This window comes from Electrophorus electricus, chromosome 10, assembly GCF_013358815.1.
Source record: "Electrophorus electricus isolate fEleEle1 chromosome 10, fEleEle1.pri, whole genome shotgun sequence".
NCBI lineage: Eukaryota > Metazoa > Chordata > Actinopteri > Gymnotiformes > Gymnotidae > Electrophorus > Electrophorus electricus.
In genome coordinates this window covers 1,694,339-1,800,162 of record NC_049544.1, presented here as the reverse complement: position 1 = coordinate 1,800,162, position 105,824 = coordinate 1,694,339, and the positions used below count along the sequence as shown (strand labels likewise).

The window sequence follows — 105,824 nt, the reverse complement described above, 5'->3', positions numbered from 1 at the left end:
TACCTGCAGCAGTCTGTTGGTATTCAGCCGATGATCTGAACTGGAACGTGCTGGGGGGAAACACGAGAGCGAGGCCCCTGCGATGCGGCCTTTTTCGGCTCCAACACGCGGGATTAAATACGTAGCTGACCGCGCGCACGCGTGTGTGTGTGTGTGTGTGTGTATATATGTGCAGAAAAAAAACACACACTCGCATGCACTGACCCATTTCCTGCTTACCTGTCTAGGTGGGAACACCTAGAAAGGACGAAAACGACCTCACATGGCGCAAGAAAACAACTGGGCTTCCCGAGACGCCGACCTTGCAGCGTGCTCTTATATAACACCCCCCCCCCCCCCTCTCTCTCGGTTACGTAATCCCTGAAGCACGAGTGCTGAGACCCTGCGTGGTACAACGCTCCGCATCCCGGTTACAGGTATAGTAACATAAAGGCTGAGACGTGGTACTGTTCCCACTCTGGCGCTCCTCAACTCTTCAACAGAAGCACACAGTGTACAGGGGCACGCGGACGCATGCTGCGCGTGTATATTCCACATTTAAAAATATATCCAAAGTGACAACTCGTCTACTTATTGCCAGTGCTAGAAAATAACCACACTTGCATAATATTTTACAAAGTATTCGTTGTGTTGCTTTAGTTAAGTATACTTAACATATTTACCTCTTGGTGTGGTTTAAATTTCTATTTTTTTATTTTTTGAATTTTTAATTGTCTTGAACATAATTTGAATGCACTATGCTCTACCTGAACTATGCAGATCCAGGGAGAAGATTCCAGGGATTAAATGCAGTGCACATGGTTTCAGATAGATCACCTTCAACAACTGTACATATATAAAAGTACACTATGTAACGCTGAACTTTTGGCACAAATACTGCAAAAGAAGGTGTTAAGATATATAAGGGATAGAAAGGAACAATTAATCAATAGGAGTGAATAAATGTCAAAATTGTCAAATATTTTATATACTATAAGGGAGGCCATGCACAGCAGAACTATTCTTATACAGAATGTCATGAAGTAGTAGTCAACTGAAGACGGAAACAAAAGCTATGTTCAAAATGTTATCGTCACTGTCACCAAAAATAAAGACAAAATGAGTCTTCTTAATAGTGTGAGAACACTGCTCACTATAACATAAATGAAATTATGACAGAATCAAACACTGCAGCAAGGACATTTCAAAGGAAAGGAAACATCCAATAAGTGATTTAGCACAACTTTCATGGAACAGCGGACTTATCTTAAGGGACAGTATTATGTCAGAATAAAAGTGCCATATAATATGTCTACAAAGTACCACAAACAAACACACTAAAACTCCTCAGAATGCTACTTAACCCACATTTGGTTAAAGACTACAGCATTAAAAATACAAGCCAGGAGATACTGAAAACCTGTGGTAACATGGATGTTTAACATGGAGTGCTGGGGTGTTCACTGTCATCTTGTGTCTTTCCACTAGTGCAAAAAAAAGGTATGTGATACCTTTAGAGTGAATACTTCTATGCAAAACAGAAATAAATAGGAAACATATTTAAATTGAGAATAGAGTGCATTAATTACAACATGCGAGGTCTGTTTTATAGATGCATATAGACTGAAGTCTCATCTCTTTGAAAAGCACTTTAATTAAACCTAATCTGCCACTTTTAACAGTTGCTCTCGAACTGTGTTGTATGCTGTAGGATTGTACTGTATCTCCCATTCTAACTTTCAGCACTGACCACTGGGTTCTGCCAGTGTCTCGGTTAAGGGTATTTCTGGACTCTAACCTATTTCTGCTACGTGAGGGTACTTTGTGTAAACAACTAAAAGCACTTTTCTAAGTTGCTCTTGATAATAAGATAAATAATAATAATAAGATAAATGTAAATTTAAATATAGCCTCAAGGATGCAATGGCATATTCTGTCCTATTATCACTGATCTGGTGTGGTTCCAGAGCTTTCCAATGGGGTGGTTCCCCAGCCAGATCCGTAATGAGAAACATGCAGTCGCAGAATACTGGCGCCCTTTCCAGTGAGGTTCTGGCCAGCCGCCTCAGTAGTCTGTGTTGGCTGTGTTTAGGAACTCGCCACAGACATGCGGGCCACGCTTTTCTCTGCCAAGCTCTGTGACCCCCGGGGACGTCCAGGTGCGGTGTTGGCTTTTCCCCGTGGCTCCGTGAGACCCAGCAGACTGGCACATGTGGGCAAGTAGATACGCCGGACGTTCTCGTCTCCGGAGCGGCACACTGGGCACCACTGAGGAAAGACGACGGCACGGATGTCAGGGTCATCCAGAAAACGCCCGTGCTTACACACGATTGGCAAGCGTCAGAGGCAAGAGCTCGACTCATCTACCCCGACTCTAATTCCAGCGCGATGAGACAGTGCGTCCAAAATAGCTGTGCTACATTATGGCAGCAGAGAAAATCAAGCTTTACCTCGTGCACGTCTGCTAACTGGGTTGATTGATAATGAGGTTGACCTCTGGTTGATCCCCAATAAAGGCTTATACCACACATTGTGAGCATATGTGGGGTAACCACCAGTTATGCCAACGTTATAGTGTGCTTTCTCTCAATGAATAACCTCTTCGATCACTGGAGCACTAATGGCTATATTCTAGTATTACATGACACTGGGGCTACAGTGCTGCAGAGTTGGTTAGTTCTCTGCTACACTCTCAGCCTTTGATTTTAATGGCAGCAAGATGGAATCTGTTCGATCCATCTTCAACCACATGCTTTTAATACCAGTGCATCAATGAATAAGGAAACGCCAGCCTTAAATAAAAGGATTACCTTTGCACTGTTGATGTATAGAGAGTACAAAAGTTCACAGCTCAAATATTAGTTAGCGGTAAGACGTATCAGAGCGGGGAGGGGGTTGTGTCTGGAGAAGCATTAATCTCCGGCTCCACTCACCTGAAGCTGGGCGGCACAGTTGTAGCAGCAGGCGGCGTGGCCACAGGGATAGAAGGCGGAGTTGAGCTCCACCTCGCAGCACAGGGCACAGGTCAGAGCTTCCTGCAGGCTCTGGAGCTTCTCGTGCAGAAGGTGGGTCTTACTGCAGCTCTTGCACGTGGATTCGTCTTCATCTTCCTCCTCCCTCGCACGTCTCGCCGGGCTGACCCCCGAGCCCCCACGTCCTGCCGCACCAGGTCCTGCACTGAAAAGGGCACGCCGGGTGCGGTCGTGCACCTCCCTGGATGTGCGGCAGACGTGGAAGACGTACGCGTTGCCTAGATCAGTGGATAAAGTACTTGACTTTTAATCAGAAAGTTGCCAGTTCAAGCCCCTCCACTGCCACTGCTGTCACTGTTGCAAGACCCTTAAACCTCCGTTGTATTCCGTCATAATTGTAAGTTGCTTTGGATAAAAGTGTCAGCTAAATACCATGAACAATACAAGAATTCTATGTGATATGTCTGTTCACCTGTAGAACACATGTATTTCAGTAATGGCACAGTCCAACAGTCCAACAGCAGCTCCTGTGGTGATAAATTTAAAAATGAGGACAAGGGCATCTCCACTCTCCTTGGTGATGGTCACATACACATTCTTCCGAGACTGTGTGGCCATTTGAATCGCTGAATACATAATTCTGTAACAAACAAAAATGGGTAAATTTCCCATAGACCAGACAGCACAAGGCAGCGGGTCTCTGTAAGTGGCCACTGCACACTGCTGATCTTCTGTTTCCTTCCATCTTTACCTCTCGGAAGGCATGAAGTCCTCTTTGCAGATGAACAGGCCCTCTGGTCCGACCCCTATGGTCACCATGTGCCCCTGGGTGTCCCAGGCCCAATGTCATTCCACACCATAGTTCTCAAGCGAGGAGACCAGCTGCAGGGCCCGATACTCTGCTGAGGCCTGGCTTATACCACGGAGCTCTTTATGCCTCTCAGTGATGCTGCCAAAGCAGCCATGGCACAGGTATACACACACACACACACACAAACACACACAAACACACACCAACTTACACACTTTGGTCCGATAAACTACATCTGGGTCTCTTTAGGAGCTTTTCCGTAGTTAAGTACATTAGAACTGTGGGGTCATGGGGTCTTATTTTGACCAAGTGAATAGCATGAAATGAGCTAAAAACTTAGATGCTTTTTCCGTCATGTTTTATTCTGTAACAATGTCCAATCCTCAAAATATTGTTCAGTCTTCTCTTCTGCTCAGGTGTGTATTCTGCTTGGTGGTGTGTTCTGAATGAGCAGGGCTTACCTGTTCATGGTGGCCGGGCTGGGTTGCTGGCCGTAGATCCGTGTGTAGAAGTATTCGGCTGTGTTCTGGTTGTAGTCCCCATACTCTGCCTGTGCTAGCAGGGCGCACAGTTCTACCTCTTGCTCCGAGTCTAGTCGCAAGCTCCCACGCACAAGTTCCTCCTTGACATGCATCAGGAAGAAGTGTCTTCAGAGAAACAGCAAATGAATAACCAAAATCTCAAATGAATAACCTTCTATGGTCAAAGAAAAGGCCACTGGGACGAGCCTCTATATTAAATTTCAGGAAAATAAGATTTGTAAATTTCTCTGTAGATTGTTGTGCACAGTTTTTTTTACGCAGGGCCTAACTTTTGCTTGGCATATCGGGTCTTGAGCCACCTACCACAGGGCACCTTTGTATGTGCTAAAATTGCTGCTTGATTGTATTAGTATTTTGCTAGTACTTAATATCATGCTAGGTCTAACTTGACTTTGCTTTGGGCTTAGTTGGACATTTTAACCTGAACCATTTGTACTGATCAAATATAACTATGATCAGTCGCTAATGACTGACCAACTGACTGCGAAAGCTTCCAAAGACCCCAGGATTCAGCAGTGTGCAGATAACCCAAGTGGCCCGCATTCGGTCCTGGAAGTGGGGTCCCCTCAGAGAGGCCTCAGATTTGATTACCTTGTGATTACATTAACGAGAATTTGACATTCTCTGATTAACTCTTTTGTGAACTTACTCCTGTGAACTTAGTACTGGTGTGTGTGTTTCCCTCTAAGAGCAGGGACATGTTGTTTCTGTAGTGTAGTGATCATCATTGGCCTCTAACACACAAAAGATCTTCAGTTCCAAAACAGAAATCAAACAATCCACCGATCTATCAATCTATTGAGCTATGCTGCCTAAAGCAGGATGCCTAAGACAACCCTGAATTAAAGCCAGAACGTACTAATGTACTTGTATACCAATATGCTTTAGTAGGTACAAGAAATGGCCTATTCATGTAAGTGTCCAGGTAAACTGGATGCTACCTCGTTTGTTCTTGCAGTATAAGGTGGGGCTCCACAAAGAACTTCACAAGCAGCTTCAGTCGCCAAGGACAACCACAGTCCACTTGATGAGAGATTCTGTTTCTTAAATTCAGCCATAAACTCTCTCCTTTACTGCCATTGAACTGAAGTCCAAAATAGTCTGCTTCAATTATTCCCAGTCTCTGACACACCTGAATAAATAAAATATACAAATTGAGCGACGTTGTCATTATTATTATTATTGTTGTTGTTGTTGTTGTTAATGGCCATCTGCAAATGACCATATGCATGAGTACAACGTTTGCAAAAATTTTGAAAATAAATAAAGTTTACATTCGCCGAAATTTTAAACAGATGCTATTTTAACAGATATAGAAATAAACAGGTCGTTTTAAAACTCGTGTATTGTAATGCTGCCGTTGCCAGTTGGTACTTATCAGTTCTCTGTGCTAACCCTGCATTACATGATGCCAGCCTCTCCTTGCTTGTCCATGGTGACGGAACCACGCTAATGCATGAGTAAATAAGCATGTCAGTAGGTGACTGCGGGCTACGTGTCCATCATCTACAAAGTTTTTAGGCTCTGTTGCTAAAACATCCGACTGTAGAAAGAAAAACATATATGTATCAGGACCACGAACTTGTAGCTCTGTACCTTACTGAGACAGTCCTCTCCGACTGCTTTGGGATCCACCTCAACCTCCATTACGACAGAATCAGGACGAATTATGTGGCAAAGCATGTCGGTGTACTGTTGTTACTGCTCCTCCGTTCCGGGACAGCCTACGTGTGCTGTACAGTATTCCTAACACAAAATTCCCAAAGAGGGTTTAGGAAGTCCACCAACCGGCGGAAACACCAATCACGGTTTCATCAAGTAAAGGGGCGTTAATAGACTTACGCTCTCATGTCAGGAAGCAGAACGTGGGCAGTGGTTAGGTGACGTGGGTGCATTTTAATTACACAGAAATCTGCTTTTGTTATAATTAGTCACAACATTGCTGGAGCATGCGCATGCGCTGTTCAAAGATAGTGTTTACGTTAGTGCGGCAGAAAGTGGCTCGAGCGTAACCTAGGTTACCTAGCTATCTTAGCTAGCGTTAGCATAGCGACGATTATGCCCCACCACCTGACATTCCTAGTTATGGGATGGCAGGCATTCTCCTAAAATAGCTTAACTAACTTTCTTTTAAAGGATCCCAAGCGTCCGTGGATTACGTTGCGTGAAGTGGATATTTGTTATATGACTGCTTCGTCTCGACGAATAAGAGGAATAAGAAACGAGATGTTTGAGAATTTCCGAGAGAGACTGCAGACAGTGCAGCAGGACTTCACGTCGGGGTGTGTAGCTATTCTGCTGACTAACTAGCTAGGAGTGTGTCATTAAGTTAGCCTTGTTGTCTTTGTCCTACTCAATCGTAAAATACTCTAGCTGCCAAGATATCCATGTCAACCCTTAGCATCATCATACGACTTTGTGATGTGACTTTCCACAAAGACGGCCAGTGTAAGCGTTTGGTTTATTCCCGAGAGAGCATTGCGATACATGGGTTTGCTAGCTGGCTAGTCTATCTTAGCAAGCATAGCTGGCTCGCTACTTCTGGTATGTTGATCTCCTTTTGTTATTTCTGCTAGTAAAGGTCGTCAATGTTGCGCAGCAGCAGGCGAAGCTTCGAAGACTTGACATTTACTTAGTGCCATGTAGTTAGTTGGCCAGCCAGCCAGCTAGCTAGCTTGTTAGCCAGCTGCTAACAACTGCAGCCCACAGTATTGCTGAAGCAGTATTACTTTCAGATGACTGGCTGTCAGGTGACTAGGCGTTAGTTATGCTCTGCAACATTTTTCTGTTCTTTTCTTTTCATTCTTTTTGGAACAAACACATTATACTTGTGATACACTAAGCATAGTTTAAGTCTATTTGTTAGTTATGTATTTTAGCGCATTTTAGCACCTTTCAACGTCCTGGGCTTCGAGTGAAACATATTGTCCTATACAATGAGGAACTGGAAGTGCAAAGCTAGACGATAAAAGCAGCGTGGAAGTGCTTCGTTTGGCTTCATGCATTTGGTTCACAACACCGTTTAAACTTTTTTTTTTTTTCTCAAACCCTCTTAGAATTAAGACCCTGAGTGACAAATCCAAGGATGTCAAAGTGAAGATGAAACAGAGGTATTCAGTCGTCTGCTAATTTGCCTATACAAACTGTAGAGTTAATAAACTATATAAGTTATATATGTTAATAAACATGTTAACATGCATGTCTCATCTCGCCTGTTGACTGTGCACAAACACTAATACATTTAGCTAATACCACCTACAGCGAAGGAATAATTTGTTGATAGTACACTGGAAAATTCAGTACACTGGAGTTTATTTATCCATATATGTATATAATGTGTGTGCGCGCGCGCGTGTGTGTGTGTGTGTGTGTGTGTGTGTGTGTGTGTGTGTGTATATATATATATATATATATATAATATATACACATACACACACACACTCTAGCATGGCCAAATTATCTTGTCTTTTAGGTGTCCTGTTGATTAAATTGTCTGATAGCTGTTTTCATTTGTTTTAGAAGAGAAGAGCATCTTCCTCAGCACTCAGCTGGAGTGGAACTGCTGAGTCGGTAATAATAGTGTAATAAATAAGCAAACCCTGGGTTTTGCCAGCCTGAACTGTTTAATATTTGTTTAATATTCAATATACTGTTTAATATTAACGTCCTTCTCTCCTTCCTGTTCAAAAAAGTGTACAGTGTTTATTTTCAAATGTGCTGCTCTCATTGCCATATATAAATGACAAACATTAATCACGCATTTTTCCTAGAAAGTCTTACTTTGGACCTCCACTACCTTAATAAGCTCCACCTATATTTTAGGTGCCGTTTCAGACTATAGCCCATTTCTGGAGTTGCACAGTTGGTCAGACACCTTATTTTCTAACCAGGGCAACACAGCAGTGACACTGGCATGGTAGGAATATAATGGTGGGTTTTACACTGGTGAAAGTTGTATCAGATAGAGCTGCACAGAGAGTGGATTTCAAATGTTCTGCCATCCAGAAATCTGAAGGCGAGAGCGGCCCTGTAGTGGGAAACCAACTGTTGTTGAAGGTTGCCCAGAACAGACTCTGCATGGAAACCAACGACCAGTAGTCTAACTATATGTTGCTGTGCCATGGTGGTTATTACCAGCACAGATTTCAGGAATGAAAGTGGATGTCTGTGCATAACCCATTTAGAGTCACTTGTTAGCTGTAATCTACCAGTGCTGGCACCATTTTGTATGTCTTTTGTAAAGTGAGTGTATTAGACTCCTGTACCCAGTATGTCCTGTACAGTATGTCTAGCATTTAGAAGACATACACGGAATATGCAGGAGTGCACAAAATATACAAAAACAAAAAAAAGAAATACTGTGTAATTGATGAGAGGCCACTGTAATCATGGCACGTACAGAAAGGATGACAACGCGTAAACTTTCAATTAATTTCTGAGTACATAAAACTGACTGAGTAGGCAGGTAGGCAGATGTGGGTAGGTTGAGAGGAAGCATATCTTAAAAGCTGACCAGTCACTCCATGCAAATTCTACATTGTCTATCTACTGTATATAGTTATTTTAAAGACCCTCAAGCAGTATTCTTTTCCTGTAGGTATGAAGAAACATGGGTGATCCTGCATAAGCGAACAAAAGAATGTGCCAAGGCTACAGAGGTGAGCGAATGGAAATGTTAATGTGACACGCACTCATGACAGCACTCGTTATGAGTGACTAGTAATACTGTCATGTTGATGTCACACACTCATGACCCCACTCTAGTGACTGTAGTAATACTGTCATGTTAATGTCACACACTCATGACCCCACTCTAGTGACTGTAGTAATACTGTCATGTTGATGTCACACACTCATGACCCCACTCTAGTGACTGTAGTAATACTGTCATGTTAATGTCACACACACTCATCACAGCTCTCTGTATGAGTGACTAGTAATACTGTCATGTTGATGTCACACACTCATGACCCCACTCTAGTGACTGTAGTAATACTGTCATGTTAATGTCACACACACTCATGACAGCACTCGGTATGAGTGACTAGTAATACTGTCATGTTGATGTCACACACTCATGACCCCACTCTAGTGACTGTAGTAATACTGTCATGTTAATGTCACACACACTCATCACAGCTCTCTGTATGAGTGACTAGTAATACTGTCATGTTGATGTCACACACTCATGACCCCACTCTAGTGACTGTATAATACTGTCATGTCGATGTCACACACTCATGACAGCACTCTGTATGAGTGACTAGTAATACTGTAGTAATACTGTCAGTGGGCAAAGCAAAATGCTCTTGTGTAGTACTGGGACAGTGAAATCAAAATGTTTTTGTCTTGTCAGCTAGGGTTAAAATGGAAAAGAAGTATGAAACAAAAGTATTTAAACCAATTTATTTAAAACCAAAAATATTTCAACTGAATTAAAGAAATGAAAGTATGGCTTGTCTTCAATGGCTATAACTGCACACAGCAACACCGAGGTCACCCACTTCCCACAGTTTGCCGGGACGCTTTGCCAGGCCTTGTTTTTAGCCACTGTTTGCCTTGAGCCAGTTTAGTGGGGTGTTTTTTCCTTCTTCTTTTCCCTCATTTCATTTTTCCCTTCAGCTGGCACAATACTGGCTTTATTGGATGTGGATTGGCAAGTACACAACTTGACACATTTTTCAGTAGCCCGATTTCTAAGTTCCCTTTTTCATAACTTAGCAGTGTGTGTTTTGCCAGTGTCCCGCCACATAATATAAATGCAGTTAGTGATTTTAGATTTTGTAAATAAACAGTTATATTTATAATATTTTTGTTTCCTTCTACAGCTGTATTTCTGTAGTTCTGTCACCAGAAAGCTACAATGCTTCTGTTTACTTTTTTTTGTAGTGTGGTCCTTTTCATTCTACTATTAATGTCTTCTGTAGTTTCCCTTTGCAAAATACAGTCGTTCTTGTGAGGCTTGTGTGCCCTTTTTGTGCAGTTAAAATGTGGATACAGTGCACAGTGTCATCATTCCAGAATAATACAATAAGCCTTTAAACACCCAGAAAGAAAATATCATGTACTTTTATTAAACGGCTTTTAAAAAGTCACAAATCTAGGTGCATAAAGTAAACAGTAAACAACAAAACCCAGAACAAACAAATCGTTTTCTATTTGAACGAGGAATGGGTAAACCAGTCAGACTCACATAACTAAAGCAGCGACAATACAGGTGCAGATCAGTGAACAGCAGGAGTTAAATATTAAAAAGGTTAAAAAGGCTCACAGATCATCTAATGAACATGCTTGATGTAATTCAGTCATTCGTTCAAGACATTAAGGAACTGCATTTCAAAGGGAAAATGTATTAGAGGACCATCTGATGAAGCTTTTGTCCAATGTTCTTAACCCAGTGATGATGAGAATGAGGTCAGTTTCTCAGGTCAGCCTATGCTATGATTTTGGAACATCTGTACAGACAGTAGTAAAATCATTCACTATAATCCTGTTAAAATCCTAACTGTTATGCTGTTAGACCTAGTTGTATAATTGCACCATTGCCTGTTTGTCTTGCCATAAGTAAGTAATGGAACAGTGTTTTGACTTCACTGCTCCAATACATTTGGCTGATATTTGATGTCACAACTCTTTGATTTTACATATGATATGTTGCAGATTTTGATATTACAGTAGATTTTTCAATACCAGCACAGACAATATCAAAAGCCTTATTTGGATTTACCATCCGCCACCTTGAGCAAATGTGTTGTAAGTCATTCATTTAAGGAAAATCTAGATGCCTGTGGACTTCTGCATGCTGATCAGTGTGTTGTGACCCCAACGCGGTGCTGGTCTCTCAGGTGGTAGATGGGGAGGTGGTGATGCTCTCTGCCCACTGGGAGAGGAGGAGAGGAGCCCTGCTGGAGCTCCAGGAGCAGCTGCAACAGATCCCTGCCTTCCTGGCTGACCTGGAGACCATCACTGCTCGAACCGGTGAGGACATGCGCACAGAGCACATTTAGCGCTGCATCTCCTGCATGGCCATTACAGGTGACAGGTTAGCGAGACGTAGGATTTCAAATGGGCTGGCAGCCCTGCCTGGTGTTTGTGTACCTCACAGTGCTTGGTCTTAAAATAGCCAAGCAGGGCTTTTAGGAGTTCAGAAATTGGGTTCCTTTGATGTCTTAATGTGGCTAATGTGTGTCCATTTACTCTGACGGCATGTTGCATCGACCTGCTGAGGTTTCCCACTTGAAGGAGTTTTACTGCTTTCATCTGTTCTGTTGGATGACCTCAAAACCCAGATACCAGAAAAGAGCTGTTTGGCTGCTGAGGGCTGAGTACTAGGTGCACACCTCTCTCCCCTCACTCCCCTCCTCCCCTCCTCCTCTCCCGTCCCTCCGAGTGCAAACACCCGCTGGTGTAAACCAGCCGACCTACTGAGATGTCACACATACCTGCACCTACGATGCAGTCTGTCCAAGGCATGTTCTAACCAGAATTAAGGCCAAGAAGACATCGTGCCCTAGCTTTAGGGTAAGAGCCCTCCCACTCTTAAATCTTTTTGAAGAGACCAGACACTAAGCTGTTAGTGTTGCTAAATAGAGCCTGAATGTTGATTTCCCATCAGCATTACTTAGTTATGTGATCCATCATCCGTAGGAAAGTTATGTTTGTCTAAACTGCTGCTACGCACTCGTTGCTGGTGTTTTTTCCCAGCCAAAGGGAGTTGCTGAGCTAGGGTGGACTGGTACCATCACCTTGAGAGACTTTACAGGCAGGGCAGCTGCTCACGGATCACCACCACCTCTGCCTCCGCTGATGCGGTGGCATCGATGGCAGGGGGCCCGCGGTGCTCCATCTGGTAACTCGTTGCTTAGGGCCTCGCCGTCATCTCCAGCTTCTCCTGTAGGCGGTTGCTGGATCAGCGCCAGCCGGAGGCGGCGAACGTCGCAGCACAGCTAAAGCTATGGGTTACCGTGTGCGATGCGATGCAATGCGGTATGAGGCAGGAGTGAAACTCAACGCAGAAAGACAGGCCTCAGCCGAATGCGCTGTAGTTACTAGCTCTGCAGTTTCATCTTGTATAACTGCAAGATGTTTATAACCTGTAATGAGGTTGACGTCGGGGAATTTCTTTTTTCGGTGTACAATGCACAGATAAGATGTTTTTCTCGTATGTGTCTAAAGGTATTATTCATATCTTTACTCAGCTAAATAAACTCAACAAAATGTGTTTCTTGATAAAACAAAAAATAGGTTGGGATTAAAAAAAAACCTTTTTTTTTCTTCAGTTCATCAGATTCATGGTGGTCAAGTCATGGAGTTTTGCACAATGCCTAGTGTCGCAGACAAGAACTGAATGCCTTAAATTCTGTGGTGAACATGTGAAATCCTTTGAGCTCCAGGGTTGTAGCAGATATCACAGCTGTGAAATTCCTTCCTCTGTTATAAAAAAAAAATACCCAGATGTTTGGCAGCAGAAACGGATCTGAACCTGATTTTTACCTTATTGTGAAATATTCTGTCTAACCTCTCACTAACACCAGCAGTGGAAAGTGTTACAAAGTTGGACCTGGTATCGCCAGTTCACTACTAGCATCTGTGCGACCACTGAGACCCACTTCTGTCCACTTCTCTAGAACTGCCACTTGGTGGCACTGGTTGTTTGCAACCATTATTTGTTTTACTTCTTGTAAACAAATCAACCTTGTTGCAGTGTCTCCCAACCTCAGAAGGACCCCTCATAAAACACTGAAAACCTTAGCAAGCTTGTCAAACTACTGACACACTTAATTCCCTTTGCAATTATTAGATTAGAATTCCTTAATTACAAAATAAACTTTACTTGGAGAAAGAGCAGAAACCCCAGTGGATAGTTTTCACCAAGCACAGCTGATGGGGCTTCACTGTGTGCGTGCGGAGAGGAGTCATGCTCTTTGCCCGTGTGTCTCCCCCAGCCCAGCTGGAGGCAGAGTTTGAGGACATGGAGGGCCAGCTGATGCGCCTGGAAGACCTGTGCAGCCAATGTGAGCAGCAGCGCCTCAAGGACTTTCACTTGCTCCAGTTGGAGAACTACAAGAAGAAGAAAAGGTGAAGAGCATCCGCCGTGCCCTTATTTCTCCCCATCGCTTCTCCCCGGCTCTGCGCCTTATGAGGTCAGCAGCTCTGTGACCTCCGCACCGTCACTTAATCGGCATGGTTAAAAGTAAATGCTGCAATAAATGTTAAGTGCCATTGTTTAGAAATACAGGTCACCTCTTTGGTTTAGAATTAAGTGCCATTACTGTGGTTTAGAAAAAAAGTGCCATTATCGACAATAAGAAAGAAATGCCATTGCTGCCACTTGGTAATAAATTCCATCACTGCCGTTTAGAAGTAAGTGCCATTACCAGTGTTTAGAAATAAATGCCATTAACTGTCGTTTAGAAATAAATGGTATTACCATCGCTTAGAAATAAACAACATTACTGTGGTTCAGACATAAATGTCTTTACTCTCACTTACAGACAAATACTGTTGTTTAGAAACCTTATACGAGGCATTGGGATGGTACTGGGGAGTAAAAGCACTTGTAGCCGTCACACCATCCATCTTGGGTTATGCACAGACGTCCACTTTCATTCCTGTTTCACTGTGGAACTGAGTGGGATTGAATCTGCTGGTACTAAGCACCATGGCACAGCAACATATAGTCTTGACTAAAATCACTAATGTTGCATTTTTGGCTTTGTAACTTATCTTTCGTCACCTTTTTTTTTTTTTTTAGCTATCAGCAGAAATGCTTCTCTTGACTGTAATCAGGCCGAATATAAGTGTGTGTGTGTGTGTGTGTATCACACCACAGCAGGACTAAGGAAGAAGAATGAAGTCATAGTTCTTAGGAAATAAACGCAGTTTTGGGAGGCTTGTCCAGTGAAAGGCCGTATGCAACAAGCTGCTCTTTTTTTCACGCATACAGGGACCAATGGTCACGCAGCCTATGCACAGCAACACTCAGTTTCGTTCAGTTATTTATCGCTAATTTATCCAAGATTGAGTTTTTCTCTGCTTTTCCTTCTTTTTATGGTGAACTGAAAACCAATTTGCATTTTGCTTTTTTTTTAGCGTGCAGCTGCAGTGCATGTTTGCAAAGTATGCAGATTTACACTGAGCCCGACATTTTCTCTGGAGTGAAAAAACCTGGCTGAAATGTTTTCCTTTTATTTTTGGCTCCTTTTACAATATGAAATATGACCAGCCTCTGCCCAAAACAACGTGTAGTGCATACATAGCATAACACACCTTGATTTGCATGTGGAGGTCTACTGGCCGTCTACTGTCCAATGGCATCTGCTGTTTCTCGCCATGTTGCTTGTCTTTTTAAGCCTGCAGCTGTAGCTGTTGTGTTGGGGACCAGCTGGGCTCCACTCCCACTCCTGCCTCCGCTGAGACACATTAGCAGCGACATGGAATGCAAACTGTCTTGCGTTTACAGTTTGCCGGGCTTGGCATCTTTGTTTAGTTGTTGTTAAAGTCTCGATCCCCCAGCCTGTATTTAATGTTTCTTTTTATTTATTTTGCAGAAAAGAACTGGAGTCCCTTAAAGGTAAGAGAGCGATATATAACTCGTGGTTGTGCATGTTGCCACAGTTTAGATTTCCCAAAATCTCAGTTTCCCAAAATTGGGAAACCGAGCATCACGTTACATTTACTGCGTTTAGCTCATGCTTTTTTATACAAAGCAACTTACAGTTCTGACTGAGTACAACTTACAATTCTGACCTGAGCAATTGAGGGTTAAAGGTCTTGCTCGGGGGCCCAACAGTGGCAGCTTGGCAGTGGTGGGACTTGAACTGGCAACCTTCTGATTACTAATCAAGTACCTTGACTAGTAAACTATTAAGCAACCTCTGCCCCTACTTTTCTTGTAGTGTCATTTCTAGGTAAAGGAAATGAATGGCCAGTGGGTGTGACCCATAGTTAATTTTAGGACATTTAAAGCATGTTCATATTCATATGAACCATTTGCTTGAAGTTTAAAAAGGGGGCGGTGCATCTGTGTGTGTCTTGCGCCTGTTACAGATGTTGTCATTTCTCATTTGCCTCCCAGACCTCATTAGTGCTCAACAGTGAGTAGAACTGTTTTGGTAATTGTTTAGTAATTATCTAGCAGACACTAATTAACCTCGGCGAGGGAGCCGTATGCCCGTGAGTGGAATGGGCTTTGTGGCTCTGCTCTTTACCACTCTGTCAATATCCCACTAGCCTCCAAGGAGGTGCGTTGTACTTCAAGAAGCCTTTTATGAATGTTTGGTTTAAGCTTCTCACTGCTCTGCAGTCTTGCAGCCAGTGGTTCAAAAAAGACACGTTTGCATGTTTTCCCACGCATCCATAATGAATTTAATGAATAAACAATGAAGCAGTAGTTTTTACTCACTCAGAGATGCAGAAATTCTTGCTGCTGTGAGGCTGCCATGGTGACGGAGGGGGGGAGGGGGTACATGACGCCTGGCTTTATCCAGTAATGGTGCTGCCTCTGGATGTGGACTGCCTTCTGTGCAGTGCTAATAATGCTAATGCTAAGGCTTGGGGCAGGGCCTGCCTTAAAGGAACAACTCAGGGCAAAATCTGGCATTTTAATATGTGACTCCTCCCTGAGAGGGCCGCTTGGAAAGCCAACACGAAAGGCCAGAGGTTGGGCCTTCTGCGGGCGTAGCTGGATGAAACAAGCCAGCGGAGATTTAGATGCCACATGACTCGTAAGATGACTCTGTGACCTTTTTAAGATTGAGAAGCAGAAAACTTATGCTTATGTGATTTGTAGTGTCACATGGTGTATGTTAAATTCCATCAAACTGTGTTTCTGTAAAGGACCTGTATTTAAATGTGTAAGTTTTTGTGCATTGTAAAGCACATAAAATTCTTTGTGTCAACATGCACTATTAATGAACATATTTAAGATTTTAGGACTGATGTTAATTTCAGCAGTTTTCTGATAGCTTTTATATTGGCATTTTTCCCTAGTATGCTGTTAAGAACCTCAGTAACAGCGCACATACATAAGATGCTGGGGGATTTGTAATCCTCAAATCTTTTCATGAGCACTTTCTGAAGATCCCATCCACCCGCGCACCTTGAATGGTACGATCCGAGCCCACGTCTCCGCGAGATTGCCATTTCTCTGAGCACCGTGTTTTGAGCAGGCGTTGAACTCACGGTGTAGGACGGAGAGGAGCGCTTCTAGGTGTTCAGCGACGAGAGAGAGCGGCTTTAACCCCATCTCCACCAGAGACGGCTCCTTCCCCCACCCCCTCACCTCCCATAGGCAGACAGAAAGGCATGTCCTCGCCTAGAACTCTGGACACCAGTAAGGGAAATTTGTGTAGGTGTTCCCAGCCACGATTTGTTTACTCCGCTATGGATGGGGCTCAAGTGGCGTGGCGAGCAGGGCCGTGGCGAACGAGACATCACGCGGCAGCGACCTGGCAGGCCCACTTTTAATCATCCTGTTTTCCGAGCTTCTTTTGAATCCCAGATGCAGTTGTTTTCAGAGGGACCCGTCGAGCTTCGGCGAAGTGGAAGGTTTAGTCGTGGATTTACTTGCGGATTTCCGCTTGGAGCCCGACCCAGTCGAGGTGCCTGGTGATCTTGGGTGTGTGTGTGTGTGTGTGTGTGTGTGTGTGTGTGTGTGTGTGTGTGTGTGTGTGTGTGTGTGTGTGTGTGTGTGTGTGTGTGTGTGTGTGTGTGTGTGTGTGTGTGTGTGTGTGTGTGTGTGTGTGTGTGTGTGTCTTGGCTCTGAGGGACCCATGCTTGTTCTCAGCTGCTGTTTGCTATCTTCTCACTTTAGCTGGTCAGCATCACTGAGGTTCTGGCCTTCTTCTAGCCTCCCAAGCCGCTTCACAAATTCGCCTTTGAGGTTCTAACGTAGCTTTGCCGTTATTGTTCCTTTTGAGTATTTTTCAACACCACCAAGGAAATATTGAAACCCTTCTGAGAAGTCACTTCTTCTATGTGCTGCTAGTTTGGGTGCATGAAGGGTTGGATATTAACATGCTGTGTAGTGTAACCTTTCTGCTCTCTGCATCATGTTAATATCCATGACACTGAAAAGACTTGGCATATATACGGTTTTGCAAATGTATACTCTGTGATGCACACTGGTTTTATTATCCTGCTATTGATGTTAAAGACCCAGGGACTATCAGTGGGGATTTTTTCCCCATTTTGATTAGTCTTGCACTAATTGACACACAATGTACACATTCAAAGTGTGTTCTATGAATACTGTTCTAAAGTCCAGTAAATGACTCATTTATTTAGCCAGAATCTTTCCCCCTTCTGATGCAAAACTTAGAAGCCTCACTCTCAGCTAGGCGTATTGCAATATACGAGTACTGATGATAATCGTGATATTTTGGTTTAGTTAACATGAATCCTTATGGCCACAATAATCAAGTAGTAAAAATCTCATCTCATAATAGCCCTACTCTACAGTCAGAAAGCTTATGCACCTCCCACGTTACAGACACTTTCTCGTTCTCTGAACTAGTGAGTGAACGTTAACCTTAGCCAAAGTGCAGTATAATTTACACTGGGATAGTTCTACTAAGGATGTACAGTAGAACTGTACTGAAACATTCGTTATAATATGACTATGTATGATTATATATGTGACAAATAAACCAAACTTGAACTTAATGTGTGTACACATCAATATACTCTAGTGAGTAACCTAGGTCACAAGGTCTCTCAAAATTCAGGGCGTCCTGGTGAAACCAAGAATGTATCTTGTAGAATGATGAGAGACTTTTAATTGTACTAAGAGGATTTAGTACAACTACAATAAACTACAGGAAAACTCCAAGGTTGTCATTGGCAGGTTATAGTGCTCTGCAGTTTTTCACCATCCATAGTTATAGTTTCATTTTGATAAGGTTGAAAGCATTGCAAATGTTTTTTGTTTTTGTGGATGTTGGGGATTGAGCAGTGTTTTATCATATTCATATATTGTCATATTCTTGTTTTTATTTAACATCTGCTAACCAAAATGCTATCCCTAACTCCAGTTTAGTATCATAGAAAGTTTTTATTACTTAGTTTTTATGATGTTTTTATTAGAATTTGTACTCTGGTCCTTTAAGGGAACGTCACCACTTCTAATAATCTGGAAGTTATGCTTTGTGTAGTTAAATTAATTGGCTTTTACTGATCCATTTCATAACACTGAAAATCCAGCTAGGCTTTGGCTGCTGCACATACAGAATACTCCATGTGTTTTCTATTTTAAGTATCCTTTATTCAGTCAGTTCATTTAAAGCTCTTATTAGAAATCGCTGTAAGTGCCACACTAATTATATGTCTTTGTATAAAGAGACTGACAGCCTATAAAATTACACCTGCTCCAGTGAAACATGAACACTTACTATGTTCTCCGTTACTGAGCTCAGCACTGGTTCTGTGTTGGGTGGCATTTCACCTCTGCCTTCACAGATAGCTGCAATTTAGAAGTCAGGACTGTTTCAGAGTAATATCTTGCACCCCCTTCGGTCCTGGGAGTGCAAAATGGCTGTGAAACCGTGGGGTGTTGTTTTGGCAGTCCCGTTCAGGGCTCTGTGTGTTGAATGAACACTGAATCAAAGAAGATATTGAATAAAACCTATTCAGCTTGAACTGACGTATTAGTAATGTGTAGAAATGGCATTCCTAGGAGTGGGAAGGGCATTGTGTGTCAACCCCAAACCAAAAACACACCATGCTTCTCCAGGGACGCCACTGCTTTTAGGCTGGCCGCATTAGCCATTAGCAGTGCCGTGGGGGTGGGTGACCTCGTTAGGCCGAGCCATTAACCAGGCAGCCCGTGGGCTTCACCTGGGCTGGACTTGCCACTGAACAGCAGCCAGGGAACTCTGGACAGGTACCAGGGGTGCATGGAGCCCCATTCTGCTCTTAATGACAGGGGCTGTGGCACTCAGAAAAAAGCCTCTAACTGCAGGGTGGGCATGTGTGTTCTGCACCGTGTTGAGTTCGATTGCTGGATTGTCCGTCCCAGTACTCGAGGGAGGGGGGTGTGTAGGGAGGTGGCAGCACTGGTTTCTGGGTCTGTTTAGGTGCCATTCTTCCCACAGCTAGCACAAACTACAGACACATGGCGACTATGTTTCGCCTGCTCTGTGGTTATTGATCCAGTATACCCCTAGCGAGGCAACAGTTCTGCTTCTCTAGGAGCGGTCTGACCAGGTTCCATTAGTTCTCCAGTGTCTGCAGTTGTGTTTGTGTTCGCGTCAGTGTGTGCTCGTGCGTGTGTTCCTGTGTGTGTGGGTGCACCGGTTTTTGCAAGCATGTGTTCACACGCGTGTGCTCCCCTTTCCATAGAGTGTTTGGGGCGGTTGGTGTGAGGGTTATTGAGTTGCTGGAGGGTCGCCCCATGCATTCCTCCACCATTAGCCTTCAGAGATATGGTGAAGGGTACACAGCAGAGAGAAGTAGGAGAGTAGGCCATGTAGGTTCTAGCTGGAGTTAGTTAATGGCATGCTGTGGTGGTGATGCTATGTCATGTTGATTTGGCTTTGCACTCCAGCACTCTGGGTTTGAAATGACCAAAACAGAGACTATGAGGAAATTATGTCAGCCTTAACACACGGGTATTTGCATCTATAGTGAGTGTACTATATAGGAATATGAAACTAACGCTTTCATTATATATACACCCTTTTCAGGGGACCATAAGTGATTGGCTGCTCCCCTGTTTTGCTGTCCAATTACTTATGCACTTCGATTCATGTTAATAATGAAATCACAGTAAGTATGTGTTTTAATTCTGGAGGCCAGTTATGTACTCTTTTATGGAGGAAAGTACGCAGCACGCTCTCAGGAAGCTGTGGCTTTTTTCGGCTTGCCTGGGTTGTCTTTGCAATGCCTGTTTCCACCAGAGGCGTTTGTCAGAGGGCAGTGTTTTGCCACGTTTCTACAGTGAGCTGGCAGAGCTGCATTCATGTGCATTGCCTGAGGTCTGAGAGGAAGTACAGAGAGCGTACAGGAAGACGAGAGGGACTAGCACGTCAGAGATCGCCCTCACAGGACAGCATCAGGTTATTTGAGCGTGTGGCCTGGAAAGTCCCCGATGAGGGGGCCACCCAGAGGAGAGAGCGGAGGTAGGACGGTTGCCGCAGTGCCCCAACACGCCAGCGTTCCTCCACCACACCGCCCCAAAACGCCAGCGTTCCTCCACCACACCGCCCCAACACGCCAGCGTTCCTCCACCACACCGCCCCAACACGCCAGCGTTCCTCCACCACACCGCCCCAACACGCCAGCGTTCCTCCACCACACCGCCCCAACACGGCAGCGTTCCTCCACCACACCGCCCCAACACGCCAGCGTCCCTCCACCACACCGCCCCAACACGCCAGCGTCCCTCCACCACACCGCCCCAACACGCCAGCGTTCCTCCACCACACCGCCCCAACACGCCAGCGTCCCTCCACCACACCGCCCCAACACGCCAGCGTTCCTCCACCACACCGCCCCAACACGCCAGCGTTCCTCTGCCATGCGCCACTTTCGTGGTGGGTTGAGGGCGGTGGATTGACAGCTGCACATAGTGACACAGTGACCTTTTTTTCTCAACGAGAACTTTTTTCTGAATTTTTCATGGGTGCATGAGGCAGAAGGAGCGTGCCTTTTGTGAGGTTAAACTCATATAACCCTCCCCCTGCGAGTCGTGAATTTCGGCATCTTTTTCACAGGATGTCTGTGCAAGGCGTGCTCTCAACGCCTCACACTTAGGAAGCAAAGGCCTGCTTCCTGCTCTGTCACTGCGCTGTCTTCCTGTGAGTTAAAGTAGATAAACAAGTGTCTGGCTCAGGGGAGGTCCCGTAAACCTCACACCCGCTGCACGTCTTTCTACTCGCCCACCCCACTCCCCACCATGACATGCTGCAGGTCGCACAGGACTGAGCAGACAGGCAGATGGCACCCTGCATCCTGACAGCAGGACAGAGGCAGCGACACTTAAGACAGCCACTGTGACATCACGCTTGGCAGTTCGTCTGGTAACAGCGAGGTGACATGACCGTAAAGGACAGGCCTGCTGAGTACTCAGATTGTGTTGGCTACGACGTGTCATTCGGGGAGCAGGTTATGCAAGGCTGCAGCCGGGGGAATAGCGGGTTGTGTCTCGTGCAGCGCGGACCGCCCTTTGCAGTGATCAGTGCTGCCTGCCAGTGTCATTTTCCTACATGTAAAAACCTCCCTCTGTTTCTCTCTGCTTTGCATTGTCTCTCCTCTTTCCCTTTCTACTTCTTTCCATTTCTCTCTCTCTCTCGTGCACGTGTGCACTGTCTCTCGCATGTTCGCTCTCTCTCTCTCGCGCTCTCTCTCTCTCTCTCTCTCTCTCTCTCTCTCTCTGTAACGCGTACCAGCCGAGCTGGACACTGAGCATGCCCAGAAGGTCCTGGCGATGGAGCAGGCGCAGCAGTTGAAGCTGAAGGAGAGGCAGAAGTATTTTGAGGAGGCGTTTCAGCAAGACATGGAGCAGTACATCTCCACGGGCTACCTCCAGATCGCCGACAGGAGAGGTGAGGCGCTCACACATACCACACGCCTGTTCTGCCGTCATTTGTATTCTTATCCTGAACACACAGCCACTCTCGTAGCCACTCTTTTAGCCTCTGCAGTCCTCTGTCAGGCAGTACAGGAAAAAAAAAAACATCAGAGAGCTTTCTCTTTAACCATGGAACTAACACTGTAGCCTGCGAATCTGAACACCACGGCTGGAGTCCGTCAGACCCGAGAGAACTGCACAGGCTGTGGTCGTGGACTACAGACTGCTGGGCAAAATGCAGTGCAGTTCCTGCCATAAATATTCAAGGCTGTTTACTGCTGTGTTAAGTGAGAGTTAATGGAGCTGGGGGTCAGGATGTAGAGCCGGTACAACTCACTGTCTCCTCCCTCCCGTCTCCCTCCTGCCTCACGCTGTGGCCCTTCTCTCCTGCTGCGTGAGGTACGCTAGCGCCGCGACTCGTTCCCACTCTCTCCTCCTACCTTCTCGTGCCTCTCCACACATGCTGCCTCGTCCACTCTGAGCCGTCAGTCTGCGTGCCTGAATTGTGACTTCCTCCCTGCCACATGCTTGTGTATGAAGTGTCTGCATTGTGTGTGTGTGTGTGTGTGTTTGTGTGTGTAGTTTTGATCAGTTTTGTAAGCGAACGAAACACCCAGTGGTCTTGCCATCCAAGTAGGCCCTTCTGTGAGACTTTCTTTTTGGAGAGCACTTCTGTTGCTTCTCGATGTCTCTATTAGTCTTAAAAATAAACTGTGGTTGTGTGACGAGGAGTTAGGTGGTTGTTCTGTCATCCTTGTTACTGCTGTCTGATGACTGGGGTCCTGTAACACCATAACAGAATGAACACCATGACGTTTTTTTGTCCCTGGGCAGACCCCATAGGCAGCATGTCCTCTATGGAGGTGAACATAGACATGCTGGAACAGATGGACCTCACAGACGTGTCCGACCACGAGGCCCTGGATGTCTTCCTCAGTTCTGATGTTGAGGAGAACAACGCTGGGTCTCCAACCACACGTGCGTTCTCCTTATGTGCGTTCTCCAGTGTTGGTGAAACCATGATACAGGCCCGTCGGTGAACTGCTCACTCACCTATTTGACTGAAGGTCCTGTGGAGTTTCAGGCGTTCTTGTTTACCCCTATTATCACGTTCATATGTTCCTGAACTGTTAAAGCACATAGTATGCTAATTAAAAAAATTAAAAATGAAAAAGTATGTGAAATGTACACTTCTTTAAAAGCATCTGCTAAAAGCATCTGCTAAACGCTCCAGTAAGACACACGACCTGTTTGTCATGTTTGAGGTAAAGCCGTGTTGTTTATCTCTGTCTTCACATGGGTGGTGCAGTCCCTGGAGTGGAGTCTTCTCCAGCCGAGATCAGCCTGAAGGTGCCCGGGTGCTCCCAGCCAGGCCGCACCACCTCCTCCATCTCCTCGTCCTGCGGAGACACGTCTAGTGGTGCGACTGAGGGCCCCGACGAAGAGGAGGACGAAGGCAGCGAGCAGAGCAGCACCACCGGAGGCGTCCCGCTGGTGCAGTCCGATGACGAAGATGTACAGGCCGACACAGCCCTCATGGGCCTCGCCGAAGGCCAGGAGCGGCTTCACCGTTCGGACGACAGCGACACGCAGGCCCCCTAGTGTCTGCTGGGTGGCGTCGCAGGCGAAGTAACTCCGCCCTCCGCGACGAGGCTTGGTCCAGCTGAAGATCCAGCAGGCTGCTGACCTTCCTTCAGTAGAGGTCAGGAGGAGGGCTGTTCAGGGCCTCTCTGGGAATGCACACACCATCTGAACTGGAGGTGACACTTGGAGATGGATTGCCTGCCGTCAGCTTAGAGAACAGTACTTCTGGATTACTACTAGCACTGTGATTTGGCTTATAAGTTATACTGTTCATTGTATGACAAGGTTCTAAGTATTGTATGGACAACATGCAATGTAAAATTATATGTCATATAATAAAGATTTTCCTATTAAGTCACAAGTGTTGCTAAAATACACACAGCCGAATGTATATATTGTGTGTTTGGTGAACTATAGCACATTTTTTCAGATTTGTGGCATAAATGAAATTCAAGGCTTTTCCAGTGTGGCAATTCAAAATGCTCTTAATTTGACTGAAGTTAAATCCACTTTGGACTGGCAGAAGAGTTTTGGTCACCTGGCGGAAATGTTCGCAAAGCCGTGTCTTATTCAATGCTGGAATAAAAGGTCTCAACATTTAGATAGCTTGTGTTTGAATTTCTAGGGTTGCTATTTTACAAACCATTGAAGTGGCACACGACGACAGAGGCGGCTCGGGTACAGGGAATGCCCCGAGATCCGAACGGAGGAAGACTGGCAGCAGAAACACTCTTTACTACGGCTTTGCATTGTTCACAAACAGATTCTTCAGTATCTGGTCGTTTCTTCAGTATGTTTGGCAGTGTTTAACTGGCACTGGCAATCATTGAGCCAAGTTTGTCTTTTAAAGTTTAGCTGAATCACAAACGGACCTTTTAAACGAGAACAGCGTACATCTTAAGTTGGTGCCAGCCTCCATCCACATCCATGCCAAATATTCCTGTGCAAAAAATCTAATTTTATTATTATTATTGCCCATATTCAGAATGATATTAGAACCTTTCTGGAAGGATCAACAATGGTTTGTTTATTACAACAAAATTATACAAACCTGAAAAGTAAAAAAAAAAAAGGCCAGTAATCAAAACAACACTAGGTCGAGGACAGCGCTTATAAATAAAACATAAGCCAAGCAAGAGGTTGACTGTAGAAAACGGGAAGGGGGAGGGGTTAGAGAGAGAGAGAGAGAACGTGATCAAAAACATTTTAAGGCTATAAAAAGTTTACAACCACATTTTTGGAAACACTTCATTTTACAATGCTCAAACACCAGTCTTTTTGGAAGAGAGCAACTACCATGTTGGACTACAGGACTTCATTACAGTCAGTGCATTATGGCTAGCTACTACATGGTCGACTTGAAGGTAAAAGATTTCTTTCCCTTTGAATAAAAAAGTAAAGCTAAAAAACTAGGGATCACCACTATTACATACTTCTTCAGTGATTAAGCAGCACTTATTTTTTTCCCCCATATGTTACAACAGCAACCCTGTGAACATCTAACTCGTAGAGACGAAGAAAGCGGAAGGAGAGTAAGGCTTTTTCTTCATCGCACCTTTCTCGCCCAAACCCTTGTTGGGGGGGCCTCTCTCTCGATAGGCTCAATTTTAGGTGAAGAAATTTATTGGCATATAAACATATTTGGGACATTTGTGTTAGATATTTTTTGATGTTATAATAAATATTCTATGTAAACAGAAGAATATTCTTTTTAAAAATGGGGTAATTACATGATTTAATGTCAAAATACTCTATATAGTAATGACCAATCACAAAAGCAGAACCGGAGGCGCAAGTGTTTATGGCAAAACGGAAAGTGCTTTTTCACAATTTTAGTACATCTAATTGCTCTTGAAAATATAAATACAAATTGTTCTGGGCATTACCTTGATATTGCCACTGTTAAATTAGCTTATTTCATATTGAGTCTGTTTGAAAAAAGGCCTCAAAATGTGCTTTGAAAATTAGTGACAAGTTCCGAATGCCTTTCAATTGCCCAGCAGAACGTGTGGTAAAAACAAAGCCATGGTAACACTCACTGATTGACTACAGGGTATAAAGGTATTACGTACAAGCCTTCAGCTTTTCTAAGTTGCTAATAACAATTCCTCTAACATTACAGGGTTGCATGGTCATCCATGTTGGCCTGTGATGTTCCATAAAACTTTCCACGTGGGTTAGCCCAAGAGAAAGAAGCCAGGGAGGGTTGATGGAAGATGTGACACTACAGCACCAGTTAAAACACAAACAGTACAGTATAGGATATATTATTCATATCTATGTATATGTGTATTTATATTTGATTGAACGCCGAAACAACGCAAAAATTCTCTACAAAAAACAAAACAAAAGAAAACTCAACAAAAAATCTCAGTACTAGTGCAAAAAAGGTTTCCGTGTGTGATCAGACTCCCCAGTCTCTTTTCTGTCAGATGGCCCTAGCAACTGAGTTTTTACACAATAAGTACGGCGTAACGTGTGCGCATGTGTACACGATGTGTTACATTTCACCCCCGATACATTCATATCGCCGTGACAACTCTTGCTAGCAACTATGTATACCTAATACGAAAGCGCCATGTAGCAGCACGTGTCTACACACTAGCTCTGACGTACTAGTATTTTTAATCATGATGGTGCACAGGTAGTAGGAACATTCCGTCTGAAGGGTGACTGAATGCCCTGTACTAACTGACGTGAAGGGGGGCGGGGGGGAATGGTTTTTGACAGTTTGGTCATGACCGGGATGAGTTCTTCAAGCGTGAGAGGGAGACCTGGCTTGAGCTCCTGTTTCTGGAGCTTCGTTTGGCTGGTGGAGTGCAGGCACTGGCCCCTTTCCGCTTGTCCCCGGGCCTCTCCAGAGCCTTCCCGCACACCCCATTCAACAAACCGTTTAGCTGCTCCTGCAAACAGGTCAAAAAGTAGCCGTAATTAAAGCAGAGTGCACACGCTGACACTGAGTAGATCCGCTTGCGGTGACGAGAGACTGTGCACTACCTCGGTGTAACGAAACATCATCTTCAGACCTCGAGGGGACCTGCGTTTCTGGATGTATCGCAGGGCACATTCCAGACAGAACACCACGTTATCGCTTTCATGAACCACCTGTTCAGAAGGAAGCTGTAATCAGTGAGGGGATTGTCACAGTGATGAGGCTGAGAGCCACGTCTGAGGAGAATTCTGAACATCACTCTGGCCACACTCTTGGGGACTGCACCAATCCCTGTCAGATCTTGGCAGGATTAAGCCTCATCACATCTAAACCTGTGATCTTATCCTGATTGAAATTCCTGTGAGCTTATCCTGATTGAAATTAGTGGCCCTGCAGAGTTTGCCCAGAAGTGTCAGACTCACCATGGAGAGGTAGCACAGGTGCTGGCACACCTGGCACCGCCGGTCCGCCGTGTCCTCGGTGAGACGGGAGCGGGGTGTTTTCTTCCTCTCGACGGCAGACTGGTTGTCCGGCTGTGTTCCGTAGCGGGCAGACAGCCGCAGTCCAGCCTTGAAAAGTTGCTGCCGCTGACCAATCTCTGTGTCCCTGTTCACGGAAGAGACAGTTGTCTGAAAGCCTGACCATCCCATGTCCACAATCAGTGGAGAGATGTCCGGGTGCTCAGGTTTCAGTCCTTACAGCTAAAAACTTACAGAGAGCAGACAAATGGGCGCAACATGGGTGCTCTTGTCTTAGAAGGAACGTTCTCTTACAGATCTCCTGGATTAGTGGACCTGCCCACATCTCCATCATGTAAACACATCAAGCAGGTACTACAGCCCACCTGAGATCTACGATAAGAGAGGAAGCTGCGCTCAGAAGATGTTTGTTTTCCTGTTTGCATTCCGACGTGACGATTTTGCAGAGCAGTTTCTCCGTGGAGAAGGGCTCCTCTATACGCCTCCTCTTCAGGTCCTGCAAAGCAGCCGTGGCCAGGAGGTGAGACAGAAGGGCAGGAGTTCTCCCACGCCCATGCCGAGAGCAGACTAAAACCACAGTCCTACCAAACGCAAAGTAGGCCGAACGGTTTGGCATTTGCATCCGTTTAGCTTACTGGCTAAAAGCTGTTCTCCTTTCTTCTTTAAGAGAGACACTCACCTTGGCTGCCTCATAGCCCAGCGTCATCCACTCAGGTGTGGCAAAATGCACTGTCTCAGACACACTATAGCCACAACACACCTTGGACACGAAGGCCCCAGGGAAACACACCACGAACTGGCCGCTTCGCTGCACCGTCCGGTGCACCTTCACACCTTCTTGACGAAGCACCTCTGGAGAGATCTGTGAGAACCAATGGGGAGGTTTTGGGTTAAGTCACATCTGTATGCATATGTGCCAAAAAAGGGTAGGGATAGCTCAGCAGTTACAATACTGCACTGGTATGCAGAAGGTTGCTGGTTCAAGCCCCCCCATTGCCAAATTACCACTGCTGGCCCCTGATCAAGGCCCTTAACAATTCACAATTGTAAGGTAATCTAGATAAAGGCATCTGCTCAGTTCTGTAAATGGCAAGTCCCTTCAAATGTATGTAGTCTGAGTGGTTAGTACTTTTTGAAATCTTCTGTAAGAAAAATGTATTTTCAATTAACTTTAGTCTTTATTTTCAATTCTTTTACCTTTGTGTTACAATTGTGTCCCTTTACCAAAATAGCCTCAAATGGTGCCCAAGCGCATGATGCATTATCATAGGGAAGTGGGTAAGAGAAACTGAATAGAGAGAGGTTTGGTTCGCATTTAAGTGCAATTCACTGTCATGATAAAATGCAAACCACTCAAACTCACTTCACTAATTTTTGGTAAAATGGCTTCTGCGAGTAATGTGCAAATGAGTCTACATTATTTCTACGAGCAAAGTAGATGATAGTCTCATTTCAATAATGCATACATGTTTCACATTTATTAGGCCATCCAAATAATATTATTACCATAATCATAGCAACTAATTACAAAATGTGTTTTAGGGAGTTTGCCATGTTACTCGATTTAACAAAAGCAACAGCAAATGGTTCTTCAATGGGAAAACTAGGACATACCCTGGAAGGTAAGGATACAAGGGTGCTGTTGCCATGGAGTATTCATTTTGAAAAATAAAAGTCTAATAAATAGTTAAAGGTCACTGGATTTGTGTACCTGAATTTATTAGAAGCTTAAAAAATGATGAATTGCATTTCTGGAAGTACATCATTTAATATAGTAACTGAAATGACAGTACTCAATTTGTAATGTGTTAATTACAAATACAGTACTTATTAAAGTAATTCCACTATGCAGCACATTGCTTATGTAATGTCTCACCCTCCAAAATTGTGAACTCTTCACAAACAGAAGTGGCTTTGTGGACGAGTAAGCATATGGAGAACCTAACCACCATCTCACCATAATGTTCTTCTCCAGCATCTCGAGCCCTGGGGTCCCATTAGCCTGCAGCAGTGTGTGTACTACTTTGTCAAGTTTTGACTTCTCCTCAGCAGGAATACAGTACCTAGGAAACAGCGTGACAGGGGTATAAGATTCAGGAAAAAGTACATCACCCAGTTCTCAGGTTGTGTGTCAGGCCCATCTACCTTTCATCCTTTATTTCTAATAATAGCAGTTAATTTCTTAAATGGGGAGCACATGACACAGCTGGGATTCAAATCTGTCACCCAGCTTAGCCTCTATACTTATAATTAAAGTTTTTGAATTGCTTTTGTCAGAGGAAAATACAGTAAACAATATCCTGAGAATTTTTTTAGTTCCAGTATGAGTGACTGAAACATTTAAACTCTTACCAAATGCAATCAGCACCAGTGTGTAGATAATCTATGTATGGAAGGCTATTCTGGTCCCTGGACCAACATGAGGTAGAAAAGACCATGCCTATATTCAGCCAGGGGATGGTCACTCCTGTTCACAACCAGAAACAACCAGCGCAAAATATTTCAGCTTTTAACAACAGACACCCATCGTATCCAAAGACACTGAATTCATCTAACATTACTGCAAGCTCTAACTAAATGTCTGTAAAGTCTATGGTAAGGGGTTCTATATGGAAGAATTGGAGTGAAGTGTTTTCGAAGGTCAGGAGGAGCAGCCTAACCTGGAACAGCACCCAAATGACGCAAGACGGATCCTGAGTTATTGGAAAGGACTGTTAGATTCCATCCATGCCTGAAGTTAAAGGAAGCGTCAGGATAACAATTAACAGACTTTAATTAACATAAAAGCACATCAAACTGAAATGTATTCGTTTTTCTGCTCTGACCTGATGAGCAGGTATTTTAACCATGCCACTAAACAGTGTGAGAAGAGGAATATTGACCATGGCGACTGAGTTAATACCTCATGCTTGGCCAGGATCAATCCACTCCCACACAGTAAACATACTTAAGATCCACAAATGCAAGTCAAATGAGGAAATTTCAATGTACTTTTTTTCCCCCTTTCTTTACTACCAATGTCTTGCATTTCAATTTCGATTAGCAAGTTATGACTCAATATTTCAATATTTATTCTCTTCAATATTTACTCTAGTTTGATTACATTTGGGAATCAAATGCTAATTACAATACTGTTCATGATGAAGATCTTCAGAAAATGTATGGTGCACATAAAAGACCAAATTGTAGCGTGGTGTATTTGTCGGCATTAGGTTGGGTACTACATTAGACTGGCTAGTTTGGCTAACTAGCCAACAGGCCTCGTGAGGATCTAAAAGATTTGCATTCAAGCTTCTGGTAGCTTGAACATTTTTAAAGAATTCTTTCTGATGAGCTGTGATGCTAACAGTGAAATGAAATAAACCAGATAAGTTAAAAAAATAAAGAATAATTAAAGACACTAGACTTCTGTGTATTTGTGTCAAACTAGAGCAGGCACACAACCACTGTGGAATATTGTAGCAACAGTAAATAAACAACTAAAAAACTGTCTATGTGATTTCAGCATTAAGTAGCTCTACTTAAAAACTTGCATGTAAACAATACAGCTCTGAATTGAATACTAAAGGGGTAAAAGGTGAATTATGCACACTAGACCAGTTCTCTGCCGAACTATGTTGCACCCTTGGAGTATCAGAAGTGCCATTTTAGATGGTTGTTGATGACAAAAATGCATTTCTGACATCAGTCTTGGGATTTTTAAGAATCAATGTCAGAATGGTTAAATTAAATTCTTGATAATAGTGAAAATTAATACGTATTTACACAGCTCTAAGTGTGACATTAAAACCTATGGCCACTGGCTAATGGCTTCTTAGGGGTTCTTACTTTGAAAATGGCTCAGACTTGCCCACAGGAAATCCACTCCCATGAGTCTTTGTGTCCACTCGCCCACAATGCACTGCAACATGGCATTGTTTTGTCTCTACCAGCCTCCAATACTCTTGCTGGGAAAGATCAGAGAAGAAATGAGGTTGCAAGGTGGTTAAATAGTTAAATAAACACCAGTGATCTTCTCTCTTTTTCTTTCCCCCAAGAGGGGAAACAATACAGAGGTCTCAAAAAAAGTGTGGAATGTCATCAACAGCAAGCTATTCATGTTTCCACTGGAAACGCAAAAAAAATAGGAAGAAAATTGTTTCTTGTTCCACCATCTGCTGACCAAAAGCTGAGCTGAGCTGCTTTAATCGAGCGTTTAAAGTTTCCCTCCTTTGTAACCAGGCTACTAAAGGTAGTGAGCTTTTCTAGTGTGCTTTGGCTGAACAGATCAGACCTCCACTTCGGCTGTGTCCGGCTCTCTGCTGAAACACATATTCATGGTGTTCCTGGCTGCCCGGTAGAATGTTGTCAGGGAGAAAGATTTCCCCTGCAAGGAGGAACACAGGAGTTAGAAAACGGAAAACGCTGGCTCATTACAGTCTGGCTATTTGCGAATCAAGAACAAGAAAACAGCAGCGGAAAGCACAGAGGAGACCTGCATGCACTACCTTGTACATGCATTTGTGGAGCTCGTTCAGAACCCCGCCCTCCTCCCCCTTTTTCTCCTGCCGCCTGTTACGGCCGCCCCGGGGTTCTGGCTCGCGCAGGCCGCACCGGTGCAGGGCGCCGTTGACCAGGCCGTTTTTTGGCTCGCAGCGGGGGAGCAGCAGTGCCGCGTGCTGGGACACGTCCGTCTGGCCCTCCAGCGGGCCGCTTCTCCTTTCCAGGCTCTCCTTCTCGGCCAGCACCTCCCTCTCCAGCCGAGCTTGCTGAAGCGGCGACAGCGAGTCGTAAGAGAGCAGGTATTGGCAGTAGGCCTCCTGGAGCTTGGCGAGCCTGTCCTGGGCCGAGCGCGGGATGCCCAGCAGGTCAGCCAGGCGGCCCCAAGTCTTCATGTCCGTCACCTGCTGCATGCCCCCCATGTCATTGAGGAGCTGGAAGAAGCGGGCCAGGTCCAGCTCACAGCCCCCTGCCAGAGACCACAAGGGCAGACTGAGTGGAAGACACACCACATTACTGCTAGTAACGTAAAAGGCTGCTGTAGCTCAGTGGTTAAAGTGCTTGCTTACTAATCAGAAGGTTGCCAGTTCAAGCCACACTACTGCCAAGTTACTGCTGTTGGGTTCCTGAGTAAGACCCTTAACCCTCAATCTGTATTCAGTTGTAATTGTTAGTCACTTTGGTTAAAAGTGTCAGGTAAATGTACAAGGGGGCTGGTCCTGACTGGGTGAATCATTTCTCTACCCTCCTGTGTTGTTCCCTTTTAGAATTTCTCATGCGGTTGATATTTTTCAGAGCTTTAGTTAAGAATGAAAGGGCTGGCCGATGCAGCCAAAAACAAGCTTAAGTGATTCATTCAGCTTTTGTCTCTACGATGACCCTCTAGAAAATTCGTCCCTGGTACATTCTACATTCGCCACGGGTAGTCCCAGGAGCCCTGGTGCCAGCTTGGTGACTGCAGGGCCGGCGCGGGCCAAGCTGGATGGGCATGAAGTGGCTGCCTGGAGCTTAGAAAGCCCTCCCCTTGGCCCCCTGACACAGAGCTTTTTCAGCTCTGCCTACAGGTGGCCAGACTGAGCGGGCCGGGCCCAGGCTACAGCTGCGCCGCAGCCCTGCTCCAGCGTGGTCCAATCAAAGGACGGTGCCGAGCATGGGCCAGAGGCTTAAGAGCCAGCAGGAGTGCCCACTTACTCGGAGCCCGTGAAGGCCAAGCCAGGACAGGCGGCCATTGTGTGGCATGAGTTATATACATAGAAACGTGGTCATAAAGGGTAGATTGTTCAATGAGGTCATGTGACACACAACATGGGAGATGCTAGAATTCCTCCAAATATTCAGCATAAAACTTCTAAAAATACGGGTAGTAGACCACATCTGAACACAGCAGTATAATGGGCGACTGTTAACCACAGTCTGGTGCTTTTATTGTTGTAGCCATAATTGCAACTATACAGTTCTAATGTAAGAGGCATAGCAGGGTTCTTGACTATGAAATCTGAAGAAACTTTGATCTGCAGCTCCTGAAGCACGTGTGACAAACTGCAACGCTGAGGGGTTACAAATCTTGATTCAACACGCCTGCTTACGCTTATCGGCTAATTACCTCCTCAAATTCTAATTTTGACTTTAGTGTGCTCTAGCCTGCTGGTCCTGGGCTTCACACACAAGTAAGTCTGAAAACTTTTTTTTTTTTAAACAACAGAACAAATCAAAGTTTAGTTGCTACATGTGCATTTGCACAAAGTACCACAGTGCAGGGAAATGCAGCAAGTCCTAAGGGAGTGTATAATTAAAAAGAAAGAAAGAAATATAAAACACTAAACTGGCGCAGACAACAAAGCATTGGGTGTAGGATAAGGTGGAGTACAAGAACAAGACCAGAACACGAGCATACAAAATACACATGAACATACAGTGTGCTAGTCAGAGAATCCTGGATGCTATGCAGAGCTGTATTGTGTCCGTACCGATTAATGGCGGCTCCTCCATGTCGATGCCCTGAGAGCGCAGGTGTTTCCTGATGCAGGCAAGCCGCTGCACGTTGGGGCCCCAGCGCCGGCCCAGCTTGTGCACGTGTTGCACGTGCGAGACGAATCGCAGCTCCTCCTTCAGCTTGCACTCGGGCCGCCAGCCCGCCGGCGGGACCACGGCAAACATGCCGAAGGGCTGCGCCTGCGCACGCACCATCTCCACATACGGCAGCGGGTCGTGGAACTCCCGTGGCCCGGGGTAGAACACGGGCACCTGCGACTCCATCTCCGCGGCCGCACCGCGCCTCACCCGCTCCTTGTCCTGGGAGACTCTGGGCTCCGCCGGCACGGGTGGTTCTGCTAGGCGGGGGCGGTCGAGGGGACTGGGTGGGTGGGAGGTTGTGCCAGTATCACTGGGCCGGGGAGGCCTGGCTGGTTTGGGAACTGTGGCTGGTTTTGTGGGGTCCCTGTCGGTGTGCTGGGCTGAGGTAGTAGGGCTACTTCTGTCTCGTCTCGTGGCCATGCAGTGCATCTGTTTCATGAACATGAGTTTCCCTGCAGAGGCTCGCCGTGGCCTCTGGCATTGGGCCACCTGCTGCTCCGTCGCCCCACTGCGGCTGTCGGGCGCTGGCGTCTCCTGAGCCGCCCTCCTGCTCCGCGTATCCAGGGGAACAACCTGCACTTTAACCCTTTTGACCTCCACCTCCATAGCAGGCTCAGTCGTTACGGCGCCTGCCGTCTCCAGCTGCCGCTTGGACTGGCGTAGGCCGTCTCGCCTGGTCGGGGCCGAGTTCGGTCCGCTTGGCCTCCCGTTGGCTGGGCAGCAACCGGCAGGCGCCTGCTTTTGTGCCCTGCCGTGGCCAGCCTGGGCCTTTCCTGAGTGGATGTGCTGAAGTTGGGCGTGGGCGCGTGGCGGGCCCAGGGGCCGGCCCTGCGGCCGCACCTCCAGCTTGGCCTCTTTCAGCAGCCTGGCTTTGGTGTACGTCACGTGGCCCTTGGGGTATTTCACAGCTTTGGTCAAGGGGGATGGCGGTAGGTCTTCCTTCCGCACCCTCCGGCTGTTGGCTGAAGCGGCCCGCTGGGGTCGGTGCACCTTAGAGAGAGAGAGAGAGAGAGAGAGAGAGAGAGAGAGAGAGAGAGAGAGAGAGAGAGAGAGAGAGAGAGAGAGAGAGAGACACACACACACAAAGACAGCATGGTTGCCTTCGAGTCATATCAGGAACAAAGGCTGGATTAATTTTGCTTCAAAAATGTGAATAAGTCTTCAATTAACATACAAGAAGTCACCAAAACAACAAAACCTGACCAATATTGCAGTATTATTTAACATGTGTATCTGGAGTATATTTCATACATGCATTACTGTCTTTCTCCACTAGAGGGCTCACGGACGCTAAGACTGCACCCCTTTTGGGAGTGAGTGCGCACGTGAGCAGGGCCATGTACTGTGATTGTTCAGCCTGCAAACGTGCAAGCGGTGGGGGAGGGGAAGGAGACCGCCTTGGCCAAAGCCGGCGGTCTCGCTGTCAGCCACGACAGACATCTCCACATGCTCAGCACATAAACACAGCTTTATGGCAGTGAACCTCCGGCAGGGTGCTTTTCACTCAGCGTGATTCGCTCCAGCGCTCTAAACTGGTTTTCCGTGTGCAAGAGTGTGCTGAGAAGGGGGTTGGGTAGAGCAGTGATGACATCACGTGTTGCTATAGGCCTGCTGCCATGCTGCTGACCTGAACTGTCTGTCTGCTCTGAAATGTTTGTCTGTTCTGGACTGTCTGTCTGCTCTGAACTGTCTGTCTGCTCTGGAGGCCCTTAGTAAGCCCCGGCCGAAAAGCAGGAAACTTCGCTTGGTACTTGGTACACACACACATGCACACTTAAAGATTCACAGACACACACACACACACAAGCATATATAGATCCACTATGAGAATAGTCCACTTGGCTTCCAGTTGTCCAATGATAAACTGCTCCAGATCAATAAGTGTGAACAGTTCAGATGTCAGACATGTCAATTTCATGTTCTTATTGGAAAATGACTGTGCCAAAGGTGACATTTGCTCAGTTCAACAAAACTTTTATAACTACATAATATGTAGAAAAGCCTCCAATACATACTGAAACAAATATCTGTGATCAATTATACAAGAGAGAATAAGTTTCCTTATTAACGTTTCATTTATGGGACTCTTTCTTTCCTTCTCTCTGCTCCTCATAAATCTGACATAGTATGAGTAGCCGCTACATAGAGAGAAATGTCTGTTATGGCTGCACAGTAATGCCATAGTGCATTTCCTTCTACCCTTTAATACATCAGGCGATAAATGAAAGCAGAACATAATATGGCTGGTCCACAGCTGTCTTCTGAGATCAGCCCTACACAACACCCCAGGGCCTTGCCGTGTACAATGGCACTTGAACCAGAAACAAATGATTTCGCTGTGGATAAATAATTCTGATGAAGCCCATTTTTCACCCAGCAGGTGCCCGCCGCTACCTGTGGTTTGTGTTCCAGGGCAGGCTTGCTGGGCCGTAGGTTGTGTGTGGTCGAGGCCCTGGCCGGTGTGCCGGAGCTCCTCTCCCCTGCTGGGTGTCCATCTTTCCCCCGGACCCTCGGGATGCTTTCCCGCTCCCCTGTTGCCCGGGTCTGCCCGTTAAACACTGCCACAAACACATGGGGAGAGGGTAGAGAGCGTCAGGAGGAAGGGGTCTTCACACCAGGTAAGGACACACAGCTCCTCTCTCTCACACACACACACACACACACACACACACGCACACACACACATGCACAAGACCAGCGCAATCTCAATGCAGATCCATTTTGTCCACAAACTAATTCGAACTGATGTCATGAAACAAAGGGGAAAAAAATCTGTAATCAGGTGTTTAAAGCAGAACTTGTATTTGTTCTGTTATTTCTAGAAACATATGGGAAAGATATACAACTTTAAGTGATTGTGGTTAGTTAAGAAAGCTGTTTAAAATGCTTGAATTACCAAAATGAATTCCATTCCAGGTAAGTTAAGCTAAGGGATAATGCAGACAATTAGGCAAAGTCTAGATTCCACTCGTCACGTGCTCAGCAATGGCATCTGGAACCAATACGGGCTCAGTGCTTCACTGTTGAACTGAACAAAGTGAAGCCAACTGACTGTGTGCATCAGGCATGACAGAGTCAGTGCTGACTTTGGAAGTCCTGCCTCATTATAACTGTTGGAATTTTAATAGAGAGGTACAAACATTCTGTTACCTGGGAATCTAGACTAGACTAGACAACCTGGGTTGCAGTCAGACATTCTGGTTTAATGCACTTGACATGTAAATCGTCATGAATAGAGACCACCACACTGTCTGACTGTAACATTTCTGGAGTCCACAGACAGTTAGGAAGGCGTAAGGTAGAAGCGGTAATCTCACGTGAGCATACGTGACCACTGAACCACTGAAGGCTAAAGCACTAAAGCATGAGAGCAGAGCACTCATGATCACTCTCTTCTCCTCACACGTTTTCCTGTGTTCAGGTACTAACCACTGCAGCCACCATCCACAAATGCAGCTAGACTTTTGCCAGTTTCCAGCCATCCTGTAAACTGACTCACAACAGCTTGTACGTGGGGTTTTGTAAAAATATCCAAATGGATACTGACACTCTTTTCGGGTACTTTTCTAAATGAAGGCTGCCCTGTAGCTTTCTCCTGGGGCCAACTTATCAGCCATACCGGCTGGACCTGAGCCAACAACGCGCATAAAAGTGTCTTATTTAGATCAGGGCCTCGTTCCAGACGGAGAGGCAACACGGCTTTGCGACACGTTGAAGCATGGCGACACAACAGGACTCCTGATTTCATAAGGCTTCACACAGAGTTGCCTTTCAGTGCCCAGACCTGCGTAGTCAGGACTGCAGACACCAGGCCCAGTGGGAGCCCAGGAGACGAGTCCATGTCCAGAGCCGTTGTGCGACAGCCGAAAGGGCTGTCAGACACTTTAATCCAGGTTCAAAACAAACAACATCAATAACACAGACGACAAAAGAATGTCTCGGCGGGTGGCGAGGACAGCAGGAGCGTTTCGCTGCCTTGTGTGCTCCACCAATAAGGTGGGGTTCAACTTTTGAACCCAGTGAGATGGAAGGTTTGTGCAAAGCCCCTCCAACATGGATAGAGCGTGGAGGAGGATCGGGTGACGGAGGTGTCGGGTTACGCAGGCCACTGTGCTGAGTAGGCACCCGAGTCTGGTTACACACAGCCAGTGGGGAGTGAAAGGGTGGTTAATGCTTGAAAATAGTGCAGGAACATTAGGCCAAAGTTGTGTTACTGCCTTTAATCGATGATGAGCATTCATGAAGAGGAACACACCGCCTTAACTTATGTGAAAATAGTTTCAAAGAGATGAGTGTTCCAGACAAAAGTTAATAAGATCAAAATAAGGTACTCACTACCCTGGGGCATGCATCTCCAACTTGGACTTTTTTATTTTTCGGTATTATATTTTTGTATAGGATGAATGATGACTAGACGGTTAGGGTGTACGTGTGACTGTGAGTGCCTCTGCTGTATGGGCAGTATACAGCTAATGTAGGCAATCTGACAGAGTGCTGTATATAGACATGGGTCATTAACTCCGTGGTGTGGGGGAAGGCAAAGTCGTAACTCACCTGGCTGGGGTCCTGAAATAGGAACCAAATGTCTGCTCTGTTTGCGACTGACCTGAAATAATGTACTGAACTCTGATACTCCAGCTTATAAGAAATAGAGCATAAACTGTAAATAGGCAAATAATAAGAAGGTTAATAAAAAATAAATAAAACATGTGCCCAGGCGGTGCTGAGCACTATGCGTAGGTGTATATGTGTGTGTGTGTGTGTGTGTGTGTGTGTGTGTTTGGCGCGCGAGGCATTGTGAGATGTACCATGGCCGTTGGCAATGATTCTGCCCGGGGCTTTGCTCTTGCGCGGAGTCATGTGACAGGAAGCCGGGGCGCTGGCAGCAGCCGTCTCCCTCTGTTCCTCGTCTTCCTCTTCCTCGTCTGCATCTTCATCATCCTGAGCAGTGCCAAAGTACTTCATGTTGCTGGGCAACGCAGCAGAACCTGAGCAGCACAGAAGGAGAGCAGAAGGTCAGCATGAGTGAAGGGGGCACAGGACCAGACGGAGGTCAGGGTTCAGGCAGGAAGCAGGAGCGGAACTAAACAGCTCGCCTTCTAAGCGCACTAAGGACAGGTGACGAAATAAGGTCACCACTGTTCAGTCAGCGTCATCTTTTGGATTGATGTCAAAACCCACTTAACATCTTGATCGGAAGCCGCTGAAGGTACACATGCGAGTGTACCAATAGGGCATTTTAGAAAGGGGCGGTGATTTTTAATGAAAAGAACATTGCAAAACTGAAAACTAGCTCACTAAAGTGCAGTTGCATAACATCTGTGGTAAAATTCCAAAAGCGCTTATATTCTTATTATATTCTTTTAACATCAGACCCTGTCGGTCCTGTAGCCTCGTCTTTGGCTCTTCCTCTTTTTTATCTTGTTCTCTTTGTTCTGTGGCTCTGTGCTGCTAGCCAGAGGCCAGAGAAAGCACAGAGGGAATTGTGGTCGAGGTGGCAGAGTGGCCCCAGTTCCCCTCACCCACTATGCTCCTAATCCTTCCGGAAGGCTCCGGGGTTCATAATGGTTGAGACTGTTCAGAAGCTCTGCACATGCCCTCGACAGGCATTTAACTGCAGCAGGGTCACTAAGTGCATGCAAGCAGAGTGAGCTATACCATGTGATTGTGTGTATGTGTGTGTGTGTGTCTGTAGTGGGGTGTCTGTGTCCATGGGAAGAAAGCTGTTCAGATAAAAATGGAACGGAAGTGAATCCGGATCCAGAACCCAACGCCTCCCCCCGGGCCCTCCAGCAATCCCATAAAATAACAGCACATTCTTTAAATATATCCTGCAACTTAAGGGGAATTCAGATCAGTGGTCAATTATGGATTACTGATGCTTGGGGCCTGTCCGCAGGGTGCAGCCATCTGTGAAGGACGGAGCTCCAATCCCCCAGACTACAGCCTGGGCTGGGGAAGGCACCATCTTCAAGATCTTCTACAAGAGCTAATGAGAAAGCCAAGCTGCAGGCTACTGTCACTGGCTCCAGAGGAAAAGTCAAACAAGTCCTCAGCTCTGTGATGGATGTCCACTAGAAGCACGTGCTACTAAGTGCTGCAGTGATAGATCTGTGACTCACTCTCATTACAATTATGCTAATTCTATCTAAATAAGAAATTGATGTAATATACATACATAATATCTACAATATATCCCATTATGTTTCTTATACATACGTTCCTTAATGAAAGACTACAGATTATAGATGAACAACAAGCAGGAAATATTCGAGGAAATTCTGCACGCATGCATTGCCATCCATTACATATCATGGCTTGCATAAAAAAGGTTCCTCACTATGCTCCAGTTCAATTTCAACACCCGTAATACGGTGCACACGAGCTCTTCCCAGTACACACCCGGCAGGGAAGTGATGCTCGAGACGAGGAGGAGGAGGAGCAGGCATGAGAGTGGGGAACGATGCCCTCATTTACATCCTTCATGTCTGAAAATCCATTAACCCACTTTGCCCTCAGCCAATAGTCCCAGGCAAATCTAATCAGGCTGCTCTCTGTCTTTACAGACCTCTATGCGTGTGTGTGTGTGTGTGTGTGTGTGTGTGCAAAGGAGCAAGGGAATAATTCAATTTGGTCTGCCATGTTTGCTCTGACTTGACGCTCCTGGTGAAGCAGGAATGGGGAACAAAAAGGAGAGAACGGCACACCGCTCCTGGCCCTCGGGCCCCTGTGGTTACAGCATGCGCATCTTTTCTCCTCATGTCTCTAAGTTCAACAAGCTTAAAGTGGAGACTTAAGCACAGCTGCTTGTGCTGGACTGACTGTGCTGGACATCCTGGATTTCATTCCTGTGTGTCCGTGGAGGGAACTCAACCTGTTAGATCTCGGCCAGACAAGCGCAAGATCTGAGACACCCAAACAAGACGGGGGAACGTACCAGTCAACAAGACTGATTGCATGGTGGGACTCAATGCGGACCTCCAGTGGAGTCAAACTATGATGGATCTGACTCAAAATTCAGGCTGTGCTCCATGGGGAGACATTACCTCTCCTGGGGGGAGAGTTATAGGTCATAATGCCTAAGAGTGAAGATATTTCAATGTCTTCACCACTGTAATAATCAGAAAAGCCACAAAAAGCAAAGCAGTAGTTCTTAGGGCTTGAGAGTGGGAGAGGACTGAGGTAAAACAGATTTAGAAGGTACTGCTCGGTGCTAAGCAGAACGCCACTGTGCAGCTGGGATTGTAGCCAACGCTGTAATCGACAGCACAAACCAGGTGCCTCCGAAGCCTCCTCGCACTTGTCACTCCCGTCACTCATTACCTGGGTGACACTGGAGGCACAACTGGGGTCCCGTGACCTGGCTGTTCGCGCTCCCCGCAACGACTTACCTCGTAGACAGAGGAAGGTGAGGAAGTCCTCTGTTTTGGGTTTGCACTTGGTGAGATCACTGAGAGGAAGGTTAGGGCTCGAAGGCGAGGCCTCCAGCACCTTCACTGGAGTGGCACTGGGAGAACTCGGTTGTGACTGGGCAAACTTCCTCTGCGCTTGCAGCCTTGGTCTGGAGGAACAGGAAGAGACGAGAGGAGTGTGTTATATGTCTGCATTGCACCTGTCTGTATTGTATAGTGTGGTGTCTTAATATTTTAGAGGCATGTCAGAGCAATTCAAGCTGAATTACCCAAAACATATTATAAATTATTTGAACCTTAACAAATTTGGTATGGAATGTGGAACAAATAGATTTTGTTGAACAAAGAGATTTAATGACTCATTTTTGTAAATTCAGCATAGCTAAAAACCTTTCAACTAGAGGTGCTTCATCTTTTAAGGTGTACGTAAAAAAATACTCACTTATATTGAGTGACATTATTGAATTATTAAGGTTTTACTGACAAAGGGTCTTTGGCCTATAATAGGCACAATTAACATGTTCTTGTATGTTAGTGTATACTCTCTGGACTATAAAAAGCATGCTTAGCATACTTCCCATGTGATTCACAATCTTACACCATACGTCTGATGTCACACGCAGTCTAACCAAATAACTGCTTTTTAAGAAGTGATGGTTTTTTTGGTGGTGGGGGTGTCATATGGCAGGTCAGGCAAGGGTTGCTCAGAATATTTTATTTAGGCTCTGTATTGCTTCAATAGGTGGACACGTGGTTAGACGGCCCAAACTGCTATTTAAATTTCCAGTAGTGGAACATGAATCAGAACAGCTGAGACACTGTCTTGCTTTTTAACAACCTCCATGTATGTAGTGATTTGAAAGCTTTTTTGCACAGGCAGAAGCTACATTGTCAGTCTCTTCCGCCACCTGTGCGCTGTTTTTATAGCAAGCTCGTGTGTAGATGGGCCACGTGGTTATCTAATACAATATATTTATATATTTCTTCATTTAATTTATGGCTTTCAAATAGCTTGACACAACCAAGTGATGGGTAGATCAAAAGATTATATACTTTAGCCCTAGAGACATGGCCAATGTAATAATTTAAAAAATCATTACCATACAAGCATTTTTGAAAATCTAGTCAAAAAAGAAAAAAAATTAAATAGAATATAGAACCTAAAAAAGCCACACAGACACACTTGACCCAACCTTGGCATCACCCACTATGACTTGTTAGCTTCCCACAGCTATACATGGCAGGACCGGCAATTATAACCATGGTTTTAAAGAGGTATAACTGACATCAAACTTTCAGCATGAATTGTCTCTCGCATCTGGACAGGTTTTACTTCAGAGAAAGCTGAAGGAAGATTTCAACCCACAGGCCTTCTATTGTACATTCAGCATGTCAGCAGACCTGTTCTTCTTCAAGAAAGATCCAGTTTACCACCATAGCTACACTGTTTAGAATGTGCACAACAGAAGACCAACTGAAACTGTCCAGAAGGCAAAATCCAACCCCTATATATTGCATATATTCATATTTCCTACTGCGTGCGTTATGTTGTGTAATTTCCATGAAATATAAACGATTCTGAGTACTTTAGGAATGTCTGTTCAACAAAAAAATCTGAAGCTAAAACTTTTAAGTGCAGTTTGATGGACTCCATTTCATTCACCACTATAATCAAGCAACATCATTTGGCTGCTTGTGACATATTATTGGATCACTGATTGACCACAGATATTTATACTGTTGCTAAAATGAAATAACGCTGTATTGTGTTGAAATTATATCTGGTATAACCACATTTTTATGTATAAACAAACAATGGAGCCTTAATGGACACTGTATGATGATCGGATCTGTTCAACAGCAGAGGAATAGCCATGAGGGATTTTAATAGTGATACCTGTGATCTTGAATGGCCAATTACTCTAAAATGAAACCTCTGTGTAGTGTATATCTATCTGACATTTCCACCACGTACAAACCCTAACCAGCGTGGCCTGGGTAACACCACCTCGTGATCAACCGATATGACAGAGCAGACCTGCACAGTTGGCAATGTGTTTACCTATTACGCTAGGGGACGTTAATAAAAAGATAAACGGCAAGAAACCTGGTGTTGCTTACACTAATATTCTGAAGGTCATGATTTGGACCTTAAGATGGTGGGGCCAGGGTTAAATAATGCTGTGTTCTCACTTTTATGGCTAACGGGGCTTTAATGTCCCCATAGTTAACATGAAAAGAATACAAAGTGAAGTCATGGTATACAGTGCTAATCTGCCATTTTTATTAAGACCCGATACACTAAGACTGCATTCACATTACCAATCTGAAGCGACTCGAATGCATTTTTTTCCATTAATGTAATACAAATCTGATTTTTGCAGATGTTTCGACACACGTATCCGATCTTTTCAAATAAGATTTGAGTCACTTTCGTATGTAGATCAGATTTGTATGCGATTCGAGGCTATGCGACTCGAAGGAGAACAGTCAGATCGGAATGTGGCTTTTCGTCTATAGGCACTTGCTTAGCGCCGTAGTCGTCAAAACAACAATGGAGGAAATAGCAGTGACAACCGTATCCGCGGAAACAGCAGAAGTTAGCTGCCTGAATATTAACGTTCAAGAACCGAAACTGAACAACATGGCTTGTAGTGTGAACCGCACCTAAGACATATTCTTCATTATCTACAGGGGTACGTGATATTTGATTTGAGTCTAATACAATAATATCTTGAGGATTCTGTTGGTGTTGTCTTGCCTCTCATGAAACATTTGTAGAAAATGAGAAGTGCACGACCCAGAGCCGATCTGCAGCATGTGGGTATACGGAACAAAGGAGGCAGGAACGCCTGTGACATTTTCACAGGCGAACAGAGTACCTGTAAAGACACTCCGGACTAGACATGTGCCCTGTGTTACAATCCGAGCCGCATAGTGTGCCGCGCCTGGTCTGGGGCGGAGTGGGAACGCTTGGCTGAGCTCCCGGTAGTAGAGGGAAATGGGGGAGGGGGTGTTGGGGGGCCAGGGGTCACTCTCTGTCCGCTGCCAAGCTCTGTAATACAGGCGAGAGTTCGGCAGGGCTGCACAGTACACTGGTTAGGGGTTAGCGCTCAGGGTGGTTAGCATGACGAGCCATTAGCGAGCCACGGTAGGCCTCGCCCACCGTGGAGGAAGCCTGTGCTGGCTTTACACCTCCTGATTGGTAGTGCTGCTGTGCAGTACAGGGGAGGCACTTACAACGATTAGAAGTTGGAGATAACTCAATTGAAGTACAAAATATGAGAGAGAGAGAGAAACGCATTAAAATGTTTTTTTTCAGAATGGCCTACAGTCCATTATAGGCGTTATCCATTAAGAATAGTACAGAGTATCTTACATGGGTTCTAAGTGACAACTCAGGTCTGTACTCAAGGGAGGGCCAAAGACTAGCAGCCAGACTCTCTCACGCCATAAATATTATTTAGCATAGACATTCCAGGATAAAGAGGTGTGTGAATCTACGCATTTGTAATTCCAGCCTGCATGGCAGTGATGTACTCTTCCCTTACAGAATTAATCATGTGGCAGAGAAAGCACCGAGGAGGGAGCCTGCGATATCGGAGCCCAGCAAAATGTCCCACCACTCGGGCAATTATCCAGCACCGCTCTGCTTAATGAGCAGTGGAGGGGTTTTATGGAGACGCTCTCGAGCCCAGCCAGAGACAGGGGCATCAGCAGGCCCGTTTCTCTCTCAAATACACAGGCCGACCTGGGCTCCCATTAACCTTCGGCTGCAGATGAAAGTCCACGCACGGCCCTCTCCGAGCTGGAGTGGCTATAATATGAAAGAGGCGAGCATGTGATCAGTGGAATGGAATGCAGCGAGGGGGGTGTGTGTGTGTGTGGGGGGGGGTTCGACTCCCGTTCAGCTCGAGGGCTCGCAGATGAGAAATGCGGAGATGAAAGCGAGCTTACCTCTTTCGTACAGGCCCTTCTCCTGAGTACTCGCCGGCGCCACCGTTGATCTGAGCCGCGCGCCGGGGCCTCTCCGCTTTGCAGCCGCTGGTGAACAGGCCTGCTTTAGCTCCCGTACCATTGAGGTGGCCGTTTGCAAAGGACCCTGGAAGAGAGATGAGACGCCGCAACGTTAAAGAGGGCAGCCGTTTGCGCACACTTGGGGGGGAAAAATGCAGAAAAAACAGTGCAGTAGTTGGCACAATTCCTCACGTTCTCGAATCCAAACAGCTGTAAGACTTCAGTATCAGTATTCCAGCTAAATGCTCCCAAGAGCTCAGATCAGATGGTTTGGTTTATGAAGAGAAAGGCCATGGCCTTCAAGCACAGAGGATGTCGGTGAAAATATTGCTTTGTGATTTGTGTGGCTGAAAGGTACCTCAGAGTGACACGCTCTTTAAGAACTCTTTATAATTGATGATGTCTGTGTCACAAGCATCATGTCACATGTACTATGTCATGAGGTGGTTTCAGATGCACTCACCATTCATTTCGCAGTTAGTTCACACACGACTGTCACCTCAGTTTTGTAGGCATCCTCTATCATTTTATCAGTTCATCGCTTTCTGACCATGGACACATTCGTTGGCTGGTTACTTTCGGGTTGGGGGAACTCTCTCAAACCAGGAGTGAAACATAAAAACCAGGAGTAAAACTCCTTAAACTCTGCTATGCATGAAGAACTCGTATCAGCACAACACTCACAACTCACTACTATGTCTGTGTTAATGCTATGCTGAGTGTCTTCCACCACCCAAACATTATCCACTTAACAGTGGTCCTGTAGTCAGAAACCAACAAGTGATGAACAAGGTATCGGTCAGCTGATGAACGAAACAGGCCATCAGAGGGGCCACCCTTTACCCTTACATGCCTCAAAAATCAGGGCTAGTGGGCGCCAGCGCACAGACGTGTTTCAAGCACAGTAGCTTGTTAGTGTAAATGCCATAGCATGGTCCCAAATGTTTGAGGGTAGGTAATATTTGGTCAAAACAATAGATGTGTCTGAATTTGACAAGCAAAGACTCTGAGTCCCTTCTTGCTGCACAGGCACAAGGCTGACACCCTCACACACTGTAAAATTTATGAAGGTCCACGAACTCTTTACATCCTGCGTTGGTGTTTTTTTATTGCATGTGCTTAATGCTCTTTGCTGCTGTGGGATGATTGGCTAAAAGCTTTGGGATATTTAAATGAGATGAGGACATATCTTTTAAAATCCTCAATGGAATACATTGATTTTCATTCAGATTTCCAGGCCCCAGTACAATGCTTAACTGATGAACAGCAAGCAACATAACTGGACTCACACTCACCAACAGTGAGCAATGACACATCTGGACACATTTCCTGACATCAGACCTTCTTCTTAACACCCTTACCATAGATTGTTTTTGCATAAAATATTGCATGACATTTACTTATAAAACATCTAAAGCATTTTCCAAACAAATGTTTTATGATGTGTGAAGAATATTATTTTTTAAATAAAACATCAAACATTCATCTGTGGTCTGAATCCAACACCGTTCTGTGACAGTGTATTTGTTGTAGAGTCATTTTGTAACCTGGTCTCCGTGGCAGCCATCTTGTAACTGGCTGTCAAATTGTACATGCAGTATTCTGATTAGAATGTCTATTGTGTAATTTTATTTGCTTTGCCATCTTAACTGACTAAAAGGTATGGAGCAACATCTCCATTCCTTGTAAAAGTGCATTCTCATCTTTTGAGATGAGAATACTTTTAAGAAGGACAAAACAATATAATGTACTTTAATAACCAAAACCTGCTTCATCTTGTTGAATCGTTTACATTTTTTTAATGGTCAGTTTGGCCAAACCAGAAAAAAATTGTTCTGTCCACACTTCTAAGTCTGTGTTATCAACACAATAAAAACATAAACAAATTCAGTCTGATGAATGAGAGACTACTGTGATGCCACAAGCAATTAAGAAGTCACAGACTTCTCAAAGATTTCACTCAAAGCCAGCAGCCTACTAACAATATCACAGCGGTAGTAATCTCAGATTAGAATCGTTCATCCTTAGACAGCGATTTTTAAACAAGCATAATAAAGCTGTATTTCAGGATATACAAAGCTAAATATGTCTAATTCTATTCTGAGAAATATTCAAGGATGATCATTGTTATGCTAATGTTTCCTATGGAAAAAAAACATTCGATCAATGCCTAATCGCATATAATTATATACATATGCTAGTATGTACATGTTTAAAAAACGAACAATAAACATTTTTAATATGTGTAGTATTAGGTCACTTTGTAAAAAGAATGATGTCATTCGCCGAAAGCACAACCACAACAAATATGCGCGCACGCTGTGCTACGCATGCATGGTGACTGAGCTCACAGGCTGTTTGTGGCCATGCAGGTTGTCCCGGGAGAGCGCGAGCGGGCCGTCAGGCAGGCACCACGCGCAGGCAGGCCACGGAGTTCACCCATTAGAGTGCAATGACTCAGGCAGCCAGCGAAACCCATACAGAGAGGGCATTATACAGGGAATCATTTACTGCGCTAACGCATGCTCGGCGCAATCACGAGGTAAACAATAACAATCCAAATGAGTCCGCGAGTGGCTGACAAAGTAAAGGCCAAAAAAAAAACAAAACATCAGCACGAGGTGGCGAATGCGACAGTAATGCGGTTATGGCGCGGGATACTTTACCCCCGTCGTTACTAAATCAGTTAATGTCTCACTAATTACACTGAATCTTATCATACTATATAAAGTTAATACCATTCAAAACGTTCTGCACCTTATCATTGCCTTACATAACGTAAAATGCACGTTTTCAGTTATAACTGCAGCGACAAGGTCGTCATTGTCTGGTCGAAAGCTAACTATGTGGTGTTCCTCAACCTGGCTACGTTTATTGTAGCTATAACTCACGAATCCCAACATTTTACTATTAAAAAACCCACTAAAAGTCGCGGTGCTTCAGAGTTGCAGATGCGTACAGAAGGAGAGCAGAAAACGGGGTGAGGACTTTTCTCTGCAAAGGTCAGAAACCTGCTGCGGCGTGGAGCAGGGTTTTCTCTGCAAAGGTCAGAAACCTGCTGCGGCGTGGAGCAGCAGGAACCCTGGGAATACCAGTCACTTTTATGTGCGTTATTAGCTCAGTGGCACTTTAATGCAGCAAAATGTCACATCCGTTACTCTCTCAGATTTGTCAAGCGTTAGGTAGTGAAGTAACTCATTGTGTAACTCATTGACGCGAAGAATGATAACTGGAGTTCATTAACTATAGCTACACGTTTCCAAAAAAATTTTGTCCTAAAATTACTTGGTGAATTACATTCATGTCATTTAAAAGATAAAGTAGACCAGACTAGACTTAATGTGATGCAGATCTGATGTTCTCGGAGCTTTGTGGTGACAGATATCCTAAATTCTTCCAGTCAGACTTAACTCACTTTCCTTTGTGATCGATCACGTATCCGATTCGTAGCCACGCCACATGAACTGTACCGCTTAGGTCAGAATTCACGCGCGTTTGGAAGCACGTCAAAACAATGGAATAGCGCTATGGAAAACTGCAAAACCCAGCTGCACGGCGTTTTGCCTTCTCTACCTCAACATGCACACCTGACAAACTGTTTGCTGTTTGCTTAATGTGAATGCTGCCTAATTCTCGGGCAACGTGTTCTTTGTACGACAGGAGGAACGCGTTGTATCTGAAATTCAGTATTTCACCACAACAAACATGGGGCAGAAGGGATTACTCACGGTTTATGATTCCTGTGCCATTGTCAACTTTGCTCTTCTGTGCTCGTTTAAACTCTTTGAGGGAGAGATAGAGCACTCTGCGCACCACTCGCTCCTCAGACCAGGGTATTCCGTCGTTATCGTCCTGCAATAAAAACGGACACGTCAGTTAAACGGAACCGAGACCTGTGCTAAAAACCTTCAATTCTTTACCTATACAGTGATATCATATGTACCAAATGCAAAGTATTTTAGTAGCTAGGCCTATACCAGTAATTCGATGAGGTCTTTTACTCAAAACAATTTTTCTGACTACTTGGGAAAACAACAGTAGATCGTAATGCTAATGGTTATGCCTCGTTTACTGACAGCGTCCTCTGTGATACTGTGTACACTATTTAAATACATCACTGTTCCACATTTTAGCATTTGTTGAATTAAGTGTGATTATTTTAAAAGCATACTATTTAAAATGTAGTGTAAATTTAGATACAAAATTATCAAGCATTTGGAACTTTTCACTTTACATATCACTTTGAAGGGATAGGGAATTAATGCCACATTCATGTCTTCACTTGTCCTAAATACCTAACACAAGTAAAACTGGGTAAAATGCTTAAGTATACTCAGTTATAACAGTGTAATTATTAGGATTAAGTGCTAATAATATTAAGGGAACATTTTGACAGTGTAGTGTAACAAAGAATACCTCAGTGTCTCTGATGCATATGATGATGTCACCTGTGCTATTAAAGTGTTTGCAACATGTTAGTCCTGGGCCTGTAGTTAATACTTAAATACAAAACCTGTTATTATAGCACTTAAGTGCATTACAAAGGAAAAAATAATTAGAAACTGTGGACTATGGTGGGTTATCTGATTAGATAGGACTGGTTTAGTGTTGTTCTGAACTCATTCTAGATATCATTTATCCACGCATTTATCTACAGCATTAGTATTTACATTAAAATCACACGTCACCATAATAATCTTATCATACAAGTGAATAATTCAGCTGGGCAGTTCGTATTTGCATTTAGCTGAAAATACATGGCATTATTCATCTTAAATCTTGCTTTTTAAAAAATCTTGATATCTGCTGATGACTAATACTGACTGGCTAATAACTGCAATTAATTTACGTAATGTGGCTTTCACAAAACATTCACAAAAATGCAACACTGCTGAAGGAAAATGAACAGAAATACCTGCTTTGTTCCAAGACAGAAAGCACATATCCACTAAGCAAAACCAATCTGTGACCTATTTTGTTTCTGCTGTGGCAATGATTTTTATATAAGCCTCAGTCAATATAAATGAAGTGGAAGAAGGTTATAGAATATAGTCTTAATGACAAAGAGTAGCATAGTGGTAAAAAAAAAAATATATGAGAGTTCTGCACAAACAGGAGATCTGCACCGATCTGATCTGAAGCCCAATCTATAAATAGCGTGGATAAGCTGGAGTCTTCAGAACCGGTGTGGCGAGGAGACACGCGTCCGAAAGCTCTCCATTACTGTACACACTGACTGCTACCATAACACATCTACTTGGTGTTATCATAACACGCATTCCCCGTGGGTGAGTAGCTGTGTCCTGGAATCATACACATTCCTCACACTGTAGCTTGTTGGACATCTTTCTAAAGCTCCATGACTCTCATGCTAATCTCACCTTTTGCCTGTTCCAAAACCTTGTAAAACTGAATCCCCCATTACCCTTAATTTGCAATGTGCTCAGCAGAGCTCAGTTTTTCCACCATGGTCCTAAGCAGGCATTTGCCTTGTTTACTCCAAACCTCAAGAGTTCCTTTAAAGTGAAGTTTTTTGAAAATCAAGATGCAGACTTTTGTTTGAAGACCCTGTCTGGAAATACACAAAAAATGTAACCTTGCTAATGGTCTTTTCGACCTTGAAATTGAATCAAGCTGACCTCAACCTTGCTTTACACAAATGGAGTGGAGGACTGGGTTAGGCTCTCTGATTACAGCTGTACAGCACAGCTGCTTCTGGCCTCAATTCAAAGCAATGGTGGTTAGCGTGGACATGACCCTCAAGCACTACAGAAATCATTAGACCAGTCCTGAGAAGATGCCAGTTACCTTGTTTAAACACAGGGAGAAACCTAGTAGTTGTAGCTCTGCATGCTCTCATATTTGCGCAGTGCCCATCCTATTATTCAAAGATGTGAGTGACGTCACAAACAACATTCCCTCTTCGCCACATCTACTTCCTTTTCAGAATTCCATTATCCATTTTAACAGCTTCCCTTGAAGGCTGTCACACCCAGTTCTTATAACGGATGCTTTCTCCCTTGCATGCGACAGCGGCAATGATCCGGATACGCAAAGGCACACATCTTCCTGGAAACGCTTAGAGGGAGCCGGCTATCCCCCGTGGTCACTCGGAAGGTGTCTCTATTCAACTCTTCCTGCCTGCCGGAGCAGACGTCTGGACTGACTTATAGTGGAACCCTGTGGTCCTCCAGCCGCTGCACAGGCACCAGAGCTCCATCAGGAACCGAACTCAGAGCCTAACAAGAGGGCCCACCCCTGCCCTGCAGAACTAGATGTGTGATGAGGAGAAAGGGGGAATGAGATATATAAAATAAAATTTTAACTGACCTAATAAAAGTACCTAATAACTAATATGTCTGCAGCTTCATTTTTCAGTTTTTTTCTTCAGTTTGTTAATCTGATTAGACAGGTCTAAACTGGCATGTCTAAATCTACAGACATGCATAGACCCTCATCACAAATTGTTAGGAAATTCTGTACCCTTATATTTTTTTCCATAAAGGATAATTGCAATTATAGTAACCTAACAGCCAGTGTGATTACCAGTTGACAATGGCAACTGCAGCAACTGGATAAACCGTGTTGGATAAACACTCGATTGCACAGATAAACACAAATTCAAAGACCCATTTTCCTTAGCTTGGGTTAGCTTTTGGTGTCCAAAAAGATCAAGGCTTTCACTGACATCAAAACTCCATTATCAGTGACACCAACAACAAAGCAGGTGGTCCCGAATTTTCTCAAAAAGTGTCATTATATCAAACTTTTCGCATGGGTAATATTTATACTCTTGTCTGCTGATGGCAAGGAAGGAAGAAGATGGCAAGGTATGATAATACCAAGGAGTGATATTAAATGTTCTTTTTAAACAAAACTCAAAGCACTAGACTACATATACTGCATCTGCCTGTGCTGACAGTGTGGGCTATATACATGCACGCGACAGGAGAGCTGTATTTAGCCGATCCATGCAAGGCGATCCCTGGCCTTTGCTTGCCCTCACCCCTACCCATTAAAACAAAAATGACAACACTCAGGAGGGTCCCACTGCGAGCCTGCCTAGAGCTGCTATGGACTTTGGGTTCGCTTATCAAGGACGCTTTGTTCCCGGCGACAGCACCCTCCACACATTCACCTGGCAGCAGAGACAGATGGTGGCAGACCAAGCCAAGAAAGCACAGCTCCACCCCATGACAGTCCCCCTCCCACACAATGACGACGGAAGAATATCAGCCTGGCCATTTCCTCATTCGCACGTCTCTCTCTCTCTGTCTCTCTCTCTCACTCTCTCTCTTTCTCTCTCACTCTCTGACAGCCCCCTGCATTCTCCAAGTCCCCATCCTGCCTCAAATACAGAGCGGATAAAGATCTCTGCGAGAGGCATGGTGTCACACAGAATCCAACTGCCTGAAGGGCTGTGAGCTTAAACAGGGCCGTGCTTGACATTTTTCAAGCCCAGCCGGAGCTCCTTAGGGCTCTCAGGGTTCTCAGAACTACAAAAAAACAAGCTTTCCAACCAGAAATGCCCCCATTAAGATGTGCTGATATGTAAAACATGGGTTCACTGTGCTATTGATGCAGTTCGGTTCTTGAATGGGCCTTGTATCTTAATACACACTACAAGCATGTAGGGACACTTTAAAAATAATCCTATTGCTGTTGATACTATTTATCAAGGCTCCACTGATCTGTTTAGAGTATGTAACACTGGAGGACGAAATCACATGGTGTCTTGGGGAAAGTTTAGAAAGTAGCTTCCAAGTCCTCTGAGGAAAACTTTAAATATATCAACATGCCATTGGTCTCCAGTTGTCCAACTCCCTTTGATCCTGGAGACAGATGAAAAGCTACTTGTCTAAGAAAAAAATGTCACGAAGAAGTATGTACTAATCCTTCATCAGAGTGGGGGGAGTGTGTGTGTGTGTGTGTGTGTGTGTGTGTGTGCGCACCCACACCCGCGCACCCACGTGTGTAGGGGAGGCAGCCGAGAACAAAAAGAATGGGGCCCGTTTTAGGGTAGTGGGAGAAAAAGACAGAAATGTAAAGGCAGGGTCTTGTGCATAGAGATGGTATAGCTTTAGTCTAATTCAGTACCATGCAGGAATGTTAAAATGACCATGAAATGTTCAGCATTTTCAACCCTTTCTCTCAATGCAAATGGAAAGATTTCTGTACTTCTATTGACAACATCAATAAAAAATATAAAATAGAACATGTTGATTTTCTTTGTGACTCTATCAAAGCTTCACTATTACACAGTAGCCATTTAAAGCCATTTTCATCACTTGTTGGTGAATGATATATGTAGTGTGGCGATATAATGTAGTGGGTTTAAGGCCATATAGAAAATGTCTTTCTGTAACTGATCTGACTGTAGCCAAGAAGACAAGGACAATAAACAGAGACGAGGACTGTGAGCAATTTTCACACCTCAGACAAACAGAAAGTTTGGCTTTATATGTTTGCTTTATCTAAACATGACACGTTCACTTCTGCTCACGCCAGTCAGTACTGGCACACGCTGATGTACTGCTGTATTGCAAAGTTTTAAAAAAATATGAGTGACACATAGTGTTCATGAACTGAGATTCATGTATGAAAATAACAGTGCTAAATTAATTTATACAGAATGAAGTAGCTTTTTGTTAAATAGCTGGTGAGTTACCCAAATGTATTGTATTTCCATACCAAATTAACATAGCAAATTTTAGATCAAAGAGCCAGTATTGTATCACTGTATGGAAAGAGTAGAACTGCAATCCTTTTTCAACAAACCCAGGTTTTCCTACTTTGGAATGCATTTTTATTAACTGTTACCTTTGTAAAAATGAAGACCGTTTACTTTCACTGCCAGGTACGCAGTCTCACAAATAACATGCCAGCACCCACCACACTGTGGGAGTGCTACACCTAACCACACCCCTTGCGTTACTATGTCTGCAGGTGTCTTGATATTGTGGAGCTGCAGCCCTTTTTGCAGTGCATTATGGGACAGTTTATTTCTTGATAGCATGCACCTGAAATGTAACTCCACCCTCCTGCTCTCTGAATTGCTTCCTTCTACACTGAGTGTGAATAGCCACTGATATATGTTAGCTGGCCTACTGATTCCTGCGATTGCTAGTGCCTGCTCCCTACAGGACGAAGACCCAAAAAAAAGGATGGTTCATATTTTCAAACTATCACTTGTAAACACACTGTCCTCATCCTTCTTCCTGGGACGAACAGAGTGGTCGGGAATACATAATCCAATTTACACTGCATATGTGTCCAGTCTCTCTATAACACAGCGATAAGTGCCAAAACTACAGGTTCGCTTTAACAAAAAGAACATGGTGATATTTCTGCAAGGTGTGGTCAGAGATAAATTGAAAGGTACTAAGGTCTTCCTCTAAATACCTTTTATACAACTGTGTTATGACCGATGAATTAGGTTGAAACAATAATATATGTGTCTGTCTCTGGCAACCCTAATAGCCAACAAGATAAATCAAACAGCCATGACTCTGAAAGACCAGGGCACATAAAAGTACTTAAGTCCAAATAATTGCGGTTGGGATCTTTTGTCTTTCATGCTCTAGAGTTGTAGAGCTTGAAGTTCTGTTTACTCTGCATAATCTTAGCAATCTTACTATAAACACCAGCTTGACAGGTATGAGTTTCTGCACAGTCCTGAATGGCATTGTGTAATATTTTCGTGCGGATGGCGGGAGATTACATAATGGCAACCACAAAGCAGCCCAGCTACTGTGTGAAGGATGAAGTAGAAGAGGCTGATTATTCAAGGTCCAGGGCAGATCAACTGCTGATGTGGAGAGCTGTGATCAGCAGAGAGGAATGTCTCAGCTGCTTCAGTGGCCAAGCATTATGCTCTTCAGGAACTGTATACATTTTCAGTTTCAGTGTAAAATTAGGTCAGATGCAGTCATTCTTCTTTCAAAGGAGTCCTTCCTTCTCTCTCTCTCTCTCTCTCTCTCTCTCTCTCTCTCTCTCTCTCTCTCTCGCTCTCTCCTCATATTGCAGTTTATTTACAGACCATACAGAGTGCTACATTGAGTATCCCTGAGAATATCTACAGAGAGATCTACAGAGAGTATCCCAGAGAGCATCTACAGAGAGATATACCGAGTATCCCAGGCATGGATACTGGGATACCAACATACCCAACCTTTGTGGGAATATATGACAGACCACTTAACAAAGAAATGCTACGTAGATATCACGTGCCACCAACAGAGGTGCCAGTGTCGCAGAGGATTTGCCCATAACCTTACACAAAGTTTGCCACCCAAGAAGACAAAGCAAGCTTTGAGGCCCTCAACATATCATTGTTGGTGCGTGTTTGTGTGTGTGTGTGGGTGGGTGTGCAACTAGACGTGCCAGTTGTGTGCTGATAAAACAGACACTGACAGGCTCTTTTATAGGACTAAACCCCGCAGCAGCTGGGTTTAGACCACTGCACCCCAACAAATTACACTTTATGACCAGTTAACCTCACAGAAAGGCCTAACACACAAAGAGGCAATGTCATTGAACTCATGATATACTTGACTATTTTGCACAATTTAGCAAAAGCCATTAAAGCCAAGATTAAAAAATGCTCAAATAAGATTAAGTAGGAACTATTTGTGCTTCCTAGTACTGTTTTTGATGTCTTTAAGAACAAATATGCACAATAAAAGGCATACTTAAATACATTGCAGGGTTTACTCTCACGGTATTTAAAACCAAATCATCAAATACTAAAATAACTGGTCTTCTTCAATGCATATGCAGTGCAATGTGTGATTCCATATACCCCTCATTTAATACTGCTACACCAAGTTTACTTAAACCTTAATGAGGCAGCAATGAGTTTAGTGATTTGGTTTAAAAATGAATTTGTATATGTAGTGGAACTGGTGTATAAAGTATTTGCAGAATGTAGAAGATATGTTTGCAAAATATTTCCCTGTTATTGAGTCTTCATACTGGATGTGTTTAGGCTACAACACCCCAAACAAAATTAGACTGTGAATCTGCTTTGAATAGCTAAATTCAAATGACATCAAAAGCCTGATGCGGACCAAATCTGTCAGCCCGTCTCCAACTCTCCAACCGAAGTAGTCGCACTGCATGCACGCCGTGACCGACGAGGCAAGCGAGGACCACCTTCAGGGAGACTACACAATTACAACAAATCGACAATCTAAATCAACGTCGCTTCAAGGGACAGAACCCGGAAACGCCAGATGTGAAGCGTGACTGTGTAGAATACTTAAACCCCCCCCCCCCCTCTCTCTTACACACGCACGCGCGCACACACACACACACACACACACACACAAAGAGAGAGAGAGAGATCGAGAGCGAGAGCAATATTTGGGTCAACTGCGAGACCCACATTACGGTCTGCCAATCCGTCCTTAGTCTGAAAACCAAAGTCAACCCACATAATCGTGTCTCTTAGCCCACACCGGTCATTTGGTTGGGCAAACTGGTTGCCCAACCAAACATGCTAGTCTGATCTCTGGAATATAAACCACAATAGGCAACTACCATTACGCTGCATTAATGATGACCTAAAAGGTTGGCACAGTACCTAATAAGGATAAGCAAGGGCAAAATTATTGAACATTAAGTATACACTTACAAATTTCTTTTGAATGATATTTCTCTTCGGCCTTTCCTTACTCATTTTGCTCTCCAAATTGAATTAACTACAAATCAGCTAGACACATTAATTTTGATGAAATCGTTACGTTCCCGTTGTTGTAACACGTGATTATTTAAATCCCTGGTAGCAATATGTCGAGGTAGGCAGAGAAGGTTTTATCCTGCTTGGTATGGTCTCTGTTCTTCTTGCGATCGAGAATCGCAAGGGAAAGAAGAATACAAATTTAAAGATCCATGGCTACTAAAAAAAGAGGCAATAAAGGGAACCACAGCGGTGTAATGTCCACAAAAAGGTGCTGGAGTAGCTATCCTCCATTTGTTGGTCAAATCGGCGTATTGTCAGTCTTCGAAGCGCCACATTCTCGCAGTCAAAATAAAAGCCAGTTGTTGGCCTTAGCCTTTGCAGTTAGCAGCGTGCCGCTTAATTTTACATACTGCGGGTGTCGAGGAGACGAAGGTGCCGAATAAAAAGTCGGGAGTTACGTTTCGGCTTCTGTTCTGCTCCCGCATATTGTGTGAACTCGGCGGCACAACGTTAGCGCGACCTAACTGGCGTCTTTCTTCTCCGGCACGCTCCTATCGCGCGCACGGACCGCACGGCAGCGGGAAATTTAAATGTCGTCGCGAGGCGTTTTTCGAACAGAATCTGTGCCCGTTTGTCGAAAAGGACGCGGAGGACGGCGGTTCGTTTTAGCTGCAGCACTATTTGGACAGATCCTGTTTCAGTTGGTTAACTTGTCTTTGCAGAAGTGAAACCCTTTGGGGTCAGAGAGAACTACAACTTAAATGAAGTATCATGTAAGAATGCTTCTCGTTGGAGCCAAGGTTTCGATAAACGCTAACACCTCAAGTATTTAATTATAACCTGCTTATATTATGTGTAATTTTCAAGCGTACAACAAAATTAATAATGTGCAGGCTAGTGAAGTACTAGAATCCAGCATTTAATCCCTTCACCATGAAAGAGAATTACACAATAATGCGAAGTTGCCCCCCCCCCCCCCCAAAAAAAAATGCATTAGAACTGATTTAGAACAGAGACAATTTGTGTGATTGAAAGGTGGGGAAGAAGCTTATGTTGACAAAGACAGAAAAACTCAATTACAGATCAAAAAAGCTCCTTGGGTAAATACACCCAACTATTCACTACGTATATATGGTTCTATGTATATTTCTGACATTCAATCTTATCTCTTGGTTTACCACAAAAACACTGGAACCTGCGACTTCATGGTTATCGACCTGAAGCAATTTATCACCCCACAACTGCCACCCAGCACATAAGCAATTTCAGACTAATTAAAATACCATGGCTTAATGAATAAATAAACACTTTTATCAATGTAATATTGCTATCAGACAACAAAGGACACTCTCCATAAAGAGTAAAGAATAGGCGTATAGCCAGATCTGTCTTGAAACTGATTACGACTGTACCACCTATCTAAAGAATGCTGAAGCATAACAGCCAATAGTGATCAATTTGTGAGCTTCAGGTAGTGAGTTGTGTTTTAGGGAGTGTTTTAAGCCTTTGTAAGGGAAGAGGAACTTGGAGAATTTGGGTGGCTTCTGCATGGCAACAAAACACCTTGCTCCTCTTGCTGACCTTCTATTAGTGGAGTGTCACAAGTGGAGGAGTGCAGAAACTGGTCACGGAGACACCACCATGAGCGGTGGTGTCAAGCTGGAGATATATGAGCTAAGATTGAGTTTCAGGCGTGTTTTTCTCTCTCCAAATTAAGTCATTGAATAATGCTATTAAAGTCGTCATATTGCTTTACATGTAAATCTATAACGTGATATATTTATAATATGATCTGTTCAGTGAATGTGTGTGCATGTATGCATGTTTGTGCGCGTGTGTGTGTGTGTGTGTGTGTGTGTGTGCCAGCACCAAAATGAGTGGGCTCAAATGATCCTGCAGAATCCTGCTGACTGTACATTGTGTACAGCAGGGATTCTATGGGCACTGTGTGACGTGAGAAGGTTTATATCTGTGCATATTACGGTTCATATCTAGATTTGTACACAGTTTTCATTGCATTTGTTGTCTTTTATATGGAGAATGTGCTCTCATGGTGGTATCCATCAGCAGAAACAACTTTTCCAGGCTGGGTAAGGAAAATATATCTCTGCACAGCCAGCTTAAAGGAAACTCTCTTCAAACTCACAGAAAACTAATTAACTATGAATGAGTACATGCTGCAGCTCACCGTGATATATCCAGCACTATGGAAACATTCGAGCACACTCTGCTCCGCACACATCATACGGGCAGTTGCAGCCATCCAGTTTTCAAATAAGACATCACTTTGCATGCACCATCACAAATCATGAACTGGCACTAGTTTCAGTCTAATGAAAGTTTATATGAACAGGATAGGGTTATTCTAAAATGACATTCAGATTTGTGGTTTTATGTTTGTTTGTTTGTTTGTTTGTTTTAGAACTAGAAAATATAAAAATCTAACAATTCTGTTCTTGAGTATCACAGCGTCTGGCATTGCATAACTACCAAATACTTCATCTGTTTCTTTTAATATTTCAGTTTAACAGATTCCCATCACATTGTGATTAGAACCTTATGCCTAACAAAAGCAGTGAGTCCAAAAAAATTGTAATCAGATTACAGAGATGGTGTTTGGGGTGTGTAACCAGCAGTGTGTACTTTGATAATGTCATATGTGCTGTCATCACAGATGAAATGCTATTCAGTGAGAGACTTGCTTTATTTGTATGCCTATTAGCCGGGACATATATTTTTTCAAGGTGCTCGGAAAACTCCCTGCAATGCATAATAAAGTTGCTGTTTTGTTTCTTTTTATGCTATTCCAGTCTTCCAGCAGGAAAATTTATGATGGTTTTTGCGATGTTAATATTTCACGCATAAAAAAATTATTATTATTATTATTATTGTTAAAACATTATTGAACACTATCATTTTCCATGCATGTCCAGGGAAGATTGGCAGCTACAAGGTGAATCCACTAAGAATGAAACAGTGTAAAATATTTATGCTGCTGACTTTGTGCTTAACGGTGGTGAACATAGAATTAAACTGAACTCTAGCCACTCACATCTTTCTTTGACCCATGACTGGAACTTTCAGGTGTCTTTCCAATAAGTTCAGATCATGCCAAATATATTTTGGCAGCAATTCCAACATTTATGGAGAACCCCCTAAGCTAGTAATGACTGCTACCTACTAATCACTGCTATGTGGAAATAAAAGAAGTAGAAAATGAACTGAGTTAACAGTGCAGGAGCTCCGAGTGCATATTCCTGCTGGGTGAAGGAAGACACTCCTATAGATGCTCTGTGTTTTGATAGAACAACGACCTCTCTGTGTCACATTGTAGAATTTCCATTTGTATGTGCTTTGCTACTTTGGGCTGTCCTGGGAGAGTTGGTTAAAATAAAATGGAAGATGTACTAAAGTGAGATGCAACCTTTAAGCGTGAATTGATTTGAGGTACCACATTCTGTCGATGTTGGGAGCGTGTTTAGTTTTCAGGGTTGACAAATCATCCATACATGCTTTAATTACTAGTAGCTGGTTTCATTAGCATTTAATAGCTGACTTTGAGATTAGTGTTTCATACAACCCAATCTTGTGTCTTGTATGAATGTCTGCTGAAAATACTTGGAAGTGGCACATTACACCACAGCCGTCAGGGTTCTAAAGCCCTGGACTGACGTTAGTGTAAAAGAACAGTTAAAATACCCCTCGCTGAATAACCTGTTTGAGGTTTGCTGATGCATTAGGGCTGTTCACATTGATTTAAATGTTTTACTGATTGAAAATAACATGAACAAGAATTAGTGTCAGAGGTTTTATGAAATATCATGAAAAGAAAATCCTGGAAGAACTGCTAAGACCACTAAATCCACACCAGTAGGCTACATGATCTCTCTTTAAACCATAACGTCATAAACACCATAGTTCCATAAGAGTTATTGGCTCATTTTTATGTTAGTTACTGAACTTTACTGAACTTTAACTAAGGTGTCACTTTGCACCTTTATGGATGTTACTGCAGAAATCTTTTTTTTTTTTTTTTTTTTTTGTGGGACATCATTTGTAAAATGTGCAGAGTGAGCAGTATGTATTCATGGTGGCATATCTCCTGTGTCTGCGCTTTTAGAGAGCTGCCTCAAGTTCTGCACTTTGCTTGTGACTTCTAGCGAGGAGCGGGAGAAGCGCTATCATTTAGCCATGGCCCGGGAACCATGGACCATTTTAATTGGGACAGAGTTTAAAATAACCCAGAGAAGTGTGAGGGCCACATCACTGCATTAGTACCCATTAATGCCTACGAGTCAAGAATTGACCAGGACATAAAGACCAGATTAAGACAACCTAGCTGTTGTCAGGGAATATTGAAGGGGATGAAGGGTTTTTTTTGTTTGTTTTTTTTTAAATTTTAAATTATTTAAAAAAACCCCCTGATATAACTGTTCTTATCATACTCAAACCCACCCCCCCCAAAAAAAAACCACACACAAATTTGTTTTAATCTACAATTATATAGATTACCTACATATCGTTTGAAGCAGTAATAATGTAAGTGTAAAATGATAATTTAAAATTCCATTATTTTGTCATATATAACTAAAGCAAGTGCAATCGCTTGTCCGTAATCTCCAACGATCAGTGAAGCTTAAATCCCCGTCTGCTGTGAAGTGAGTGCTCACTGTGAATATTCTTGTCCTTGGCATTCTCTGACAGCAGGACCGGATGGGCTCTGTATTTTCAGGCTGAAGCCACAAGGATCCGGCACTTTGAAGCAGGCCGTTCTCAGACACCCACTGACTGACATTATGCTTTGGTTTTTCACAGAGCTACAGGATGTCGCCACCACTTGGTATATGAGCAGAAACATTTCACTGATACACTCTCTTTGTTGAAAATGGAGGCTACAGGACAGACAAACATTGCAGAAGTCACTGATTACCTATTCAATGATGGCATGCCACTAATATGCCATTAATTCCCTGACAGTACTACAAGGCCATGGTTTGTCAGTTTTAGTAGTTTTTAACACTACTTAAGAAACATGTAAATAAAGCATATTTTTATGTTCTGAGACGTATATATGAATATCTAATGTGTATAAATGTTAAATAATAAGTAAACACATTTTTGGAACATTCACTGGGTACTGACATTTGACATAGGTAGGCCTACGTTTTTGTGTAAAACCAATGGCGGTATAAGATGCGTGCAAAAGGTTCAGGATTACATTGTAACACAGCATAACTAGATGGAAGGTGGAAATTCTTGATGGACACATCAATCATAGTGTTTAGTCTAAGATAAAAACGTACTCCACGAACGCTACTATCTGCACAGTAATATGCAAGTCTGCCGCCCCCTAGTGGCTATTTGAGAGACCACATGTAAAATTGCTGAAAAAAAAAAAAGCTTAAAAAAGTGCCTCGTGCGCAAATGACGAGTGAATTACAAGAATTACATACATCTGCACCTGTTCCGCACTAATTATTTTGACTTTTGTACCCCTCTTCGTGTTTAATGTCTAATCTTCCGGTTTTAAATGTAATTCATTAACACTTTCTGTTGGAATTATATACTCCACTCAGCGCTCTAGTTTAGTTCCACAACCTGAAAGGACGAAAAGACCCAAATGGTGAAAGAGTCAAACATTCACTCTCTTTTCTGAACTGGATTTAGCTGAATGCGATCTCACATCACTGAAAGTTCAAAAATCTGTTGTCCTAGCGGGCACTGGTTGTTGTTGATATCGTGCAAGTAAATGCAGTAATTTATGTTAATTGTTTTGATACAACCACTGTGCTTTGTTGCTGTAAATGTGTAGACTACACGTTTTCCGTTATTTACTCGTTAAAACATATAATTGACGTAATTTACTCGTTAAAAAAGAAAGGCATTTTTGAAATATGTCGTATATTTGCGTTTGGATCTGTAAATACAGATTATGGAGAAACTGTGTATATTGGAATCCACATTTGGACCGATGGGCATCTACCAGTTTTTGCACCATACATTGAAAAAAAAAAATTCACAGTAATCACCTATGAGAACTTTTATCAGAAAAGAGAAGACTCCCGCAGACAAGATCCATGCTGTCTTTGTGTGGAAAATAAATTTAAAAGATGACTTCAGTCTTTAACAGTGCTTGCCCAAACTCAACATTGTTGTGAGTGGTGGAGTAGGAGTAGATTATCTTGACATACCTCTTATCAGCAGCAATACTGTGCAATACTCCTGGTATAAGCCACAGCAGACATTGGCATGGCCTTGATTTTGGCATCTGCTAGGAAAATTCTGGAAGGTAAGAATCCTTCATATACTTTGTGCGCTTGGTGCTCAGATTTCCTTAATTGTCTTAACAAGGGGACTTTTTTGTAGGCTATAACTTTTCCAAGTATCATGAATCAGAGTATATGCACAAGTTATTTTAGGGTAATGATGTTAGTGGTCCCACCCTGGGTATTATTGGAAAGGGAAGAATGAGATATAAGGTTGCCAAAAGAGCCCAAGGCTTTGATATGAAGGTCCTCTATCACAACAGGAACCGAAGGTGAGGGCGGTATGTCCTTTATTGTTATATTTTTTTTACTTGTGAAATTTATCAGGTAATCATTTTCACATTCACCCAGTACCTACGCAACCTTATCCCTCCCCAAACAAAAAACTGTGAACTAATATAGTAAATCTGGAAGCCTTGCATGGAAAAGCACACAGACTTAGTGTTGTGTTTTTAGCATTTCACTGTGATCACGGGAGAAAGCAGAGGAGTAGGCAGTGGGGTGAAGGTACTGCTGCAGAGGTCAGACTTCATCATAGTGGTGGTCAGGCACTCTCCTCAGACGCACCACCTTATTGGTGCAAAAGAATTGGCCATGATGAAATCCAGTGGTACCCTCATTAACATCAGTAGAGGTAAAACCATACAGCACAACCGTGGTTTCTCTCAGAATTACTTTTTAAAAACCATTCATATATAACATTTACAAATTTCAGTTAGAAAACTGAAATAGATGACATGTATGTTCATTTGCCAGATTTAACCTCCTTTGACCCGTAGAACAGTGAACTCAAACTGGAGATGTCCCTGTCTGAGAATGTCCCTGTATGATAATGCAGTCTCTCACGTTGATGCTGTCCTACTTTTCTTATTACGTTTTGCTCTACACTTGAAGATCTGTAACAAGTTTCAGTCAAACATTTGTTTAATTTAGTTTTTGTTTTTGTTTTTTTCAAGAGAAGAGGCCTTCCCGACCTTAAAGATTAACTAAAATTATGGTGCTGTCTTCTCAGAGATGACTCATGCCCATTGACTGTGCCCAAAATTCCATTGTTCTTTACTGTAAATCCTTGAAAAAAATTTTACATTTTCTGTCTGGTGTGTTGGCTGGATTTGGAGGAACAGCCTGCCCTTGGTACACTGGCAATGAATTAGATTTTCCTCGATTTCTAGATAATCCGTTGTACTGTGGATTGCTGACAAATAGGGGCCAACTATATCATATCACAGTCAGGGCTTTTATATTGATATTACTAATTACTAATATTTATTTCATTGTTCTGATTTTTAGGCAAAGTGCTTTTTCAAAGAGTATAGTACAGCTTGATTTAAAACTTTATAGATTTTTTTTAGAGTAACTTGACATGTATTTTAAAGAACCTATATTTTCAACAAGGTATGCATACTTCAAATGACAAGTATATTGTTTCCCACTAGATGACATGCTACTTGAGCAAATGGACCTTTTATGTTTAATTATAAAAAAATGTATTTTTGTTTTTCACAATTTAACACCTATTCTGAAGTGTTTATGTATAATACACTATCCTAAACAGCTTATTACAAGATAATATGGCAACAAAATATAGTTACTTGAAATAGCATAAGAGATCTTTCCCTAGAAACCAGTTATTCCTAAGAGTTGGGGTTATTCCTAAGAGTTGGGGTTATTCCTAAGATTTGGGGTTATTCCTAAGAGTTGGGTTTATTCCTAAGATTTGACCTATTTTACATTTGCTAATCAAATGTTGAAAGATTTGGTAATTGTCCCCCCCCCCCCACAAGTCACGTGGTACGGCCTACCGCGTGCGGGGGGGGTTCACCCATTTTTGTAGCCACATCCCCGTGAAGGCACGCACCTGTACGGGTTTACGTGTTAATGTGTGTTTGTCTATTTAAACCCTCGTCAGTGCGTGCCTCACCGTTGGTCATTGTTTGTTCACTGATGTATGTTAGTGCGTATATAGTTATTTGTTAGATGTGATTGTAGTCTGTGTTTAGTTAAATGTATAAGTCATGTCTGTCGTTAGTGTTGTGTGTGAGTGCCATTGTTCTACATGTTTTATGTTAATAAATGTTTCACTTCGAGGTAGTCTGTGCATCCTGCTCCACGCCCACCGGCACTCAGGCCAGCGACAACGTTACAGTAATTTTGGAAGTCACAATCACTTAAAGAACCATTAACCTCATTCTGATCCTAAAATAATCTTATGTCTTATAATACATTTATAATTAAAATATTATCTTTAAAAGATTTAGGATTATCAATTTACACATAACACTGAGCTTCCCAGGGATCTGTTAGGAATGTAGTATATTTTAAGAATTAATAAATCAAGGATAGTATCAATTTACAGACATATTTAAACATAAATGTCACATGTTCAGCAACTTACATGCAGCAGTTAGTCTAGTAGAAACACCTTGTATTATCATTCACTGGCCAGGCTCATTATGTATGTGATGTGTAAAAACATGTGCAATACCTGTGTCTAATCAACTTGTGCTAGTTAGTACGCATCACTCTGGCATGTGAATAATATGCCATGCAAACATGTCCAAAGGAAACTGACTGCTGTTGATCAGGGGATGGAAGCTAGCTAACAAAAAGATGCCCTGTATACTCTAAATGTACATATGTAGAGTGTATACAATGTGGGTGTTTTGTAATTAAGTCGTTGGTGAATATCTACCCCCTCTCCAACCCCACCGCCACCGGAAAAAAAAGGCAGTTTACATAAGCAAGTGGTTCAAACATGCAAAATGAAGATCGTATTAGTTTCATTACACTGTGTTTAAGAATCATTATGTATAACTGTTATTCATGGCTTGGCCACTGATCAGGATGCTTTGGTAGATGCCCTCCAGAGACGTCACATACCCAGAGCCTCTTCCGAGGTAAGTTCAGAAACCTCACCCCAGGCTGTGCTTTCTGCTTCCCTATAACAGCCACATTAACAGCTAAGGCTTGATATGTTTTCCTATACCAATCATATATCACTGATTCATGAACTATATATTCCAGCTAATAAAGGTTTACTGATCTTCCAAAGATGGAAGGTGGTGGGGGCCTAAATAAATCAATCAACAAGACAGCAAATAAAGAAATAAATAATCAACAGCTTCGTTCCTCTCATAGGCCCCACTCTTATTAGGAGCCTGTGCCTTGCCCAAACAGGCACTGTCTACTTTAGTGGCTAGAACTACATTACAGGTGCATAGTATACCTGTTCACTATCACATATTGACTGTACGCATTGCCAATGCACAAACTGTAATCTGCTCTGCAATATTTTTACAACTGGCTAGACTCTGACCACATGACTACTGCTGACCTGAAATCACACTCAACAAACCAGTGACTCTGCAAAGCTAGTGGCTTGCTCGTGGCTGTAGTGCTGCTCGGAGCGTGTCAGGAACTGCAGTGTTGCTGCCGAGCATCCAAAAATACCCAGGCAGTGGAACAGCTAGGGAAGTGTTGCCATGCACGGTTTGTATTTGTCTTCCTCCAGCTCTTCCTCAAAGGCCGGTTTCTGGCTGTGGGACCACTGTTGGGTGTATGTTTTTGGATGACAGACAACTCTCAGCTCAGCAGTGGGACTCAAGCCCCAGAAACACAATGAGATATTAAATGACAAATTGAGCATGGCAACCAATCAGGTACAGACTGGAACTATACATATATAATTCACCTGTAGGATAGGTGTGCCTATGGCAACAGACAGTGTCTGATGATGCGAAGTAAGAGTTAGTAATAACATAACTGTTGAGTAAAAATCAGCAGTCATATGTGATGTGTGATGTGAAGTAGACTCCATATAGAATGTCCTTACTGTTTACATGGGGATTTTCACAGAGATCACCCCTTATTCTCACTGCCGGATGTGATTGTCTTACCTCACGTTGGAGCACAGTGGAGGCGTGTCAAGCAAAAGTGGAGAAAATCTTTGGTCTAAAAAATCTTTGGTTTATCACAGGCCCCTGTCTCACCCCAAGAGCAGAACTACTTTAATGAGGACTTGTTTGCTTTTGAAATAAGATATTTCTAATCCTAAGTAAAATTGATTATTTATACATGGCTTTCTGACTTATGGCACATCTCTACTATGCTGTAATTATCAGAAACCAATTTGGCATCATGATCATGCCTTATAAAACTGCTCACATTAGTAAGCATGTTTTAATCCTTTAAGATTTTTAAATGAAAGTACACTGAATTAAATAACCACATTATTCTCTATTTATATACTGTATTCATTGCTGTATTCATATTCTTGTACTGTATTCACTGTATTGTGTTCATAAATCCCCGTGTCTTAACTGTCGTTTTGATGATCTTTATGATGCCTTGGTCTTTGTGACTGTGATTTGTGGTGTTTAACTATAAAACTTTTAGAAGAATGTGGAGAAAATCCCAAAACTTAAAACATAAATAATCTTGCAATAAATCAGTTTTATTTTTATTTCAAAGCATACAGTAAACTGCGTTAGCTTCTCTTCACTGCAAAGGTCTTGGGCTAGAATTTTAGAGGAGAATTGGAAAGAGCAGAGAAGAGATGACGGGGGATTGATGCCGTTGTAATTACCTTTGTGCTCCTCCTCAGTGCGTCTGACAGGCCGTCGGTCCGGGGTTTCCCTCTGTTGACATTTAGCGCATGTAACTACCACTTACACGGGACAAGTCAGAAACTTCAGCGTAGCTCCGTGACCGCAGAACCTGTTTATAAAAGAACATGATACGGAATTTCGGCAAATCCTTATCTTTGCGCTGTTGCTCAGTCGTCGAGGTAAAAAGCAAAGTAAGTTTACGTTATGAAGAGTCGTTGTAGTATTCTCACTTTTGTACGTTTCCTTTTAATACTCTGTTATTTATGTGTCCGTTATAGTTGTATAAGACCTACTTGTTAGGGAGTATGCATAAAAGTCTGTGTTCCTTAAAAGTCGATTCTTGATGTCTCAGCTGATGTGCCTATTCAGTCTCATAGATTACACTCATATTATTATTCTCATATAATATTTCTAATCTTTCGTTTTTATTTTTATGTTTGATTCAAGTTTCTCTAATGAACATGGGTTTAAACATAAATATAAATCCATCTTAATCTACAATTTTCCAGACAACTGGGTTGTTCTCCATATACTAAATCAATGACTGGCTCAGTTGTTTCCCTCTCTTGCCCCAAAGTTCGGTGCAGAATTTAGAAGGTTTTCCCTTGATCGCTACGAGCCGGGAATGTTCGAAGACTTTCGCCAGTTAATCCTGTTCTTACACCACTTGTACAACACGGAGGTCTTCATCAGCTATGCGGATGTCCACGGAGAGCTGCTGCCGATAAATAATGAGGACAACTTCAGAAAAGCTGTGTCTGCCAGCCGACCGCTCCTGCGCATCTACATTCGTCAGCGGGGTAGGCCTACGGAAGACATTCTAACGCACTTACATGTTCTTAATTTCCCTTTAATCTCGTTCCATTTCTTACATTTTCGCTGTCACTTCAAAGGTGATAACTGAGGGAGATTTTTTTGTTTTTGTTTTTAAGTACTGTATATATGGATATAGGCGATAGCACAGCAAAAGTGTCCGATCGCACAGCAAAGATGTTCTAGAAATAAAATTGTTTCTTTCTTCACCGACGTTTATTCTTAAAACACGTTTTAATTAATGTTATGAATTCTAAAAAAGTGTTTCTTTAAAAAAATACTTTCTGGCAATTAATCACTATAAATTGTTTTCTGCCTTTACTGCTGCGTTGTCATGCAGTTATATCAGTGTGTGAATCAAGACATGCATTTTGCTCGTAGTATCTCTTTCCGGAATGGGAAGCAATTTATCTGGTCTGGAATTATGTGTACTTTAGTGCAATTTCCTTGTGGTCCCTTGTGGTTTGCTGACTTTCATGTTTAATCAGAGCTCTGCTGTTGTTCCTTCCCCAAATCACAAGTGTTAACTAAGTCCTCTCAAGTAAGCTCTGTGGCAGTCTATTCATCAATATCATAACAGTAAGTAATGTAGCAAATTTTGGCCCAGGTTTGTCACAGCATAGTGAAGAAATACATGGTTTATTCTACACACTGGTGTTTTACAGAGGAACTTGACCGGGGTAACATCAGCTCAGATGGTGTGACAAGGCGAAAGAAATCAGCAGTGAGAAGAGGTGGAGATGACAGCCACAGAAGACCACACATTCAGATCGGCATGCCGCAGAACTTCCGTCCAGTGTCATCCGTAATTGATGTGGACATCTTACCAGAATGCCACCGACGGGTTCGTCTGTACCACCAGGGCTCACACAGGCCTCTGGGTTTCTACATTCGTGATGGCACTACAGTCAGGGTGACCCCCCATGGTCTGGAGAAGGCCCTGGGCATCTTCATCTCCCGCATGGTTCCTGGAGGACTGGCTGAGAGCACAGGCCTACTGGCCATTAACGACCAGGTCCTGGAAGTCAATGACATTGATGTCAGGGGAAAATCTCTGGATCAGGTGACGGAAATGATGGTTGCTAACAGCCGCAACCTCATCATCACTGTGAAACCGGCAAACCAGCACAACAATGTAAGGAGTCGCAGCTGCGTCACCCCCAACCCTAAACCTGTTCTAGATGATGAGGGCTGTCTGAGCTACCCGGGACTACCCATAATTATGGGAGTCTACGAATCAGTAGCTAATGGCTATGACAGCGACACAGACTCAGACCTGGTCCGTGAGAAAGCAACTGGCCCCTCGTTCCGGTGTTCCAGTCCTCCGATGGCCACCCGCTACCCTCACCGCCATGTTCACGATCAGAGCAGATGCCGTGGGTTCCCTTACTCCCAGGTGTCTTGTCGCTCACAGCCCTGTCTGAATCACATCAGTCACTCTGGGCCCAGAAGCACACTGTGCAGGGAAATGACCTCCCAGCAGCAGTACAGAAGCAGCCCAGCATTCAGACAGAGCAGCTCCAGCATGCATGACATCCTCAGCAAGCTGCACTCAGACATGCGGCAACGGCTCATGGTGCCTGACGGGGCAATGGAGGAGGATGAAATTGTTATCATTGTATGATGCATATATGAAATTATTTAACTGATTTATGTCAGCACCTATATGTTGTTAATCTTACTTCTTGCTTAGATTCTGTATAGCACTGGTACCATACCAAATTTTTTACTAAACCATCAGAAAGTTGCTTTCCTTCACAACACCTGATGGGTTTTATAATTAGCAGGGTATGTGGTTCAGGTGTACTAAAGTAGGAAAATCAAGCAACCATGCGGGCCTGTAATTCTCGGACTGGAATCTGACACATGTTATCAACAGTATCTGAAAATACACAACTCTCATACTGGCAATAACACTCCATCTATACCAGCTGCTGACCTGACAGTTCCTCATAGTTATAATAGTTATGACAATTATAAATTAGCCTAATAAATTGTTTCTTCAAAATACTAGTCTATCAGTAGTTCTGATTGAAAGTTTAATTAGCAATGAAACGTTTTTTGGTAATAAACGTGAACCTTTATTGTTTTTTCTGACTTATGAGATATACAATAATTTGACTTATGAGATTTTTCTGACTTATGAGATATACAATAATTTGACCCAACTGTAAACCAGATTACACACAACAGCTCATATGCAAAAGCTCATATGTCTTAACACATTTGTATATGTGACAAAAAATGTGCACTAAATGCAACTAAAATCATTCTTCAAAAAGCAATTAAGAAAAAAATGAACAGCTTTACGTAGTTAGCCACTTAAGAACATTGGACAGTAGTAATGGTAAAGCATCACTAAGCATAACTTAGTTTCATCTATACTCTAACCAGATAAGACAGTGGAACTGATTATGTCAGTAATGTGTTACCATTACACATAGCACTCAGTTTAATTATCTGAAGTGACTCTAGCATGTAGTGAATGGTTAATTGGCCACAGGTGGGAGTTTATGGATGTTAGTTGGGGGAAACCTATCACTTTATAATCAACATCAATGATCAATGACACTCAAATTTAACATTTGTAAGTGCCTGCCCACCAAGCCTCATTGGAGGATTTTCACCGTGCAATATGTTAATTACATACGTCACTTCCTTTCTTCCTGTGCGCCATGTTTTTCAGCAGGAGTAGGGAGCTATTTCACTGTGGTGCAAACAAAAGACTGCAGATCTAGTTCTCACACTCACATCCAGCCGACGATAGGCAATGCGGTAAGGAGCAATAGACGAGTGCAGATTTGAAGCCTCTTATTATGTAGTTTCAGGTTCCGTACTGCGCGCCTTCCAGTGACGCCGGAAGAAAACAGACGCAGCATCCAGCTTTGCCAGGACGCTGAAGGTAGCCACACACATCAGTGGCTTGTCCTTTGAATTAGCTGATTGTTACTGCCTTTGGTCAGGCAATATTAACCAGCTTTTGTCCCCAAACACCACTGGACTATGATGCGTAGCTACAACTTAATTGAAATTCACAATGGGCCTCTTGGCTAGCCGCTAATAATGACTTCTTGGCTAACGTTAGTTCTGAAGACAGCAAAGCGGGCGGCAGCGCCGTGATAACTACCAGTTCGTTATCATGTTATAGCGTCTGTAAAAGTGCAAATACCACTAAATTTAGAGATGCATACCTCACAGTGAAGCACAAAACTACTGACACGTTTTCACGCCTGGTGTCTAAGCGGAGTACGCAGCTAACGATAACAGCGAAAAAGCATCAGGAAAAATCCGCTTCGACGACTTTAAGGGTTATAAGCGACCCTAAGCATGTAGCGTAACGACTAGAAAGCCTCAGTGTTACATGACATCTAAGCCTTTCATTTACACTCCATCTTGTATGGTTTATTTATTTTATTTATTTTTTGATGATACGTAGTCTTTTTATATTGTAATTTAGGTTCTTGTTTGTAATGATTGCTATTTGGTTGTTTGCAGCTTATTTGCTGTACCAAGAAGATGTATCAAGTACCAGTGAGAGACGTGGTAAAACTCCGAAGATCAAGAAAAAGAGTGAAAAGTATTTTGTGTGACATTGCTTTGCAGAGCTGTCAGGACTTAATAGAGGTTTGCATTCATACACATCTTTATGCAACTCTGTCAGTTTGAACAAATATTGAATTGAGACTTCATGAACTTTTAATCCTTATTAACAGAAATACAAATCTTTCGATGCTGGTGAAGAAAGTTTCAATAACACGGAGTGGGAAGACTTCATAGATGGTAATGTTGGCAAAAAGCGAAAAAAGGTAAGACTTTTTTTCTAAATACTTCTTTAGTGTCTTAGATGGGTAGCATTTTCATCACTGTTGGCCCTTTTTCTAGTCATGCTAAAAACCTTTAGATAATCTTAGCTGTGGGTTTCACCGTCCCATAAAGATGAACCTTCTAATTTCTGAAAATATTAATTAGCTAGTGTTTGCTGATCCTACTTGCACTAACAGAAGAAAGTGTTACTTATTGTTTTCTGATACATCATTACAAGATGGAAGAAATTGGTGATCATTTGGTTTCAGAGAGTGTTTTTTAAACAAACCTCCATGATCTGCTAAACTGAAATGTTATCAGTTCTAATTCATCTCAGCAGTGCATCACTGCAATGCAGACATCCATAGAATGTTTCTCACCGTGTGTGTGTCCATCCTTTTAGTGGCGATATCGCCCCGAGGCTCTCTGCTGCAGCCTATGCTGGTTCTCCACCCGTTCTTTTTACACCTTTAGAGGTCACGTGCAACGGTGTCATGAGGAGGAGCTGGACCTCGCTTGTCTCTCCACTTGCCCCAAATGCACATTCATTAGCCACCCTGAAATCACAGAGCAGCACATAAAATATTTCCATACCGTGCCCACCAAGGCATGTCCCTCTGCTCCCTCCCAGTCGGCCAGCCTCCCTTCAAAGGCTGTTACTGTCACAGCGTCTGTCGACCTAGGTGAAGATAGGTACACATGTGTGAACTGTGGCTACCATGATTCTTTACTTTATGTGATGAAGAAACATGTTTTGGTAAACCACTATGCTACATTGTTGAACCGTTACTTTGGGCACAGGCTGGAAAATGGACAAAACACTGATGGTCAAAAAAATAGAGACAGTGTTCCAACATCGAGGTATTACTGTAAGGAGTGCAAGTTGCCAGCCGAGACCATAGAACATCTGCTCTATCATATTTTGAGCTCAGATAAGCATAAGGAACTGCATTGGCATATTATGCCATTCATCAGTGAAAAAAATATCTCAAATGCAGGACAGCAGAAGTTCCAGAGCCTTGCACCAAAAGTGGCGCAGCAAGGCAAAAACGTCAGCATGGTCCAGAGACCAAATGTTGCACAACATCCCAAGGCAGTGAAGGTGAATCCGCCATCTAAATCCAACGGTGCCATGCTTCTTACTGGGCCAACCAACACGACCGCTCTTTTGTGCTCTCCTGGAGCAAGGCAGATCTTCCTCTCCTCACAGACTCCATCGTTACTACCTGGCACAACTGTGACCACAATTCAGAACACGCAGCAGCAGCCCTCGACTGGAATCCAAGCCTTGTCCACCTCCCCAGTGGTCAAGTCTCTAAACATGGTAGTGCCAAACATGTCACAGGGCACTCCTAAACAGGTACCTGTGGCCATGACAGTGCCCAGGCTTCCGCAGGCCCAGCCAGGGCAGCAGATGCTTCTGCCGCCAGGTGTTCAGGTCAATCTCCCCGGGAAGATCGGCGTGCGTCCACCCATGCTGTTGACCCACAGACTACAGCTGAATCAGTCCGCTCCCAGGCCCCCTATCATAGCCTCCCAGTCAGTCAGGCTCATTCCCACAGGCAACAAGGTGAACGGCGTCCCAACTTACACCCTGGCACCTGTGCAGGTCACGACGGTACCTGTCCAGCCGAACTCTGGTCAGGTTGTCAACAGCGCACCAGTGGTTTTGGCTCAGAATGGGCCTCAGATTGGCAAGCCCACTGTGATGGGTCCACCAAACACAGCAGTAGTGCCTGCCAAGGCAGCATCTTCAAGCCAAAAGCTGACTTTGAGTAAAAATAATAAACCAAATGAGCTAGCTGTCCTCACTCCATTTCTCAAGAAGCAGAACGACCATACTGTCAAATGCCTGAGGTGCAAAGTGCTGTTGACGGAGCAGTGGATTTTTCAGCATTTGTTGCATGGCTTGAAGTGTTTGTTCTGCCCTCAGATGTTCTACTCCTTCAAGCAAATCATGGAGCACACAAAGAAAGATCACAGCTTGAAAATAAAGAGGAACCGAGATTTCATCAAAGAACAGTATAAACTCAACTGTGATGAAGAAGGCAATCTTATATTTGCTGCCTTTAACTTGAACACAGATGTACCCAAAGACCTGCTTGATAACCGAGAGCTCAACCTTGTACTAGTCACCAGTACTCAAGACAAAATATACATAAAGATGTATCCAGACTCTGCAAAGGCAGTATACCCACCATCGCTAAAAACCACGCCCACTGTCTGTCCATTCTGCCAGGTGAAGCTCCAGAATTCAGAGGACTATGAGCTACATTTGAAAGGGACGCACCATATTGTTCCCACCATCCACGCCATATTGAAGTCTCCTGCTTTCAAATGCATTTACTGCTTCGGCGTGTACTCGGAAAAGTCAACCCCCAAAACAATTTCCATTCACGTACAGCGCTGCCGGTGCGCTCCCAGGAATGTAAAGGAAGCTGAGAGGCTGCTGAATCCGGATCCAAACGCCCACCTGAACGGAGACTTTCAGAACTCCGTCCAGCAGATTGAAAACCCACAACAGCAGAACATCCTAAAAACAGAATTAGCCAACATGGAAAAGAAGGAAACTGCCAAGTCAAAGAAAGAGGTAGCTACAGAGAAAGGTACCAATGGAAATGTTAAAGTAAGCAAGGTAGATTTCCCTGCCCCTACAGTGGAGCTTGTTCTGGATCCAACAGGAATGGAGATGCGATCATTTGAGGAGAGGAAAGAGTTCCTCACAAAATACTTTCATCGCAAGCCCTACCCATCGAAAGCTGAGGCGCTGAGTCTTGCTGCCCGCTTGTGGCTGAACAAGACTGATATACTTTCTCACTTTGGCACTAAGCGTAGCCGATGTATGAAAGCAATCCAAAAGAGAAGGACTGTTGTACTTCTTGGGTTCAACATGACCGAGGTGAATAAAGTGAACCATAACCTTCTCGTTCCTGAGGTGGAGCCTGCTAACTGAAGTTGACAAGTAGAGAGATGTATACTGTATTTAAGTATGTGGAGACTGTCCTATACACCCTTAAAATGTGCTCAAGAGTAAAATGATGTACACCAGGACAGTCAACCTCCAGTTCTGGAAATCCACTGTTGTTTTCATTGCTCCAGCACATCAGCTATGAAAAGCTTGCTATTTTAATTTGGTATATTAACACTAAGCTGCAATGTTGTGGCTCCCTAGTATAGGAATTCAGCACTCCTGTTTTACATGTTGACAATATAATTGAGTTTTGGCATTTGTGTCTTTGTGAGGAGAGGATGTAAAGAATTACAAATAAGTCATTGTTTGGGTACCTTTTATGATATTCCTTAGGCCAGTTGTAAATAGTTTGCAACTCTATGATGTTGAAATTATTTTTACATAGCTCTTCTTTAAAAAATAACTGTATGGATCCCTTTTGTATATTTTTGTGTGTGTGTGTGTGTGTGTGTGTGTGTGTGTGTGTGTGTGTGTGTGTGTGTGTGTGTGTGTGTGTGTGTGTGTGTGTGTGTGTGTGTGTGAGTGTGTGTGTGTTTCTTTTTGAGACCTGTACTGTGCCTTTTGGCAAGTCTGCAGTGATTTAGTTCTATGTAAAATAATATTTTAAGTTTACTATTAGTACCTTTGAGAAGTCAAGTGTACTGTATACTAAGTGTATTAGTATACTAATTGGCAAATTAGTTTGCTTTTTAATACGGTTAATGCGCTATTAAAAAAGGCACTTTGGGATATTTTGTTTTCTTTTTTGAATGCATATTGTAATGGTGCTCATGGATGAAGAGAAACATATTAACCGACCTTATCTGAGGTAAAGTGGGTAAGGCACAACTAAAAATACTTGTAAAGGTTCATGCTTTTGAAGAATGCATTGTGAACAGTATATAATGTATCTTTAATATGAAACATCAGTATTTCTCTACTAAAGAGGTGGTTCCTTATCACTACATGTGATTAGTTCACCATTATTTGTTTATCTGTTTGGATAAAGGCTTCTTAGAAGCTTTTGGTTCCGTTTGGAGTGTGGCGCTTTCTTTAGACATGCTGCTGTATTCGATCTCAGACACGTCGTTGTGCGTCTCCTGTATCTAGAACCCTGTCGATAAGTGCTGCTTCTTTCTTGGGTACTGCTTTGCGCTGTCTGATGTAAATCTGTTTCGACCGATTGGCTGAACTGATGTGCTGCCATTATTCGTGTCGCTGTAGCTCTCGCAGACACTGTTCCAAGTTTCTCCGTGTGCGGACCTCTCCCATCATCGACTTCGGTGGGGGGTGGGGTGGTATTCTGCCACACATCTTTGTGTTGGAGGAATCCCCTCAGCCTCTCACCCTTTGTGTACCACCGTTTGTACATGTGGATGACCTGGCCCCATTTCCCTCCGTTCTGAGAAAGGTAAAATAGTTTATGGGTCTTAATAACAAGGACATTTCAGTTCACCAGCGTATTTTACTATGAAAAGCTATGAATCTTGACATCTGTTTATATGCACCAGTATCCACCATGTAGTGATACTGGCATTTCTAACACCTCTGCAGTACCTGTGAGTGATAATGGCTGACATCGGCCTACTTATTACACCCATGGACGTTACTTTCACATTTTAGTGTTTGCCCCCCCCCCCCCATGAATATATGATCAGCAGTGGTGCTGACGAGTGATGGTTGGGATTGAATATGAGACAAATGCATAACACCAAAATTAGATTTAATTGCAAAATTCAAACGTACGTTTTCCCTTTCATTAGTGGAGTCTGTTGAACAGATATTAACCGGGAAATAAGTACAAAAAGGAGTAACGAGCTACTCGGGACATGATACCATAGGTTACACATATTAATCAGTATGTGATTAATCCTACTGTGTTGTATAAACCACTTCACATTAACTCGATTTACAGCTAATATTAATTTTCATTTGCCAGAGGCCGGGTGGAATTCAATCGATGCTATCTGGCGTCGCTTAGTTCGGCCTTCATGCACAGCCAGAAGTAAGCGATACCGAACCTCACGTTGTCTACCGTCGCTGCAGCGAAGTCGAATGTTAGCACATCATGTTAGCTTTAAACAGTTATTACTGGGTTACGAAATGTCCGTCACCTCGACACGTTAATGGCATAGTGAGTGTGATTCATAACATTGCACTGGACACACGAGACCGACATCAGGCTTTGTCCTCTAGAGCGCTTTGCGTCAGGCCACTGCAGCCACACGGAGCGACGCTGCATATTCATACTTCTGCACTGCAGTGTCGTAGTTTATTAATGAAGTTTCTTAACAAGAGGTGAGTTATGCGTAAGTACCTACATGCTTAGCAACTCTAAACGAGTAATATGCACTCTTAATAGAGTCTACTCTCTATCTTAACAGGAAGAAACGGTGGTACGATAGCTCTCAGGTACAGTAACCAGCCCTGTAGTTGTACTAACCTACGATAAATTGTTCTCACATTATGTGTTCATGGTGTCGTTTCAGTTTGTACCTGTAGGTCAGTCTGGCTTTAAGAGACCAACAAAAAACAAAGGTCAAGATAGTCTCCGTGTGCGAATGCTCAATACCATCCTGTACAAGGCACTGTCAGACCTGCTGACTTCTCATGAAGTCAGTGCAGACATCCCTGATTACAGCGTGGAGATTACAAAAGTAAGATCATGGCTGGCTTTATTGTTTCATTTGGGGGATTTTTGGCTGCTAGGAACACAGTGGCCTTGATACAAATCCTGTGCTTTTCAATGCAAGGTTTCATTGCCAGAAGATTTCTCTGCTTGTCGAGTCTACTGGAAGACAAGTTGGTGCTCTGAGCAAGACAGCAAGATTCAGCAGGTTCTGGATAAAAGTGCCCCTCGTATGCGGTATGTCTTATTAAATAGTGACGCATTCACGTTGTGGAAGAATCCTTGGTATGCTTATTCAAGAGCAAAGTGGTTAATTGTTGTAATTTTGGTTTGTTTTAGATACCTTCTCATCTCACAGCAGGTCATAGCCAGTGTTCCTCCCATAGTTTTTATAAAAGACAAGCAATATGCTGCTTTGAAAGAGGTAACTGGTTTTATTGGGTTACTGGGGATTTTGGTGTTACTGGCCACGGGCAAATTCGGAAGACAGAATACATAAAACCATTTTAACCTTGTTACTCTTTCTTGTGTCAGATTGAAAACCTTCTCGCAATTGCAGATTATGGTCCCAGCGAAGAATCAGAACATTTGCCCCTCAGTGGAAAAGATGCTGAGTAAGAATTCAACGCAATGATGATGCATGTTGACATGTTGGATAACGGTTTGCACGGTTGGACTGTTTGAGTGAATGATCCGTTTAATTTACAACAGGACAAGACTGCACTCTTCAGAGCCTGTGGAGGGGAGGGAAAGACCCTTATTTGGCATCGATCACGATACCCTGCACAAACAGATAGAGGTCTACAAGCAGCGGTCGAGAGACCCTTACCTGCAAGGCAGCAGCTCGGGGCAACTAACTGAAGAACAGCTGGACACCCTAGCTGCGATCAGGAAGCAGAGGCTCATTGAGAAAAAGAAACGCAAGTCGAAGAAGGTGAAAGATGACGATGTCACCCCGAAAGCATTCCTGCTCGCAAGTCAACTGCAGACAGAGGAGGAGGAGCAGGAGGAAGAGTATAGCAAGGAGAAGGAAGTGGAGGACAGCCAGATTACACAGCTGATGGGAGGTGATGACTACAAGCACTGAAAAAAGAGATTTCAGGCATCAAATTTATCTGGGAAGGCCACTCAGGCCACTCTTTGACAAGTTGGTATAGTTAAAATATTTTGGATCCATTTCTGATAGAAATCAGGGTGTTGCAACTTTTTTTTTATTTGCAAAGTGAACCGCTATCATGTTTCCTACAGCTGTTTATATATATATATATATATATATATATATATATATATATATATATATATATATATATATATATATAAATATAAATAAAAGTGGGATGCAAAGTCTGGGCAAAAAAAACCAAAACAGTTCAGGAGACAATCATAGAAACTAAGGTTGGTTCCTTATCCTGAAAACTTTGAGTGGTCACTATGTTAAATGTCCTTCCACTGCTGTATGGAAATGATCGCTGGAGAAAAAAGTGCAGTATCGATCAGTCTGACTTGTGTGGAAGGCAGGATGAGATCAGCTTAAACGATGCTGCAGAGACATTTCTCCATAAAGATCTAGAGTACGTGTGCATACTGATGTATACAGGTTATAGAGGAATTTCACTGTAGTAGAAGTATAGCCCCTTTGTGGTTTGAAGAATGTCTCAAGTTTTGGTGTTTCATTAACAGAGAAGTGCTTACTGGTGTACACTATAATCATAAGCTGTATAGCAGCATGTGGAAAGATGTTTTATTAATGCAGGTCCACAATTAAGGAAATGTGTTCATTTAATCATTTTGATAGCCGTAACATTTTACAGTCTTTCAAAAAACTACAAAAATAGATATGACAAAAATGGCATGGAGACCTTTCATTAAGTAGGCTTGTTGTATATACTGCTCTTGATAAGAAAATCAAATGTTTTCAGACTCTTTTTCAGTGTTCATTTCTTTGACAATAAAATGTATGTATCTCATGCTTCTGTTCTCTATTAAAAGTTAATGAAAAGATTTTCATCCCTGTTAAATGTAAAGTCTTCTGTCTTGCATCTAGTCCCTCATGCACTTTTCCATGCATAATCCTGTCATCTTGCAACCGTTCATAAAACGCACAGGCTACAGCCTAGCAGGTGTCTTGAACTGGCTGTGGAGCCTTGCTTCTCTACTGTGAGCAGACGTGGTCGACCACTGGAGAAGAGCGTAGCTGAAGTGGTCACGCAGCTGTTCGTGCCTTTGCGGCTGTTAGCACTTTGTGCCGTTGTTCGCAGGCCTTTCATGCCACCTCCGTGGTGGCCTCCTCGGTTTGTATGGACTCCTGAACGTAGACTATAAACTGCGACGCATCTTCGCCCTGCGTGTACACTGTGACCGTCTTGATGCCCTCCATATCGTCAGAGGACACCACCAGGTGGTGCTCTTCTCCCAGGCCCGTGGAGGCCTGTTGCAGAGCATCTTGGAGCATCATGGCGTGGTCAGTCTGCTGCTCCTCCTCCGTTACCTACGACGATGGACAGAACATAGTCTGATATTTAACATGGTGTTATCATCTCTGCATGGACAGTGTATAGGGACTTTAAAATGCAATGATCATCGTAGTAGTGTATTCTAAATTTAAAGGCAGATATCAGAAACCCTGCAACTGATTTCTGTAGTACTTGAGGCTTACAGTATCATTCAGCAACTGTAAGTGCAGCTTCCTGTCCTGAGGCTCAGAAGGATGAACTGAATAAGGTACACGAGAGCAACCTCTTGAGGAATGTACATTTATTTGCAGTTCAGACTTGCCTGCTCTACTACAGTGACTGTGCCAGGAGCCATGGTAACCACAGAGGCAACGGTTGTGTCCGGGTTCTCCGTGCCGAGCTCGATTATCTGCTGGAGGATATTAACGGAAGCGGGGTCCAACCTGTCCGCAGCAGTCGCTGACACTACTCCTAAACAACAAAGTAACAGCATGTGAACAAAACAACTTGAGTTTCTCGGAGTGTTTGGAGGCGTTAGTTACCGTGAGACCAACCGTTCTGCGCGTTGAACCGAAGGTTCTGCAGCGCCGAGGCTGCATCTTCGGCCACCTGTGCATCCTCCGCCTCCGTAATCTGAAGGTATTGTGTGGTTGGCTCCTCCACCGACTCAACTACCTGACCAAGCACAAAGCATCTCAGGCAAGGGAAGGCATGTAAGCATTCTTTGAAAATATTCTAATCCAGTTAACCTCAAGCAATGCAATATGGCCCGTGCACACAATAACGTTGCTGTTGAAAACCATCTTCTTAAGGGACATCAGCTACCTTAAAAAATTAGTTATTTCACTAAATAAATCTCCAGCATATCTTGGAAATGCCAGATTTATGTTCATTCATTAATATCTTCATGAAGAGATGTATTACATGACAGCATGTAAGAGGATGCTGTAACTCTTAAATGTCTAGATACCCACTTTGCACCACTTGCTACAAGATCTTGTTTGAGAACAGGCCAAGTGGTCATAAAAGTGAGAAGAGACATTCTGCAGTTGCGGTGTCAAGTCTAAGGTAAAAGATTCCAGTAACTAGTTGTTCTTTTTCAATTTAAGGCATGTGATACTGAGACTACTATCCAGTTCAAACTCACCTCCCACTGATTCAGCCCGAGACCGTCTTGCTCAACCACTCTGAGACCGTGCTTGCACTTCAGGTGTCTGTTCATTTCCCATTTCGTGCCATAAACATAGTTACAGACGGGACACTTGACACCACCTACAGGCACACAAGCCCAAAGCATTCTTACACAATGCTAAATGTCAGTCAAAAATTCTGCATGCAGATATAAGAACCCCAATCATTCTGTAGTTTATGCCATAGGGAAAAAAATGGAATTCCTAACTAAACAAAACAAAAATGCATGAAAACTGTTGGGTGCAGACCTTGCTCGATCACGGTCTCGGAAGCAGCTGTTCCAGGACCAGCGTTGCAGTACTGCTCATTGGGGTGCTTCTTATTATAGTGTCTTTTAAGAGAGCCTGAGATGTTGCAGGAGTAGTGGCAGTGTGCACAGCGGAATGGCTGAGAAGACATATTTTAAGTTATGAACATGATCGTGTAACGTGGGCAACAAAGGTAGCAACCTACGATTTTCTTCACAGAGCACTTCAAAAGTTCTTTCAAGCATGCTGCGTCATGTGCAAACAGGTGATCCGATTTACCTTAAAAGAGGCATGCTGTTCCATATGGCGGAGCAGATGTGGCTTCTGTGCTGCTGTGAAATCACACTCAGTACATTTAAACTGCTTCCCTAGGGCAGGGCAAGAGAAGCAGCTCTTTCAGTACACATTCACAAATGATTGTGTGTCCCTCTGCGTGCTTCTGTCCCCTGTCCATGTGTTGTGTCCGTCACGAACAAAACCCACTCTGTAAATTTCATCTGCTCTTGAGTTACAGTGGCAACGTCCCCGTATGCTGTCAAACATGAACAGAGCCTCCATCTGTTTGACTGGGGAGGTCCTTCTGTAGGATGAAGGACTTACCATCTGCGGAGTGCACGAGCTTGTGGCTTTTTAACGTACACTTGGATTTGAACTTCTTCCCGCACAGGTCACAGAGGTGTGTCTTCTCAGTGCTGTGCCTGTTCAAGTGGGCCTTGAGGTTGCTTTTACTGCGAGAGGCATAATCACAGAGCGAGCATTTGAACGGCCTCACTCCTGTACATAAGAATGAAGAACAGTAAGTCCCAATATCCAGAAATATCAGAACAGGTATAATATGTGTTTAAAAATTAAAAATGCTTAAAAGTCACTAAAAAATATGAATACTCAGAATGGGAATGATTTAATGGAGAAAACCAGTTGTAGTTAAAAAACAAAACAAAACCCAGATGCCTTAAATATACGTTAATTAATATAAATATAAATATTTTCTAATTTTCTTTATTTTTCATTTTCACATCATGTGATTTTTAGGTTGGTAGTTTGGAACGATTGGCCCCACCTTCATGGGCCCATATGTGCTGCTGCATGTCAGCTCCGTTCCTTGTGAAGTAGCTGTCACAGTACGGGCATTTTGAGGCCCGTTTCCCAATGACTCCTTTAACGTGGACACGTATTCCCAGTGTCTCCGAGATGGTACTCAGAGAGGTGTCTAGACAGGACGAGCAGCTGCTTTACTATTCGATTGTGTAAACTGTTGGAACCAAAAATCACTCGAGAGGTTAATCTCCTTTACCTGGATGGTTAGCTTTGATGTGATGCCGAAGTCTGTCTTCTGGAAGTGATTCTTTACAGACAGGACAAACAAAGCTCTTCTTAACCTGCAAGTAAGAACGAACACGGCAGAATGAGAAAACACCAGCTTCAACAGATGTTTCAGATCTAAAGATCTGTGGTACTCACTATTTCTGCGTGTGTTTTCAGATGCGCCTGCAGCTTGTACTTGTCAGGTGTGCAGTACTGGCATCCCTCTGAGGGACACTTTAGGAGAATGTTACTGTGCCTCTGGATGACGTGCCGCTTCAGGCAGTTTTTGGTGATGGACGAATAACTGCACTGAGAACAGTAATGCAGGTGCTCTCGGGTGTGCGTTCGCACGTGCATGTTATAGTGCACCTGGTACCAGAACAGCTTACCTGTCATGAGGTCATCATAAACACACAAGGCAGTCAGTGCAGAAAAGAGCAAGATGGGGCCACTGAAATAGAATAAGCTGATGAGAAGGTATAATTACCACAGTATTCACATTCCAGATCACCATAGACTTTACGTATCCTCTCAAAAACATCCATGTTTAGTTGCCTCTTTTGCATTTGATCTAAAATCTGCATGAACGCAGACTTTTCTTCTTGGTGTGGTGTGACTGAGTCCTCCACACCACGAGGGGCAGCGTTGATTTGAGAAATATTAGACTCTACTTCATTGTGAGCAACTGTTATGTTGTTTGTGTCATCTGACAGTATCTTCTGGTTTGACATGTCTGCTGTTTCAGGTGCAGGACTATGAGAAACCAAAGGTATGTTTCCTTCCCCAGCACTGTCAAATTCTGTTACACTGCAGTCAACATTTGACATATCATCTTGCAGTTGCTCTTTGTCGAGTCCAACCTGACAGATTGTCCCCTGCATCTGAGTTTCCTCAATAACTGGGCAGTTGTGGATAATGTGTGTTGGAGGCAAACCATCTTGGGAACCCTCCTGTACCAATGAGTCTACCTCTACAGTTAAACTGCCGCTACACTGAGCTTGAGACTCTTGTTCCTCCATGGTGCCAAATTCAGAGACCAGCACTTCCTGCGCGTTGAGGAGGGACAGCTCCTTCGTGATCTCCAGCTCGTCTTGTTTCAGCATGTCTCGCTGGATGTCATCTCCGGGTTTCAGCAGGCAGAAACTGCTTTGGATGGAATTGGCAAAAGACGCAGACTCATCCGACTCGGGGTGCGACTCCCGGAAGTGCGACTTGAGGCGCACGGAGCTGACAAATTTCTGCAGGCAAATGGCGCAAACATACACAAAGGGATGCTTTCTGATATGGGCTTGCAGTGCCTGGAACTTGGTCGAGCCGTGATCGCATAGCTCGCAGCCGAAAGGCCTCTTGCTGCCGTGGACCATCAGATGCCGGTCGCGGTCCAGCTCATTCTTGAACTTGCGGTCGCATATCTGACAGTCGTAGAGGAGCTGTCTTTTGCCCTCCCTGGTTTGGAGCCGGTACTCGTCGTAGGACTCCTTGACCTTCTCGTCTTCCATATCATGACTCTCACGGATGTGCTTGAGCAGGTTCTTGACGTCGGAGTACTTCTTCTTGCAGAAGCGACAGTGCTGCTTGATTTTCTTGTGCACCCTCTCCACATGTACCTTGAGGTGGCCCTTGCTCAGGCAGTTGAAAGAGCAGTGATCGCAGCTGAATTTCTCGCCGGTATGCTTGCGCATATGAACGCTGAGGTTAGCCTTGATAGTGCTGGCGTAGTCACAGTGGGTGCACTTGAACGGCTTCTCGTTGGTGTGGATTCGTAAGTGGGCCTGAAGCGAGTGCTTGAACTTGAAGACCTTATTGCAGTATTCACACGTGAATATTTTCAGCTGGGTCTGCCCTAACCTGTGTGAATATTCATATTTAGTGCCAGCTAAACAAAATCCATGTAAATGGACTTGCAAATTTAGATTTAATAGGTAGGGGGATCTTTAAGTCATACACCTTAACTATACAGAGAGAAAAATATTATAAAGAGGAAGACGATCATATATATTTAAAGAATTCTGATGACAAACTGCTGTTTGATGTTTGTGCATCTCGCAGCAACTGTGCACAACCGAGGTCTTGTATGGCATGAGAATCTGCACCTGTTCGATTTGAATGGCACCTCGTATGCAGCCTGCTGAATGGCGTACTCCTGGTAACCCTTCTTCTGCTGTTGATCTTCGGAGCTTACGCTTGATTCTGGTGGGACTACTGCTTCGGCAGGGACAGCCTCAATTGGAACTATTTTTGTGGCACCTACAGTGAAACGGCCTTCAGGTAAAGCAGGCATCTTGAAACCGGCTACACGGTAAATATCTACAGTATGAAGTTTGACTGAAGCTGAACTGTGCTGACATCTCACCGGGAATGGCCTCGTGGGCCGCAAGCACCACGCTAATGATGGGGTTTTTGGTGCAGCTTGCAGACTCGGAGTCCTTCGCACCAGAGGCCTTGTCTGTTCTCATTGTTCGTACCTTCTTCAGGGTGCATTCTGTGTCTTCTTCTTCATCATCCACAGCCTTAACCGTATCAGGGTTCTGACCTAAACAGTGAAGAATGGCTATTACATTATACTAAGTGTCCTCTCTGTTATGTGGAACTAAATAAGAGCAATCACTACATCGTAGCTGGTAATAAAACATTACAGCAAGTGAGGTGCAGAGGAGTGGTAACTGGTGTGAGGTTACAAAGACGCCTACCATGGAAATCGTCCTCCTCCGCAGTTTCCTTGAGCTCAGCAAAACAGATGTGTTTGGAAATTTGACGTTTGTTGCTAAACTTGCGTTGGCATTTCTTGCATTCATAAGCACTGCCGTCTTCACTCAGCATTGTCAGTTCAAGTTCTGATGGCACATCAGCTGTCTCTTTCTTTGGCTGACCGGATGCTTTGTTCGACTTTGTTTCATCCGCTTGGACCTTCTTAGTGGAACCCTTTGGTCTGCCACGTTTTCTTTTGATCACGCCCTCTTCAAGAGCAAAAAGGCGGTATTACTTGTTTCAGTATTGTTAAAAAATCTCTAAAATATGGTTTGATGTAAGCTAAAAAAATTGCATTCTGGATACTCTGGTCTAGGACCTTATTCATTATTTCTTTTTTGCTTTCAGCTTGATAAAGGTATTGATTACCTGTTGATGGCGCCTCTGGACGCTGCAAAGGCTTGAGTGGGATGATGAGGTCTTCGGCGTCATCGCCCTGGTCGCCGTGTGTCTCGTGGACATGAGACAAGAGCGCTGGCTTGCTCGGTGAGAACAGGTTGCATATTTTGCACATGAAGACGGAAGAACCCTCTACAAACAGAAGCAGAGTCAGTTTAAATACCTGTCAGCTAAAAGATCATCTACAGATAAAGCACTGTAGCATTTTCACTACTAATTAGACATTTTATTTTTAAATACTTTTTCATTCAAAAATATATTTTTGAATTACTTGCCACTAAGAGTATTTGGTTTTAAGAACATTCCCTCTGCAGCTGATAAATGCATTAGTAACCAATTCACTGTCATGGCTGTGGTTTGAAAGGGGAACACTGTTATCTGAAACTTTAACTTGCATCCATGGAACAGAACAACATTCCTATCTCTTCAGAACATGGGGATTCCCACTACAACCCCCTATATCCATTTATCAGTGTGTAGACTCACTCCTCCATCATCATGTAGTGGTCTCTCTGAAGGCAGCCGTTTGAGAGGGCAGTGGCTGGCCCTCACATCACAACAGAATTCTGCATTTATCTTCTACCTTTCCGGTACTGTTTTTTTTTTTTTTTTTTTTTTTTTTTTTTAATACCTTCTTCCAAAGAAAAGTTAATTGCATGCACTAACAGGCAGGAGGCAAGGTCTCCATAGAAGCCAGTCCAGAGCCACTCATGAATGTTCCAGACCCTGGAATACCTGTTTGTGAGCACAGGAGCCCTGTTGAGGCCTTTTCAGTAGTTGCTGTAGGCCAAGATTAAAGATTCAAACGTAATTCTGTTTGCATCATATGAGAACATGCACCACCTCGTGTGGTTGGGCTCAGTTGCCTGAATGCACAAACAAGAGTGAAAACTCTGGCCTTGTGATGGCAATGAGTAAGTCTTTATGCCTCCCAGGTTAACAAAAGCAATCAGTGACACCACTGCGAACACCAAACCCCTCATTTCTTTGAAATGCTTACAGTTCAGGTGTCATGTTATTATACTGTATATAGTATGTCAGTGGGCACAGCAAGCTGTTATTTTTGTTTAAACCCGTCTGAGGAAATAATTTCTCAATTATGTATGATTCTACTTTGCCACCAATCCAGGCAAGGCTCTCTGGTTGCTAGCCTTGCCTGTATGTCGTTTTTGTTGTTGTTTTTCTAGCACAGATGCAGTATTCCAGCTAGTTTTGCCATGGTATTTTAGCCATACAACAAAAACTCACTGTCAGTCCCCAAATAGGTAAACTGAATTTAACTTCAACCCTTTGTTCAGTGAACAGCCAAATAAACTGCTGCCAGGACTGGTCCTTGTAAAAACGTTAACTGGTAAGGTGACAAATTAACTTTAGCAAATTACAAAGTATCTTCACCAATTCACGCATTAACTAAACACTTCCTTCGAAACACCCCGAACAGATGTGCTTCGTGCGCACATTCACAGAACCTTTCCAATGCTTTATAAATTGAAAACCTCACATCATAACAGTATGCATGGTGGCAGCTAGTTTTACAGAATATTTGATGAAAATAGACCATGTGCTGAGCTTTATCTTTGGACCTAAGCTTAAGGGATGTACACGTCGCTGCCAGAATGTGGTGTTGGATTTACGTTTCCACCTTTGGACACTCAGAACTGGTTTCGAGACGAACACATTTTACTTTAATGTACACGGCACTGCATTAATTAGCTAAAGCACTCGGTTCAAGGATCTGCGCAAAGAGCTTCCGAAAATTTCGATAAGGTTAGGGGAAGTAACGTGAATACAAAACCGACAAATGTGCATTACTCTAGGTTAATTCCACATTTCACTATAGGAAGTTACAGGCTAGTTTTACCTAACTTATTCGTTGCTCATCAAATCATCGGAATTGGCTGTTTCTTTGCGTTAGGCCCACTGTAAACATGAGGGGTTTGTCGCCTACCTGCTTGTGTAGAGTCCATTGTTTTCAAATAATTATGTAGTCCAAATGATGTGAAAAATACTTCTTATCTTTAATTTTGAATATAAATATCAATTTAAAGTTAATTATATCAAAATTACTTTAACTGGCATTTATGGCGAATCTGCGACATCATATATGGCGGTTTGAGTCTCCCTTTTGGAGCTGCTTAAGCAAAAAAGTAACCCCGTCCAGAAAGTGCGCCCCTACCTGCTGGGCGGTTTCTTTAGGCATGGAAGTGGTGTAGCATAGCCCACGGCTGTTCAGTTCATTGCTTGAGTCCTTTTTTTTAAATTAAAAATTCAGACAATAAATTTACTGGAAATATTTGGTATAGTCTATGTAGTTCATGTGTGATGTAAATATCTGTGTAGATAATTCTGTAGGATTTTATACCTGGAAGCAGAGTTGATTGTCTCTGTTGGTAAAGGCACTTATTAGTTGGGGGCTATACAGATATGGACATGTACGACTGTTATGTATCCTGACCCTGCCACCCCTGTGACTGGTTGCTGAGCATGACCAAAAATGTGAAACGTGCCTTCTTTTAAAAATGAAGTAGCCTTTTAACTTAGTAGTGAAACATTATGAATTAAAATGACTTATTAGGGTGTAATTATTAGCCTATTATAAGAATAATAACAATTAACACATTGCACAGCACAATCATTTTATTCACCAAATATTTTATTAACTATACATTTTGTGCATCAAATTGTATTAACAAAGCAGCGATAACTAGAGTCCATTTTTATTTTTGCAATTTACTGATATTTTACATGGCAGATTTTACAAGGGTAGGCATAACATTAATCATATAATGCATGATAAAAATTAATTCCTAGAATTCCCCCGCCCCCCATTTCCCAGTAGGACAGCGTTAACATCTGTGCGGCTGTCCAGTCAGTCAAAGCAAACACCCCCCTCTCAGCCTTTTTGCTGGACTAAAGCTGAGTGTAGGATGTTTACAGGGACTGTAACTGGAATATCTCCAAACCTGCAGCCGTTCAACAGCAGGACAAGTTTCAAATGCTACAGGCAGCTTTTAGACACGTGCCTATCTGCATAGATTTTTTTTACGCGTTAATTTGTTACAACCATTAAATATCATAATTAATTATAATCCAAAGGCAGGATGTTAATCCTGGATCAAGATGATTTTAAGTGGCCAGTGGCAGCAAACATCCTACTGAAAGCTCGCCACGTTTTACACAGCTTCCAGTCGGGGATGTTTACAGTCACAAACAACCAAAGTCAAATTCACACACGAGCCAACAAAAGAGATCTGAGGAGAATGATGGGTGTATTGGCTGCCCTCTACAGTCCATATTTCACAAACAAAATGCAGAAAAAAAAGCAGAGCTGAAAGTTAAACGCCTTCTGTCTTCAGGTCACCGACACAGCAAACGTGATGTTATTTGAACACCGTTATTTGAACAAGAAATCGCCTACTAAACACTATTTTCAAAGGCTTATCTGAACGAGTTGGAATTTATTTAAAACGTATTCATATCCTAAAGTTTTTAAAAGTTTAGTTTTCGACATTTTCAACATTTATCTTAAAACATTGGCTACTTATTTTTCACTTGAACATTTTATCAAATAATTTCGGCAAACTGTCCTCTTGCAAAACCCTGTTCTTGCTAAAGGGCTGTACGCAAGCGGCCTAACTCTGTCAAGATCACGGTGTTAAAAGCCAAAGGCTAACAACTAACTGGCATAAAGCCTTTCTGCTGTATCACTTCTATTTGACTGGACGAAAACACTTTTTAAAAATGACACATATATAACGAGATCACGTTACCAAAAGTGTTGCGTCCGAAATGGTCAAGTAAATGGACTACAAGAAAAAGAGATCAACTTGTTTTCACCAGCCAGCCAAGAAAGCGAATGTTTGTACCAGTTACAAAGTTGGTCGAAGAGGAAGAAGACAAGCTAACTAGTTTAGCTGCACGGATCCCTTCCCCCCACGAAAAATGCATATTTTGCTTTTAACGTAGCACAAATTAAATGTAAAACCATCAAACTATTTGCTAGTTTCTGGGGAAGTGTTTTACTTCACAGCCAGAGGGGTCAAAGTCATTCGGCTAATAATCCAGCCAGATCATAGCCGACACTGTGGCTAGCTAACGGTAGCTGTGCAGCTTTGCGCTAATTTGCAGGCAGAACTAACATGGACCGTGTCCTTCCAGCCACCAATACCTCGTTATATTTGGATATTCCACTCAGTTCTGTCAAAACCACTTGACGATAACGCCGTCACGCCACAGTTTATTACTGTGATTTCGTCCGGCTTTCAGTGCCAAGAATCCCGTCTCCGCCATTCTGAGCCTGTTTGCTTCCGTCTCTCGGTCGTCTTTAGTTTGACCTTTAGTTACCCTACCGTACTCGACACTAATATTGACGTAATTGTCATGGTAACAGGATCCCGCCTTGTACGTGCATTCGTACGTGCGTCGTACGTGGCTAAACGTAGCTAAGAGACACCTGGCTGAACTGGAGGGCCTTTTATTTTCCTTAATGTATGTAATATTGGGCGCTTTTTTATTTTCCGTTTACCATTAAATGAAACGAATATGGCAATAATAAAAAGGCATTAAAAATGCGTAGCATGTTTCTTTATTTTCAATAGGCGATATGTTAAATGATAAACTACAGTGGCTAAAACAAACGCGTTCCCGCAAAATAAATGAGAAAAAAGCATGAATTTATACCGCACATTCTGTTTCTAAGAAAATTACGACTGTGTCCCTTACAACATAATGTAAAAAAAGGAATAAAATAAGAAACATTCAGTCTCTTAAATCCACTTACTGTATTCTGATATATGAATACTTCCATAAAGAATTTATCGCTGCCAGTGTGTTTTATGGAATAAATCTGGAGCACTAAAGAGGATCCCTTGCTAATCAACACTCATGTTATAAATAGGAATGATTTGGACAGAAACACAATAAAGTGTGATCACAGCAACTTGATATGTGATGCTGTCAGTTTATATTTGGCAGGGCTAAGGTCATCTCATGTACTCAACAGTTTAGATACAACAACAAAACTGAATTAATGAAAATGAAGTTCCAGTGTAAAAATGCTCACAGATCTAATCAACCACTTTCTTAGTGATCTGAATAATTAAGTAAAGGAAACTGTAAATAAGGTGTTAAATGTTGACAGTAGTTAGGTCGGAAAATTATAATAACTGTTGTGTTATTAAACACCACTTTTGGACATTTTAAAAGGTGTTTAATTTGCATAATCAATGAAAATAATTTATTGCTTATTGCCGCCTGGTGTCTTAGCACATAAACAAAAAATTGTTTTTGAACTAATGTTTTGTAAAAATTAAGAGAAAGTAATGTAAAACCTTCAACAATGTAAGTACACTCTGAATAAATTACTGATCAGTTCATAATTTCTTTCATAATGGACCCCAACGTTGAAATCTGGTTCCTGCTCTTATAGCTCTCTTGTGGAATTCTTAAATCTGTATGTGCACGCTGCCTTTGCGACACTGCTGTGCTCTCAACCAGTCACTTCTACTCCACCTTCCTCTTCTCTGTCTGCGTTCACGCGGATCTCTGCGAGAACACGGGCGAGTCGGCTCCAGTCATCCGGATGGGGCATGGCCAGTTGCTGAAGCACACCAACAGCAAGATGATCAGTCTCTGCATAAAACCGTCACTCTCACTGACAGAAGGCAAATGGTGTTTCATTTTGCTTCCCAAGGATGTGACCCACATGCAGACACATTTGTGCATTACCTCTCCGACGTCGTAGACCCAGACTCTTCCGTCTGAATCACCTGCTGCCACCTCCCGGCCCCCTGAGTCCCATCTGACCCGGTTCAGGGCACACGAGCCCTCCACTGTCACACTTGCAGTAGGAACCTATAAAGAGGACCGATTTATGTTGAAAATATCATAGTTACCCTTCATATAACTCAAAGAGAATGCAGTATTGGCGCAGCAGAATTTATGTACTGACTAAAAATGTACTTTGGTGAATATGTAAGACATTGGCTCATACCAGTAGCTGGGGTTTACTCTAGTAAGCAGGGTTACCAGGCCTTCTCACCTCCGTGTCATTATTGAGGTTCCAGAGATCTAAGCGACCCATTCCATCTACTGTGGCAAAGAGAGCCGGATGCACAGGAGACCACATGACATCGTAGATGTAGTCAGCATTGTCCTCAAAGGAATAGAGTGGTTTGTTATGCTGCAGGTAGAGAACAAAGAGAGAGTGGGTCAAGTTATGAGACAATACAGAATGCAAAGCAAAGATTGTATAACACTGTAACAAGCTAGGATAGTGTGACAGCCCAGTTAGTTCAAGTGAAGTATAAAGAAAACATGCGTAATGGAAACAACAGGCAATATTGTAAATGGCTATATCGGTGAAAGCAAGTAGAAGTTCCTTTTGATTTTGGTCTTTATTGCACATTCTGTTTAAGAACTTGGAGCATTCTTCAGAGAAAGAAAGACGAAACATGACTCAACTGACCATATTACTTTCTCCTCTAATGTCACACTCTTTCTGATTACTGACCATAGCCTGTGCCACATGTGCCCTCTTTACCTGCCCTCTTTAAAGGGTGCCTCCTCCTTGCCTAACTGCAAACTCTCCTGAGCCATGAATGTTGAGTCTGAGCATTTCTCTGTATGTTTGTGTTCTGATCTGATTTACTTCTCTGTTGCTTCACCCCAGTGATTGTTTGCTGATCTCCTAACTGTCCTCCAGTCCCCAACTCTGAGTTTGCCCAACCCTTTTATTTTACTGAAGACTATTAGCAATCATTTCCTGTCTCACTGGTCATTCATGACATCTGTGCCTTAAGGTTTATCTTCATTGTTAGTTAGGAGGAACTTCTAAATGGCACTGTTGTGACTAATATAACATTTATGAACTCAGTGTCTATCGTGAGTAACTCAGTAACTCAGTGTCTACCATAACTAATAGTCCAAACTGATAAAACTCATATGTTAAGAAATATGCAGAAATAAAACATGACCCTTGTACTATCACCTCATGTATATATTTTCATATTCAATCTGACTTATAGTCGAAAGTCTTAAAGTCTAAAGGAAAAATGAAATACAGCTCTCACTTTGGTGGACCACAGTTTGACTGTCCAATCAAAAGACGAGGTGGTAAAGAGGTGGGAGAAATCTACGGTGCCCACAGCATTATGGCAGCTGATACCAGTCACGGGCCCCTGGTGGCCCTCGAACATCCCACCAATCCCGGCCTTGCTGCGGGTGGACAGTCAAGAATCAGGGACCATCTTTTTCTCCTTTAAGTCATGTCTTTCCTCCGATGAGCATCCTAGGGTGAATGCACTGACCTGCCATGCCTGGAGGCTGTGTACACAGTCCCTTCCTCACTCCCCACCACAAAGTTGTTCACGTCACCAGCTGGGAAGGCCATCCCAGTGACAGCCACAACCTTGGACTTGTTGTACACCAGCTCCATACTCTCCTGTGGACACACAAACATGTAGGCTCAGTGATATGCTCTCCGAAGATAATGTCAGTGAATACCGCATTTATAGTGTAAACATATGTATTTTAGACTAGACTGCATACTATACAGATATATTTTGAGCAATTGTAAAGTGAAACTATTAATCATGAACTTACTCTACTAATCAATAATATTTAAGATATTCCTACATGTTGCGATGCTGTGGGATTACCTGTGGCTGCGAGAGCATATCCAGGCTCCAGGAACACATCTTGCCGTCTGTGGACACTGTAATCAGGTTGTTGGCGTTTTGGGTCCCCACCACGTTTACGCAGTAGACTGGGTGCTGCAGGAAGCATATCAATGGTCACTATTCATGAACAGGGCTGCTGACTAAAGCCAAGGTGAGGCCAGAGTAGATGGCAGGTGGGCTCTTACAGTGTGGGCAGCAGCAGAGAGAGGCGTCCTTTGTACTGGAGTCCTCCTGTGGCTTCGATTGTCCCACAGCGCTATCTGCCCTGAGTAGGTGCCTCCCACCACCAGGTTTGGATGGAACTGTGCAAAGCCAACTGACATCACAGAGGACTGTGGGGAGAGAAACATGGGGAATGTTTTCATCATACCATGCATCTTAGTTTGATCACGCTTTATACTATGGATGTATATTTGAATTAAACAGTGTATACTAATTCAAGACATTGAAGGTCATACGTATCATTGGAAAGAATACGGGTGAGGGGGTGGACTGTGTGGGGGTATTTTCATTTCTGCTGGGATTCCATCAGAACACAATAACTTAATGGAATGGCTGTAATAATGCTAAAAGACTTTCCTCTTTCACAGGTTAATGAATCCCCAAATCGTTCCATCTACAGCTTTTTCTTTTTTTCTTTCATTTAACCTTAACAGAAATAAACAGCTGGAGAGGTTATAAGAAATTCACTATGAGACGTTAAGACGGGAATGTGAAATCCGACCTGGCAGTGGAATATGTATTCTGGAGTTGTCTTCTTAAACTTCATGTTCCAGACCAGTACAACTCCATCAGGCTCATGGGGGGCGTCCTCGTTGGCATTATAGGACGTCACCAGCAACTCAGAGTACTGAGGAAAATGTAAAAACAAGAACACTTTCCCACTTTTCTTGTATTTAAACATTCGGTACATAACACAACTTTGTGTTAATAGTCCAACTGATGCATTTTTAACAAGCAGTGTTTTTTCTGTAGTGTTTTTATTTTGTTCAGTAAAAGATGTGTTTCGTGTTTCCTCCTTCCAAAAGATTTTACTTCCTGGTAGTAAATCCTGCTTAACTGTCTGATCAGCATCAAACAGGATTTGAACCTAATGTTTACGAGTAATGTTAGCATGTGTATACAGCAAAAAGAAAAAAGAAAAAAAAAGGCCAATTTGATGGTCAAAAAAGTGTTAAATGCAGCAGAACTCCAAACTCCATAACTGCAAAGCCTGATCAGAATTCAGTGTCAGATGATCCTTAATTTATGTATTACTCATTCAGAAATGAGTGAAATTTTCCACCAATCTTGTTTTCAATGAAGAAATGTGGAGACTAAAGGTGCTTAAAAAGGGAGCAGTATAGACCAATGGTACACTAGTCCTGATTTTCTGCATTAAGCCTTTCAGACTACAGTAGTTTTAAAAGGCTCTTACCTGCGGAGACCAATCCAGACAGGTGACAACTCGACGTTTTGACCACTGCTCGTCATAGAATTGTCGGTTGAAAGACAGATTTAATCCGGCTTGCATGTCCCTAATGACCAAATATGTCAACTCGGTATTATTGTGACAACATTAGATCAAAGATAAGTCTATTAACAGCCAAATTGATTAGTCATATAACTATACAAAGGAATCTTAATTTGAATGATAAAATGTGAACTCTATTTGCAATTTAGCTGATAAATAAATACTAAACACAGCCAGTATAAACTGAGAGGAGTAATGAGTAATGCCTGACCCCTCCCTGTCTTCCATGTCGCGGCCGCTGTAGTCAAAGAAAATATCGGAGTCTTCGGCCAGCGCTCGCTCTACCACCCGGATGCTGCGGTCAAAGAAGACGAGGAAGTCCTCCGAGTGAGCGATTTGCTGCTTTTCCTCCTCGGTGAGCTCCCTAGGGTGCTCTGCCAAACAACACTGCCTTCATCACTCCTGCAATTGCCTTTATGTAAAAATGTAACATCTATTTACTGTTAGTGTGTGGTCATTTGAGGTCATTTGAGATCATTCTTACCCTGCCTACCCTCTGGAGGGTCATCCTCCAGTTCATCAGACTCCAGTTTTGGCTTCACTACTGTGAGCTCTTCATCCTCCTCCTCTTCTTCTGTGAAGAATGAAGCAATGATTTGTGTGGACTGAGATGTCTATATTTACAATCAACATGCATCATATTGATTGTATAATAAATACCGAAGTAACTCTCCATGTATTATTATGTATTTGCATACAGAGATCATACCCACACAATTACTCCAAGAAAAAAAGGGAAAGCCAATGTGTAGCATACGTGTAAATTTCCTGATATGAAAGCAGTCTTAATGGCATTGTGCATGTGTGATTTATACAGAGTGCAAACACCTTTCATGATGCAAACCAATGGACACTGACATGGGAGTAAGACTTCACATAAGTAGCTGGTGCCTAGCAGTAGAATGGTGTAAGGCTAGAAAGTGTGTTTGCTCTTTGAAATGGATTTAGAAAAAGCTATGGGGAAACATTAACGTATATTGTAGTGTTTTCTCAATAATTATTTTAAAAGCCCTACTAAAAGTGAAGGTGCATACACAGTTGACAAAAATAAGAGGGCTCTGTTAGTGGATGATTTCTGGTTTGGTAGTGTAGAATCAGAGGTGCAGATAAATAACTATAATCAAGTAGAAACAGATGATTCCTACATCTACAAGATCAGCTGAATATAGTATATGCAGACAACACTACAGAGACCTTCTCTGCTTCATCCGTTCTGCCCTGAAAACAATGACTTGATCTTGGTCACCAGCAGATCTAAGGCTAGATCCTTATCTGCTGGGTCTGGCTGCCACATGTTTTGTGTATGTGCAAAATATTCCAAGACCCACATTCCAAGTTTTTCTTAGAGCATAACATTGGAGAGATAAATAAGGCCTAAGGGCCAGATTACGTTTAAACCTGGCAGAACTGGATGCCAGGGACTGGCAGCAATTATCTCTAGTGGAAGAGATGGTGTAGAGAGGCATAAAACGAGTTAAACAGCAAAAATATTTCGAATCACATTTCAGAAGCAGGTTTTTAAGAGCATGCACATTTTAAGAGCATGCACATTCTCTTCACCTAGACAGTCTTTGAATACATTTGAGTGAGATCATTTGATTGAGATAACTTTTTGCAATAAACATTTGCTAGTTATTTTAATGAAAATTGTTACTTAGTAGTGTTGGTTGTTGTAAAGAAGAGGCTGTAGGATAGTCTGAATGCCTCCTGTTTTTGGTGTATAACACTATGCAGTAACTGCTAGATGCACATTTTAATGACAGCTTTAAGTGGTCTAAGATAAGATTATCTTTAACCAGTACTATATGAAAACCTTCCCAATCTTGCAACTTTGGAGTGCTCTGAAAATTGATTTCAAGGTTGTAAGTATGTCAAGACTAACCTATGCCACTTTTCCATGCAGATATAAGGAGTTAGGGTTTATTTTTTATTCTGAGATGCTTAGGAATACTAGCCATGGAATTTTACCTTCAGAGAGGTGAGGCGCTATCGGGGTCTGTGTCTCTTTACAGTACGTCACTAGTTCTTTGGGCATGTAATCAATCTGAACAATCTTTGATGCTCCGAGCCTCCGCATTCTACACCTGGAAACAGATGTAAACAGCAAGAACATGCATCTTTGCCAATGGACCTTTATCCTCTACCCTTTCAATGTAAGATGAGTCTTTCAAGATTAATTATTTCTACTCGGGATTTCAGGATTCTTGTACTTGAAGAGGGTTTGACACTCTTAGGATTGTCCGAGTGAGGACTTTCTCTGCAGGGAATGAAGGTCCAGGCTCTCACCCGTGTTCCGAGTCAGCCAGGAGCTGCAAAGCTGAGGGGTCTGTGTCCCACTGCAGAGTCCTGGGCAAACCAACATGGCAAAAGTGGGTTTAGTCACTGCAGCACTATCAGCAGTGCAGTTCATACACAATCTAATGAGGTTCCATGCTGGGATTAAATTACCTGTACTGCACACTGTACTGTTGTCTCATAAAGGACAAGTAAAGGACAAGTGTAAGTACAGTACTACCATACCGACTCACTAATGGACAATGAAGCACTCAATAACAGGTCCAGGTCGATACACAGACTCAACATAGATATAACTCCTTACCTATATCTGCTTTTCCCATTAGGAGAGGGGAAAGAGAAGATATCAGGTTTAGTTTAGGATGGCATGGTGAAAATAATTTATCAGCAAAAATAAACGTTAAAATCTAACAAACATTTTCAGAAATTATAGATAGTTTTCATCTTGAATTTGAAGCTGTTTGATGATTAAAGATGATTACAGGAGATGCAAAGCTTTAAATCCTTAAATCTGCAAATCAGAGGTATTCCTGGAAGGCCTGTCTGAAAAAACCTCTAAGTGCCGTGAGACATCTGCAGGGCCGAGAGGTGACACGTCCGTGTGCCGCGAGGAGCGTACCTGGCTACAGCCCCTCCGTCCACCGACTCCTGGCTACCAGCCTCACTGGACGTGCTCACTGATTGCGAAGAGGGAGACATAGGGGTTGGGACTAAATAATGAAAATAACAGGCATCCCATGTTAAAGGCTGCAGCGGCTGCACTGGGGACCAGCAGAGGCAGAAAGAGCCAAATCAAAATGAACAGGATGGATTGAAATGGTTGAAGCAAAGAGAGAAAAGCAAAAAAGAACAAAAAGAAAAACAACAACAGGAAACATCGTCAAGCAGTGGTCTTGTTTTCTAACAAACCTTTCAGAATTTGACGTGTCTTATTAGGTAACATGACTCAAAGGAATGGTCGAGGGGAAAAATCTAATTTACACAATTTTTTCTTACCCCAAATGAAGCTGATCAGCCGAGACATGTTATGTGTGCAAAGTTTTTTATTAGTCTTGTACTGGAGCTGACATTGGAAGCAATTTCACTCAAAATATTTTCTGCCCAGAGTTTCACACACTTACCTCAGATCACATCCAGTTTTTAAATAGTTTCACACAGACTTGGTGATGTGTTGCGCTGTACAGCACAACTTCTTATAATCTATAAAATGATCTTCACCAATTCTTCCTCACTTTGAACTTAAATGTTTAAATATAGACTATATCTGCTATTTTACAAAGTAACTTACTTAAAAATGAAATTACATAGCTTAACAATGTTATTTGAATCAAGCATATGAGTGTGTATTTACCAGTGAAATGGCTTCCAATACAATACTGGCTCCACAATCCTCAAAGCTACCATGAGAAACTAGTAAAGAAAATGTCATTCAACAAAAATATATTGGCTGATCAACTACAATTAAGGCGAAAATTGTGTAAATCAGACTTTTTGCCACATCAATAACTTAAAGTTGATCATATCTGACATTTAGTCTTATGCTATAGTGGATATATTGGTACATGATAATTCATCATATAGGCAAACGCAGACGATCACACTGCTGTAGTGTGTTCTGACTGCTAGGGCAGCGGACCCTAACTCACGTGCAGCGTCTCTGTTCATTACATTTTTTTGAAAACTGTATTAATATAAATTTTGAACTACTGAAATTCAGTTACTGAAAATCCAAATAAGAAGCTTTTAATATGAATTTGAGCTTTTACTTTTGGCACTATGGTACAGAACATCCCACAGCTACCACATTCAAATACTCTATACTGTTGTAAAGTATTGTAAACAATTTTGAAAAGTTTAAACAATTACATAACAGCACACCAAACACCCCAGAGAAAACCACATTGGCAGAGAATTTCATATTCGTACTTTCCTTGAAAGACAGCAAAAGCTGTTCCAAACTGCAGACCACATGAAAAGAAATGTAATGGGAATAAAACAGTACTCTGCTTTCTAAATGCTAAGGTCAAAGCTTATTATAGTAGTGTTTTTATTTCAGCCTTTGTGGACCCATGCATTCTGCATGCTCAAACACACCTGACCAATTCAACTGATTATTGTATCCTTCACACACTGAGAAACAGAATGAAAACATAAAATGAATTAGAATCTTCACATCTAAAACACAATGGGGAAAAATGTTAGATTACCACTGCATGTAAATGTATACATATTATATGGTGAGATTAAGAGCAAAACCCAATTAGCCTTTTTTATGATTCATGAAAAGAAAAAAAAGGACGAAAAAAGAAACATCAAGCAGGGGGACAAAAAACTTTAAAAGATTCCATTAGACCATAAGTCTAAAATAATAAAATATAACAGAAATTGAAAATGCTATTGACCAGGTGGTTTGCCTTGCCATAATTGTACATATACATTTGCAGTGCGGTACACAAATTTGTGGTCAGTCAGAAATACACTTACTCACTTTTGAGTTGATGTTTTAATGATCAACCTTTTTTAATGGCGTAATTATATTAGCAAGAAAACATTCATTCAAAATGTTTCTAGTAAAGGGGCTTTGAAATTACTCTTTGTATATCAAGGAAACTTTAAACCTTACAAAAGGTGAACAACTTACCAACGAGTGAATATTTGGCCAAACCTATCAAAGCCTTTTCATTGCTTTACTTGTGCACAGGATGCCATTCTAATTGTGTTGTCTCAAGTTCTCTCAATGAACATATATGTATAAATAAAAACATTGATCCACATAAAACAAACAATCAAAAAAGCCACCAAAAATGTCAGTTATCTATGTAGAAATATGATGAGCCACAAAACTGAGCAAAAGCAATCAAAAATAGCCTTGGGGGACTAAAAGGTATGTAAAGTTTTATCTTGACCAAGTCAATCTCACGATTTTGCTTAAGTCAAGCTATACACTGAATGTACAAAACATTAGACAAACTCGACTGTTCCATGAAATTGACTGACCAGGTATATCAAGGTGAAAATTATGATTCTTAATCGAATACACCACAAAATTCAAAATGCTTGAGTCAACTGTGGAGACTATGTGAAAGATGGCATGCAAGAGAGAGAGAAAAAACATTTAATTAATTTTGACTTGGCTAAGGTGTAAGGGCCCAGACATGCTGCTTTGCGTTTGTCAAAAACTGCAGGATTTTCAAGCATAGCAAGCAGAGTCCTGTTCACCTGGAATGCAAAGTGCAGATCAGTAGACAGAAACATCTATTTAACCTTAATCTTTCATTTGTGACCCCAGCCTTACATCTGCTTGGGCTACTTTTTTAGTTATTGAAATCAGCATTTTGGCAATTTTGGAATTTGTTGTCTACACAAAACCGTTTTTCTGTGCTAGTGATGACACTTTTCATTTTCAGGTTTAAATTCTTTTAACTGAAATGTTTTGGGGTCATAAATGACCCCAGTGGTATTGCAAGCTGTAGTGTAAGTATTGATAATACCAGTATATCGTTGTGACACATTATTATTAAATTATTAGTCATGTCTGCTAGGCCTAGATTAGCAAGGTTTAGTGCTGCTGAAGATTTTAAATGGTTTCTAGAAGAAGGTGACAAGACCAATATCAGCTTGTCAAGTGAATGCAAGTCTGTCAGTGATTATGAAGACCATGTGTCTGAGCAAAGTGACGTTGAGATTGCCGATCATAAAATCACACAGTCACCAGCTGACATACAATATCACCTGATGGACATTCAGTTTCAAAGGTTCCTTCATCAAGAGCAATAAGCAGAGATCAGGGACATGGACGTGGATGTAAGGACACAGATGCAACTAATGTATGGAGTGGTAAGAATGGTTTTCAGTGGAGTAGTGAGCCACAACCAGTTGGTCGATAATGCGAACAACACGTTACCAGAACATCATCTGGTATAACATATGCAGTTTGTGTGACCGGTATCCTCAAAACTTACATGACACATGAGATCATGGATAATATTGTGTTGTAGACCAACAGAGAGGCTAGGTGATTATTTAGCAACCAATGTTACCATATTTTGAACACTATCTATTGAAAATCTCGTGTCCATTGCAACAACTTTTTTCAATAAGTTCTGATACTGAAATTGTTTCCTGTTATCCATTATATAACAAATAGGGTCAGAAATGACCTCAGTTGGTCATTTAGCTGTGTGAAATACCTTGGTTGGATGAAGGAGGCTAACAGGCATTGTGAAGATGAACAGTTTACACAAAGGGAGTTTGTTCTGTGATTCATCCATGCCCAAAGGCCTCTGAATGAATGCACCTTGACATGAGTGGTTCACGGCAGCTGAATTAATCTTTTAGCAAAGACCGAACGCTGTTGCTGCAGTGTGCGAAGCACTGGATGCAGGGACTGAGCTCCAGAAAAGGTTATCATTGAACCAGGCTCCAGAAGCAAGAGGGCAGACTAAAACACTGTAGACTGCATATTCATTGCAATGGGAGATACCTGACCTGAGCAAAACTATTCCCCAAAATATAAGTGCATTTATGTGTGTGTTTGTGTGTGTGTGTGTGGTGCAGCTTTCTACACTTTGGTATGTTTCAGACTCAACTTAAAATGGATGCAACTAAATTTTTTCATCAATCTTCACACAATACTTCTCAACGACAAAGCAAAAATTTCTTTTTGGAATGTTTTGGCTTAAAAATAAAAGACTGAAATATTACACAATTATTCAGATCCTTTCAGGTCATTCTTAAATGGAAGTCATTTGGAACCACAAACAGTCTTCCTAGTTCTGGCCACTCAGTCAAACAGCGCAATCAGGGACAAAGGGCCTATGAACCCAATGGGCACTATGAATGAGATCCACAGTTCCATTGTGGAGATGGGAGAACTTCTTAGAAGGACAACCAGCACTGTGGCACTCTACCAATCAGGCCTTTTTTGTAGAGTGGCCAGGTTGAAACCATTCCTCATTAAAAGGCACATTGAAGCCCACTTGTATTTTGCCAAAAGCCAATTAAATAACTCTCAGACCATAAGAAGCATGGTTCACTTATCTGATGAAATGAAGACTAAACTAATGCCAGAGTTCCCAATACTCTATATGGAATAATCCAGGCACTAGGCTTCACCTCCCACAGTCAAACATGGTGGAGGCTGCATTATACTGTGGGGGGTAAATTTTGGCAACTGGGACTGAGAGGCCAGTCAGGATGGAGGGAAAGGTGAAAACCTTTTCTAGAGCACTCAAGATCTCAGGCTGTAGTGACAGATTACATTTCAACAAGACAATGACCCAAGCCATATTGCCAACATAATGCAGGACCAGTTTCTGGAAAAGTCTTTGGAAGTCCGGGAGTGGCCCAGCCAAATGTCAGACCTGAACCCAATATAGATTGTCTGGAGAGGTTTTTGTGTATTTGTGTGTGTGTATGTGTATGGTGTTTGTGTGTGTGTGCAAAAACACATTCCTAATAGGTGTAAAAAATGAACACATAACCATGTGGAGATCTCAATATACAATCATTGGCAGTATACTGAGTTCACGCACTTCAAAGGTGTCACTGTCATAGGATACAACAAGTCAATTCATAAAATTCATACCCTGTTTGATCTGCATTGGTAAACTGTAATTGCTATTATTGTGAAATAGAAACACTTAGGAACGACCACAGCTCAGCCAGCAACAGTAGGCCATGCAAACACACAGAGTGGGGCCACAGGGCGCTGAGGTATAGTGGATAAAATCACCTGTCCTACAGGGTTCCAACCTGCCCCTGGAAGCAACATCAGTACAAGAAATGTGCACCAGGTGCTTCATAAAATGGGTTTCCATATCTGAACAGCTGCACACAAGTCTAATACCACTGTGTGCAATGGCAAGCGTCAGCTGGTGTGTGATAAGAAGTGCCACCACTGGACTCTGGAGGAGTGAAGAACCACACTTCACCATCTGGCAATCTGAAAGATGAATCTGGATTTTTGTGGATGCCAGGAGAACAGCACCTATTGAAATGCATGGTGCTAACAGTAAAGTCTGATGGCGGGATAATGGCCTGGGGTTGTTTTTCAGGGTTACGACTAGGCCCCTTAGTTCCAGTGAAGAGTATTGTTAATGCTAGAATCTACAAAACCATTTTAGACTATTATATGCTTCCAACTTTGTAGCAACAGTCTGAGGAAGGTCCTTTCCTGTTCTAGCATGTATGTGGCCCTGTGCACAAAAAGAGGTCCATAAAGACATGGTTTTATGAGTCTGGTATAGAATAATTCAATAGGACTAGACTTCAACCCCATATTAATGCAATAAGATCTCCAACAAGCTCATATAGGGGTGATGATCACATAGAGGGTATATATACATGCACACAGAAACACACAGAAATAACAAAACATGGCAATCTGAAATTGTGTCTTATGTTTGACTTTTCACTCACTTTTCTACTTGCTTGACCATGCACAAAAAACAAACAAACAAAAAAAAAACAAACAAACCAAACAAACCCCCCCCAAAAACATTATTTTAGCTTTGCTGTCACCGCACTTATTGACGGCACTATACATATGATGATGTACCACATATCAATTATCACGAATAATTCCTTTCATCATTTTCATCTAACTATATGTTTGCATTTTGATGTTTTTATAACGTGGATACCTAAAGGAGGTTCAGGTGAGATTCCAATGCTCTGGAGAAGAGCCTCCGTCTCTCTCCGCTTTCGGTCCAAATCGGAATCCTCTGATGCATTCTCTGCCTTTTGCTGTTCCTCAGACTTGAATAAACATGCATAAAAAACAGGGTGGGACAAGATCCTTAAAATACACTACAGCAGATATGAAAGCCCGCAAAAGAGCAAATGATGTGCTCCATTAAAAATGAGGATTTTACCTCTTTCTTTTTCCTCCCCTCCTCTTTTCTCTTCTTTTCCTCTCGTATTTGGGCAAGACGCTGTTTTTTGCGCTCAAGTTCAGCCTTCAGGTCGCCTCTGTCAGACATCTACTGGGCGGTTTACAAAGAGTGTGCACAGGTCAGTTATGATGTCTAAAACTTGACACCTTGACTGAATTTCCCAAAGATGAAGCAGTGCAATCCAGGCCCTACTGAATCATAATTTGTATTCTTTTGGCTCTTTGCTCCAGGACTTTGGGCTTCAAATGGGAAAAAAGTGTCACTCCCCACGGACTGTTAATTATGTTCATCTGTTAATAAGCTGCTAATCGTGGTTTCATATAAAACATGTTTATTCATAAGATTATAATGAAAATTTGGGAATTGTACCCATGCAGAGATTTTATAAATCTTAGTTGTCATTAAACCTAATCAGTGTTTAATATTAATCTACAAGATAGACAAGTAAAATGCACCAACTGCACAAAAAACAAAAAAAACAAGTTAGACACAAACTGGACTGAGGCCTATAACAGGATGTGGCATATGCAAATTGTGGACGTATACGTTTAGCATACACCAAAGGCACAAATTAAATTGTATTTTTAAAAACGATCTAGGTGTAAACAATACAAACAAAAAGTAGGCTTACTACCACTTACAAAACACTGATAATTGTTGTGTTTAGATACTCAATCATTCAAGTATTAAAAACACCAAACACCAAAAATTCATTTTCTTTTTTCCGTAAGAGAATACTATTAAATGTCTGCAATTAATGTTGTATTTTCGCCATCGACTTGTGGTCTTTGCAGTGATCATACCACACCAGGCATCCAGCTATTTTATTTTGGCTTGGACTCTCCGCGAGCACAATGATACGGCAAAATGAAAACGTCAATTAAACACACGCTGAACGTTTTTTTTTTGTAAAGCAGCATAATATGTAAATGCACTGTACCGTCGTTTCTTTGTCTTTACCGACTTCGCGAGTGTTACGTTAGGGTTATTCCAGGGAGAAAGAGTACCAGACAAAGAAATGCACAAAGGTTCAGTCGCGACTGAGGAGATACAGTCTCCTCAGCATCAGCATCCTGGCTGGAGGCGGAAGTGTCCAACTCCGCTACGTCATATTCGACGCACAGCCACATACGTAAGCTCGCGCTTGTGCCGTGTATATCGGCATTATAGACACGCGCGCATGCACGCCTCCATCCATTGACACTCCAACCCACCATAAAATACTGTATACTTAAATAAACACGCTCCTCCAGAAAAACGCCTTTGATCGCTTATGTCCTCAACAAAGAGAGGAACATAATTAGTAAGTCAGTTAATCTAAATGTGTGTGCAAGGTATTGCAACCATCAGCCAAAGTCAAAAAGGTGTATAATTTCAGTCATGGAAGGCCATAAGACCACAGAGAACTGTTTTTGTGTTTACCAATCACCTTCAACTCAGTTAATCTCCAAGCACTAACACAACACAGTCCACTCAGGCTGTACAATGTGATGGCC

At 42.8% G+C, this 105,824-nt stretch overlaps 9 protein-coding genes across 22 annotated transcripts; 5 read left to right on the top strand and 4 right to left on the bottom strand.

Annotated features, from left to right (window-relative positions):
* Positions 1–1,682: 1,682 nt before the first annotated feature.
* On the bottom strand, positions 1,683–6,081 carry mylipb (myosin regulatory light chain interacting protein b). Its single transcript, XM_035531151.1, is given in 7 exon segments — positions 1,683–2,247; positions 2,913–3,249; positions 3,307–3,591; positions 3,703–3,900; positions 4,224–4,409; positions 5,246–5,436; positions 5,901–6,081. Coding segments are annotated over 7 exon segments (1,464 nt in total). The 5' UTR covers positions 5,988–6,081; the 3' UTR covers positions 1,683–2,067.
* A 99-nt stretch (positions 6,082–6,180) lies between these two features.
* Positions 6,181–24,058, top strand: dtnbp1a (dystrobrevin binding protein 1a). 3 transcript variants are annotated; one of them, XM_027007249.2, is made up of 10 exons: positions 6,181–6,586; positions 7,361–7,414; positions 7,824–7,874; positions 8,902–8,962; positions 11,150–11,282; positions 13,250–13,382; positions 14,855–14,877; positions 21,692–21,847; positions 22,717–22,866; positions 23,183–24,058. In XM_027007249.2, the coding sequence occupies exons 1-10, from the start codon at positions 6,489–6,491 to the stop codon at positions 23,473–23,475; spliced, it is 1,152 nt and encodes a 383-aa protein (XP_026863050.1). In that variant the 5' UTR covers positions 6,181–6,488; the 3' UTR covers positions 23,476–24,058. The 3 variants fall into 3 exon arrangements, with proteins under 3 accessions (XP_026863050.1, XP_026863049.1, XP_026863051.1); XM_027007248.2 differs by having other exon boundaries at positions 6,186–6,586; positions 22,708–22,866; XM_027007250.2 differs by having other exon boundaries at positions 6,190–6,586; positions 22,708–22,851.
* A 738-nt stretch (positions 24,059–24,796) lies between these two features.
* On the bottom strand, positions 24,797–57,147 carry jarid2a (jumonji, AT rich interactive domain 2a). Of its 2 annotated transcripts, none has more exons than XM_027007247.2 (18): positions 56,485–57,147; positions 48,578–48,701; positions 44,790–44,934; positions 40,812–40,981; positions 38,229–38,408; positions 35,815–35,978; positions 33,315–34,410; positions 31,356–31,816; positions 31,142–31,234; positions 30,697–30,815; positions 29,529–29,599; positions 29,221–29,335; positions 28,826–28,931; positions 27,629–27,730; positions 27,234–27,364; positions 26,812–26,995; positions 26,455–26,562; positions 24,797–26,360 (listed from the first exon to the last, which is right to left on the bottom strand). In XM_027007247.2, the coding sequence occupies exons 1-18, from the start codon at positions 56,527–56,529 to the stop codon at positions 26,193–26,195; spliced, it is 3,582 nt and encodes a 1,193-aa protein (XP_026863048.2). In that variant the 5' UTR covers positions 56,530–57,147; the 3' UTR covers positions 24,797–26,192. The 2 variants fall into 2 exon arrangements, with proteins under 2 accessions (XP_026863048.2, XP_026863047.2); XM_027007246.2 differs by having other exon boundaries at positions 27,548–27,730; positions 56,485–57,146.
* Positions 57,148–59,457: 2,310 nt separating this feature from the next.
* zgc:136493 (uncharacterized protein LOC692276 homolog) lies at positions 59,458–66,753 on the top strand. Its single transcript, XM_035530689.1, is given in 9 exon segments — positions 59,458–59,485; positions 60,653–60,783; positions 62,663–62,733; positions 62,735–62,761; positions 62,763–62,821; positions 62,899–63,070; positions 63,281–63,432; positions 65,668–65,695; positions 66,654–66,753. Coding segments are annotated over 9 exon segments (768 nt in total).
* A 754-nt stretch (positions 66,754–67,507) lies between these two features.
* On the top strand, positions 67,508–69,842 carry pard6ga (par-6 family cell polarity regulator gamma a). The gene is made up of 3 exons (XM_027007284.2): positions 67,508–67,596; positions 67,983–68,205; positions 68,884–69,842. Exons 1-3 carry the CDS (start codon positions 67,531–67,533, stop codon positions 69,840–69,842), a joined length of 1,248 nt encoding a protein of 415 aa, XP_026863085.2. The 5' UTR covers positions 67,508–67,530.
* A 1,054-nt stretch (positions 69,843–70,896) lies between these two features.
* Positions 70,897–75,434, top strand: adnp2a (ADNP homeobox 2a). Of its 2 annotated transcripts, none has more exons than XM_027007310.2 (4): positions 70,897–70,993; positions 71,714–71,842; positions 71,932–72,024; positions 72,426–75,434. In XM_027007310.2, exons 2-4 carry the CDS (start codon positions 71,735–71,737, stop codon positions 74,973–74,975), a joined length of 2,751 nt encoding a protein of 916 aa, XP_026863111.2. In that variant the 5' UTR covers positions 70,897–70,993; positions 71,714–71,734; the 3' UTR covers positions 74,976–75,434. The 2 variants fall into 2 exon arrangements, with proteins under 2 accessions (XP_026863111.2, XP_026863110.2); XM_027007309.2 differs by having other exon boundaries at positions 70,897–71,120.
* A 912-nt stretch (positions 75,435–76,346) lies between these two features.
* Positions 76,347–78,846, top strand: rbfa (ribosome binding factor A). 2 transcript variants are annotated; one of them, XM_035530924.1, is made up of 8 exons: positions 76,347–76,383; positions 77,169–77,270; positions 77,357–77,384; positions 77,462–77,629; positions 77,726–77,838; positions 77,941–78,025; positions 78,136–78,215; positions 78,313–78,846. In XM_035530924.1, exons 2-8 carry the CDS (start codon positions 77,251–77,253, stop codon positions 78,686–78,688), a joined length of 870 nt encoding a protein of 289 aa, XP_035386817.1. In that variant the 5' UTR covers positions 76,347–76,383; positions 77,169–77,250; the 3' UTR covers positions 78,689–78,846. The 2 variants fall into 2 exon arrangements, with proteins under 2 accessions (XP_035386817.1, XP_026863066.2); XM_027007265.2 differs by lacking the exon at positions 76,347–76,383 and having other exon boundaries at positions 76,970–77,270.
* Positions 78,847–79,328: 482 nt separating this feature from the next.
* LOC113575662 (zinc finger protein ZFAT) lies at positions 79,329–90,248 on the bottom strand. 3 transcript variants are annotated; one of them, XM_035531072.1, is made up of 16 exons: positions 90,114–90,248; positions 85,916–86,077; positions 85,489–85,755; positions 85,152–85,331; positions 84,892–85,045; positions 83,286–84,646; positions 82,955–83,187; positions 82,788–82,872; positions 82,554–82,703; positions 82,094–82,267; positions 81,773–81,861; positions 81,494–81,632; positions 81,202–81,326; positions 80,609–80,729; positions 80,377–80,525; positions 79,329–80,089 (listed from the first exon to the last, which is right to left on the bottom strand). In XM_035531072.1, exons 2-16 carry the CDS (start codon positions 86,058–86,060, stop codon positions 79,865–79,867), a joined length of 3,597 nt encoding a protein of 1,198 aa, XP_035386965.1. In that variant the 5' UTR covers positions 86,061–86,077; positions 90,114–90,248; the 3' UTR covers positions 79,329–79,864. The 3 variants fall into 3 exon arrangements, with proteins under 3 accessions (XP_035386965.1, XP_026863072.2, XP_035386966.1); XM_027007271.2 differs by lacking the exon at positions 90,114–90,248 and adding an exon at positions 87,894–88,056; XM_035531073.1 differs by lacking the exon at positions 90,114–90,248 and adding an exon at positions 86,432–86,487.
* Positions 90,249–90,870: 622 nt separating this feature from the next.
* dync1i1 (dynein, cytoplasmic 1, intermediate chain 1) lies at positions 90,871–105,415 on the bottom strand. 7 transcript variants are annotated; one of them, XM_027007285.2, is made up of 18 exons: positions 105,269–105,415; positions 104,308–104,415; positions 104,077–104,191; positions 98,052–98,193; positions 97,737–97,742; positions 97,424–97,483; positions 97,106–97,221; positions 95,622–95,711; positions 95,349–95,511; positions 95,042–95,141; positions 94,349–94,474; positions 93,810–93,956; positions 93,604–93,717; positions 93,253–93,386; positions 93,016–93,160; positions 91,986–92,126; positions 91,673–91,798; positions 90,871–91,544 (listed from the first exon to the last, which is right to left on the bottom strand). In XM_027007285.2, the coding sequence occupies exons 2-18, from the start codon at positions 104,413–104,415 to the stop codon at positions 91,434–91,436; spliced, it is 1,944 nt and encodes a 647-aa protein (XP_026863086.1). In that variant the 5' UTR covers positions 105,269–105,415; the 3' UTR covers positions 90,871–91,433. The 7 variants fall into 7 exon arrangements, with proteins under 7 accessions (XP_026863086.1, XP_026863087.1, XP_026863088.1 ...); XM_027007286.2 differs by having other exon boundaries at positions 95,622–95,708; XM_027007287.2 differs by having other exon boundaries at positions 98,052–98,142.
* Between the last annotated feature and the right edge of the window lie 409 nt (positions 105,416–105,824).

What these genes read in the sequence shown, in the direction of transcription:
- dtnbp1a (XM_027007248.2), top strand. Translation starts at nt 6,489, where the DNA reads ATGACTGCTTCGTCTCGACGAATAAGAGGAATAAGAAACGAGATGTTT. An exon ending in AAAGTGAAGATGAAACAGAG is followed by an intron (nt 7,415 to 7,823) that starts GTATTCAGTCGT and finishes CATTTGTTTTAG; the next exon opens with AAGAGAAGAGCATCTTCCTC. An exon ending in GACCATCACTGCTCGAACCG is followed by an intron (nt 11,283 to 13,249) that starts GTGAGGACATGC and finishes TGTCTCCCCCAG; the next exon opens with CCCAGCTGGAGGCAGAGTTT.
- jarid2a (XM_027007246.2), bottom strand. Translation starts at nt 56,529, where the DNA reads ATGAGTAAGGAAAGGCCGAAGAGAAATATCATTCAAAAGAAATTT. An exon ending in ATATCATTCAAAAGAAATTT is followed by an intron (nt 48,702 to 56,484) that starts GTAAGTGTATAC and finishes TTTTTATTGCAG; the next exon opens with GACGATAACGACGGAATACC. An exon ending in TCCACAAATGCATGTACAAG is followed by an intron (nt 31,235 to 31,355) that starts GTAGTGCATGCA and finishes TCCTCCTTGCAG; the next exon opens with GGGAAATCTTTCTCCCTGAC.
- pard6ga (XM_027007284.2), top strand. Translation starts at nt 67,531, where the DNA reads ATGATACGGAATTTCGGCAAATCCTTATCTTTGCGCTGTTGCTCAGTC. An exon ending in TCGTCGAGGTAAAAAGCAAA is followed by an intron (nt 67,597 to 67,982) that starts GTAAGTTTACGT and finishes CTTGCCCCAAAG; the next exon opens with TTCGGTGCAGAATTTAGAAG. An exon ending in CATCTACATTCGTCAGCGGG is followed by an intron (nt 68,206 to 68,883) that starts GTAGGCCTACGG and finishes GGTGTTTTACAG; the next exon opens with AGGAACTTGACCGGGGTAAC.
- adnp2a (XM_027007310.2), top strand. Translation starts at nt 71,735, where the DNA reads ATGTATCAAGTACCAGTGAGAGACGTGGTAAAACTCCGAAGATCAAGA. An exon ending in GCTGTCAGGACTTAATAGAG is followed by an intron (nt 71,843 to 71,931) that starts GTTTGCATTCAT and finishes CCTTATTAACAG; the next exon opens with AAATACAAATCTTTCGATGC. An exon ending in TTGGCAAAAAGCGAAAAAAG is followed by an intron (nt 72,025 to 72,425) that starts GTAAGACTTTTT and finishes CCATCCTTTTAG; the next exon opens with TGGCGATATCGCCCCGAGGC.
- rbfa (XM_027007265.2), top strand. Translation starts at nt 77,041, where the DNA reads ATGTTAGCTTTAAACAGTTATTACTGGGTTACGAAATGTCCGTCACCT. An exon ending in GGTGGTACGATAGCTCTCAG is followed by an intron (nt 77,385 to 77,461) that starts GTACAGTAACCA and finishes GTGTCGTTTCAG; the next exon opens with TTTGTACCTGTAGGTCAGTC. An exon ending in ACAGCGTGGAGATTACAAAA is followed by an intron (nt 77,630 to 77,725) that starts GTAAGATCATGG and finishes TTTCAATGCAAG; the next exon opens with GTTTCATTGCCAGAAGATTT.
- LOC113575662 (XM_027007271.2), bottom strand. An exon ending in TCCAGAGGCGCCATCAACAG is followed by an intron (nt 85,756 to 85,915) that starts GTAATCAATACC and finishes TTGCTCTTGAAG; the next exon opens with AGGGCGTGATCAAAAGAAAA. An exon ending in TCGGGCTGAATCAGTGGGAG is followed by an intron (nt 80,730 to 81,201) that starts GTGAGTTTGAAC and finishes GTGCTTGGTCAG; the next exon opens with GTAGTTGAGTCGGTGGAGGA.
- dync1i1 (XM_027007285.2), bottom strand. Translation starts at nt 104,415, where the DNA reads ATGTCTGACAGAGGCGACCTGAAGGCTGAACTTGAGCGCAAAAAACAG. An exon ending in GACATGGAAGACAGGGAGGG is followed by an intron (nt 95,142 to 95,348) that starts GTCAGGCATTAC and finishes TTTGGTCATTAG; the next exon opens with GGACATGCAAGCCGGATTAA. An exon ending in TCTCTGCTGCTGCCCACACT is followed by an intron (nt 93,718 to 93,809) that starts GTAAGAGCCCAC and finishes TGCTTCCTGCAG; the next exon opens with CACCCAGTCTACTGCGTAAA.